The sequence below is a fragment of the Cebidichthys violaceus genome, unplaced genomic scaffold (assembly GCF_023349555.1).
Source record: "Cebidichthys violaceus isolate CVI_PGR_0920_01 unplaced genomic scaffold, fCebVio1.0.p SCAF_22, whole genome shotgun sequence".
Lineage (NCBI taxonomy): Eukaryota > Metazoa > Chordata > Actinopteri > Perciformes > Stichaeidae > Cebidichthys > Cebidichthys violaceus.
In genome coordinates, this window is record NW_027176395.1 from 11,156,687 (window position 1) to 11,298,560 (window position 141,874).

The 141,874-nt window shown below is 40.2% G+C and overlaps 12 protein-coding genes across 20 annotated transcripts in view; 10 read left to right on the forward strand and 2 right to left on the reverse strand.

Moving 5' to 3' along the window:
* Positions 1-10,284: 10,284 nt before the first annotated feature.
* LOC137877851 (protein yippee-like 5) lies at positions 10,285-13,739 on the reverse strand. Its single transcript, XM_068718008.1, has 3 exons — positions 13,592-13,739; positions 12,545-12,716; positions 10,285-12,430 (listed from the first exon to the last, which is right to left on the reverse strand). The coding sequence occupies exons 2-3, from the start codon at positions 12,683-12,685 to the stop codon at positions 12,206-12,208; spliced, it is 366 nt and encodes a 121-aa protein (XP_068574109.1). The 5' UTR covers positions 12,686-12,716; positions 13,592-13,739; the 3' UTR covers positions 10,285-12,205.
* Positions 13,740-15,478: 1,739 nt separating this feature from the next.
* On the forward strand, positions 15,479-35,433 carry LOC137877889 (phospholipase B1, membrane-associated-like). 3 transcript variants are annotated; one of them, XM_068718051.1, is made up of 44 exons: positions 15,544-15,603; positions 21,441-21,556; positions 22,768-22,814; positions 22,907-22,970; positions 23,095-23,158; positions 23,319-23,353; positions 23,877-23,943; positions 24,118-24,166; positions 24,567-24,632; positions 24,726-24,791; positions 24,873-24,928; positions 25,111-25,183; positions 25,278-25,385; positions 25,531-25,584; positions 26,111-26,179; positions 26,308-26,394; positions 26,483-26,543; positions 26,627-26,685; positions 27,024-27,097; positions 27,218-27,261; positions 27,682-27,790; positions 27,921-27,972; positions 28,075-28,155; positions 28,553-28,618; positions 28,720-28,820; positions 28,904-28,985; positions 29,323-29,427; positions 29,526-29,621; positions 29,731-29,802; positions 29,899-29,976; positions 30,087-30,147; positions 30,229-30,287; positions 30,671-30,738; positions 30,829-30,872; positions 30,999-31,098; positions 31,193-31,244; positions 31,387-31,467; positions 32,377-32,442; positions 32,573-32,667; positions 32,958-33,039; positions 33,476-33,580; positions 33,690-33,785; positions 34,206-34,280; positions 34,429-35,433. In XM_068718051.1, the coding sequence occupies exons 2-44, from the start codon at positions 21,481-21,483 to the stop codon at positions 34,684-34,686; spliced, it is 3,303 nt and encodes a 1,100-aa protein (XP_068574152.1). In that variant the 5' UTR covers positions 15,544-15,603; positions 21,441-21,480; the 3' UTR covers positions 34,687-35,433. The 3 variants fall into 3 exon arrangements, with proteins under 3 accessions (XP_068574153.1, XP_068574154.1, XP_068574152.1); XM_068718052.1 differs by lacking the exon at positions 21,441-21,556 and having other exon boundaries at positions 15,479-15,603; XM_068718053.1 differs by lacking the exon at positions 21,441-21,556 and having other exon boundaries at positions 15,479-15,603; positions 25,114-25,183.
* Positions 35,434-36,212: 779 nt separating this feature from the next.
* Positions 36,213-50,723, forward strand: LOC137877789 (serine/threonine-protein phosphatase PP1-beta catalytic subunit-like). 2 transcript variants are annotated; one of them, XM_068717896.1, is made up of 8 exons: positions 36,213-36,311; positions 40,359-40,490; positions 47,118-47,348; positions 47,443-47,547; positions 47,677-47,748; positions 47,985-48,136; positions 48,720-48,854; positions 48,971-50,723. In XM_068717896.1, exons 1-8 carry the CDS (start codon positions 36,260-36,262, stop codon positions 49,073-49,075), a joined length of 984 nt encoding a protein of 327 aa, XP_068573997.1. In that variant the 5' UTR covers positions 36,213-36,259; the 3' UTR covers positions 49,076-50,723. The 2 variants fall into 2 exon arrangements, with proteins under 2 accessions (XP_068573997.1, XP_068573998.1); XM_068717897.1 differs by lacking the exon at positions 36,213-36,311 and adding an exon at positions 36,337-36,423.
* Positions 50,724-52,203: 1,480 nt separating this feature from the next.
* manea (mannosidase, endo-alpha) lies at positions 52,204-55,709 on the forward strand. Of its 2 annotated transcripts, none has more exons than XM_068718097.1 (5): positions 52,204-52,284; positions 53,293-53,911; positions 54,225-54,334; positions 54,452-54,528; positions 54,669-55,709. In XM_068718097.1, the coding sequence occupies exons 2-5, from the start codon at positions 53,401-53,403 to the stop codon at positions 55,300-55,302; spliced, it is 1,332 nt and encodes a 443-aa protein (XP_068574198.1). In that variant the 5' UTR covers positions 52,204-52,284; positions 53,293-53,400; the 3' UTR covers positions 55,303-55,709. The 2 variants fall into 2 exon arrangements, with proteins under 2 accessions (XP_068574198.1, XP_068574197.1); XM_068718096.1 differs by lacking the exon at positions 52,204-52,284 and adding an exon at positions 52,291-52,514.
* A 1,155-nt stretch (positions 55,710-56,864) lies between these two features.
* Positions 56,865-63,565, forward strand: fut9a (fucosyltransferase 9a). The gene is made up of 3 exons (XM_068717936.1): positions 56,865-57,286; positions 59,110-59,353; positions 59,674-63,565. Exon 3 carries the CDS (start codon positions 59,682-59,684, stop codon positions 60,762-60,764), a length of 1,083 nt encoding a protein of 360 aa, XP_068574037.1. The 5' UTR covers positions 56,865-57,286; positions 59,110-59,353; positions 59,674-59,681; the 3' UTR covers positions 60,765-63,565.
* Positions 63,566-70,632: 7,067 nt separating this feature from the next.
* Positions 70,633-73,984, forward strand: fhl5 (four and a half LIM domains 5). The gene is made up of 6 exons (XM_068717701.1): positions 70,633-70,719; positions 70,918-71,098; positions 71,335-71,509; positions 73,026-73,195; positions 73,345-73,531; positions 73,705-73,984. The coding sequence occupies exons 2-6, from the start codon at positions 70,937-70,939 to the stop codon at positions 73,854-73,856; spliced, it is 846 nt and encodes a 281-aa protein (XP_068573802.1). The 5' UTR covers positions 70,633-70,719; positions 70,918-70,936; the 3' UTR covers positions 73,857-73,984.
* A 1,052-nt stretch (positions 73,985-75,036) lies between these two features.
* On the forward strand, positions 75,037-82,429 carry si:ch211-266g18.9 (transforming growth factor-beta receptor-associated protein 1). Of its 2 annotated transcripts, XM_068718087.1 has the most exons (11): positions 75,037-75,804; positions 75,993-76,187; positions 76,383-76,537; positions 78,448-78,530; positions 78,684-79,031; positions 79,204-79,261; positions 79,344-79,487; positions 79,656-79,790; positions 79,877-80,021; positions 80,097-80,518; positions 80,613-82,429. In XM_068718087.1, exons 1-11 carry the CDS (start codon positions 75,117-75,119, stop codon positions 80,754-80,756), a joined length of 2,517 nt encoding a protein of 838 aa, XP_068574188.1. In that variant the 5' UTR covers positions 75,037-75,116; the 3' UTR covers positions 80,757-82,429. The 2 variants fall into 2 exon arrangements, with proteins under 2 accessions (XP_068574188.1, XP_068574187.1); XM_068718086.1 differs by having other exon boundaries at positions 79,877-80,518.
* Positions 82,430-99,417: 16,988 nt separating this feature from the next.
* Positions 99,418-104,404, forward strand: col10a1a (collagen, type X, alpha 1a). The gene is made up of 3 exons (XM_068718105.1): positions 99,418-99,486; positions 99,827-99,971; positions 101,930-104,404. The coding sequence occupies exons 2-3, from the start codon at positions 99,842-99,844 to the stop codon at positions 103,762-103,764; spliced, it is 1,965 nt and encodes a 654-aa protein (XP_068574206.1). The 5' UTR covers positions 99,418-99,486; positions 99,827-99,841; the 3' UTR covers positions 103,765-104,404.
* A 2,487-nt stretch (positions 104,405-106,891) lies between these two features.
* marcksb (myristoylated alanine-rich protein kinase C substrate b) lies at positions 106,892-109,578 on the reverse strand. The gene is made up of 2 exons (XM_068718106.1): positions 109,213-109,578; positions 106,892-108,205 (listed from the first exon to the last, which is right to left on the reverse strand). The coding sequence occupies exons 1-2, from the start codon at positions 109,306-109,308 to the stop codon at positions 107,633-107,635; spliced, it is 669 nt and encodes a 222-aa protein (XP_068574207.1). The 5' UTR covers positions 109,309-109,578; the 3' UTR covers positions 106,892-107,632.
* Positions 109,579-112,548: 2,970 nt separating this feature from the next.
* On the forward strand, positions 112,549-129,371 carry fyna (FYN proto-oncogene, Src family tyrosine kinase a). The gene is made up of 12 exons (XM_068717898.1): positions 112,549-112,719; positions 118,816-119,072; positions 121,677-121,773; positions 122,739-122,837; positions 123,047-123,150; positions 123,299-123,448; positions 123,561-123,725; positions 124,737-124,916; positions 125,327-125,403; positions 125,662-125,815; positions 127,391-127,522; positions 128,717-129,371. The coding sequence occupies exons 2-12, from the start codon at positions 118,826-118,828 to the stop codon at positions 128,923-128,925; spliced, it is 1,614 nt and encodes a 537-aa protein (XP_068573999.1). The 5' UTR covers positions 112,549-112,719; positions 118,816-118,825; the 3' UTR covers positions 128,926-129,371.
* Positions 129,372-132,266: 2,895 nt separating this feature from the next.
* On the forward strand, positions 132,267-137,050 carry LOC137877848 (E3 ubiquitin ligase TRAF3IP2-like). Of its 3 annotated transcripts, none has more exons than XM_068718003.1 (10): positions 132,267-132,288; positions 132,631-132,715; positions 132,824-132,957; positions 133,651-133,792; positions 134,018-134,214; positions 135,706-135,794; positions 135,885-135,953; positions 136,206-136,310; positions 136,394-136,468; positions 136,574-137,050. In XM_068718003.1, exons 3-10 carry the CDS (start codon positions 132,945-132,947, stop codon positions 136,742-136,744), a joined length of 861 nt encoding a protein of 286 aa, XP_068574104.1. In that variant the 5' UTR covers positions 132,267-132,288; positions 132,631-132,715; positions 132,824-132,944; the 3' UTR covers positions 136,745-137,050. The 3 variants fall into 3 exon arrangements, with proteins under 3 accessions (XP_068574104.1, XP_068574106.1, XP_068574105.1); XM_068718005.1 differs by having other exon boundaries at positions 136,598-137,050; XM_068718004.1 differs by having other exon boundaries at positions 132,855-132,957.
* A 4,530-nt stretch (positions 137,051-141,580) lies between these two features.
* Positions 141,581-141,874, forward strand: part of si:ch211-266g18.10 (trichohyalin) — a 29,822-nt gene continuing 29,528 nt past the window's right edge. Inside the window, exon 1 of one of the 2 annotated variants that reach the window (XM_068717920.1) lies at positions 141,581-141,874. This exon is cut by the window's right edge and continues 16 nt beyond it. The gene's annotated coding sequence lies outside the window, so the exon portion shown is untranslated. The other variant, XM_068717916.1, reaches the window with a different exon arrangement.

A 141,874-nucleotide genomic window follows, 5' to 3' on the forward strand; every position in this document is an offset into this window, starting at 1 on the left:
AATACTCACTACGCCACCTGCTGGTGAAAGGAAATCTGCGTTTTCTGACAAACAGCATCCGACTTACATGACTTTTACACATTGTGGTTTACACATGATATAGAGCTACATAATGCATGTTGGTGCGTGTTCTGTAGCGCCACACACCGGATACAGGAAGCGGTGCACTATTTGCAATGCATAATTTCTAGTATCAGGCAGTCCACGCAGGACATCGGACTCGTGGTCGCGTAAGGTGAACTCTCGGTCATAATTCAAGAATGAGCATATATCAATGCCAAAATGTTCAATAAATCATAGCGCCACCTACTGGCAAAAGGAAATGTCACATTTTATACTTTTATTTACTCCTAGCCAGTTGACCAGATCAGTCTCAAATTTAGTAAGCAAAGTCTTATGACATTGAAGACGCTTCATCATGAATATTAAAAATTAATAAGATACATTTGTTATTTGCAGTTTCGGGTTCACAGCAAGGACACACAGTTGTTTATGCATATTTTTACCATTACATTCCACTCTTTAGATTATTCATTAATCACACAATATTTCAAAAATATGTTACAGGGACATTTCAATAACATCAGAAGTATTATACTTAATGTTACACAAGCACTATCAGAGCGGCGGAACAGATTCCATGGTCGATTTCCGGCATGATGAGAGAGAGTGCTAACAGCCAGCCAGTTTGTATTGAAATCACCCAAGCAACTGGTTTGTGTGATCAGTTTTGCATCTGTTGACACCGTGAGGTTTCCACAAAACTGTCAGAGACACTGTTTTACCACTCTTTAGGTTCTAAATGTGTGTATGCAACTATATGTGTATTTTTGGGTGTGGTGCTGAATGGGTAGCTCCCTCGATAGTGACTGCATCACTTGTCGCACCCGCGCTGGTGACCGCACGTCACGTAGATCCCTGGATGGTGACTGCATCACTTGTCGCACCCATACTGGTGACCGCACGTCACGTAGATCCCTGGATGGTGACTGCATCACTTGTCGCACCCGCGCTGGTGACCGCACGTCACATAGATCCATCGATGGTGACTGCATCACTTGTCGCACAGGATGCGAGGGCCTGTTCATCGCTGCTCGCAACTTTAATTATCTATGTTATTGATACAGATGTATTTAATGCTGCTTATTTCATCTGATATTTGATGTTTATGGTTATTTGCAACCTAGTTGTATACATCATGTATTTACTTGTTTTATTTATGTCACCCTGTGTAGCAGCAGTCTTCAGGTTCTCAGGTTAAACACCTGCAAGGTAACTGGGTCCATCCACTTGTGGTGTAATGTGTAAAATAAGTTTAGGAGATGGTTGTATCTTTGGCTAACTTTATTAGCTGAAGATTAGCATAACACCGAGACTGTTGAATGACTGGATTCATACAACTCCAAGTGCGGACTGCGGACTGTGCACGCCCTTGTCTGACATCACACACACCTGATAACTCCGCTCTGCATGTTGATAAGATAAAATAGTACCATTACATTACACCACCCAGACACCCAACAGGCTGTGTAATGCTCTCATTACTGAGACCAGAATTACCCAGAAACATCTCGAACATGACCATGATCACAAAAACTGGAATTAAAACATGCAGTTAGCAGGAAACACCAGAAACTATTGTTTCCCTCAGTAAAGCTAGGAACAGCAAACGCTTCAAGCCTCAGACCAACAGCATCCAACTTAAAACTGTGCTTAAAACTGATGAACTGGCGGCAGTGAGAGGACAGGCACGCACACAGACAGAGCAGAGTTCCTCCTCACAACAGTGTGTGAATTTTACTAAATATCATATTTTCACACCGATTACACCAAGACGCGTCGCTAAAAACGCGTCGCCTGCAAAAAACATTGTTTTTGGCATGCGCTTCCTCTCACAAGCCGTTTTTTCAGGCATTTTTTAGCCAAGCATAAAGTTAAAATATCCTCAACTTTTTAGCATCAGGCGCGGAGTCGCACCGCTTGTCAATATCACAATTGACAGAGCCAGCCAATCAAGTCCAGCAAGAGACGGGCTTTACTACTTTACCACTGACTTCCTGTTTTTATGCCAGTAGATGTGGTTGGAACGGACATTGATATGAACTATGTAATTTTCCCCTCCTCATCCAACAACAGAGCAACAGCAAGAGCTTGATGGACTCTCTAAGAGGCAAGGAGCCATAGACCACTTTGTCTACCTCAATTTCCTCCTGTAGAGTACATGCTAACTGTGTCACAGCACTTAGTTTATTAGCACCTTCTTACTATGGCAATTCCCCGACATTCTTAATGTTTAGTAAGATCGGTGGACTTCAGGGGAATTAATTAGTTTGGCACCATTTTAGCATTTGGTTGTGTGTATTCAAAGTGTTTTTAAATGTTGTGTTTTATGTAAGAATAATGTGAGTAATATATTTACCAAACAGTGCCTTTTCAATAACAGAACATATCTAAAATTGGTAAAAGAAAAGGCCTCATATTTTTGTGTTGATTTGTTATCGCCACGGTTTCAAATATTGCAATATTCATGCTTGTGGATATTAATATCCATCGTTTTATGATTGCTAATATTGTAAATGCTTAGAGATTACAGCTACTTGTCAGTTATGCACATTTTAGAAGACAGAAGATAATTGTCATTGGGTTATCAAAATAAAATAAAATTCCTAGTGCATTATGTTTGTTGAATCCATGGTATACTCACCCATTAAGCACAGGAAAAATATGTCCGGAGGAAGCCCGGGGCCCACGCCTGGAGCCAGGCCCAGTCGGAGGGCCCGACAGCGAACGCCTGGTGGCCGGGTTTGCCACGGAGCCTGGCCGGGCACAGCCCAAAGCAGCAACGTGGCACTCCCCTCCTCTCCATCCTGTGTGCTCACCACCTGCAGGAGGAACCGCTGGGGTCGGGTGCGCTGCCCCATGGGTGGCAGTGAAGGCCAGGGACCTCGACGGACCAGACCCGGGCGGCAAAGGCTGGCTCTGGGGACGTGGAACGCCAACTCTCTGTGGGGGAAGGAGCCGGAGCTTGTGCGGGAGGTGGAGCTCTACCAGTTAGATCTGGTGGGGCCTACCTCTACGCACTGCATCGGTTCTGGAACCGTACTCCTGGATAGGGGTTGGACTCTTTTCTTCTCTGGAGTTGCCCAGGGTGTGAGGCGCCAGGCGGGTGTGGGAATATTCACAAATCCCCGGCTGAGTGCCGCTGTGTCAGAGTTTACCCCGGTGGACAAGAGGGTCGCCTCCCTACGCCTGCGGGTTATGGGGGGGAACAGTTCAGAGTATTCGGCCTTCTAAGAGACCCTGACTGGAGTCCTGTATGGGGCTCAAGTGCTGGACTCCATAGTTCTGCTGGGGGATTTCAACGTGCACGTGGGCAACGATGGGGATACCTGGAGAGGCGTGATTGGGAGGAACGGCCTCCCTGATCTAAATCCGAGCGGTCGTTTGTTGTTGGACTTCTGTGTTAGTCATGGATTGTCCATAACGAACACCATGTTCAAGCATAAGGATGTTCATAAGTGTACGTGGTACCAGAGCTCCTAAGGTCGTTGATCGATTTTGTTATCGTATCATCGGATCTGAGGCCGTATGTTTTGGACACTCAGGTGAAGAGAGGGGCGGAGCTGTCAACTGATCACCATCTGGTTGTGAGTTGGGTCAGAGGGTGGGGGGAAACTCTGGACAGAACTGGTAAGCCCAAACGGGTAGTGCGGGCAAACTGGGAACGTCTGGGAACATCTGGAGGAGGCCCCTGTCCGGGAGATCTTCAACTCACACCTCCGGCGGAGCTTTTCTAGCATCCCTGTGGAGGTGGGGGGCATCGAACAGGATTGGACGATGTTCAAAGCTTCTATTGCCAAAGCTACGGCGGTGAGCTGTGGTCTCAAGGTCTTAGGTGCCTCAAGGGGCGGTAACCCTCGAACACCGTGGTGGACACCGGTGGTCAGGGAAGCCGTCCGACTGAAGAAAGAGGCCTTCCGGGATATGTTATCCCGGAGGACTCCTGAGGCAGTTGCAAGGTACCGACAGACCCGAAGGGCTACAGCCGCTGCCGTGAAGGAGGCAAAGCAGTGGGTGTGGGAGGAGTTCGGAGTAGCCATGGAGAAGGACTTTCGGTCGGCACAAAGGTGTTTCTGGAAAACCATCCGGAACCTCAGGAGGGGGAAACGGGGAAACATCCAAGCTGTATACAGTAAGGATGGGACTCTGTTGACTTCAACTGAGGGGGTAATCGGGCGGTGGAAGGAGCACTTTGAGGAACTCCTGAATCCGACTAATACGCCCTCTATTGTAGAGGCAGAGCTGGAGGCTGATGGGGGAGCATCATCAATTTCCCTGGTGGAAGTCACTGAGGTAGTCAAACAACTCCACAGTGGCAAAGCCCCAGGGATTGATGAGATCCGTCCAGAAATGCTGAAGGCACTGGGTGTGGAGGGGCTGTCTTGGATGACACGTCTCTTCAACATTGTGTGGAGGTCTGGGACGGTGCCTAGGGAGTGGCAGACCGGGGTGGTGGTTCCCCTGTTCAAAAAGGAGGACCAGAGGGTGTGTGCCAATTACCCGGTATCACACTACTCAGCTTCCCTGGTAAAGTCTACTCCAAGGTGCTGGAAAGAAGGGTTCGGCCGATAGTCAAACCTCGGATTGAAAAGGAACAATGCGGATTCCGTCCTGGCCGTGGAACAACGGACCAGCTCTTCACTCTCGCAAGGATCCTGGAGGGGGCTTGGGAATACGGCCATCCGGTCTACATGTGTTTTGTGGACCTGGAGAAGGCGTATGACCGGGTCCCCCGGGAGATACTGTGGGAGGTGCTGCGGGAGTATGGGGTGAGGGGGCCACTTCTGGGGGCCATCCAATCCCTGTACGCCCAAAGCGAGAGCTGTGTCCAGGTTCTCGGCAGTAGGTCGGACTCGTTTCCGGTGAGGGTTGGCCTCCGCCAGGGCTGCGCTTTGTCACCAATCCTGTTTGTGGTATTCATGGACAGGATATCGAGGCGTAGTTGTGGGGAGGAGTGTTTACAGTTCGGTGGGCTGAGGATTGCATTGCTGCTGTTTGCAGATGATGTTGTCCTGATGTCTTCATCGGGCTGTGACCTCCAGCACTCACTGGATCGGTTCGCAGCCGAGTGTGAAGCGGTTGGGATGAAGATCAGCACCTCTAAATCTGAGGCCATGGTTCTCAGCAGGAAACCGGTGGATTGCCCTCTCCGGGTAGGAAATTAATCCTTACCCCAAGTGAAGGAGTTCAAGTACCTCGGGGTCTTGTTCGTGAGTGAGGGAACAATGGAACGTGAGATTGGCCGGAGAATCGGAGCAGCTGGGGCGGTATTGCAGTCACTCTACCGCACCATTGTGACGAAAAGAGAGCTGAGCTGCAAGGCAAAGCTCTCTATCTACCGGGCAATCTTCATTCCTACCCTCACCTATGGTCATGTGGACTGGGTCATGACCGAAAGAATTAGATCGCAGGTACAAGCGGCCTAAATGGGTTTCCTCAGGAGGGTGGCTGGCATCTCCCTTAGAGATAGGGTGAGAAGTTCGGTCATCCGTGAGGGACTCGGAGTAGAGCCGCTGCTCCTTTGCGTGGAAAGGAGCCAGTTGAGGTGGTTCGGGCATCTGGTGAGGATGCCACCTGGGCGCCTCCCTAGGGACGTGTTCCAGGCACGACCAGCTGGGAGGAGACCCCGAGGGAGGCCCAGGACCAGGTGGAGGGACTATATCTCCAAACTGGCCTGGGAGCGCCTCGGGATCCCCCAGTCAGAGCTGGCTGATGTGGCCCGGGAAAGGGAGGTTTGGGGTCCCCTGCTGGAGCTGTTGCCCCCACGACCCAATCACGGATAAGCGGTTGAAGATGAGAGATGAGACTTTGATTACTTTGTTTTATTTCACAATCAAAACACTGCTACTGTATTAAAAAATATAATACATGGTGACGATTACTGTGACTTGTGTTTACAGTAAGATACCATTGGCATCAGCTAATGGGGATCCTTTTAAATAATTTAATAAATGAGTCGATGCAATGGTCGCAATCAAATTAATTACCATGGCTGTTTTTTTCACGAGATGATAATGTAAGTTTGAACACTACGTAAGACCTCTGGGTAACTTCAAATTGTTTTCATTAAATATTACAGTTACTTATGCAGGAGCAAAGTCTTCGATAACATCTGGCTGAAAGACTTTTTCCCATTTACCCCTTTTCAATTTATCCTCCTCCCAACATCACCATGGAACATGCGGACGAGGATGTTCCATGTAACATGTTTGGTTGCCAGGGAGGAAATCTAACATTAAACAAAAAAGTACTGTTAATATCTGATTTCTCATTTACAGAATGTTTTTTAAATATAATAATCAGTTCAAAACAATTGGATCTTACTTCTCTTGTGCGGCAGGAAAGGATGAGGTAATCGTCCAACAGATGTGAATGATCGGTAAGCTGCAACCGAACACATAATTAGAATACATTACATTACTGTGTCTTAGTGTTTGCTCAGCCACTGGATACAACCACACACACACACACACACACACACACACACACACACACACACACACACACACACACACAGTGGCTGTACTTTAATTAATGTGTAGTAATGTCTTACCACATTATAGAACATATTTGTTACCAAGCATTCTTGTACAGTTTTTACACATATACTAGTTGTATATTTATCTTATTTTATATTTGTTCTTAATGTTACTTATTAATTTTTTGGTACTCTGTCTTTGTGCTTATAAAGCATGTCCATTTCCCCTCTGTGGAGTGTTTTTTCCTTCATAAAAACACACTATTCTATACATTATAAGATTGTATTTTGATTAAAACAAATCTTGTCATTAGTGGTTTTAATGTTATGAAGCTGATTCAAGCTAGTGTTAGAAAGGTAAACGGGTCATAATTATTTCTCAAACGTCTATTTAAGTTGTTGTGAAAACTTTTCCTTCAAACAACTGCATGTATTTAAGTTTCTCACCGACACTGCGGGGGTCTGTCCGTACGTACGGATCACGGATCGACACCGTTGACGGGATCGTCCGTTACACCACTACCTCCTTCTCAAAGAGCAGCCCTTTCAGCGTGATTATTAAGGTTACTTAGGATGACATCGCCAACATGTAAATTGCCAAATTACGTCCACTAATCCACTTAGATATATATAAAAAAGAGCTTCAGAACATGTTTAGGTTTTCTTCATTATTAAAGTCATCCAGTCATAGTCTGTTCATTCATGACACGGCGGACAGACCTGCTGATAGCTTACGTTTGTTCTGCATATTTTAATGGAATCAATTTGCCAAAATGCAAATAGATATCAACCTAAACACTGAGCTCAGTCTAGAAATATACCAGTACCTGCCTTAACGTTAGCTAACGTTAATTAGCCATAGCTGACATTACACTGGGGTCTTGTTCTCCTGAAATCACATAATATGCACTCAGGACTGAAATAAAATCACTGACCAGCTTATTTAATCATCAACATGATCATCATAATCATCATCATCATTTGACTAGGCAACTGTAAAACTAAAGATTATGTTGCGACACAGCTTAATGTTATAAACACAATATTCCGATGTGGTAATTGTGTCTATAACTAAATAACAAAGTTACAAAGATTGTATTATAGTAGTCTACTGAGTTCTGTATACTATGAATGAAATTGCTATGATAATACAATTTCATGTATGTTATTTTAGCGCATGCGCATGCACGTAATTGTGTGCGTGCGAGTGTTTTTGCGTGTAGCAAGCAAGATTCTAGAACTGCAGAGCTTTGATACGTCACGCAGCATTCTAGGTTTCAGGTGTTCAAAGCCCTGCATTGAGGCATAAGGGAGCACTCAGACCACAGGAGACCTCAGAAGACCACAGGACAGCAAGACAGGAGGACCGAACCGGACCCGATCTCAAACTACAGCTTGGACGTTTTTGCAGGATGGATTTTCAGCTGCTCTGGAAAGGGACAGGAGGAGAAAAGGCTCGTCAGGTTCTCGTCAGCTTGGTGTCCCAAGTTTAACATGGGCTGTCAAAGGGACATGGCACAAATTGCCCCCAGAAGATCTGTGCGGGACGTACCGCGGACATTACATTATGCCTTTAGGGATAAAAAGGGACATTGGGGAAAACGCTGTCTTCTATGTCCAAATCCTATGGGGGGCAGTATTGGCCAATTTACTGTACGGAAAGGCCGAATGGGTCCGATAATGGGTTTTGAGTACAACTTTCATGGCTAACATAAGAAATGGCTGGATTAATTGCCAAATGGGTGAAATTGTGGTTCCTAAGTACAACTTTCATTGAAAACCTAGGAAAAGCATGGACTGAGTGCCGATTGGCTGACATTAGGCATTCTGAGGTCAACTTTCATTGCTGACCTAGGAAAAGGTTGGACGAAGTGCCGAATGGGTGAAATTGTGCCTTTTCAGTACAACTTTTATTGAGAACCTAGGATAAGGTTGGATTAAGTGCCGAATGACTGAAATAGTGCATTTTCAGTACAACTTTCATTGGAAATCTAGGAAATGTGTGGGTTATGCTCTCTAACTAAATCCAGCCCGAAGGGCTGGTCCTCCAGCCAGCCCGAAGGGCTGCCAATGTCTGCTGGACCTGTTTTCCCATGTATTTGATTTTCCATCAAAATTAGTGGACAACAGATGATAGTCTTTAAGAATCACTTGGTTTTAGCTCAATAGCATGTTCCTGGAGAAAGATAGCTTTAGCAAGGGTTTGCAGACTTGCTGCTTAATGGGCTTATTCAAGTCATCAAATTGAAGGTTTCCTGTAATTTCCAATCATTTTCAACCATGTCCTGATAAGTTATGATTGTTTGAAGTAATGACATTTGGGCCCCTCCCAGCCAGGCCGAAGGGCTGGTCTCCCAGCCAGCCCGAAGTACATTCTCTGTACAAATGTATGACATTTACTTTGAAATATCTCTTAATTCATACAGTAAAAATGTCTGATTTTCTGTATGGGTGGAGTCAAGGATGCCTTGATTACATATATGTCAGTCATTGTATGGAATTATTGAGAAAAATATTTTTGTAGCACCTCAAATATTGTGATATTAACCTTTTTGTCCTGAACATATATGCATTAGTCATTGTGGGGAATTATTGAGAAAAACATTATAGCACCTTAAAAATTTCAGAAATTTGCCTTTTGAAGATACAAATTCAGGTCAGAGTTTTTGTGGTAAAATATCTTAATTGACTGTCAGTCAGGCATTATTAATTTTAATATCTTTCCAGGAACCCGCAAATCAAAGAATAAAGACACTTCACGCACAATTTAGGTGTATTTTCCCTTTAACTAACGAGATGCAGGTAACATTTTTTGTACTTAATGTGAATATAATTAATTTAATCTTATTTCCATGATGCAATATGTATACTTTATTGGCATCTTATTTTGAAAACTGGATGTTCGTCTGTAGAAAACCCGGAAAATGTATCTCACGTTAATCTTTCCTCTAACTTTGCAAAGTCCTCCGCTCGCTCCCGATCTGTGCCGTTTGAATGCGTATAGGCGCACTAAAAGTTAAGTGTCTGCTGAGTTGACCACGGAGATCTGAGTGTCTGCTAACTTGACCGCAGTACCACCGGATGACAGGTGTTGACCCAGCTTGGCTGTCAGAGGGGAAATACTCCCCCTGGCTGTACAAGACTGTATTGGTAAGTAAGTAAGTAAGTAAATACATACATACATACATGCATAAATAAATAAATATCAAGAGGCTCTGGAAATGTTCTTCCAGAAACCTAGGGAAAACACTGTATCCAACATAGATTTCCAGACTGCAGTGAAGCTCCACAGACCCTGACAGGCAGGCTAACGTCAGAGGCAGGTAAGGCACTCATCATGCATCATGCATCATGCATCGTAGAGGAAAATGTCTTCAGAGATAATCCTGTCTCTCAGTGTCCTGCTGCCACCTACAGGTCAACACATCCCTTTATGGATATGTATGAACATGACAATGTCAAACAATAAATCTGCTTATTTCCACTTTTGTCTTGAGCACCACATTCTGAAATCTAAAATGTAAACATCTTAAGAAGTGAAAAAAGAGGAGAGTATAAAAATGTAATTTGACATTAACATAGTTATTACAGCCATGTGTTCAAACATCTGTCCTCTTCTACAGAAAGAGGGCGTTTTGGAAACAAACTGTATACACAAACATTGATTATTGTATGACTCTATTGCACTTTCTGACAAAAAGAAATGTGTTCTAAGCTATAAATCAAGCATAAATAAGACAAAGAAATGCCAACAAGACTAGATGTTTATTTAGAAATCACATCAGAGAAAACCTTTCAAGAAGAAACCTTTTTTTCTCTCAATCCTCCAATACAGAAAATATACAGTAAGATAAATGTATCAGTCAATAAAATAATAATCATATAGAGTAAAGCAAATAAAAACAATGGCCCATCAATAAAATGGTAAAAGTGAACAACAAAATGATGATGACAATATTCTGTCACAGCCATTGACTTTACACTGCATGGACTTTGGGGATATGGATACTGTCAGTGTCATTTGTTTTGTAGAAAGGCCGGAGCATTCTGGTAGCGCCTGCAGGCATGCACACTCTGAAATGGCACAACACAACCCACTCCAAAAATAACCTAAAATGTCAGGGACATTGAGTTTGTTTTGTTTTGTTACAATTTGACATTTTCATTGAAATCTCCACAGGACACTGATGATATAAAACGGAGGCTCTGGCACAGTCAAAAGGACAAAGACTCAACTTTTAAAGACTAGAACTCTATTAAAGCTCGCTCAGATTTGTGTTGTAAGAAACAAGTCATCTTATGACCAAACGTGCCCAAAGCCTGGGACTATAAAATGTGGAGGATGGGTCACTATCCCGAAAAGTAGTTCAACAATGAAAACTGTTTTAAGTTGGAGTACAGTCAAACTCAAGCTTGATTCAAACATATCTTCAGTGTGTTGTTTCCAACATTGTAACGTATTAACTGCTAAGAGAATGTCCGCTGTTGGTTATTTTTCCACACCAATAAACTTGTCTCTTCCAGTACTGACCACTTTCAAACGCTTGCCTGACCCATCCTCTCATAAACATGTCCTTAAAGGGGCAGGCAGCCAGAGAATGTCTTCATCACGTCTTAAGACCCACTCCTCTTCCGCCACACTGAAGAAACATGGCTGCAAGGTACACGCTCTTCATAAGTCACCAAAGCAACACGTCGCCCTTCACACGGCACACCACACAGACACGGAATCCACGGTCACAAGACGGAGTGGGACAACTGAATTAAACTGTAAGATGAATTTTCACCACGTTGTGCTGTTCAGGAGATCACCTCCACACTATTAATGGGATACTTAATGCCCCATTGTGTACATTTTAAGAATGCAATGTCAATCCAAATAAAGGGACATCATGTGAGCCACATCTAAATAAAGTTCCTGTCATGGTCAAACACAATGTATACGTAAATATGACATCATTCTGTGCGGTCCTTATGGTATCATTTGAACAAAGATTTTAAATACTACCACATTCAATACACATTAGCTAATGAAAAGGTAACTGATACAGAAATAACAACTGTCGTGGTCTTAATTGCATCCAGTGCTCACCAGAGACAAACACAAAAAGGTCACAACGAAGAAGCACAAACCCCACGGAAGCAACTCTGTAGAGTGACACCTCCATCGGTTCATTTAACATCGCTTTTCTCCTGTCTGGGTGATGAACATACTCAGCTCTACTACCTCTAGTTATCGAAATAAACAAAACAACTACCTGATGTTTGTTTTTGTGTGTGACCGACAATGTCTATTATCATGCACGTGTTTAATTACCATATGAAAAAGTGTGGAGCATGCCGTGTGAGGTGGTGGAGATTCTGTGTGAGGTGTGTAGTTACAGCTCCCTATCTGTGTCCCCAGCTGGGTTTTTTGGGGGGGGTGCCCTGTGACACATAAATAAGGAAGTACTTTGAGGATGCCTATTCAGCAAGAGTAGAGCCAGCGAACCAATCTTCTAATCAGCAGAGGTCTATGGTCATAGGCCAGAGACAGGGAAGGGGTGTGGGGGTGAAGCCAAACGCTGACCACTAAGTCTGCAGGTGGTGGTGTGCAGCACAAGGGGACAAAAGGAGAGGGATAGGAGGACGCGGGAGTGAGCTTCAAGGTAATCCACGGTTAGTGCCTCATGAGTTGTCTGAAGGGACGTGCTCCTCGAAGCCCTCGCTCTCCCTGACCAGCGCCCTCTCCAGGATGACGCGTCCCTCCTTGTAGCGCTGACTGTCCTCAGTAGCGAACTCGTAGATCCAACCCAACTTGCTGTTGCAATTCTTGCAGCTGACGTCCCTCACCATGTGTCTGCCGGTGAGCATCACTCTGTCCTGCACCTCACTGTACTGGAGGTTCACCACCTGTGGAGTTGAGACACAAGCGCACACATTTTTAACTAGATACTGAATCGGTGTGTGCCCCCGTTTTATTTAGGAGTAAACGTTGTACGTGTTATGTCGCTATTGTCTCTGTACCTTGTTGAAGAGGAAAGCTCTGCCCGTGGCACCCGTGAAGCGTGTTGAGATGAGCTCAGACCTGTTGGTCAGGATGGTGTCACAGTTGGCGCAGGAGAAGAGGCGAGTTCCGCCAATGTGGTCCAAGAAGATGCGTCCCATCGTCAAATCTCTGGGAGTGGCTGGCCTAAGGCTAAAACAAGACAGAAAAAAGAGCAAATTATTTATTGTTGGAAAGTTAAAATAAAATAGGACTAGACTATAAACAGTATAGACAGTAACACTTTACATTACAATAGCCAACGTGACAATGTACACCTTCAGGCACTATAAAAAGGTGAACTCTGAGAGGAGTTTCCATCACGTTTATAATGTGGTGGCTACTCCTTTAACATAGTGAGGCTATTATGGGTTATGTTGTAAATAAATGAGCAGTTTGTGACTGTTTTATGCTCACACTGGATTTTTAAGTCTGTAAAGATTCTCAGTCATCCAGGCCGTGGTATATCTAGAAATGCAGAGTCAAAGGTAACTGCACTTGCTTCATGTAACCACAATGAAATAAGGACCAAGTGGTTTCTCTTTAGTTTCGCTTGTATGCCTCAACTCTGTTCTTATTGGGGTGATTGTTTTTGTTTCTTAAATTAGCATTATTTTCAATCACTCTCCAGAAAATGTACTATATTGTGTGATACATATCTATCGTTACTTGTACGTTACTTTGATAAGCACTTTGTCTATATCACTAACTTTTAGTTCCTGACTGGCTTTTCGTGAGGATTGTTGACTGTAGATGGCAGCTGAGCTTCGAATACAGCTGGAAATAAAAGCCATTGAGAAGAATAATGGAACAAATATAAGTACTTTTGATTAAGTGTCAACACGTCTGCTGCTTTCCCCCCGAGGTTTTGAACACGTTGGCTGAGTGGTCTCGAACTGATATTATCAAGTCGAAAGAAGCTAACGTTACATTAGCCGTCGAGCTAAAAGAGACAACGACGGCAAGCTAGGAACAAGGCGAACAACAACAAGTATAATTCTGCTTAGCTCCAAATTACAGCTTCTTACCTTTTCAATTTTGTTTTAGTGGTACAAAAGGTCCCCACCAGCGATAATGTCACCGATGTTTTAGGTATATTTTAGACGCACATCTGTTGTTTTTACTGTCGTCGTCGTCGCGGCGGCTTTGTTGTTCTTTTTCAGCTGTTCCTGTTTGCTCTCCGCTCCGAGCAAGTATCAACATCCGGTCATGACGTCATAGCCTGTGCTGCAGCGGGTGCTCCACTAGGTGTCAGCAGAGAGGTTAAACAAAAAAATATCTTCACGTGAGCATTACAAATATGTTCAATGAAAAGTAAGTATATAAGTACTAGATATATTTTACCCTGTGTCGAAAAAAAATATTCAAAGATTTTTACCACCAAAATCTTATCTTAAATCAACAGTTTTACCTAGACACTGCATCGTTTACGTTATTAGTAACAACTGTGCTTGTCTTACGAGTTAAAAAAAAGACCCGAGAGTTAATGGGGACATCTCCAGCAAGTATGGGCTGGATCCTGGAAGAGAAGACAGTTTGGTTGAAAAGGACACAGTGTTGAAATATAATATACAGAAGAATAACAAATACAAGGAAAACAATACTGTTAAGTCCCTCAGTAAAGTTATGAGCACCCAGAACATTTTGATTTATTTGGATGCAATATTGTGGAAATCATGGAAATCAGATAACTCCTCAACATCAAGATAACTTTTTTTTATGGTTTTACTCTCTGTGGACTCCAAGGGTCAGGGTATCAGCAAAGCCAATCTTAGTACAAACTCATAAAGTATTTAGCAATCTAATCCTATCTCATCACATCTCCAAAACTGAACCTGTACAGTTTCACTAAATTGCTGGTTGTTAACCTATAATTATACAACCCTATCTTATGAATATTGCAGCACTAGCATGACTAGACGTTAAAGATCAACACATTCAAAATGTGTTGAAACTAGAATGTCATCTTTATGATGTACATAGTTCTGTCAATATTACAAATGATGTACTTCCTCTCTGTAAACTAGACAACCAAGATTATTAAGAGATTAAGAGGCAGAACATTTATGGTTGTTTGAGCTTTTTACACTCAAATGAGTTTTGTTATGAACCACGAATACATTCATTTTCCTGGAAAATCACTCTGGTTACTATCACTGTGTCCACAAACTCTGTCCTGTTCTATGAAATGGAGCAGGTTCAAATTGTGTCTCCTGATGGTGTGTCATACCGCTAATAGAGATGTTTATGTGGGCAGAAAACAATTATCTGAGCTCTCTGAAATAACAGTAGAAAAATAAACAGCAACAAAAAAACTGTTTCCACTCAACAATAACATAGACAAACTTAAAACAGCAAGCTTAGAGAAGTTACAACTCAATAAATATGATTGTAAAGGTGTCTGTCAATTATGTTATTTGATGATACTTTTATTTGGATATTAGGTCAAACAGTACTGTTCAGCTGTCACAATTCGGAAACAAAAATATGATATTGGTGTGGTTCTCAAGGAGGTTGTGTGTTTAGTCTTGTGTTTAGTAAATATGCTTTGCGATTTATCAATGAGAGCCATAAACTTAACTTTAATAATAAATAATGTGTCAGTTTGGTCTGTTGTGCAACATGTGGACGTTCTTGAGTTTCACACGAAAAATAGCAAGTGACAAAGATACACATTGACAAAGAATCGCAGAGATAGTGAGGCGGTGGTATGACTTGTAATTTGTCTGATTGTTATCCAGATAAACTGATAAGAAGAAGATGCAACTAAGAATAAAAGAGTGAAATTAATTGTGTTTTTCCTCTTCTTTTCCTTTATTAAACGTTGCCCTCTTGGGAACTTTTTTTTTACCTTCTCCACACCCTCTACAGGTACAGTGCAGTCTCACAGTCAGTGAGAGCTTACAGTCATTCTCTCTCTGAGGCTGAAGGGAAACAGCAGACTCTTAGTGTGGAAGGCTCTCAGTATCTCACCTCAGCATGACTAGATCTGCACTCCTCATTCTGGCAGCCCTTGTTGGATCCTGCACTCAGCTTACAGGTATAAATTTGTATTCACATTCATCGTTTTGACAACATTTGTAATTAATTATTTACGATTAGTTATTTAAGTGAAAGGTGGCACAGTACTGTTTAACAAAGTATGAGATTTCTCTAGATTATGTGATTTAGGATATGAATTGCTGTAAATTTACGGTAGATTTAAAACGGTATCTTACAGTATTTCATAACTGTAACATACATTTAAATGTTCATCCCTCGCATGTAGATTAACAGTCAATGCCGTCAATTAACCATAACAGCAGACTACTGTAATTTAACAGCATAATACAGTATTTTCTGTGAAGTGGTGGAAATACGCTTCTCTATACAAGTTCAGTGAATCACAATCCATCTACATCATACTGTCTATTGTAGGTTAATGTATCTGTAATGGCGATAGAATATTTTTTATTATTCAAACTGTTCATTGCCTAAAAGTAATTTTTGCGTGACAAGACGTGACCGACTGCTCCTGAACGTGACTTTGAACACAACAGCCTCAGTTCATCCTTCTGAGCACAGCCATGTGGAGATCAACTGAGAAGCCGAGGTAACGTTACGCTTATCATCCGAAATTCAAAGTCTCCAGTATTGTTTTGTATGAAAGCCCATTTACGCCAGCAAAAAAAAAAGTTTTTTATTATATGTAAGGTCCTGCACTTGCAAATCAAACTTAATCAAATCAAATTTAACTTTGGCGAGCGCTTTTACATCACTCCACGCAGAATATCTGCACAAAATTGAGGCCTGCGAGGAGAAAACAATGCTTTGAGCGCAAGGGGCGCCCCCAGCGCGCAACTAATATCATTGCTCTTCTGCTTGCAAAACTTTCACCTGCTCGCTCACGAGTAGTTTTTCTTTTTGACACTAAGTGGGCGGACCCATTCACCATTGTATAACTAAATTTAATTGGTTACAATCCTCGTCTGGATTGGCCGGATATCACTCTGACACAGACGGTGAAGAGGTGGTTTTCAATCCTCCACTAAACACCACTCCTCTACAACTCAGAGGTAAATGTTCTACATGTCACGATTTGTAAACTGTTCAGACAGTAGAGGCTGATGAAATACACAGTATGTTAATGCTGATTGCACAGATTGATTTAAATTCACTCCATTATTCTATTACATACAATATGTGTTTGATAGTCAAACCTCTTGTGACAAACAGCTCAAAGCGTGATGTAAAAGCGCTCACCAAAGTAAAATACGTGCGCAGCTGTTTGAGTTGCATGTGCGTGACCTCTACACACGCAAGGCGTGGACCTAATTTGCGTTCTCGGATTTTGATAGTGATTTGCCTTCATATTCATCTGTTGTAAAGGCACGTTTAAAGTTGTCTTCAATGTACTCACAATCCATTTATATCTCAAATGTTGGGTAACCTATGCCAAAGAGCTGCTTCTATGACTGTTGGGTTAAAGTATCTTATAATTTCGACTTTCTATCTCATAATTTCTCTATTTTTGTTTTTTTTCTTCTTTTTTGTAGTGATTTTTGTTTTTTTGCTGGAGGAAATGGGCTTCCATAGTTTTGTCTTCATGATTATTGAACTGTTAACATCTCAAATAATGTTTTACTTGGTCTATTTCGTTATATTAGGTTGCTAATATTGGTGGAGTTAGCTCTGTAACGTTCAAGCTAAATTAGCCTTAAAAAGATTAGCTAGATAACAGCATAGCAAGTTAGTAAATAAAGTTAATCACCAATTACAGTATTAAGATCTAACGTTAGTAACCTAACTTGTGTTTACTTGTGCTGTTATTGAACCGACTGGAGGACCGCAAACGGAACGATTATCAAAATGGAGAGGGGACCAGAAATCGCTGACGTGTGTTCAAGACGATAAACAACAACAACACTAACAGTAACGTTACGTGTGTTATCCCAAGAGCAACATTAAAACCAGATCAAACTCATTTTAGTGAGTGGTCCACTGTCTCATAATCAGCTCATCACATAAGCAAGTCTGTTGATTTAACTGTATGGTATTGTTATATTAGCTTTTTGCAAAGACTTGCACTGATATGTTAACATATGTGAGACACATGCGAACCTCAGCAAATACTAAATCACTTTATTGTCATTTAAAAGAAAATGGACGAGATAAAATAGATACATTCCTTTATTTAAGACGCTGTGTTGCGCAACTTTGTCAATAAAGTAAAAAAAATGCATTTACGGCATCACTATTTGATCAAATCAAACCAATTTACATTAAATGTGCATATGCATTAAGAGACGGCACTGGTGTGCCTGTCTGATAGTAGACTACCACTTTCAAGCAGCACATGCCTTCAGCAAACAGTGTGCCGTTGGAAAACGAGTGGCATACCACTCCAGGGATAGGTACCTACCACTGAACAACAGTAGTATACCGCAAGTAGCATACCAGGGATAGGTACCTACAACAGTAGCATACCACTTTAGGGATCGGTACATACCACTGAACAACAGTATCATGCCACTCCAGGGATCGGTACATACCACTGAAGAACAGTAGCATACCATCGGCAACTTTTGGATCTCGGTGCTACTGGTTTGAGGTTATCCTCATGAGTTCAGTCAAGCCGGTCATTAAAGATTTTATGATTTTATTTGTTTTCTTCTAAACATGCAGGACATTGTAAGTTTTGTGATGTAATACAAATGTCTCTTTATTATTTGTCTTGAGAACATGTATTAAACTGCAACAATTATGTATTGAATGTCTATTGTTATTCTTTTATTTGTTGTGAATTAAATGCAAAAGTACTGCATTGGGTTGTATTACCCTTTGTAAATAAACGGTAACATTCTGGCATATTCTGTAAAATCACGGTAAAACCCATTTATCCTAATATCACCCTCTTGGAGAGACAGCAAATGCGACTACTGACAGTGGCAAGCGTCAGTCAGGCGTCACAACAGCGGCAAGTGAGCAGCACTTGTTCGGCACCCGTCAAGAAGCTGCCAAGCTGAGCGGGTGGAGCCACATTTCCTGAGAACACCCATTGTTGTTACGATTGGTAAACTGCCATAAATCAGTTTTATCATCATAGTATGGATTAGTTGAGTCACCTGAGCCACCCGTTCTCTGTATACATCCTTAGAGTAACCACGCTGTACTTTTTTGTTTCTCATTCATTTTATTTAAGTATGATTTTGCTGGTTTTGAAACAAAAGGGAACATAATACACTCTTTCCAAATTATTACTTTTATGGTCATTTACAACAATCGGCTAAAATTAAAACCCATAAAAAGTCCAATCCAAAAATACATGTCTGAAAATATCTCTTCCTCTGCTTATATGTAGGTGACAGTAGGTGCCACAAACTGCCAGTGCCAATAGTTGTCACAGGAGTGCCACCACTAGTCAGAGGAGTGCCACGTTAGACGAAACAAAAATTACTTTGATTAAATTACATTACTAACTGTATGGCATCAATCAATCCACAGATTAATCGAAAACTTGACATGTATTTTTGGATTGGACTTTTTATGGGTTTTAATTTTAAAACATTTTTATATTATATATATACTTTTAAATGATAATAAAATGATTTATTTTCATTATCTTAGCCGATTGTTGTAAATGACCATAAAAGTAATAATTTGGAAAGAGTGTATTATGTACCCTTTTGTTTCAGAACCAGCAGAATCATACTTAAATAAAATGAATGAGAAACAAAAAAGTACAACGTGGTTACTCTAAGGATGTATACAGAGAACAGGTAGCTCAGGTGACTCAACTAAAATCCATACTATGATGATAAAACTGATTTATGGCAGCTGACCAATCGTAACAACAATGGGTGTTCTCAGGAAATGTGGCTCCGCCCGCTCAGCTCGGTAGCTCCTTGATGGGTGCCGAACGAGTGCCGCTCACTTGCCGCTGTTGTGACACCTGACTGATGCTTGCCACTGACTAGCCACTGACTTGCCACAGTCTTGACACCTGACTGACGCGTGACTGATGCTTGCCACTGACTAGCCACTGCGGTGCCAGTGCCACAAGGAGGATCTCGGCCTTGCTGCTCTCTTGAGCCCGAGCGCCCCCATTTTTGGGGGCTGTGGGGGGGCTGTGGAGAAAGTTTAGCGTACAGAGTGAATAAGAATGCACTTATAAAGAACAAATATAATGATGTTATACTTCTGATTAAACCAAAGAGCCTGGGCTACAAGACTATGCAAGCCATTTTTACATGCTCCAAACACAACTCAACAACTAACTAAAGTTATTACCAAATATCAAAATCCATATAGCGCCACCTAGGCAACCGCACTCGACACAATTCTGGCTCTACCGCTGTGCTAATTCATGCAGTACACACTCACAATAGCTCAAAAGAACGCCAGCAACCTGAGGATTACTCACATATGAGTCATACGTCACAACACAAATTGCTTTTTGGAGACCTCGTCTGAACTCTCTGTACTAAAACCTCTCTAATTTTGTTGTGCTTCACTTTATCAAAGTCAAACTTTGCAGAGAGACTGTTCACATATTGTGCTATGATTTGGGAGAGGTTTAAATCTGCAGCTACATCATTCCAAAGAAATAATAATCCTGAAAGTGCCTCTTTTTTTTTTTTTTAGGCGAACCTGAACATTTTCAATTTGTGCTGTGTGCCATCTTCATTTAATCTTAACCAGTAAGATATGTGCTGATATTTACACAATACATCTGAACAAATCTCAGAAGTGTTCCCTTTATTATAACACCAAAATTATTCAAATACACCTTGTAGTTGCAGAGATATACGTTTTTAGTATGGGTAAGCAATTTTCGAGCAGTGGCCTAAAAAATAGAGTTAGGGTTTAAAAGGTTTAACATAATCCAGTATACGGGAAAATACCGTAAAAGTAAATTATGGTAGCTTCACCATAAAAAAAAGTAAATTATGGGCATCCCTGCTGCCAGTAAGTTACCGTTATTTTACAGTGAAATTGTTTAGAATGATTATTTTGTCCAAGAGACATCTACAGTATCTCTTTTAGTTACATATATATATATATATATATATATATATATATATATATATATATGTACATATATATATATATATATATGTAACTAAAAGAGATACTGTAAATGTATATATACACATATATATATATATATATACATTTACAGTATATATACATATATATATATATTTACAGTGTATATATATATATATATATATATGTACATATATATGTACATATATATACATATATACATGTATATATATGTACATATATATGTATATATACATATATATATGTACATATATATATGTATATATACATGTATATACAGTGCTGTGAAAAAGTATTTGCCCCCTTCCTGGTTTCTTATTTTTTGCATATTTGTCACACTTAAATGTTTCAGATCATCAAACAAATTTTGATATTAGACAAAATGCAGTTTTTAAATGATGATTTAATTTACTAAGGGAGAAAAGCTATCCAAACTGACTTGGCCCTCTGTGAAAAAGTAATTGCCCACTAAACCTGATAACTGGTTTTGTCACCCTTGGCAGCAACAATTGCAATCCAGCGTTTGCTGGCAATGAGTCTTTCACATCGCTGTGGAAGAATTTTGGCCCACTCTTCTTTGCAGAATTGTTTTAATTCAGCCACATTGGATGGTTTTCGATCAGAAACGGCTTGTTGAAGGTCATGCCACAGCATCTCAATCAGATTTAAGTCCAGACTTTGACTAGGCCACTCCAAAACCTTCTTTTTGCTTTTTTTGAGCCATTCAGAGGTGGACTTGCTGGTGTGTTTCGGATCATTGTCCTTCTGCATAACCAAAGTGCACTTGAGTTTGAGGTCACGAACTGATGGCTCGATATTCTCTTTCAGGATGTTCTGGTAGAGAGCAGAATTCATGGTTCCATAAATTATGGCAAGTCGTCCAGGTCCTGAAGCTGCAAAGCAGCCCCAGACCATCACACCACCACCACCATGTGTGACTGTTGGTATGATGTTGTTTTTATGAAATGCTGTGTCAGTTTTACGCCAGATGTAACAGGACGCACACCTTCCAAAAAGTTCAACTTTTGTCAAGTGATTTCTTGATTCAACAGGTCTGGCAGTAATCAGGCCTGGGTGTGGATAGTGAAATTGAACTCAGCTTTCCAAAAAATCACAGTTCATTCATGATTTATCAAGGGGGGCAATTACTTTTTCACATAGGGCCAAGTCGGTTTGGATAGCTTTTCTCCCTTAATAAAAGAAATCATCATTTGAATACTGCAGTTTGTATTTACTCAGGTTATCTTTGTCTAATATAAAAATTAGTTTGATGATCTGAAACATTTAAGTGTGACGAATATGCAAAAAAATAAGAAACCAGGAAGGGGGCAAATACTTTTTCACAGCACTGCATATATATATGTAACTAAAAGAGATACTGTAAATGTATATATACGCATATATATATATATATACATTTACAGTATCTATACTTATACAGTATCTCTTTTAGTTATATATATATATACGTGTATATATATATACGTACATATATGTACATATATGTACGTATATATATATATATATGTATATATATGTAACTAAAAGAGATACTGTAAATGTCTCTTGGACAAAATAATCACTCTAAACAATTTCACCGTAAAATAACGGTAACTTATATGTATATATATACATATATATACATGTATATGTATATATATATATATATATATATATATATATATATATATATATATATATATACATTTATATACATGTATATATATATATATATATATATATATATATATATATATATATATATATATATATACCCACTGTACACAATGTGTTTAGGATGCAAAGTAAAATAAAGTAAAATGAAAAGAAGTTAATTCAGCCATCATGAATCTATTCTGTGTTGAACTCTAAGGTAATTCAAATTATAAGAAACATACTAACATAATAGAAATTGTCCTGCCAACTAAAAAGAGCCTTTTTAGATTTAAATAAGCTGCTGTATTTTAGTGGAAAAGGGTTTGAAATAGAGAAAATGGAGGATGAACATGTTTTTATTCTTACCTGTTAGCTTTTAACTTTTATTCTTAACAGTTCATTTGACAAACATTTTACATAAAGGAATGTTTAAGATTAAAATGTTCCCCCTTTTCCCAAATGTATTAACTTATGTTTTGGTTTCTAATGTCACGTTTAGTTGCTGTTAACATTGATGTCGGAAAAAATGAACTTTCTAAAGAGAAGGTACAGTGTGACAGTATTTATTAACAACGTGCTATATACTGTTCTGATACTGCATCTATGACAGTCTGAGAAATTGTTCTTCTGTGCTACAGAGAGAAAGCTTCTTGCCCATACTCTGCTCACCAGTACTTGCCCTCTTATCCCCATCCTATTCAGGTACAGCACTCAGCAATTATCATCAATAATCATATTAATCTGACTTGAATGCAGATTGTTTTCTAAAACATGTTATCTAGTGTTGCACCACGACATTTCTGACTTCTTGCTTCCTCTCCATCAGTACATACTCTCAGACCTGTTGATATCTCAGCTCTTTATGTCTTGGGAACTCCTCTCTCACAAAGGTAGGCAGCCACAAATACAATGCAGATATACTTCCGTAATACTCGAGAAAAATACACAAATGTGGCATCCTGACTGAGCTGCCTTAAAGAGGAAGCTAATATTTTAACCTTTATCAACCCTCTCTTACTACTCTGGTAACTTGTCTGTCTTCTTCTTTAGGGATGAAGCATCCAGAATCGTCAGTAGAGTCACTGGTAAGTCTATAAACTCTCACTCACATGCTTCTCAAACACTCACTGAGTATTTCTACAATCAAGTAAATGAAGAGGTGTATGATCATCTAAAATACCAATTCGGTGTGTGTTTGGTTTTGAAAGTAATTATATTCATCTTTCTAAGACAATACATTTCAATACTTCATATCAGTAAGTACCAGCAACTTCAGTATGCTGAATTTAAATGTTCCTTTATCATATTCTCAGATCTGCAAGTCAAGGAAATGTCACAAGAAATGCCAGACACAGCGCACACTTTTAGAACAATAAAAATAATAATAATAAAACAGTTTTGGTTAGTTTATCTTTAAAGATAAGACAGGGGGCCATAAACACAGGTTCTTGACCTTCATTTCACATAAAAGTAAGCAAAACTTGCAACATAAGTGGAAGCTTTTATACCATCAGCAGTTATCACATAATGTACATAATCCACCGTCTGATTGTAAAATGTTTTACGCACTGTAGATTAAGTCTAATTGTGTCTATGTGTGTTGAGTAGAGTTGCTGTCCATGTTTAACCCTGAAGTGATCACTCAACATGTGGATCAGACCACAGTGCAGCCCAGGTAACACACACACACACACACACACACACACACACACACACACACACACACACACACACATAAATGCTGTATGAGGATATTACTGTAGGTGTGTTATACATGAGTGTGTGTGTGTGTGTGTGTGTGTGTGTGTGTGTGTGTGTGTGTGTGTGTGTGTGTGTGCGTGTGTTGCAGAAGCTTGTTGGAGGAAGTTGAGGAACTGTCTCTCTCCCTTTCAAATCAGGTACACATTAACCCTCTCATAACAATTTGAAAAAAAACAGACTCTAACTGTGTAAATTGTACAACCTGTATTTCAAAGGTGGGACCAAGTCATGTAAGTCAAGTAAGTCTTAAGCCTTTGCAATCAAGTCCAGAGTCAAGTCCCAAGTCAAGCCCCAAGTCCTAAACTTTGAGTTTTAAAGTGGCAGTGAGTGTTAGTCATAATTCGCTCTTCACTAAATATAATGCAGTTTACATCTCAGTATGCATACTGCAATTAGTTTTTTTGTTGACCACCACATAGTTTTTTGAAAGAAAATTAAATTATCGTTGGTCATTTTTTTCCCCAACTGCCGAGTGAATTGAAAGTCTTTTAGGATTTTGTCAAGTCGAAATTTGTGACTCAAATCTGACTCGTGCAGGTGACATACTGGAAGCTTGTGCTGCTGTTTGTCCCGGCAGATTCCCTGTGTGCCTGTTCACCACATGTAAGATGCCTAACTACAAATAAATCATGTTTGATGGAGCAAATGTACAACTTAGTAAAGGATGAGTGTATAACTGTTTTATTTGTTCTTCAGGTTGCTGCAGATGTTAAAGCTGTTGTGCAGGAAGTGGAAGCAGCTCTGCAGTTGCTGCAGAAAAAAGTATTGTACTTTTTGTTGAATACAGTTTTGCCATAAATAGTGACTAGAAAAAAATGTAATTTGCTGGGTGTATGTTTACAGTTGCATCTCACTTTGGTTCACGTCGTGGTCTGGAGCTCAAATCATCAGCAGGACAAGTGAGTGTTTAAAATTTTAAGTATTAAAAATCTAGCAAAATCCCTAATACAAACTATGTTTAGTCATTTATTTTGACATGATAGCAACTCTATTCTTATGCACTATATGTATTCTATCATGTTGTCATCCTGTTGGTTGTAAAATGCACGTGGCAGTGATGTGCTCGCTTTTTATTTTCTAGCAGATGTCAGTGTATGAGAAATAAAAGCATAGACCAGCGATTACGTAAAGCAACTCTTCTGAAAACACTGCAGGTAAAATACATGTAAATAAATGGCAAATGTGTGGCTCATCTGAGTCATATATTTGGCTACCTGCTTGACACATATCCATTTGTCTTGTTTTCAGGACTCTCTAAGTCATGTCTTGGAAAATCCAAAGTGGCCCAGTGAAAGGGCAGACTTCACTGCTGTGCTGCTGTCTGAACCAGTTATCCTTGAACCCATCTCAGATTCTGTAAGTACAGAAAATGATTTCCTGACACCAGTTATAATCAAACAATACTGTTAACAACTGTAAGTTATTATTTCCGGTAACAATGCAGGAAAAACCCTTGAAATGGCTAATGTGTAACCAGCATATATTGTGTGTTTCTTTGTAGGAGAACACATTGTCTGACCTAAACCAACTAGCTGTCCAGCTGTGGAAAAACATGGTATGTTCTTATTAATCAAAGTCCTTGATAGCAATTACAGGGTAGACTACTGTGTATATACTTTAGGCTCTGTCTGACAAACCAGCCGGCCGTAATCCTTTTTGTTCTATATGTTGTTCTGACATTAATATTGTCCCTCTCCCTCACCCTTTCCTGTCTATCTTCGGCAGTACTATAAAAAAATCGAAATGCACAAAGAATAATCCTAAAAAAAAGAAGAAGAAAAAATAATTTAAAAATGACCAAACAGCTAAGAGTTATAATCTCTCAAGGCAAAAGTAAGAAGGAACAATGATTAAAGTGAACGTTTATAACTCTATCTAAGATTAGATAGGAGATATAAAGATTAACTTGATGAGATTGTTCTACTGGATGACTCTTCCCAGCTTTGCTCGTTCTACATCAATCTATATGCAGATACAAGAATTGTGTAACCAGTACTGTTTGTCACTGCATGGTCATTGGCTGCACAGAATGGCCCCCACATGAACCTAAAATCTTACGATCATAACGTTTCCTCCTCCAGCTTCAGCCGACGACAGGTGAGGCAGAGGTCATTGACACAAGTGTCATTACTTCACCTTGCCCTACCCAGGTGAGGCACTTCATCCCGTAACACTGCTACAGAGAAATGTTTCAGTAATTAAGATACAATCACGGTCATGATTTTAAATCCGATACTTATTGTTTGAACTGCAAGCTTCTTTTCCACTCGTATCCCAGGAACAACCGTTCCTGCGTACAAACAAAAATTCCCCCACTAAAAGGGCAGGCATAGTTAACAACAATGCCTCTACACTAACATATCCTGTAAGTCTTTCCACTCACCCTCAGACCTAAAGCGTAGAATGGCAGCACATACAGTTAAACTTACTCAAATTTACTGTATGTTTTTCAGGTTATGGGTACTGAGATACCTTGCACAGACCGAAGTCCATCTCCCACTACACCCACTTCAGGTAGAAAAAAACATTTTTGCTCTTATTCTGCTTCTGTGTTTTGGGAAATGTAGTTCAATCCAACCACTTTGTTCTCGGTGTAGTTCATGAACTCCGACCTGGAGACGTCAAGGTGGTGGCAGCAGTAGGCGACTCTCTGACAGTGAGTGTTTACCTTCTCCAACTTTTTGTTGCTATGGCCTAAATATATATCTAAAAACATACTCATCCCAATAAGCATGAATAAAGATGAAGACCAGATATACATGTATACATATAATGGTGCTATTGTGTTTGTACTGTTTGTGTGTGGATGTGTGCAGACATGCAAACTCAACTACCAAGAGATGAAACACTGGGAGTTAGGGTAGATTATAAGGCTCAAATGGCACTCAAAATGTAACTCTAATACAGAAAAAGTACTTTCAGATCTCCACAGCTGACAAACTTCCTCTGGTTCTACTCTGCTCTTACGATCTCACACTTGCTGTTTTTCTGCAGGCGGCCAATGGTGTGGGCGCAAAGAATGACAACCTTCTGTTAGTGATTAATGAGTACAGAGGACTGTCATGGAGGTAGGATAAGCTAAAGAACACCTTTTTTCTAATTTTGATAGTGTGGGAAAATACTTACAATTAATTTGGTAATTCTGTGCGCTACATTTGAAACTAACAAGCTGTTTCTTCAATTTTCAGCATTGGTGGTGATGAAAACATTACCACTGTGACCACTCTGCCAAGTATGTTTACTTCTTATTTATTTATTCTTTAAAATTGTAAAGGCCTTGCCTAAAATTAAATTACATAAAAACACTTGCTTAAGGTTTATCTAATCAAATATCAGATGTCCATCATTGGCCAATTGTAGTCTGTGATAATGTCTATAATTATGGTGTTTTATCAGAAATCCAATAAATCAAAGAATAACATGGTGAATTCAACTGGTTTGACAAAAAGAAAAACGTTAAGGTTCACTTAACTTCACGTCGGGGTCTTGAGTTAACTGAAGATTTGATTCAAATTAACTTTCATACTCAGTTCCCCATTGATAGTTCCAATATTTTTGCTGTTTCTTTTCTACAAAATACAGAATGTGCGCAATTATGTGTATAACGTGTATGTGTGCTTTTCCTAATTTTCCCTGTGTTTGTGGTCTGCAGACATCCTGAGGGAGTTTAACCCCTCCCTGACCGGCTTCTCAGAGGGGATAGGTAAAGAGGACTCTCCTAAAGCCTTCCTCAATCAGGCTGTGTCAGGAGCCAAGAGTGGGTCAGTCACAATATTAGTATTATTTATTTTTTACTCTCACTTACCCTTTGAATCTTGATAAATCAAACCTTAGCAGTACTTATGGAACACAAGAACAAGAATTTTACTATCAAACCGTTTCTATTTTCAGGGACATGGTGCAACAGGTGCGCGTCCTAGTGGACAAAATGAAAAATGATTTGGTAAGGCAGTGGTAAACTACGGTAAAAACACATGCTTTGTCTCAGTTTTATATTCCAATTTTTCTCCATTAACATAACATTTACCTCTTATCTCCTTTAAAGCGCATTGACTTCCACAATGACTGGAAAGTGATCACCATGTTTATTAGTGGCAATGACCTATGTGACGTCTGCACAGACAGTGTAAGCACTACTCTTTGGCATTATGCTTTGCTTTGTTCCCATGTGATTGTTGAACTGTCTTACATTATCTGCAAAATTACAGATTTAGGATCTGTTGACATTTCCAAAAATGCTGTTCAAGATCTACTTTATAATTCCTTTTTCATTTTGAAAGCCCTGATAATCCAAACCTTAATACGCAAAGCCTTTATATTTGTTTTATGTCTGCAACTGACAATTATAATCATTTGTTTTGTCAATAAAATGTCAGAAAATACAGAAAAATAGCTATCAAAATTTCCCAGAGCTCAAAGTGACGTATTCAAATTGCTTGTTTTGTTCGATCAACAGTTCCAAACCTAAATGACTAAGAAAACCAGCAAATCTTTCATGCCTTGGTTCTTGTGCACTTCCACAGATTGTTTTCTCACCCAGGAATGTGGTTGGTCGTATCCGCCAAGCTCTGGACATACTCCATAGTGAAGTATGTTTTTGCCTTCATCACACAAACATACAACTTCACTCTATGTTAACAATTTAAAAGTCATAATCCAAATGACAAACTTTGTCTTTTGTATCATCCAGGTGCCTCGTGCCATTGTCAATCTGATAGAGCTGTTAAACATTTTACCATTGCGTGATCTGCACAACGATAAAAGTCTGGGCTGTCCCACCTGGTTTGTAAGGTCAGTGATTTATATTTTGGTTGTGTAAGACAAAAACGAAATAACCTAGTCATTCTTTAACAGTTTTGATGTTTGTGTTTCAGTTTAGTTTGCCCCTGCATTTTGAAGCCCAAAGAGGGATCCTCTGAACTCCAGAATGTCAATGAACTCAATAAAGCCTATCAGGTACACAACAAAGGAGAGGTGTTTTGTCCATATTCTTAAGCGCTTTCCAAATTTACTTCACAGACACAAATTCACTAGTCTTAATTTGACTTTGAGAACATAATTTAAACACCCATTCCGTTCATCATCATTATAATTAACTTCACTAATATGTTTTAGCATCTACTGCATTTTTATCTCAAATTTTATTATTTTAAAAGTTTTTAGAAGTTTAAGTTATCTGCTCTTATTTGAATGTGGCGCTACGAAAAAGTGCTTATTCATTATTAAAATATGACACTCAAAAGTCAAACTCTTCTTTTTTGGTCTTTTATCTCTTGGCTGTCTTTCTGTCTAGCATGCTATGAGAGAGCTAATTGACTCTGGGCGGTATGACACACACAACAACTTCACTGTGGTGCTGCAGCCTTTCCTCAGGGAGGTTGTCCTTCCCAAGTTAGAGGTAACACACCTGAAACATTACATATTCCTAATTTAATGTTTGTTTATTTTAATATTTTTTAAAGTTTCCTCTCTCTCCCGCTCCTTTCTTTTTAAAAGGACGGCCGGCCTGATCGCTCCTACTTTTCACCCGACTGTTTTCATCTCAGCCAGAAAGCTCATACTCTCATGGCTAAGGCTCTTTGGAACAACATGGTAGGATTTTCTTTATTATAATACATTTAATTTATTGTATTTTGGCACATGTGGTGTTTTTTTCTGTTGTAATGATCCAAAATAAATCACTGACTCTCACTACCTCTAGTTAGAGCCAGTGGGAAACAAGACTTTTACACAAGACTTCTCAGTTGGCATTGAGCTGAAGTGTCCCTCTAAGGTGAGTGAGTCCAACAACTTATCAAAAACGACATACTACATAATGCTGTTTTATCATTTTTGTGGACTAACATGTTTTTGATTATTTCTTTATTAGACCAACCCATTTTTTAGGACTGCTGTCAACAGCAACTACACCTTTCCAGGCCCTCCCCCGACTCCTGCTCCTGCTACAGTAGGTTATAGTTTCTGTCTTTCATTCTTAGCACAACTTTAAAATGTAAAATAATCATTATTTATGCATGATGCCAAAACTATAAATCCCTAAAACATGTTATTCTTTAGAATTGGGGCAGTGACTTTTCCTGCGTTAACACAGCTCCATCCAACTCTGTGCCCACTTCAGGTAAGCATTTCAAGGTGTCGCTATTACCTAAAGGCAATTAGAGAGGTTAAATGTAAAATAAGCTAATTTTGATATTTTTAGCTCACAGGTTACGACCAGCAGACATCAAAGTGGTGGCTGCTGTGGGAGACTCTCTAACGGTATGTTTGTACACAAGAATGTGACCAAGGATTGTGTTCATTTTGCGCAGTAAAAAGATCTTAACTCAAGGCCCATGTAATATTTTTTTCCTAAAATGTTTGGTTTTATCTCACAGGTTTGACTTGATATACTTATTTGTACTTGTTTTTGCGTTTTGTTTCTGTCTCTGTTTTGAAATGCATTACTTCACAAGTAGTGGCGCAAATAATGCAATCATTATAGAAAGAGATGGAATAGATTAGTTTGTGCAATAAATAAGAATGAAATACCAATTTTTAACTTTTTAGCCGTAGTTGGTCTAGCATTTTCTTTTCTTGTGCATCATTTTTCACACACCAGAGAGAGAAACAGAGAAATGATAACCATCTTTTTCTGCATGCAGGCCGGCTTTGGTGCTAAGGCAGAGAATCTCCTGCAGCTAAGAACTGAGTACAGAGGGGTGGCATGGAGGTGAGATACTGCACACAAACTACATACACAACACATATATGTACATTACATTGTGATAATTGTATTCATTGTTTAATTTTCATTAAAAAGCATTGGAGGAGACAAAACTCTTGAGACTGTCACAACATTACCCAGTAAGTCCAAAACCTTATCTGTAGCTCTGTTGCTCTATAGTGCGTAATAGCACCACTAGATGGCAGATTTGGACTGTAACAAAACTTTGTATTTTGTGCAGTAATTTTCCTACTTTTTCACATCAGATATCCTTAAGAAGTTCAATCCTAAAATCAAAGGGGTGTCAAAGGGACAAGGGACAAGGCATACTGGCTTCAACATGGCTGTATCAGGAGCTAAAATAGCGTGAGTTCCAACATGTCTTTGATCTGGTAGCAGGTTTGAATGGTTCACTCGTGTTATGTTTTAAACATTTTGTCCATTTGAAAATTTCATACAGAGGAATCCCAGGGCAGGTCCGACGCCTGATTGATACCATGAAGAATGACTCAGTGAGTTTAAATTGTGTTTTTATGCTAAAACATGCACTGATGTCGTTTTGTGACCAGATTTGATTTGCAAGAAAAGTAATCTTTGTTCTCTCTTTCTCTCTCTGTCTTTCTTATTGTTTCTCCATCGTTTCAACAAAAATAGACGGTGGATTTTGAGAACGACTGGAAGCTGGTGACCCTCTTCATTGGAGGCAATGACCTCTGTCAGTACTGCAATGATCGGGTGAGTTGCTTTAACAAGTCATCACAAAGCAGGAAAAGCAGGAGGAAGGACATTTTCAAAGCACTCCTTCCAGGTTAAAAGATTCTCCTGCCATGGCTCAGTGGCCAAACATCCCGTAGTGTTGTGTGATGCCCTGTGTAGAGCCGTCTCATGATATCACTGTCCAAATGGGACCACGCACTGGAGCAGAATAATCAAGCTTTGTGTAGCAGCCTAATTGTTTTATTGTGTCAGAGTAAGATGAGAGCAGACATGGTTTCTTTTCAATGAGCACATTCTGTCACAAAAAACACCCCCCTCTCTCCTCTATCTCGGCCTCTGTCTGCATGAAACAAGCACATGAGGCACAGTGACAGGCCTTGTTCTCCAAGAGGCATAAACAACACAGAGGTCAACCCAAACCCTCTTCATCCTGTCTCTCCTAGCACTGCTTCTTCTTCCTCTCTTTCTTTCTGCTTTCACATTTTGCCTCCATTTCCCTTTTTATCTCTCTCTCTCTCTCTCTCTCTCTCTCTCTCTCTCTCTCTCTCTCTCTCTCTCCGTTACTCCCCTCGCACACCACTGACAGTGTAGTCTCTCTTTTAATGTTTGTGCTTTGAAGCAGAATATCAAAGCACAGCATCAATTTAAGATCAGGTCTGAGACTGTGGTAGGGACAGCTTAGAGTTAGTTGTTGCTCGTATGCTCATACATGTTGCATGGCGTCGGCTCTGTTGGTTGATATGCATTTTTTAGCTACAAACTTGGCCACTTGCCCCTGAAATGTGCCTTAATTATTCTGCTTGTCCGTGGCCACAACAGAGAAGAGTTGTTAATGACAAAAAAGGCATGAGAGTACTCGTGTTCACTATTGAGTAATAAAAAGCCTTGTGCTTTGCGTGTAATTGTATTATTCTTTTCGTTCTACAGGCCTCTTTGTCACCTCAGAACTACAGCCTTCATTTGATGACAAGCTTGGATATGCTTTACAAAGAGGTAAAATAATTATGTTATTGACCAAGAAATAACTATTGATTACACAAAAAAATACTGTAATGGATGAGAAAATGCACAGTTTTACCTCCCAGATTAAATAGGTTTACATTTTCTTCTCTTCTGACTGTAGGTTCCCAGGGCAATTGTCAACGTCGTGGAGATCCTAGAAATTGAAGGCCTTCGCAGGCTCAAAAAGGATAGTCTCGGGTGCAATGTGTTACAAAAGTACGCCTGATCGACCCACACATGCCAAATCAATTCTACATGGATTTAGATCACTGAGTCCAAGGCACATTTGCTGCTTTGAATAAACAGCACTTCTCTTAATATTGATCTAATACCTAGTCAGTCCAGCAAAGAAATATATTATGATTTGGTGTTTATTAAAGAATACCTTATCCCTGAATCAATGACACATCGTATCATGTGCTATGCAAAAAGCAGCACTATGTATTCTGTGATGATTTGATTTTACTATCCTAGATCAACTCTTTATTTTCACCCCTGATCTTCAGGCTTGTCTGCCCATGCTTCTTGTTACCAGGAGAGGATTCCCCAGAGCTGGCTGAAGTAAAACGGATCAATCGAGATGTACAGGTGAACAGACTGGAACTGTGTGACCAGCATCTAGTTAAAGTTCCCTCAAAGTTGGGTTTGCGTATTGTTATTTCACTCAGACTGTGCAGAATGATGTATGTGCAGACTTTGACACTTGGTGGCTGTTTTCACATTCATCTGATGAAGGGGGGAAGTTTCTCTGTGCTCACCTTAAATCTGACTTTTAGACATGTACCTACAAACATCACAAATAGTTTGGAAGCCAATCATGGTCCAAAATGCAATATACAGTAATATACAATAAGTGTGATGTGGACAGGTCTGTCAGTGTAGTAAGAGACGTCTTATCTTCAGTAGTTAAATGTCTGTAGTGAAAATATTAGCATTTTCATAGATTCAGGATTTTTTAATGAGTGAGAAGAAGCAGATGGATTTTATAAACAAGGTATTTGAACTTTTGTGGTCTTTCTTTCAGGTTGAGACAGAAAAATTGGTGTATGGAAGCCGCTATGAAGAGAGAGAGGACTTTGCTGTGGTTGTGCAACCCTTTTTTAGGAACACCATCGTTCCTTTGAATGCTGTGAGTTTTCCGTGTACCCCTGAGCCTCCACTGCACTCAACAAATACAAACATATACGCTAGCTTTAGTGCAGTAACAAGCCCTTGATGTTGTGTTATTTCTTCTCCAGGAAGGCAGACCTGACACCACCTACTTCTCTGAGGACTGCTTTCACTTCAGTGAACGAGGACAGGCTGACATGGCTGCAGCTCTCTGGAACAACATGGTGAGTCTGGCAAGGCGGGCAGTTAATGGCTAATGGTTTGACAGGGGAAGGGTTGTGGATAAGTCCATGGGTGGATTATGAGACAATGGGCCCCTGGGCACAGACATGTAAAGGCCCCGTTGCCTCTCCTGCATAGGAGCAAGAGACAACAACTTTATGGTTGTTTAGCCTCTTTTTGTTGTTGTTTTATGTCTCTGTGTGGTCTTTTCATGTCTCTTTGTAGTCGTTTAAGTGTTTTTGAGGTCATCTTTTCCTCGTTGGTACGTGTCTCTTTGAATGACATTTTGTAGGTTTAGACCAGGGGCCTAACACTTGTGGCCCCGTTCAGTTATTCATCCATAGATAAGTCTTTCTAAATAAACACATCTCTCTGCAATTTAGTCATGGTCTGAACAAAGATGTACTCTGTTTTATCTGTAGTTGGAGCCAGTGGGTAAAAAACAGATGTACAACAACTTCAGAAATAACAGAAACAACATCAAGTGCCCCACTGAGGTAAGGAATCTGCCACACAAGCACTTCTCACCTGCTGCTGCTGACCCACTTGAGATTTATCCATACAATTTGTGTATAATTGCAATAATGGTTCATAAAAGTGTGTGTGTGTGATTAAAAAGAAGACCTTCCCTCTTATGCGTTCCAGGAGCATCCTTTCATCCTCACAAAGGTGAACAGCTTGGCCAGTCCGACCATCACCACCCCAGGACCCACAAGTCACAGCACAGCCCTGCCTCTCACTCCCGGTTGCACAGAAAGTGTGCCAGTGGGGCTCGCTGCTGTACTGGCCATAACAGGTCTTCTGATTGGCTGGTTTGTCAGCTGGCTCCTCTTCTCCTGCAGAGCCAAGAAAAGCAAGCGAAGGATGACGGCTGCAGTGGAGATGAAGGGCACTATGTTTTAAGGTGCTACTTACTGAATTTTTGCACTGGACTATTGAAGGACCATAACTAACAAAACAAAATTGGAATATTTAAAATGACTGTGGTCATTGTAATACTAAAACAGTTTTTCACAATAAGACATGAAGCCCTGTCTGCTTCGACCAAGGTAATCATTGTCCTTGAACAACAGAAACTATTACTGGATGCAAAGGTGGAAAGGTACACCAGTCTTCACCTGAGGAAAGCAATAAATAACTCCATTATAAGTCCTGCATTAAACCTCATTTAAGTGAAAGGCATATGTCAATGTTGTAGCTGGTCTTACAACTTAATGCAATGCAGTCACCCACCACTACAAATCAAACACAGTAGATTTCATGTGCAAACGTAAAGGCTGAAATGACTGGCTACACATTAACTTATTACTGATGTTATAAGGGTCTAAGGATAGAGGGTGTCGTTATCTGTACAGATTGTAAAGCCTATCGAGGCAAAATTGTGGGCTATATGAATACAATTGACTACTTAACTTAAAAGTAAAATATATTTGCATTCAGTGTTGTCATACTTTTAACCAGCTGTGGAGTACACTCCTGGATGATGGAAATATAAGTCTTGTGACCCATGTGTGGATTTTGTGCAATGATGAGTACTTGGTAAGACAATGTAATCCTTTATGCCTTCGTCTTTTTTTATCATGTCTTTGATTGTAATAATTCTCAATGGTTTTTTTTTGTTATTTGGAATAAATAATGTGCAATAATCAATATAAACTGTGATCACGCATGATTGTTGAAGTGACATCCGGACAGCCGGATAATGACGTGTCCTGACATGTTGTAGTCTGTCAGTCCAGGAAACCAATACTCCTTAATGGTATTTATTTTAGATACACAGGAAATACAGAATATCACCAGATCATAACACAAACCACCCATGCATAGATTATTCTGCTTGCATCACAGCACACATCAGCCTGCATGTACTTCCATCATCATTACCACCATTGAGAAAGCCCACTGATGAAACATAAACGGGGTTATGTTAGGACTTCCGAGAGGTGAGTGGTGAAAGACACCGGCCGCTTATGTTGATTATTTCGCAAAAACAAAGTTGTGGAAAGTCTCAACTTCTAAAGTACATCAGTGCATCAGTAATAATAATTATTTAACTCTTACATTATAGCCTAAAACTTACAAGCAGGATTATACTGCTTATACTTTTCATACTTAAAGAACATTTTGTATCTAATAATACTTTTACTTAGACAATATTCTAAATGTATGACTTTTACTTGTACATTTTCATTTATTTTTTATGTTTACAATGTTGTATGGCTACTGCAGCATATTATATTTTAATATAATATGTGTGCTGGATGGCATTTCGTATGGGATATACAGTATGTCACCTTGTATCACAAATAAACTCATTTTATGTGATACAAAGGTGGTTAAAGTGAGTTAAAGTGTGGCCGCTCTTCACTAACGTCACCCTCATCTTTATCCACCGTTACTGTTTTTACGACAACAGTGCCTCCTGGTGTCTGTAAGGTGAATCGAACCGGCCAAACGCCACCAAATCAGTTTGAAGATGGCGGAGGGTGAATTGAACGTGGACAGCCTCATCTCTCGGCTCCTGGAAGGTGAACGATTTCAATACAGTCTCTTTATGTTACACGGACTCAACCGTTTACGTTCAATAAGCCCGGTCCGATATGTGTTCTGTAACTACCGCGGCTGCCTCACAAAACGCAGGTAATGTGTTAGCTTGTGGGGCTAACGCCAGCCAATCGTAACGGTGTATCTCTAGCTCTGGCTAACGTTACTGTTAGCTGGCCGTGTTTACTAACACTGTCAGCGGTGAACGCCTACGTGTTTCAGTTTTTCGCAGTAATTGCGACGTTCCTCTTGGCACGTAATTTGATTGCGCCATGGCCTTTGCTTTAACATGTAATTTAACTTAATGACTCGTGTTTTTAGCATACATTCTCCAAATTATGTACAGCTAAGGCAGGGCTGGGACGTGTGTCCTGTAATTACGGTAGTACAGCCCAGAAGCAATTGTCATGGTTCTAACGGTTTGTAACTGTTACGCACGTTAATATTCAGCAAGTTAAGTAAGTTGATATTTGTTAAACAAAGGCATGAACATTCGATTTTCACCAGCTCCCTTGCATATATCCCATAAGTTATCGTTATGATATACTATTGATATTAACTATTGGTGTTACACTATTGAAAAGGGCACTTTTCTTTGACAGATTGGGTAAACATACAAACAGCCTTACATTCCAAGTTAAAACACTAATATATGGATAACCCTGTCTTGTCATATTGTATTGGATGCCCTATCACCAGCGTTACATCCTAAGCTATAACTTGAATTGTTGAGAGGTGGTTTGCTTTTTGTGAAGTGGTTTTATTTGTTGTGTCTCACTCCTCTCTGGGTTTGTAACTCAGGTGTGTGTTTAGTGGGCAGATTGCTGGGATTCAATGTCATGCACATTGGGCCCTTTAAAATCTCTTCATACAGGTAAATAACTAAACTAAAGTTGAAGAAAATTAAAAGAGATGGAGGAAGTATTGTGAGGTACTCTGATCTCTCCACAAAAAGTTCTTATCTACAGTTTTAAAGTGTCATCTTATGTTCACCATCTCATTATTGCTTTTGTACTTGGTAAATAAAAGGACTTTTGTTGGTTTTTGGCAGTGTGCAAAAATCCTTTTGTGTAGGCCGATCACCTGCACAAGAGAAGAGGGAGTTTTCTGTTCCCCCTGTGGTATATATCTCTGAGTCAGACCAGACCACTAAGGTAAATTCAGCTGTCCTTGGCATACTTTCCACCAGTATCTGTGACTCTGCTGGAGGGATGAGACACCAGCATGCCAGGCACTGAAATGCTAAGATTTGTTATTTATAGAAGCTGCTGGAAAATGCTGTCACACTGCAGATGTCTTGTGTTTCTTGCAGTTTTATGTTTACATTGCTACCAAATGGTGAAATTAATTAGAAACAAATTATATCATCGATTCATAGACTGCAATCAACTTTTTGTTTGTGTTCTGCGTGTGAAAGCTTGTTGATCCTTCACACGCTGTGGTTCTCTGTTTCCCAGCTTGGACTGCAGTGACTTGTTGATTGTGTTGCACATGTTTTTGAATACGAGCTGGACAAGGCATCCCTCATAAAGTGGTCAGTTTTGCTGTGATATTGTTGGTGCAACAAGTGATCACACACATGGATACAATGTCATCATTTCATAGGCTTCTCACATAATAGTTCAGTGTTGTAAAAATGGTGTGGCAGTAAATTGGCATCTCTTTTTATTGTCTGTTGTTAAACCAAAGCCAGGCTTTACCTTTCAAAGCCAGGGTCTAAATAATCCGGGTCTTTCACTTTCCCAGTATCCAGTTGTAGGTTTGTCTCTCTGTTTTTGATAAAGGACGAATTCTATTTGCTGTAAAACCTGTTTTGTTCTTCAACACATGCACATGTTTTTGTTGTTATTTTCTGATGTACAGCACATAGTTAACATAATTCCCTGGTGCTTAATTTGAAAGGTCTTACTCTTAAGCCCTTATTTTGCATCCCAACATCGCATAAATAGCTTAACTATGTTTTGCAGCCTCGGAATATTTGGTCTTGAGGAGAAGCCAAGTGTCAGTGAGAGTGCCTATTCATTGGAATTAAAACACTGTGCCACTTTCTCACACAATCACGCACACACACAAGCAGTGATTTGGTTAATGATGGTTGTAAATCCTTTTCATTGCTTCATTTTAGCCTTTGCCCCCTCAATGTTCTTAAGAACGTAATCTCTTTTAAAAATGCCAGGCTGCAGAAGTGCGAACAGTGAAAGGTTCTGTGTTAAAGCCGGGCAGGCTAAGCTTCCAAGCTTAACTAGCTCAGCTCTGATGACGCTTGGTAGTTGAGTGTAGAGCCCTTACTTCTGCAATTCCATCCTTTCACACCATGGCACATATGAAGCACTGCGGATACTGTAGATGGTCGATAAATAAAAATTGATGGTGAAAAGCAACACTTGGTTAAGGTTGGTGGAGCCCTAGAATAGTTTTTTTTGGCACTTAGATTCACCATCTGTGAGGCTCCACAGTCCTCTGGTTCACTCACTTCTCTCACATTTGGTTGGATTATATGATTAATGTGACCGTTATGGAGTCTGAGTACAATGTGTAAGTAGCATGTGTACATGCTCACTTGTGCATTTATGTATGCACAAAAATGCATGATTTGAGCTTTAGGAAAATCACCAATATATCAGTTAAACCATTTTTAACAACTTCCTGTCCTTTTTGATTCATCCTGGCTAATGTGTCATTTTTTAAGGAAACAAAAAGGCAAAAAGGAAAAGTGTTATAGGAAACTTCCTCTCTGACGAAAAGCACATTCGTTTTACGAGGCTCAGCGTTCCTTTATTGAAATCTTAATTATTACATAATTCCTCAGTCATGGATATGTTCATTACTTTTGTTTCCTTTGTCAATGGTTCATGTTTTGTGACGCCCAAGTGAGACTTCATTCATGATAGCTATATAAGTGCCATCCAACTACCATTTACTATACTTGTATTAATATAGTGACAAGGCATAATTAGTCACTGTCACATCAACACTATAATAATGATAATAATAATAATAACAACTATGTACAGAACGGAAGATATAAACAAGATAATATGCCAGTTCAACAAAAGCCATGAGATAAAAGTGAGTGTGAATATTGAGTTTACGTGTTTCGGATCCTCCAGCCAGCAGTTCACAGATATCGGCAGGAGACAAAGGAGCCAGACCATTCAAGGCTTTAACAACAAGCAATAAAATCTGAAAATCAATTCAGAAACTCACAGGTAACAAGTGAAGGGCAGCAAGAAAAGCCTGGCAGCAACGTTTTGTATAAGTTGCAGTATTTGGATGTTTCGCCTGATCATACCAGAATAAGCCATTGATTTTGAAAGAAAAACAGTGCGTTCCAAAGTTGACTATAAGACCATTCTTCAGCTTAAAAGTTATTTATTTGGACATCTTTTTCTACTGTTTTCACGGGTCACTTTTAGCATACTTGTTACATCACATTACTGATTGTGTCCTTTTTTTCAAAGGATGCCATCTTTCAGAAACATTTCCCTAATCAGGCTGTCCAACAGGGTGTGAAAATGCAGACTTTTGAAACTAGATGGATCCTAACTTTAGTCTACCATAGGAAGGAAGCAGTTTTTATGTATAATCTCACTTTTCATATCTCTTGATTATTTCAACTGCTGACTGTCGCCAACGTTTGCAATTCTCACTCTTCTTCTCATCGTTTGTAAAATAAATCTGCTTCCAGAGCTGTGGCACGATGCCAGAAAGTAGGCTTAAGCTAACAGTGCAACTACACGGCCAATAAACCCACACCAGTGCTGAAGATGCAAGCTGCTCTCGTAGTTTAAGTATGGCTGAGACTTAGCAGCCATGAGCTATACAACCATCACGCCCACAGCTCATCAGATTTTAAGATTGCCTCGTGATTCTCCTGAAAGTGCTTTTTTTTTTCCCTTAGGTGAAAAGTTATTATATCATGGCCTCATTCTCATGACGTTTGTGGTGTTGGTGCAGCTGTGTTACCACTACCAATGAAACTAACCCAACAGTTGTTGACAGCACTGACGGTGTCTTTCTCTCCTCTCCAGTACGGGGATGTCGCCCGGGGAAGATAGTGCAGATGACCGAGGCAGAAGTGCGGGGCCTCTGCATCAAATCCAGGGAGATCTTCCTGAGCCAGCCCATCCTGCTGGAGCTGGAGGCCCCCCTGAAGATCTGTGGTACATTTGTGGCGTTGTATTAAGCCATTTTCTCACAACCTCATGTGTGTTTGCCTGGGTCATATTAAGTCACTGTTCCTCTCGACTTGACTACCCTGTGTACAATATAAAAGGATGCATATAGGGGAAATGCACACATCTAAACAGATTGTGTATCGATATATTACACACACAATATGGAATAATATGAACTCACTGTCATCAGTCGAAATGCTACCACTATCTCTGGCTGGCCCCAGCACATCTCTGCACACTCCCACGTGCCTTATCTCTTCCCTCCAGTGCAGTGCTGCAACTTCAAAACAACTCAGAACTGTCTACTATACGTGCCAGTCCTTGAAAATACAGTACACAAGCACACACACACACACACACACACACACACACACACACACACACACACACACACAGAGGCTCAAGCCTACACACACGGTTCATCTGTGGATGTCCTCATACCAGTTTCCTCCCACACACACGTTTACTTTGAGATTGTTGTTCTGTGGAGCTAATACTGTGTCAACCTCAGATGGCAGCGTTTGTATTTCAAGTGTTAAACGTGATAATTTAGTATTGAGAGAGAGTTTGATGTTATCCATGTTTACATTAGAATGATTGACTTTTTAAAGGCTTCAAGTGGCTTCATCCATGTAGACCTAACCCTGGCATATTACTCAAATTTATTACTCAAATATGTACGAGTTAGAGGTGTTATTTTGTTGTTGTTGCGCTACCCCTATCCCCAGACTGATTACTTGCCTTTTAACCCACGGCTGTGACGACAGGCTTTCAGAACACCAGCACTGAATATAAAGACAGTGAATGCCTTAAATTATTTACTAGGGCCACATGGATCAGGTTCAGCGCACTCCCTCACATCTTAACCTTACTTTTGTCCAAGCCGGCAGCTTTGACTCTGTTTTGCTTTTTTCATTATTTTAAACACGTTACAATTTATTTTCTGATTAGAGTGTTGTTGACAATGGTGTTCCTTGTGTAGTGACGGGGATGATTATAACCAAACCCTCTTTGTGAGGATGGGTGGACCACAAGCATGCCCTCTTATGTTTGTACTGTATATGTGTAGGTTTGCATTCTGCGGTCTTTCATACATTTTCATGGTCTGACATGTGTCATGAGGTGCTATGTGTATTCATAAGGAGATTGTTTTTTAAGTTTAAAATCCAACACATGATATATAATACTGCATATAGTATTATTTCTTAAAGTATAAAGTATTTTTGCTATTTTTATGTGTCATTCCCTCTACGGACTGTATTACAGTCATGGACCATAGCCTGTTTGATGAGTGTTTTTGTGTTTATTTGTTGTTTTCATCTTGAAATGTGCTGTGAGCAGCATTTTTATTCAGTGTTCCTCACATCGGTGATGTGTTTTTATGTGATTGAACCTGTTGATTATTAGGGATGCACCGATCCACGTTTTTCACTTCCGATACCGATACAGATATCTGAGGTTTAGTATCGGCCGATACCGATCTGATACCGATCTAATAGAGAAAAACAGTGCTGAATCGATTTAAAAAACGCAGCCGACGCTACGCGCCCCCAGGTTGTCCATCGCTTTTCTCATGTTGCTGGCGTTGTCCCTCAGAATCACGTGGATTTTGCTCAACGTAATTTGCCACTTGTCAAACATTTCCTTCAGGCTAGCTGCTATCGCTTCGCTGGTGTGTGACCCACGAAAGTTTGTTGCATTTAACATTGCACTGTGTGGCACAAAAGTTTCATCCAGCCAGTGTGCTGTTAAACTTAAAAGTGACACCGGGGAAACGTCGGAGCTCCAGATGTCTGTCGTGAAACTTATCGATTTGACATCTTTTATCTCCTTCAATATGTGTTTGCACACTTTACCGTGCAGTTCAGGTAGCGCCGTCTCCGACAAATATTTTCGGCTTACCATGTCGTAGCGTGGTTCCAGGTGGTTAACTAGCAGCCGGAATCCCTTATCCCCGACAACTGAGAGCGGCTGCCCGGTTCCAGATGGCTGATCCTTTAGCTCGCTCCATTTTGAAAACAATCTATGCGGCCAGTTCGCTAGCGCATGACGTTACGCAGAGCACAACGCATATAATTGGACTGAATAGATTTGCCTTTATGGATCGGTCACATTGTCACCGATACCCGATCTAGAATTTTTTCCTATATCGGGACCAATACAGATATTGATATCGGATCGGTGCATCTCTATTGATTATCTAGGTAGGCAAAAACACGCTTGATCATAGCTGTGTTCCTTAAGCACCGGTGCCCTGATGGTAGATTAATTATGTAATAGAAATTCCGGTATACCGGTTTTAATTTCCCGTATGATATGAATTTTTCATATACCGGTATAGCCGAAACAACTGCTGTCACTCTTCAACAGGAAGCAAAATATATTGTTTGCCGCGAAGAGTGCTACGGTTGGAGCTACTTATGTTGTGAGAGGGACCCCTAAATTATGGTTATAACTTTATAACACAACAATTAATAACCCACAACTAACACTCTTTAACAGGGCAACACCACGGTACACAACAGTTTGTGACACATAAACAATTTGTAACACTAATAATTGTACATTTATAAAATTTCACCGCCGAACAGCATGCTGGGTACAGCTCTGTAGCTAGCCCGTTAGCACAACAGTTTGTGACACATAAACAATTTCTAACACTAATAATTGTACATTTATAAAATTTCACCGCCGAACAGCATGCTGGGTACAGCTCTGTAGCTAGCCCGTTAGCACAACAGTCTGCTAACTGCTGGGAGAGGCTCCGTCGCGTTACTTAAAGAACAGAAAAGAGCGATGCAGGAGGAGCAAAGAGAGACTGGAGATGCACCAATAGAGTCTGTGCCCAAGAGAGGAGCTGTGTCTGCTGTTTGGAACTGTTTTGGTTTAAAAAAATCCAACCTTTTGCGAGTTTGGAGCCACTGTTGATGCCGCTGGTGGTAACACGAGCAACTTACATCACCTCAGCAGAAAACATGTGTGTAATAGATGCAACCTGAAATGTACACCTTGAAAACTGCAAACCTATCAACGTCATGTTTTCATGTTTGTTAAATTATCAGTAGCGATAACCAAATGATATGCTTATTATACATATTACAAGCAAAAACACTTTAAAAACAAAAAAAATAATGACATTTTTTATTTTATTTTTGCTTTTTGGGGTATTGTGGTTAGGCACGTATGCAACGCTGATTAGAGTGTTATATGTGTGGTATTTGTTATAAATGTAGTTGGTACATAGAGGGTGATAAGAAGCTGTACTTGGAGGGTCCTAGGACCCAGGGGAATGTAGGTGAAGGAAGCAGGAAGAGACGGAAGACATGCCACATAAACAGCTGTTCACCGCTAGCTGCCAGCTGGCTGGTTGGCGTTAACTAGAAGAAAAGAAATACCGCGAAACCGGTATAATCTTACAAAATACTGTGATATACATTTTTGGTCATACCGCCCAACCCTAATGGCAATCACATTCAGCATGCATAGACATTGTTTCATTATTTTCCATTTGATTTGTCTTGTGGCCTGAACTTTCAGTGTCCTTTTTTTTATTTTAGAGTTATATTATCACCATTGTTTTTACATTGTGTTGTCTTCTGAGACACATCACATTCATTTATAACATTGACCTCAGGGCAGCGTTCCTTTTTTATTTGTTTTTCAACTTTCAGCCTTTTGCTCAGCTTTTTAAACCTTACATTTCCGAGCTGCTATTCTCGGACTGTTTTACCACTGCAGTCAGTGCTGAGTAAATAATTCACTGTCATCCTACAATTTCTTTTGAGACGGTAAGAGGGAGAGCTGCCTGCCCTGTAGAAAGCCAGTTTTTGGTGAAGCTCACAAATTCACATTCAGTCACGCAGCAACTCTTAGTGGGGAAGAGTAAAACTAACCCGAGGCAGACATTTTCAAATAGACAATCAAATGGTGGTCGTTGAGCTGAAGTTTGCTCTGCTTTTACAAAGTTCACTCACCTCCAGCTGTCTATGCAGAGATTACAGTCTATGTTGCCATGCCTCTGTGTTCACCATTCCTTCCAAATGTGGTTTTGTTCCTGCATTTCATTTCCTTTTCCAAGCAAACTGCGACAACAAAACAAAATAGCAAAGCTAATTGCCTCGTGTCCATTTTTGTTTTTGGTGCAAGCCAGAGTTATTGTTCTGTTGTCCTCTGTGTTTACTCTGTTGTCCAGTGGGTTGCTTTCAGCCTGCCAAGTCTTGGAAAATCTTTGTCAAAATTAGTATATTCATAATTGTATGTAGTATTTGTAGCTTATAGCAGCCTTTAACTTTTACCTAGATTACCACAATGCAGACTTAAAGTGTGCAAGTTATGATTAATTTTGCTGTTGTGGCAAACTAACATTGAAATAATGTTAATTGGAACACAAAAAGAAATGCAAAATCCTATCGCGATTATAACTGAAATCAGGTGAAATACGTCTGACACATCCAGGGAATGAAATTAGCAGGAAACAATGTCAGGTCATCTGCCACCATGCAGATAGGTTTTGACTTATATTAAGAAATATTGTTTTAAAAAAAATCAATTCCAAAATTATAAATGGTCAGGGATTTACGTTGCATGATATATTCCATATTTCTACTGTCTGGTACCACTGACGTAGTGTTTACAACCATTAAGTGTCGGAAGAGGCAGACCAAAAAAGTTGAGTGGCTGGTAGAAATATTCAGTGACCTGCCATAAGAAGTTAAAACTCAAAATAGGGTCTGAAACAGCAACTAAAGTAGTATTTAGGAAATTGTTGTGAATGCTGCATTTAAAAAAAAAAAATGTTCAGCTCAATTAGGACACTATTGCTATTATTTTATGACCTGTCCGACTGAGGAGTCACTGAGCAGCTGCCATCACTCCGCCAACTTTTGATTGCTGCTAGACAGCTGCAGCTGATTGAGATGAGCTTATTAGTGCAGCACATTTTCAGGCTTTTCTCTACTTGTTTATATAGTCAGAAGAAAACACATTATTGGTATGATTAATCTTTTAAAGCCAGCAGTAGTGCTAAAAGTCTTCAAATGGTTCAGAACGCTCTAGAATCTTAACTAAGACTACAATGGGCCTAAATGGAGCATATTAATTACACCTGTGTTTACCCTGCATTGCAATGACATGTGAAAATGGCTGCTGTGAAAATGGTTTGTTACACCAGTTTTAGCTTCATCGACTATCTATCATATCATATATATTAAATTGTAAATGGACACAACCCATCCTACCTGCCCAATCTCCTTAAACCGTACGCTCCAATCAGGACTCTCCTCTCCCAGAATACAGGCTTTTACTGTCTGTCCCCAAAGTGGAAAAACAAAAGGGCCGTTCCTGTTTCGTTGAGTTTTTTATATTGTATTATTAATGTGAAGGATTTTGAAGTTGTTAGCATTACCAGTACTTGCATCAAAACTAATGTCAAGCTGGGGCAAGGAAAATGATTTATGGTGAAACACAAACCAACTGGCTGAGCAGCTGAGCACAGAGTATAAGACCGAGCTGGACTTCAAACATTCAGAACTGTTCTTTTAATCATTCATTTGCACGAAAAAATTGTTTTACATGCCATCCTAAGACACAGGCAAAAATAAGTACAGGCCTGTTGCCTTATAGGTTAGATGCCAGTCGTGGTTTGGGTTCGGTGCCTAGATCACTGACGGGCACCATGAAATACAAAAAAATCATTCCAGACAAACTCATGATATAAAGTTGTAATTTTTGTTGGTCATTTTAATCTTGGGGCCAGACAGCTGCAAATGTCAACTAGCCCTATTATTTCATTTTAATGTGTATTTGGTGCCATCTTATAATTCAGCATTGCCATAAAAGAGTGTGGCACGTGAACTTGCTTTTCCATTTTGTTCAAAATAAAGCCTGTTATTATTGCCCTAGTCTTTTTGGTGAGGCTCACTGCAGTCACTTCTGTCTGAAGCACTTAGCCCAAATTTAAAACAGCTCTTGAGTTGGTGAGAGATGGTATAAAAAAAGAAAGCAGGTCTTGGCTCGGTGAGGCTCCCCCTGCAGAGATCCTGTGCTTTTGCTTAGAGCTGCTCCGGTACATCACTGACTGATGTCAAGAAGAGAAAAGATTGACCCTGAGTCCTGGGAGAGTTTTTCAAATTAAAATGAGTTTGTGTGGATATGTGTATGTGCTTCCTTTTTGTGATTAACCTGGATTGTCAGCATTCCCGTGGGCCATGGCATCGATCTGGTGGCAGTTGTAATGGCTCCCTGTAGTCCCTGTAAAGCATATGCACAGTCATATATCCCCACCAACCTACATGTCTGTGCTCTGAATATCAAAATGGATTCAGAGAGATAGGAGTTGGTTGCGTGTATATTTGTGGAGGTGAATATGTGGTTTAGAGATCTTTACTAAGTCCTCCACTGTCATTTTCTACATCTTGTCCTTTTCTGCACAAAATGCATCACCACTGATTGTGATGAGCTCTTTCCTTTCGCTCCATTATCTTTTATTCTTTTCAATGTTTGACTATCTGTAATACATTCATGTTGAGCAGCCTGTCCTTGTGACTGCACTTACAGAAAATAGTCAAACTAATGCCTTGTCTCCCCCCCTTTGCCTCTCGCCCCCCTTTTTAGGTGACATCCATGGGCAATACACAGATCTTCTGAGGCTGTTTGAGTATGGTGGTTTCCCTCCAGAGGCAAACTACCTTTTCCTGGGTGACTACGTGGACAGAGGGAAACAGTCCCTGGAAACCATCTGCCTTCTGTTGGCCTACAAGATCAAATATCCAGAGAACTTTTTCCTGCTCAGGGGCAACCATGAGTGTGCTTCCATCAACCGCATCTACGGTTTCTACGATGAGTGTGAGTTGAAATGAACTGAACCTGCACACAAACAAGCAATGAAGCACATGTGTATTTTGGGTTTTAATAATGTGTGTTTTATGTGTTCCACCAGGCAAGCGCAGGTTCAACATCAAGTTGTGGAAGACCTTCACCGACTGCTTTAACTGCCTCCCCATTGCTGCTATCATTGATGAGAAGATCTTCTGCTGCCATGGAGGTAAGAGAACTGTTTGCACGTATTTAATCCCCTCGTCCCAATTGTAAACCAAACTTTTTGATGCCCTGGTTCGAAGTATAATCGCAGTAACTCCAAACAGAAGTAACCTCTTTTTATTTTCTATTTTAGGGCTATCGCCTGATTTGCAGTCAATGGAGCAGATTCGAAGGATCATGAGGCCAACAGACGTGCCTGATACAGGTACTGTGTGTCTTTGTGTCTGCGTCTGCGTCTGCGTCTGCGTCTGCATCTGCATGCTCATACTGACGTACTATAAATGTATTCTAGGGAGAAATACAAAGGAAGTGAACTTGCGTTTTCCTGATTAAATGACTATTACATCAGTAGACCTGCTGTATTTCATCAGCAAAGTCAGGATCCTTAGCACATTCTTTTCTTATTCTTATCGCCATCTCTCCTCTCTTTGTGTGTCTCAGGCCTGCTGTGTGACCTTTTGTGGTCGGACCCAGATAAGGATGTACAAGGTTGGGGTGAGAACGACCGCGGGGTCTCCTTCACCTTCGGAGCAGATGTGGTCAGCAAGTTCCTAAACCGCCATGACCTGGACCTCATCTGCAGAGCCCACCAGGTAATTCTGAAGGGAATGAAAGTAGAGAGACTGTGACGTGGAGTGCGTGAATGCAGGAAGTGCATGGCAAGCAAATTTACTTTTTTTTTTTTTTGTCTTTGAGACGTAACATTGATTGGCCATGCACTTTAATGATAGCTCTATTAGTTTGTATGTCTTTGGCACAAGTAATTAGACACCGACACAAGAGTTAAACCACACATTAATAGACGTTGTGCAGCAATCTAGCCGAGTGTATGTCTCCTTTTTCTCCACACATCATTCATTATAACTTTGTTAAATACTCACTTATTGTATAGTAGGATATAAAACAGAGAAAGAGAAGCGTATGAGACGCTGGCATCAGGTTCATTTACCTGAAGGATGACTGAATACAATTTGTTATCTAAATTGTAATGTATAATTTTTCTGTTACGCAACAGCTATTTCGGCTCTGTATTGGGCGTTTCATATTGATTCAAGTGTGGGTAGTTATGGACACTCAACCATGATAGCAAAATTGTGTTCTGAAACTAGCTGAAGATCTGTTTTCTTGGTATTGATCGCTGTAGGTGGTGGAATAATGTCATATGTCTTCTAACAGGTTGTGGAGGATGGATACGAGTTCTTTGCCAAACGCCAACTGGTCACACTTTTCTCGGCTCCAAACTACTGCGGGGAGTTTGACAACGCCGGCGGCATGATGAGTGTCGATGAATCCCTTATGTGCTCCTTCCAGGTAGTCTAAAGCTTTACATATGCACATTAATGCCAATTGACTTATCTCAGAAATGCTTAACACATGCGTCTTGTCTCTCTTTCTCTCTCTCTGTGTTCGTTTGTCATTATTTAAAGATCCTAAAGCCGTCAGAGAAGAAGGCCAAGTATCAGTATGGTGGTGTGAATTCTGGTCGGCCCGTCACCCCACCCCGCACCACCCAAGCCCCCAAGAAGAGGTGAACGTACAGCCTTGGCTCTCCCCTCCTCCTCCTTCTCACCCTGTCCGTCCCTGTTCTGCGATCACGGCAACCCCTGTAACTCCCCTGTATAGCGAAGATACAGGGCTTATCTAATGGCCTGAATCTTTCTCCTCCTTTCTTCCCACTCACCCACCGCCCCTTCCCCACCCAACCCAACTCCACTGACAGCTCTTTTCTTAATGTGTATGTGTACATAAATTTGCTGTGACCAATCTGTTTTATTTTTTGCCTGTTTGTCAGTATTTTTGATATTATTAACAGATTCTCTTGTTTGTGGTTTTACTTCCAATGCCATTCAAGGTTTTCTGAGGATCTGTGTCGTCTCTGTTTAGAGGGGCAAAGTGACTGAGTTAGAGGAATTATTTTTCAGTTTAACAGAAAAAACGTAGAGATTGAACATTGTTTTTGCCTTGACATCTCAAAAAAAGCAGAGAGAATCCTTCCAATGTGTTTTAATGAGACTGCGGTGTCCGTGCTGAATCCGTAGACACAAATAACATTTTCTTTTATTCCGGTTTAACAGTTTAAACACATTACAGCGTATGTGGTGCACTTGCGGTTGTTGTGCAGTGGCACATTTGATATATTTAACCCTGAAAAAGTGCGCCTCCCCATGAGTAGCAAAGAATGTGAAGAGACCGGCTTGAATGAAAAATAGAGGATAAATCGGATGCTGCTGGCAGTGGACACTCCCCGAAACACAACGCCCTCTGGGCATTGATTCCTCCGCTCTGTTATGCCTCCCTGTGCCTCGACACCCCTCAACATCACAAAAGCATGCCGCTCCTCACACAGAGCTGGTATAGACATTTTCCGGGTTCCGTTTATTGTTTGTTCTCATCAAGATAATTTCCCCGATATTATCCTCTGGTGTACTAAAAGTGCTTATAAAATTGTCCTTTCCTAGTGTTTGTATGAAGAAGGATAGAAAATATCTAACAGCACTGGTTGCAATTTTGTAAGTGTCTAACGTATCTTAAGTAAGCCGTACAGTGTTAAAAAGACCAAATAAATATAAAGCAAGCTTCACATAATGCTCCACAGTATTTGAATTGTTTAGTGCTGTGTTTATAGAGTGTATAAAAACATAATGAAGAAAGGTTTCTCTTGGAAGCTTTTAAGTAAAACAACTGCTATCCTCCTGTCGCATCACCCGAATCCGTTCTGGAGTATGAAAACCGGAGGAGTCAGGCGTTGGTGGCAGGACCAGGCAGTTATGTTTTGGGAAGTGATGCCACCTGGTGTTTAAATACAGTAGTACAGTACAAATCAGATGTGAATTTCAAACAGCTCAGGATGGGCTTTTCACTACATCGCTGGTACAAAATGTTGCCGTTCACCATGAGGAGGTACTGTCAGATATCTACAGTCTACTGTAAATGAGATGCAGCTGACTTTGTGGAAAACAGTTGCCTCTTCTTTTTTTTCTTTTTTTTTTTTTTTGCTTTGTGGTATTATTCTTTCTGTTGTATTTCTATGTTCTCTATTCACATTGCTTACTTTTTATCCACTTAATTTATTTCCTAATACTGATAACAAAACAATGAGGTGTTACCAAAAGCTGTTTTGCAATTTGTACAAGTTTGTTTGAAAGTCTGTAAATTCAATAAAATGGATGGAAACCAAAATTGTTTGTTTGTCTGTAATGTCAAAAAATTTGAGATGTTGCAAAGTTACTATTCTCTACACTTATTTATCTCAACATACAATACAGGTTCAGGTTACTTTTATTTGTACCCGTAGGTAGACTTGGTTTGCAATAGAGGGCAAGGCATCCATCTCGACACACATTACAATCAACACAAATAAGACAAACATGATAAAAGTACACGAGGCTGCAAATCAGTCAATCAATAAATAAAATAAATAAGTACACAAACGTTGCTTCTATAGCTATACTTTGGATGTCTTACTGGTAAAAGTGATTGTAAAGCAAAGGGACTCTTTTTCTCTCCTGTTCATCATTGAACCCACTGATAGTTTAACGACTGGGCCCCGCAAACGCTTCTTTTTCCAGTTCAGAGCTCTGTGCATCGGCCCTGAATACAACCAGAGGATCAGTGCCAGGAGAAAACATGGAACGCGTGTGGGACAAGAGCCAAGCAAAGATGATCCACTTTCAGAAATAGGAGACTGTAGTAGATAATGCCCTGTGAGCTGAATGTGGAGTTGGCCTGAGGACAGATTTAAACATATTCATTTTAACATGTATTTATGATTGAACAAAACAGGCTATGATGGCTGTTACGTTTAGGTATATGTGAACCAATAGTGTGTCTTGCCAAACCTGTACATCCTGTACCTTCACTGCATCAGTCATCATCATATCATCACTGTTACCAGACAGGAAGTAGGGGGTCTGATAGGAGAGAGTCCTCCTGTCCTTCTCCATGTGCCCAGAAGGCTTTCATGGCTGTGGTTCTTCCATGCCATCGTGTCTGCCCAAGAAGATGTTGGGTTTCGAGCACTCGAAATAACTATGGAATATTAAAAACCAAAATATTAACTTAAAACAGATATGATCTGATTAATTGATCAATCAAATCAAATAAGCTTAATGGCTTTACAGTTGATGTTACATTATTGCCAAAGCTCAATTTTATATAAATGAATATTAAATTTGAATAAGAAAACAAAATAAAATAAATGACAAGACAACAAATGCTTTAAACATATATAGACTAAGTCAGAATTATGAATCAATGTAGAAGCAAGTAGGAGACTCTTGTTTTCTCTTAGTTTGTGGAAGCCTATATCTATTTTTGTTGCCATATTTATCAACATTAATATCTGATGTATTTGCAATCTGCTTCACTTACCACGATGATACAATGATGGAGATGATGCTGTGATGTGAGCGACCACTGCAAACTAACCTTGGAAAGGTTTTTTTTCAAAACAGGAATGTTATGTTTATAATATTATATAAACATATACAATCTTCCAACTTATTGGCCTCTTTAGTTCGGATTGTTTTGAGTAATACACCTTTCCAAACACACGGGGGCGACATGTATCCCTTTGATTCAGTGAAACTGCTCCTTTGACTGTCGTTGACTGGACAGGACGCAGCGCGTGACATCAGATTCCTATACCACACGGATGGGTCACGGTCACTGCGCAGTCGCAGTCGGAGCAATTTACACATCAGCGACGTTTTTCGGGACAAGCTACAAACCAGAAGTGCAGGTTGTGTCCCCGTCCTCTGCATCTCATACAAACGAAAATAATTTATGAAGTGTCGCCCGAGCTGTGGGGACTGTTTGCGTTTAACTCTAAAAGCTATATATTGTATTTCAACGAGCCTAGTTTGAATACGGAAACAAGTGAAGTGTTTGACGGTTGGAGGCTAAAACTCATATTGTGTCACCCCTGTTATCCATAGCTGCTGTTGACTATTTTAAAGTTCATCAATACAGGTAGCGTTGAAGTGGCTAACGTCGTTAGCTTGTTCATTGTTTCTGAATGCATTGCTAAACTGTGTGCTAGTAGCTACATGTGATCGAACGCTAGCACAATTAACTAGCTTTCTGTAAGTGGTAGCTAGTTGCAGTCATTGAGGACAGTATAACGTACTCTCTGTGTCTTTCTCTGCCTCTTTTATTTACATTTTTAGAGAATAATTGGCAGCTAACATTGTTAACATATTTTTCCAACCAAACTGCCAAACATGTGATGGTTGCAGACTCAAAAAATGTGAGAATTTGCTGATTAATAGTAAATTGTAGCTGCAAGAATGTAGTAGTCGACCCACAGAAAATGAATTGGCAACTTAGTTGATAATCGGTTACTCATGTAGGCTTGAACATTTTTATTATTTGCTGCTTTTCCTACATTGTAGTTTATTTTGGGGGTTTTGGACTGTTAGTCAGACAAAACAAGACTTGTTTTAAGGCATCACCATGAACTCTGATACATTTTGATTTGGTATTTGTGACTATATGATACATACAGCTAAAATACTCATTAGTTACACCCTTAAACTAAACATCTTTGGGTTTGGACGGTTGGTCAGACAAACAAGGAAGTTATACAAATTTCACTTTGAGTCATGGGAGATTCTGATGGCCATTTTCACTATTTCCTGACCTTTTGATAGGGCAGATGATTAGTATATTAAACAAGAAAATATATAATTAGTTGCAGCCCTTATGCTCTTTTGTAACACTGATATTCCTTGCTCCCTCAAACCTCCAGGCTGAACAAAAACTCCCTGACGGAGCTTCAATGGCATCCCGTCCAACGACAGTCCCAATCCGCTGTCTCAACAATGACCTGTGGAAAGTCTCGAGCACTGACTGAAGAATGGCGAGGTTTAGACGCAAATCTTGCATCACTCTAGTTGTTTTGGTGCTGCTTGTGCTCATAGTGACGGTGGTCTTGAAGGCACTGACACCAGAGGACTCTCCGTTTAGCAGCCCTGTTGGTGTGGAGCTGTTCCCAGACAGAAAGAGTCCCAATCACATCCAGAAAGAAAACAACAACAACAACAAACCTGACCAGTTCAAAATGAGTGACTCGGAGCAGTCGGACAAACTGGAAGCTGCACTGAGGAAGTTCCCGCCTCCAAACTACTATCTTCATGCTTTCTACTACCCATGGTATGGGAACCCCAAGTTTGACGGCAAATACATCCACTGGGACCACCCGCAGCTGCCACACTGGGACTTAAAGGTGGCTCAGGGGTATCCGCAAGGGAGACACATCCCACCTGATGACATCGGGGCCAACTTCTACCCCTCTTTAGGGGCTTACAGTTCCAGGGATCCCTCCGTCGTAGAGTCTCACATGCAGCAGCTGCGCACAGCAGCCATCGGTAAAACAAATTAATCTTTTCATTCAATTTAAATGCAGTTTCTTCGTCAACATAATCAAATTTGTCATTTTAGGGAATCACACACTCAGTAGTCTTATATTTTAAGTAATTATCATTTAATGATTTAACATACATCATCTATATTTTTGACTGATATCAGGAAAATGATCATTTCTGCGCCTACTGTATTATTCCTACAACTCATTGAATGTCACTGCAGTACATTTACACTATCGAAGTAACATATTATATTTATAAACAATTATCTGAGTGTTTTCTTGCATGTTTGAACTGTAATTGTGTTTATACTCAGGTGTCCTTGCCGTTTCATGGTATCCTCCTAATACGAAGGATGATAATGGTGAGCCAATGGATGACATTGTGCCTTTGCTGTTGGAAGTGGCACATAAATACCATATTAAGGTCTGTATGATGATAGTAGTCAGTTTAGTAGCCTTTTGTTTAGCAGTAGACAAAATGTTTGATGTTTGATGTTCAAGGTTCCTTAACAATGTGTTGCTGTCGTTTCTGTGTTTACAGGTGGCGTTTCACATTGAACCCTACAAAGACAGAGATGAAGTCAACATGTTTGCTAATGTCAAATACATCATTGAGAAGTGAGTGTTTCTTCAGCACCATAATCTTACACTCCCTCTGGAAATCATTCAGATTTATACAGTTATCATCAGTCTTTTTATTCCTGTGACATTTCCCCTTTTTGCTTATTCATCTTGTGTTGTTTACCTCCTCCTCTCAGATATGGGGAGCACCCTGCTTTCTTCAAGTACCGGACAAACACTGGCAAGCTTCTTCCCCTTTTCTATGTGTATGACTCATATCTGATGAACTCGGAGCAGTGGGCCAAACTGCTCAAACACACGGAGAGTAACAGCATCAGGAACAGCCCGTATGACGCCATCTTCATCGCCCTGCTAGTTGAGGAGAAACATAAGAGGGATATCTTGACTGCCGGTTTTGATGGCGTCTACACCTATTTTGCTACTAATGGGTTTTCCTATGGGTCCACTCAGCGGAACTGGGACTCTGTTAAAGCTTTCTGTGAAGATAACGACCTGATATTCATCCCAAGTGTCGGCCCCGGGTACATTGACACAAGCATTCGACCCTGGAACTTCCAAAACACTCGAAACCGCATCAACGGCAAATACTACGAAACCTCGCTGAGTGCTGCGTTACAAGCCAGGCCTGATTTCATCTCTATAACATCTTTTAATGAGTGGCATGAGGGGTCTCAGATCGAAATGGCAATTCCCAAAACAAGCCAGACTGTGTATCTGGACTACCTACCCAACAAACCTGCAATCTACCTGGAGATAACTCGCAAATGGGCTGCGATTTTTGGTGGTGAGCGACGAAAATGGCAGGATTGAGCTTACCAAGAGTTTATTCACGGTTGTATAAAATGATTACATGAAAACTATATGAAGTTGTAGTTGCAGAATGCACAACAAAATGCAAAATGATGAATCATTTTCTGAGCCAAATGATTTTTAAAGCCACAGCCAAGTGAGCTAAATTTTCTTTATTTGGGCTGCAATGATGTTTATGATTTTTTACATTTTGGTAAATTATTGTTAATTTAACTGATGTCGTATTACTTATGTTTACACAGCCTTGCACATTTTGGGATTTGTAATGTAATCAGCATGTCTTATCACTGACTTTAAAGTATCCAATTAAAACTGTTGATAGGCTTGTTTTACCATGCAGCAATCTGTGCCTATATTAAACATCAATATAAATAAATAAAGTGCACCCTGGAAAGGAGTGAAAGTAAACAAAGCAGTCTGCTGGTATAAAGCTGTTGTCTCACTCTTATTCCATCTCTGCCTCAGCCCAAAACCTATACAAGGACAACAACATAGATCTTGATATTAGAAAGGAGAACCTCAAATCAGTCATGGTGATGAAAACAGTCGACAGCTGACAGGACAGCAGTTCAGTTATTGAAACAGGCGTACAGAGAGAGAGACTGCAGGGCAGAATGAAAATGATGCTCATCTGTGGAATAGCTTACCTTTATAATAAGGTTCTGACACCAATGAGCATGTCAACTCGTTTTATTTTAAAACTTTTATGCTACAAAAGTTGCATTTTTGGGAATTCCTCGTCACCAAAGTCGTGTTCAGGCCACACGGCCAACTCCAATATTGTTTCTCTCAAAGTTTGTTCTTCGGTCGACGAACGGATGAAGGCAATACAGTATCTGGCTCTTAAACGGCTAAATGCTGCACTGTGTTCACCAGCTATAGTCGCTAACTGTGTTCGTCCGCTCTGTTTGGTGCTCGGTAGGTAATGTACAACGGGTTTTTAGAGCTTTTAGTTGAGAAGCCGTAGGCATTTACCAGGCAGAGAGGGGGGGTCTAATGAAAGACACTATTGAGTTGCATTATGGGTATTGGAGGTTGCAGTGTTTTTGGAGCTTGACCCATAGAAGGGACAAAAAGCAGTGATGTCTCAGCCTCTACTCCTTTGATTTTGACCGTTCTTTTTTTGTTGTTTTAATCTGTCTCTCACATGGCCCCCAACTTTATGGAAGAGCAATAATAAGTTGCAGGAGTGCCCCTTTAAATGATTAGTTAATGAGGTAATAGACTTGCGATGGTAGAGGTGCAATGGTGCTAAGGGTACACATTTGGAAGCTAAAGCACCTTATGTGCCGAGACAGTTCATATCAGCAAGTAATGTAAATTACATGAAACCTGGCTGGTCATACTTCATCACTAACACATAGAGCTCCCATTATTGTATTATTAGGATAAAGACACAGGCCAAGAGAGAGGGGACCTTTTCATCCACAGCAGCAATGATTCACCTGTTTATTCAAAGGAGAACCTTAAGCAGATGACTAAAGTGTAATAGGCACTAACGCTGAATCCCAGCATCCCACACACACTGGAGCTCCGCCACAGCCTGCAGCTGCATTGACGGTAAACAGAGCAAGGTAGCGCATGGGCAGCCAGCAGGAAATTATTCCACATCGCATCACATCACTGGGCATACATGGCGTCCTCACACACCGAGCCATGAATATAGTGTGCAGGTTGACGAGGTAGCAGCCAATTCTTCTCTTCTTCTTTTTTTTTTTTTGCAGCCATCATTCTTTGCGTCGGTGTGCAGCAGCGGGGAAGATTCAGCACACATTGCTACAGTAGGTATCATTTTTTTCTGGATCAAGACGATGGATGTGGGCTCATCCGGATCTATTCCTGCATATACGGCGGACGGGCGCGACTTTTTATTCCAAACGCATCCGCATCTTCCGTATGTTACAAGGTGTCTTTGAAAAAGCGTATACGGACCTCTGGAGGAAATGAGAAGAAAGGTCTATTTTGACTCACGCCTGTCGAGATGGTGAGTGAAATGCATGGCTTTCCCCCCCGCCGCAACCCATGGCTGAGCAGTGGTACCTGGTTTTGACGGCAAATCCTCGCCAGCTAATTAGAAATGGTCTCTCACCATAAATGCATTGACCGGCGCTTTCCCATTTTCCTAAGGGTGTTTATTTTTACATACGATTTAAAAAAAAAAATGTCAATGCATTGGATAGTTTATTCTTAATGTGAGCGTGAAGGTGTTTTTTCCAGTAAACGTTATTGTAAATTATACATTTCACTTCATATAGCAACTATATACTGTAGGCTACATTTTTCAGCAGCATCCTCCACGCTATTATTTATGTTCTGCGCGTTTTTGGTGCGCAAATGGGTGCCGTGTTAGGCAACACATGAAATATTTTAGTGAATCTCTCAATATTCTCAACAACATCGATGCAGAGTCACGCTTAAAGACAACCATTTTAAACAGCGACTCGACTATAGCATCACGTTTTAAAATGACCTTCAGTGCTCGGTGGCTGGAAATTAATTCTCACCTGGGATGGAGCTGTCCTTTTATAGTCAATGCTGTGGCATTTATGACAGAATACACATAAATCAAAGTGAAAATAGCGGGGGAAATGTAATTTTGCAGGACATGAGTGCTCCCCCTTTGCCCTTTAGCCTACCTGTTATTAAAACCCACATCAGGGATTTGATGCATCTCTGTGACTGACGATGCTAAATCTGTGGTTGTGTTTTTTTTCCTGCCTCTCTCCAATCATTCTAACGTAGCCTCGCTGCAGACTACTCACCCATGCGGCGCTCTGTCCCAAATACATCACAATGCATTTGACAAAACCCCTGTTATGTTATTTAAAGTCTGAATGGGTGCTTGAGCTGCACACGTCTCACTCAGGACTCAGTTGTTGGTGCAGAGATGGAAAGAAGAGGGGAAAATAACGACTGTGTGAGCCATGTTACCCTACTATGACCTCAGCACCACCCATCACCATGGAGACACTATAACTTTACCACACACTGCATATTTAATAGGCCTGATTTTGATCTTTGTACTACTGTACACTTTCCGAAGCCATACTGCGCTTAATATATTTGACAGCGCCACACACTGCTGAAGGTATGCATAGGCTGCATCATCTGTAAAGCAAAGAGCTTATCACTGCTGCTCACAGAAAGCATGTTACAGCTGTGTAAGAGGATTTGCCTACATGAAAATGTATTGATACCGCAAGCCTTTAAAAGGAATACACTCATCTGGCTCTGGTTCATGTGGCCTTTGGGGGCAGATCTGTGTATCTAAGTCACAGATGGGAGAGATGAAGGGGGACTGTCATACATAGAGCCAATCTCATTCCCCATATGTCATATTGGACGAATGATGTGAGGAAAATTAGTGTTGGAGCATGTGTTATTGATTTAAATATGCTTCAGTGATGCATGGAACAAGGTCTATTTTTGCCTGCCAACGTGCAGGTGTGTTGAGCCCCAGAGAGCTGGAGAGTCGGGGGGCCTTTTCTACTCTCCTCAGCCTTAAGATGGCAGCATTCTCTTACCATACATAGAATATGCCAAAAAACTAATACCAGCTGGAAGCTTACATCCATGCTTAACTAACAAATTTGAAAAAACATCCATGATTTAACGGGTAATTTTGCAATAACCTTGGTGTTTTCATTTTATTTTCTAGCTAATCTAAAAGATTTGTTTGTGGAGATGAAGCTCTTCTCTGCATGTTGATTGTGTATGACCTCACATAAGTGATTTTTCTGTGGTGATAGTTCAGTCTCTCTAGCCCTAATTTATTCTCTCTGATTCTCTCTCTCTGCTCACGTAAAGGAGGCGTCATTAAGAAGACCTGTGCATTCAAGATCAAACGCACCTCATTAGATCATTAAGGATCGTTGTTAATCTGCGTAAGAGCAAAGGGGCATCTCTTAGCTGTGACCTTTTTTTTTTGGTCTATGAGCACTGAATCACAAAGAAGATTGATCCCACCGTCGACCCAATGTAGGAACTGCTCCCTAAGATTCCCAAAACCTCTACTCTTGCTTGGATTTCAGCATTCAGTCAAATCCACCAGGTTTGTATTATAATGAGCCTGAGGAGGCGACACATTTTTCTTTATGAATTTTGATCCAAAGCAGTGTGTGCCTAACGCACCGCAGGGTGCATGCTCAAAGATTATAGCAAGAATAGAAACACTTTGTTCACATGTAGATGCTCACAAGCCAACTGTATTTCACTGAGGCACAAACAATGTTTAGAGTTACTGATTTACTTTAATAGATATTATCAACCCATGGTGGTATATGCTGTACCTGTGCATGATCAGGTAATTAGTCTGGATGTTGAATCCTGGTGATCAAGACTTTAATCTAGCTTTTTGTTCTTTGGTTCCAGGACAGAGTATGCCATCTGCACCTTTTCACAGAATCCTACGACCCCTTCTGCTCGGCACTTTCATACTGGGATGCTTTGTGACTCTGTTTTTGATGTATTTTAAACCATCCACCAGCTGGTTATCAGGTCCCGTAGAGTCCACGGTATCCACAGATCGGGTCAAGAACCTCTTCTCCACCAAGAGCGATAAAAACGTGACCACTGTGCTGATCTGGCTCTGGCCCTTCGGACAAACCTACGACCTGGGCGTGTGCAGCTCTCTCTTCAACATCGAAGGCTGCTTTATCACAGCGGACAGGAACCTCTACAACAAGTCGGATGGGGTCGTCATCCATCACCGAGACATCTGCACTGACCTGTCCAACCTGCCACCGCTCCAGCGACCATCCTTCCAGAAGTGGATATGGATGAACTTGGAGTCGCCATCGCACTCCTCCCAGCTGCCTGGGATCGAGAATCTGTTCAATCTGACTCTCAATTACCGTCAGGATGCTGACATTGAAGTGCCTTATGGGTCCATTGTAGCAGCGGAGGGTGACGAGGACTTTGTCCCACCCAGCAAAAACAAGCTGATCTGCTGGATTGTGAGCAACTGGAACCAGGACCACGTGCGGGTGAAATACTACAATGAGTTGTACAAACACATTGAGGTTCATGCATATGGACAAGCCTTCGGGGAGTACATCGCTGACCAAGACTACTTCCCCACCATCGCCAGCTGCAAGTTCTACCTGGCTTTTGAGAACTCCATCCACAAGGACTACATCACTGAAAAACTGTACAACCCGCTGTCTGTGGGGACAGTGCCAGTGGTTCTTGGCCCGCCCAGGCAGAACTACGAGAACTTTATCCAGGGAGACGCCTTCATCCACGTGGACGACTTCACCTCGCCCAAGGAGCTGGCCGATTACCTGCTGCTCTTGGACAAGAACGAGGAAATGTACCTCAGGTACTTTGAGTGGAGGCGGCACTTTAAAGTAAAGAAGGCTTATTTCTGGGCAGAGCACACATGCCTGGCTTGTGATTACCTGCGTAGGCACAAGGAGTACAAGGCATTCAATAACCTTGACAAGTGGTACTGGGGCGGATAGTACTTTGAAGGGCTATGCAGTGCTTGTTTTGTTGTTAAAGGCTGTGCTTTAAGTATCTTTAGTCCTTCGGTTAACATGAAGGTTCATTATTGTGTGTCCAGAGCTCCCGAATTATGTTTTTTTGTTGATTCAGTGGCCCAGTGAGACATCCATCTTGTGTTTTTAGTTATTTTTATTATTTGCAAGTCAAATTTGCCAAGCCTTACTTTGCCTTTTGTGTTAATCATTTATTCATAATTTTAATTAATTGAAAATGCACTACATTTGTTATTGTTATTTTAATCCATGTTTAGCTTGACATGACAACATTTGCTGCTAATTCTTTTTTATATTTTTTGTTCTATTTTTAGTATGAATATTTGATTGTATGGATGTTCCTGTATAACAGATAACATGCATGATGCAAGGTTATTGTTGATTTTTTCTTTAAACATCCCTTTTTCATGAAGCAGACATTAGAATAGCGTTGGCTGCAGAAGGAGATTGACATAAAAAAGTGCAAATATTTATGTAATATTTATTCAAGTAAGGCATTATATGATAAAAAACAATCTCATCTGTGCTAGTGATGCAGTCAACTATGCAGTGTTTACTGAACTCAAATGTGAAAGTAGTTAATTGTGTCATGTACATATTATGTATTTTTGGAAGTATGTAGCTGTCATTTTTTTTCTCCATATTTTTGTGAGTTTGCATTTGCACTGCTAATCCAACTGCTACCTATCTTAACATATGTACAGTAAGACAGACGGACATTGTGTTATGTGGTTGTAGATGGCATATGGTGATCATTACCCCGGTAGTCTCCGACAGCAGACGTGACTGCTCGGTGAGAGGGAGGTTACTATTTTAATCATGTTGTGAATTGTTCATTGTCACATGTGATGTGTCAAAGTGCAGTTGGATTCCGCATGGGTGATAATAGTACAGTACAGAGCCACTGTACTGCAGTATGAAACTCACAGACACCTCATTATGTTGCATTCTGATTTGATCTGTAATGTTTGATCTGTAAAATTGAATACAGTGATGGGAAAGAGCACAAAATGAACATATTACTGAAGCTATTTTGCTGTGCATACTGTACTGTCATCCTACAACTTGACATTAAATATTTACACCGATCTTTTCAACTATTTCAAGCAGATGTTACCATATGTGTGAAGTGGGTTTGAATCAGGATGAAATATGACCAAGTGAGCTCTGCCCACATGTTTGGTACCCGCTAAGAAAAAAGTGAAAGATGTGAAATGGTCAAGATTACTGCCAGATTATCCATATTACTATCTTTGAATCATCACATCGCAGTGTTGCGGTGTGTGGGCAGTTAGAGGTTGCATGTGAAAGATATTTATTTTTCTGCATTTTTTGTTTTGTTTATACTCCTGTTTACAGTTGTGTGGCTTGTCAGCCAACCTACACCATTCAAGATCACGCTACAAAGTGCATCAACATCTGTAGATACCGCATCACTTTTAAATGTTGTCAGAACATCTAATCCACTGAAAAATGCATCTCAACAGCACGCAGCAGCTATTTGACATCATGGTTTTCTTTTTACAGAAAGAATTGTGCAAAACCAAGTCAACATTTTATGCAAGATGAGCCGGCGTCTTTTTGGTCAAAGTACTCAAACATATTTCAGGTTATTATCATTTTGATATTTCTTCACTGTCAAAGGGACCATTGATGTAAAGTAGGATGAATTTAATTATTTTTCTTATGGAATATGGTTCCAAACGCCATAGTAAAACCTGTATATAAACGTTGTCGTGAACTGAATCATCATCTGGATCAAACCAGCCCACTGACACAAATCATTCCTGTATGTGCAAAGAACTGAGGGAGCTCAAATATTTTTTTGCATTTATGGGGAAAAGAAACAACGTGTTGTACATATTTTCAATGTTATAAAGATCTCTTTATAAGATGCAAGTGTCATCAGGCAGTGAATGTGATTGTGCTGCACCTTTGTAGGACATTTTGGTGCTTCGAAAGGCTGTGAATCAAGGTGAAAGGAGTTGAACAGGATTACCAGTGTCAGAGACAATGGTTTTAGTGTTAAAGTGGACATTTTCATCAAGGGAAGCAATTTTACACCAATTTCTTTTTTCTTCTTGTGATTAGGCAGTAATCCTCTTGGCATGACCTAATTGAAAAAAGTCAAAACGCAGCAGAGATATAGCACTTTTATTCATGTGGAGTTGTGTGACTCACTGTGCTGGTGGCTGTCTTTAGATGGAGCTGTTGTGAGTTCAGAAACTGTCATCTACGACCTCGGCTGTCTCACAGATTAACAATGAAACTGGGAGTTATGGTTTCATATTGTACAGTCCAATCTCATGTATGAAAACAAAGGTTTCTTGTCCAATGTGGTTGGTGACTTAAATTAACAAAAGTTTAATTTGTTTTGTTGTGTTGTCTGTCTCTTTCCTTCTCTCTCCCTTTCTCTCTTTTTTGCATAAAAACAAACACGAGGAGCTGTGGCTTCTCTGTCCCGTCTGAGTCTGTGAGTGTGTCACAGCACCATGAATCAGGATGTCTCTGGATACTGTCCGACCTGGCACTGATTTTGCCGGAGTCCTTGAAAACACTGTATACCCAGTGGGATGAAATCTTTGTGTGGTTGAACATGACGAGTTCTACAGAAATGCTCATTTTCTGCCAGTTCACTGAACTAACCAGTGAATCAATCAGTAGTTTTTTGCCAAATCATTGTGTTTTGCCAAATGTTGTGTTTTAACTGTAGATGTCTGATAGTGTCAAAGAAAATAAAGATATGGACAAATGAGCAAAGATGAGTGGGGCATACAGATTTTTTTTTTTAAAGAGACAGCTGATGAAGAAATGATGGTAAACCTTTGAAATCTTACACTGAAACCATTTTACCAACAACAGAATCAGTTGTTGCTTGCTACCGTTAAAGGAATAGTCTGACATTTTGGGAAATACATTCGCCTTCTAGTCAAGAGTTAGATGAGAAGCTTGACACCACTCTTATCAAGTTTGCTTGACAATGGTATTAATCTTCTCATCAAATTCAAAACTAATGAGTCAGGTCAATTAGCAAAATGTTCTTTAAATTTGAGTATTTCTGTCTTTTTACATCAATTATGTGAAGGTTTGACTTCTTCCGTTTACACTAAGTTAGTTGCTCTTAAACATTTTATATGATGCCATCTAACCTAATAGAGTATTCTTGCATCCATATCAAATATAATTTCCACAGATGTTGCCCACACCGTTCTCCAGTGCCATGTAATGCAGGCAGAGGTATAAATAGCTATCCAAAAGCCTTGATAAGTGATTGATGAGAGAGAGGAGAGTGTGTTGTGTTGGTTACACCTCAATCCTCTGGTTGTTGTTAGTTACCCCATATCCTCGCTAGCACTCTGGTATTTGCAGTCATCTCCTCCACCACACAAAGATGACGCATCTTTGTTAACTGCCTCAGCTCAACACTGCGGGTCAACGGGTGTGACAAATGTGTCTGTTGGCGGGATCAGCAGCGTAAATAATCCATTGATGTCAGTTTGGGATTAATGTGAAAGTTCAGGTGGGATTGTACATCCAGTTTTCGGAACTTAAGACAGTGTCACAGACGTTGTAATGTCAAAGGTGTGTCTTGTAGGGACAGACCCACACTAAATAATAAACGGACACTGCAGCTCCCCTTAGCTCAACAAGGCTATAGATAGCTTGTCAAGCTATGCAAGGGCATTAACCACCAAAGATTGCAAAGGCAACCTAAATTGACTTTGATAAATGTTGACAGACCTCCAGATCTGTGTGCTATTAGTGAGTGGGTAGAATACTAGAGCAAGTGTCTTGCTATTTAGTGGTCATATACAGTTGTGGTCAAAAGTTTACATACACTTGTAAAGAACATAATGTCATGGCTCCCTTGAGTTTCCCCGTTATTTCTACAACTCTGATTTTTCTCTGATAGAGTGATTGGAACAGATACTTCTTTGTCACAAAAAACATTCATGAAGTTTGGTTCTTTCATGACTTTATTATGGGTTAACAGAAAAAGTGAGCAAATCTGCTGGGTCAAAAATATACATACAGCAGTGCTAATATTTGGTTACATGTCCCTTGGCCATTTTCACTTCAATTAGGCGCTTTTGGTAGCCATCCACAAGCTTCTGGCAAGCTTCTCGTTGAATCTTTGACCACTCCTCTTGACAGAATTGGTGCAGTTCAGTTAAATTTGATGGCTTTCTGACATGGACTTGTTTCTTCAGCATTGTCCACATGTTCTCAATGGGATTTAAGTCAGGACTTTGGGAAGGCCATTCTAAAACCCTAATTCTAGCCTGATTTAGCCATTCCATTACCACTTTTGATGTGCGTTTGGGGTCATTGTCCTGTCGGAACACCCAACTGCGCCCAAGACCCAACCTTCGGGCTGATGATTTTAGGTTATCTTGAAGAATTTGAAGGTAATCCTCCTTCTTCATTATCCCATTTACTCTCTGTAAAGCACCAGTTCCATTGGCAGCAAAACAGCCCCACAGCATAATACTACCACCACCGTGCTTGACGGTAGGCATGGTGTTCTTAGGGTTAAAGGCCTCACCTTTTCTCCTCCAAACATATTGCTGGGCATTGTGGCCAAACAGCTCGATTTTTGTTTCGTCTGACCACAGAACTTTCCTCCAGAAGGTCTTATTTTTGTCCATGTGATCAGCAGCAAACTTCAGTCGAGCCTTAAGGTGCCGCTTTTGGAGCAAGGACTTCCTTCTTGCACGGCAGCCTCTCAGTCCATGGAGATGCAAAACACGCTTGACTGTGGACACTGACACCTGTGTTCCAGCAGCTTCTAATTCTTGGCAGATCTGCTTTTTGGTGGTTCTCGGTTGACTCTTCACCCTCCTGACCAATTTTCTCTCAGCAGCAGGTGATAGCTTGTGTTTTCTTCCTGATCGTGGCAGTGACAAAACAGTGCCATGCACTTTATACTTACAAACAATCGTTTGCACTGTTGCTCTTGGGACCTGCAGCTGCTTTGAAATGGCTCCAAGTGACTTTCCTGACTTGTTCAAGTCAACGATTCGCTTTTTCAGATCCATGCTGAGCTCCTTTGACTTTCCCATTGTAGCGTTTGTGGGCGTTTGTATCCAATGAGCCCTATTTAAATGGCCTCAGAGAAGTCACCAGCTGTAGTCACTCATAATCACTCACAAGAAGTTAAGAGGCCATGCTATGAAGCTCATTTCATTGACAAAACTTTCTAAGTCACCAAAATTGCTAATTCATGTTGCTGTATGTATATTTTTGACCCAGCAGATTTTGTCACTTTTTCTGTTAACCCATAATAAAGTCATGAAAGAACCAAACTTCATGAATGTTTTTTTGTGACAAAGAAGTATCTGTTCCAATCACTCTATCAGAGAAAAATCAGAGTTGTAGAAATAACTGGAAACTCAAGAGAGCCATGACATTATGTTCTTTACAAGTGTATGTAAACTTTTGACCACAACTGTATATATATATATATATATATATATATATATATATATATATATATATATATATATATATACATTTGGTTAAGAAACCTAACATTTAACGTTATACCAGCGAGAAATTACGAGTATACAAGTCACTAGATGCTTAGGGTACAACTATGTTGTCTGATCGTGTACAGAATGTACAATACAATGACATAGGCTCAGAGTTTTGAGTTTATCGAGTTTTAAATTGGGTACTACAAACAGACGCATTTTTGATCAGTCCAGTAGTAGTCAACACATCAACAGCTTGCAGTCATTGGTATTTTGGTTTAACGAGCTGACTCTCAGCTGTATCTGTTCTGGTTGCTCGTAGTGACGGCAACTTTTGAAAACAACAGAATATGTGGGTGTCGTCATAGAAGCCTTCAATCAATTTTAAATACATACCCATCTGTGCCAACCATCTAAGTAATTAACGAGCAACCACAGACGCAATCGACTGAAAGTCACCAGTTAACACAGCAACTTGCTAAACTGAAACACCTTGGTCTGAAACGGTCGGGATTCTGTTGGAATTCTGTAGAACTTGAGTCCGCTGTTGGAAAAATCTAAAGAGTTTTTGTACTTCCGATTCGCATTTCTTGAAGTCAATGGTTTTCGAAGGTCTGTGGTTAACACAAGTTTAATGGAAAAATCCCATTCGATTTTTGTCGAGGCAACCAGTGTAATGCGAACTTCCAGGGTTGGATTGCAGAAATACTTCATCTCTGCAGCACTCTATGAATGCTAATGTTGCTCTATGTCTACTGGATGTGTAAATAGGCAAATGTTTGCAAACGTATGAATTCTCCATCAGCTTAAAAGATGAAAATAATGTGTGTCAGTGCTGTGATCACAATTTCTGCTGCACCCAAGTGACCAACATGTCACTTATTGCAGCTTTCAGACACAACATATTCTCCCTCCAATAATGCCAGAAAAAAATCCCATTTATTTTCTTTGTCATTTAAATGTTTTGAATTGAAACAGATCAGTAAATGAGGCAGGTTAGATTACTTCCATGCCAATGACTGCTGGGCATTTTGGATCTACCTAATAATCTGGAACATTTACATTGAACTTGTTTATTTATGCTGCACTATTGAAGTGTTTCAGTTTAAGGCACTGAGGATTATGTTATTTCTGGGAAAGTGTCTTTGAAAAGTATGGAACAAAGGAAGTATTTTTGGGCTCTGAAGATTTAGATTTGTCCTGTAGTAGATATGTTAGTTTTTAGATTTCTGCTAGCTCTGTTTTGCAGGCTGTGAATAATTAATCAACATTCTAGGTATGTATTTCTTTTATAGGTGACTTATTAGGTATGTTTTGTCCTCTGACTTGCTGCTGCTGGCGCCCAAAGGTAATCAGCATGTAATCAGCAGCTTCGTCTACACACAGCTAATCCAAACACCACAAAATCTGTGGGCTGGGAGGAGACGATGGATCGCACTGGAGAGCATTTTAATGGGTTGTGCATTCCTAGGAGTAGACAACTTTTTCTTCTTTTTAGCAGCAGAGATCATATGTCTGGGTATGTGACAGGTCTTGTCACCCACTCATACCATGACTCATTTTGGTGAGAACTGGGGAGGGGTGGGGGGGCAGGAGTCGGTGGAGGCTCACAGGGCCTCCCTGAAGGGGTGTAAGGTTTTGTGAGATTGTAGCCTTAGTAGATTGTATCTCCTCGCCCCCTGGCAACCCCCTATGTGGCTATCCTGTTCGGATGAAAAAGCTGCGTTGAAAGCGAGCTCTCCACGTTGCAGTAGAGTGCAGAGGCCTGCTCAAAAGGCCAGGTTTGTGTGAGTCCTCTCATTAACTACAAGAGCCACCCCTCATCTCAACCTAATGGATCCCACTTATGCTGTCATCACCATGCCAACCAGCTGTCAACTCTGGTGCAGCAAGGCTTTTGTGCTTCAGAGAGATGCAACTGTGTCGTGTTGATCTGTCTCAGTCTACAACAAGTCACCACCTCAAAGGAGCCACCAAAGTGAAATGCTTCTCTTCTTCTCTGAGATCATTTGATTAAGAGGGGGAAAAAACAGCCACTGGCACCTTATTGTAAAGACTGAATACGTTAAGATGGGAGGACACCGGAGTCCAGGTCAAATAAAGGTCTATTTATTGGGGCTCGACAGGCCGCATACGAAATCTGTTGGCAGCTGCTCACTAGTTGACTTCAGAGGATTAAGCAGGCAAAAAGGAATATGCTAGATCAGCAAGCTTTTTGCTCCGCAGAGTTGGCACTGTGTGGTGTAGAAGTTAATAATCCGAGGGAGACAAAGACCAGCACCTGTTATCTATCAGATGCAAATCTGCGCAGTTATAATAACATTACAAACACGCATGCACCAATACATATTAACACTGACAAAGACAATGTACAATAATCTCTTTTTTAATATCCAGGGAATAATGCCCTCTCTTGACATGTAATTTATTTTTCATGACTTTCGTATTATATTGATATACTCGAAGAGATGAGAGATTTTGCTTGCTGGTGAATATAGGTCACATCCACCCCTGGTTCGGTGTAACACGATGACAGACATAGTGTGCATCAGCCACCAATGCAACAAAGATTAGAAGCTTTTTAAGAGGCAATAACTATATTTGCCCAACAGTTGGTTCTGGGTTTATTTAAGGTCTGCATGGCTTCGAGATTTGCATCCGCTGATCTGGACACCAGCAGGGAGCAAGGGTACAATACAGTGATAATTTAATCCAGAGCAGCAGATGACTCTCTGTAATCCGGCGGATCCACCTATTTACATACAAGTAAAACCTGAAGGATGGAATGACTTAAAAATCTGAAATATTTCCAGCACCTGAATTCCTGACCTGTTATTTTGTGCTGAAAGCCTTTCATAACACGCAGCTTGTAGGTACAAAATAACAGTCTTACATTATTCCTCAGAGGTTTGTAGATACCACCTACATACAATGCAGGCCTCTGTTACAACATCATCTGCTGATCTAAAAATGGATTACATTTTATATATTCACAAGAGGTGAATTACTTGACAAGGAGTTGCACTGAAGTTAATGTAGAGAAAAGACAGAGTTCATCTAGACAGAGTTGCATTTCTCTCAGCCTCATCCCTGTCACTGACCTTCCTGTGTGTGTATACGAGGGATTAGGCCTGTGGTGGTATCCTCGGGCTATTTTTATGAAGATGTCCACCCCCTGATCCTTTTGGAAAACTGATATGAGCACATGTTCCAAGATTCACTTGTAATTAGTCGACTGTCAGTCGAAGATGCAGAAGAACTGGGATACTTTTTACTGTGGAAAAGGAAGATTTATGTTTCAGGCATAATTTTTGACACTTAAAACAATGCATTTACTTGATATTGGTGACTGGTCCAAACATACATGCTGATAAATCAGAGGAATTTGGCTGTAATGATCTGCACAATGCTAACTGGGTCAATATAGCACCAACGTAATAACTTTACACACAAGATAAGGGGTTGTTTTGACCCAGTCTTATTTTTAACATTAATGTTATTTACCCAATGTTCCTGGGTGTGCTTGTCGTGTCTAAAGTTGGGTCAAAATAACCATATATTAATTAAAATAAAATAAAAATAACAGTGGGTGAAAACAATCAATTGGTACAGATTTACGTTTGTGCACTATAATGCCCAACCTATATAGGCCAGTTCTTTTTTTATTGTTTGTATTATCTCTTGTTCCAAAGCAACACACACTATATGTGTTCTTAATGAAGTGACAAGAGTATCGTTATCAGCAATATGCTGATAACGATACTCGTTGGTCACCATCAAACTGTAATTTCTGCTGCTCCTCCTTTCGTTTGCTGTGGATGGACTGGACATCCCCCTTGAAGTGCTGCCAAGGCTCTCTCAATAGCTTCTGAGAGGTCCTGGCAATATATAGTTCAGTACCTGGCAACCACAAAGCTCCCAGCGCCTACTTCTCAAAAGCCATCCGCAACTGCTTGTGTGTGTGGCAGGCACAGATGAAGTGTGTCCAGACACGTGACAGAATACAAATGGCCAGCTCTCTCTTCTGTGGCACCAATATCCAGACTAATATTAGTGTGCCAATAACAAATATATTGTGTGTAGTGAAACAAACATTTGGGCACTGACATTAGTTCCATTGTAGGTTGTCATGTTTCCAAAACAATAATCTATCTTCTGGTCTTAAAATTACTCATTACTTTTACACATAAAAAGGAATAAAGCAACAATGATTATATCAGTTCAAAAGCTCAGCGATCTGTGCACCCTTAAAAGGTGCAGAATGATGCAGTAGAGCATGTCCATTCTCCCCAGAGATTACTGCTAATAAGAGGGCCAGTATTTATAGAAGATCCCCCCCAGTGGATACCTCTAATCCTGCCTCACCCCTTTTCATCCCTGTGCCTGTACCGCTCGCTTTCTGCAGACCCCAGCTCCAGCCTTACCCTCACCCCATATCAACTGAGGTAGAGACTTCTTTAATACAACACTGCTTTTTTCAGATTATTTTGTAAAAGAGGGGGAAAGATTGCTTGGCCTCTTTAATTGACGATTTGCTTGACGAGAGGGGGACGAAATTGCTTGGACTATTACAGAGCTCTTTTCCTCTTTCCTATTCTTCTTTATGGTCCAATTTTCCTCCTTCTGCTCTCTTTGACCTTCAGTTAAGAAAACCAAACAACAATGTCCACCAGCGAGCGATTTGACTGCCATTACTGCAAAGAGTCCCTGCTGGGGAAGAAGTACATAATGAAAGAGGACAAGCAGTACTGCACTAAGTGCTATGAGAACCTGTTCGCAAACAGCTGTGAGGGCTGCTCTTTAGCAATTGGCTGCAACTGCAAGGTAAGGAAGCACCAATATTATCCTGAGAGTAATTGCTTTTATGTCAGGAACTTTTAAAAACAGAAGGCAAGTTATATGTATTTATTTCATGATCTAAAAATGAGAAACATTTTGATGTATTTTGTTCCCATTTTGACTTTTTAAAAACACCAATCAGTCACATGCACATTCTAAATAGATGTCATATTTTACATAAAATTCACACGTGCAATAAATGCTGTGTTAAATATCCACAGGACATGTCTTACAAAGATCGCCACTGGCACGAGGAGTGTTTCAAGTGTGCAAAGTGCAGCCGCTCTTTGGTGGAAAAGGCCTTTGCCGCCAAGGATGATTTGTTACTTTGCACTGAATGCTACGCCCACGGTTATTCCTCCAAGTGCACCACCTGCAACAAAACCGTCATGCCAGGTATGATAGGTTGGGATGATGATGGCGATGAATCGGCATCACCTTAAATCTATTTCACAATACATTGCCACATTTACATTCCACACATTGAATGTAATAATCACATAAAGAGAGAAAAAAAGCATTGATCTATTTTTGAGATCGAAAGTAAATTTTTATCCTTGAAAATAGTGGCTGACTTTTCTTGACAAGGTAAATTTTGTCCTGACGCACCGGATGGTTTGTTTAAACAGAACCATCTGAGAGGCCGTCATTGAAAATGATTTGGAAAAGGTCGGGTACTTTAAAAAAATACATGGCAAGTGATTGGATGAGCCATCTGTCAATGAAACTTGCAAAAACGTCCTTTCCATCAAGAAAAGCATTTAGTGCTGGAGAAATACTCTCCTGTTCTGATACAACTGATGCTTTTGCAGCTAAGGTAAATTGTTGGAGCTGCCATCGTCGCCTCCCTGTGCCATCGTGTAACACAGGGGATGCTTATTGGTCCGGTCATTGGATGGCCGGACATTAATTGAAGCCTGACAAGATGGATTTTTGCTGGATGCTTGTATGATCTTATGATCTTGTGATCTTGTGATCTCGTGATCTCGTGATCTCGTGATCTTGTGTTATCACAAGAATCCAGCCGCTTAGTATCTGTTCTGGACTTCCACCAGAAGTCCCTGAACTTCATTTTTTTACTTACCGTTTGTCCTAATTAAATAAGTAAAACTCTTAGTACGGTAAAGATAAGGCAACAGTCAGCAGCAGTTAGCTTAGCTCAGCACAAAGACTGGAAACAAGGGGAAACAGCTAGCTTGGCTCTGTTGAATGGTAACAAAATCTGCATATCAGCACCTCTAAAGCACCCTAATTAATTTTCATATTTCCAAAAATAGCAAACTATTTCTTTAATTATAGTAGGACTAGTTAATGATTGTGGACTTTAGGACTAGACTGTGAGCTGATTGGTTGGTTAAACCTCTGATCAGACATAATTGGTTATTGTTGCTATTCTCGATTTCTTTATATAGCAATTGGGCAATTTATTTAAATTTGGGATGTAATTTCAGTGGATATGGGTTGGTAAATGATCCATATCAGTAATCCAATAATTATAAAAAAAAAATGTGTCATGCAAAGGTGATGATAACAGTTGTAAGTTTTACAAAAAAGAAAACAATTCCAAAAGTTGAGAATGAAAATATATTCTTGACCTTGGAAATAGTAGTTGACAAAACAATCTCATCGAAATCATATCATAGGATCTTTGTTTAGCTGTCATAAAGTTGTAGATGTTGAAATTTAAAATGTTGTGAGCATTTTAAGGAATTTTTCATCCATGTTGGCTTAAAGGTTTGCGTGAAAATGCAAAAGTGAGGAAAAGACACATAAACATTTAAAACACTATACAGCGACACAATTTCTTCCTTGTCTCCGCCCTACATATAAAGCAGGACTATTTTAGGCCGCAGTGTGTTTCTATCATAGAGGTACCATATGCTGACTAAGCTGCTCTCGTCCCCTGTGCCAGGATCCCGCAAAATGGAATACAAGGGGAACAGCTGGCATGAGACCTGCTTCCTCTGCCACCGCTGCCAGCAGCCAATGGGAACCAAGTCCTTCATCCCAAAAGACGCCGGCTACTTCTGTGTGCCTTGCTTCGAGAAGCAATTTGCCTACCAGTGCTGTGCTTGTAAGAAGGTAGGGTTACAGCTAAGTGTTTTATATGCAGTAAATCCCCCTGACTCAGGTGTTACTAATAATACTAGTAATATTACTCACGCCGCATAGTAAGAGGAATGTTTCTCTTTCTTTTACTCTCACTTTCACTGGACGTGTGTTATCTCGAGGCCATCACAACAGGTGGAGTAACCTACCAAGACAAGCCCTGGCACCGTGAGTGCTTCCTATGCATCAGCTGCAGAAAGCAGCTTTCGGGTCAGCGCTTCACCTCAAAGGAAAACTACCCCTACTGCCTTGAATGCTTCAGCAACCTGTATGCAAAGAAGTGTGTGGGCTGCACTAAGCCAATCACCAGTGAGTCCCTTGCTGTGCTTGTGTTTTCATTCACTCTGTGACATGCAGTTCTCCTGCTCTAATTCAAGGCCTTTATTGGCATTTGTGTTGGACCTGTCAGATTAACAAGGTGAAGATTTTGCATTAACCTATCTTATTATGGAAATACATGGATCTTTGTTTGCTGTGTGCAGGTCTGGCAGGGGCCAAGTACATCTCTTTTGAGGAACGCCAGTGGCACAGCGAGTGTTTCACCTGCATTCAGTGCTCCGTATCACTGGTTGGACGCGGCTTCCTCACCCAGCGCGACAGCATCATGTGCACCGACTGCGGCAGAGAGAAGTGAACTTTCCATGAAGGAATCAAAGGTTTATCCCAATAACAAAGAGTGCTCCTGTTCTGATACAGATATTGTGTATCCATGGAAATTTGTACTTTGCATGCCTGGCACATAAACAAACTCTGAATGTCAAATGCTTATTTTGGTGTTGTAAATGACCATTAGCTCTCTCACAATGCCCACACACAAAAAACCGTGATGTTTTCATAAAGATAAGCATGAATCTTTAAAGTTAGGACGCCTTTGTTCCTCACACATTTTTGACAAGGATAAAATTATGTGGTAATTTATTATTATTATTATTATTATTATTATTATTATTATTATTATTATTTTATCACTATAATATTATCAATTAATGGATTAACATCAGAGTTAGGATTTTACACTTTATTTTCTCTTATATGACAGTAAACTGTCTGTTAGACAGATAACAACAAAAAACATTTTGGAGATGTCACTTTTTTCACTGTTTTCTGACATTATGGACAAAATGATGACTGGATTAATCAATATAACAATAATAATTGTTAATGCATGCATGAGTTATGCTTCTCTCATATGAAATACTTGAAGGTTGTTCAAATAAAGATCTTTATATATCGTGCTAAAATGGAAATCATTCTAGGCTAGCTGTTGCTCATCATAATATGTCTTATTCTGCTCCAAGAAGTGGAGAGTCTACTTTCAGTTTAGGGCAGACACAAAGTTCAGCGTAACAAATATAGCTGTGATGGTGGGTTTGAAATCCACATCTTTTTATGACCATCACCATTTAGACAATCATTGCTGTAAAATCAACTTCTGTTGCCTCTTGACCTTGTCACACCCAACTCACGTTGTAAACAAACTGAGCGTGACCATATATGCCTTGATCAGCAGATAACTTGCTCTTCTACTTGTCCATTATCTAACCAAAGTAGAATACAAGCGACTGTAAATGTGAGCATCTCAAAATATCTGTCCTTACTTTACTTCCTTCATACTTATGACACTTGTTAAAGTTGTTTTTCTTGGTGAGGCCACTGGATGAGTTGTGTAAGTGTCCTCACATGCTACGATGAGTGGTGCAAAAATGCTGACATAGATTTCCTGACAGGATATAGTCACATGGGGAGGTGAAACTACTTCACAAACTTGTGAAGAAATCGGAGAGGAAAGTAGAACTGCAGAGAGGTAGGGACGTCTCATTTGTCAAATTTCACAGAAGATCTGTAGCTTTAATTTAAGCAGATACAATTTGTATTTTTACCTTACATATCTGCAATGGCTTTTAGAGCATTTACACACACACACGTCTATGAAAAGCAATCAGCCTCAAAAGAAAAGGACAAATCCAGCATCCAGTGCATTGAGTGCTATGACCGAAATGTGTATATAGGGACCAAAGAGGCAACAGTCCTGCATCTCATGCTTCCCAGTGGCACAGATAGAGACCTGATTCCAGGCCAGAGCAAAATCAGAGAGTGTAGGGTGAGAAAACTAGGCTCAAGCAACCAAGTAGCCCAACTGAGGGTAGTCCCACTTTTCAACCATCTGCTGGTCCTGTGGGACCGGAGCGTTACTGCCCTCAACATGTTCTCCTTAGAGCCTGTTCCCGCCCTCAAGAAGATCCAGCATGTGTATTTGTTCGAGGTGTGCGACTCATTGCTCTCAGCCCAGGCAGAATGTGTGGAGATGGTGACTTCATCCAGCCGCAGGAAGGTGATCCGGATCCACATGGTGGGAGTGGACAGGTGGGACGTTGTAAAAGAAATCCCTCTGCTCCAGGACCCTGTGGCCTTGGCAGTGGATGGTGCCTGTGTGTGTGTAGGTACCAGCGACAGGTATCTCCTCTGTGATATTCAGACTGGGAGCAGTGATGAGCTTTTTCCTCACAATCACAGCAGACAACGTGTCATTGTAACCTCAATGGGACGAGGGGAATTTCTCCTGAACGGGCCTGAATCTTTGGGTAAGAGCTGTCTAAATGGTAAAACTTGTTTTACAGACTGTCAAGCACAGACATCGTCCTGATACATTGTATGCTTCCTTTCAAAAGCAGCTATACAGTTAATCATCTCATACCACTCCCCCATATACCCATGTTGCCAGAGGATATTTGTTTTGCCAAGATATCATTACTCCGTCCTCATCCCTCAGGCATGTTTGTGATGAAGACAGGGATATGCCAGCGCCCTCCCCTGCAGTGGCCTCAGGAGGTGCTGGCAGCCGGAGTATGTTTCCCTTACATCCTAACCCTGCAGCCCCAAGTGCTGTCTGTCTACAGCATGGTAGATCAGCAGTGCAAACAGAGTGTGAGTCTCAGCGGAGCGAAGGGTCTGCTCTCCACATCAGGTAAACCAGTCAACATCAATTCGTCACCTAATCCCGCCAGATTTCAGACCAAACGGCTGTCAAATTGTGGTTTTGTTTTTAAAGATGTTGCTGTGTCTGTCTCAGTTTGCACTGATTCAGTCAATCATTCTTACACCTACTGTTCTTACTCGCTGAAACAGTGTTTCTGAAAACCCAAAACAAATCTCCCCTCAGATGGTGTGTTAGTGTTCACAGAGAGAGACATTTTCAGCCTGCGTCTGGTGCCACTCAAAGAGCAGATCGAGGCACTTGTAAGGCATGAGAGGTTTGAGGAGGCCTTATTGCTGTTGGATGGAGTTCAAGGCCATCGTCCACTTGACTCATACAAGGTGAAATTTAATTTGTCGACACTTACACATGCTTATTTTTAGGTTTAACATTCTTCTTCTCAAGGGTTACAAAACAATTCCTGAGGATAGCTAAATGACAAAGAAAAATGTATAGTATTTCTCCTTTACCTTAATTGTGAAAAGATGCTTTATCTGTCTATTTTGTCAATTGAGGTAAAACCAGAATCTGCCTTTTTTAACAGCTGTTTTACCATATGAAATTACTATGCCACAGAAATCTGAAAAATCTGAAAAATACTTTGAGTGCTTTGAGAGATGCAAATCTTAGCATGCTAACCAGGCGGCTACCTCCAGCTCTGAAAAATTAAGCCAATGCGGAAGTGCTTTAAACTTGTATTCTTTCTAATGGCCACCAGGGGGCGACTCCTGACAGGTTCTTACCATGGCTTCATTTTGGTTGCCTAAAAATTCAGCATTTGATTGTACTACCTCCACCCTCTCTTGGCACTTTTGGTAGCAAAAAAGAAGATGGTGTCAACCAAAAACCAAGATTGCTATAGCAAAAATGCCTGAATAGTCAGTGGCATCACTGTGATTATGTCCACTTCTTATTTACAGTCCATGAGGCTAATATGCTCAAAATGACAATGCTAACATGCTGATGCTAAAACAGGCACATGTTTACCATGTTCATCCATCTTAGTTTAGTTTTAGCCTGCTAACATTGGCTAATTAGCACTAAACAAAAAGTGCCACTGAGGCTGATGGGAATGTTACTTTAACAGTTTATAGAGACATTCAATGTTTTGACCTGGTGATTGCGCTGGATGAAAAGTCAGTGATCAGTGAGATTTCATTGCACCCCATTTAATAGTTGTTGAAACATTTGAACACAAATCTTGACGGGATTTGTTACGGGACAACCAAAGACACTAGCATAACTGTGCTGGCAACCATGATAGTCTGTCTGTTGTAAGGTTTGGTCCAATCCATGTCTTAGATGTAAAATTATTTCAAAGGATAAGTGAAAAATCTGACCTGCTGGTGGCGCAAGAGAAAGAGTCAGAGAATTACAAAAGTCAGATGGATTTATCCTCTGGGGAAGATGAATGTCTGCACCAACTATAATGGTAGTCCATCCAATAGTTATTGAGATATTTCAGTCTGGATGAAAATTTCAGTGTTGCGCCATATTAATAAGGTAGCAGCTATAAATCATAAAAAGTAGCATAGACAAACTAGTCTTGCTACAAGCTAACTAGCCAAGCTTGGATTCCTTTTATATTGTCCAAACACAGAGTACAGGTTGACAAATACATTTTTTCTTTTTGGGGAATATTCATCCTAAAAAAAATCATTAAATGCAGGTTTTACAATGTACATAGCTGTCACACACTTTAGCTCAGAAGCCTTTAAACTTAAAACCCTTTTTCTCAACTTCTCTTTTCCTGTATTGTCTTCCTTTGTAAGGCAACATTCAGTGCTGCAATAATTTTAACGTTTTATAGATTCATATGTGTAGATAATATGCATGCAGTACAACCCCATCTGGCATTGCATCAGAGTGTTTGAATTTAATATTTCATCACTGTAGAACAGATTGAAGCAGGCTGTCGAGACGTAGATGGACTACATTGTTGCAAGCTTGTAGGTGTATTCCAGTTAGATGAATGCAACTGAGGACAGCAGATGGTGTCTGAGATTTAGTGTAATCTGTGCTACATCTCAGGTTACAGGTTAGAGGTGATGGTGTTAGAACTTACACGATGAGTTACTCCTTAAAATTTGTCTGGTTTTGTGTATATCTAATATTAAAGTAACATGTTGCCCTTGAGATTTAAGGATAGTCACAGTCTTCTGCCTCAATGATTTAGGCTCACATATTGGTGCTTTTAAATATGTTCACCCATTGCGTGCCTGGTTTTAAGATTTTTTTTCTTTACTGGCAGGAGCTGCAGAAGGCCATCACTTGCCTCGCTGGATTTGTTCATTTTTACCAGGAGGGTTTTTCTGAGGCCAGGGAGCTATTCATGTGAGAGTAAAACCCCTTTCACGACACCCTAAATTCAAGGCTAAATCGCAGCACGCTGTACACTAATAGGGACATTTTGTGAATAGTGGGTATTTTCTGCTGAATTCTACAGTAAGTCTAACACAAATCAATGCTCATTACCCACTTAAATAGTTCGGGTGAGCTGGACCCCAGAGAAATCATCCGCCTCTACCCTGACTACCAGTCGTGTCTCAGCAACGAATTTCAATCCCAGCTTGATCAACTGAACAAGGGCAGGGATCTCCAGGTGCTTTGCCAAGACGACAGGAACACATTTCATCATTACCTGGCCTTCCTGGGAGATTTCCTCAGAGCAGTAAGGGGGACGGAGCAAGGCTTGAAGTGCAGTAAGGAGGTGGACTACGCCCTCCTGAGGCTGTACGTAGAACTGGGAGACACTGAAAATCTGCAGCAGCTTGTGGTATCTCCCAATGTGTGCAGGCTGGACCACTGTCTTCCTGTTTTGGAGCAACACAACAGGTTTAAATGAATTATTATTTGCTGAGTAGGTGATGTGTAGTCACAAATATGGTTTGTTTAAATGCCAGATTATTCTTGAAAGGAAAGGCACCAATTCAATATATGAGATATTTTGTCTAATTTGCTCAATTTTTGATGGACCATTTCCTGTGTGATCTCTCTTTATTTACAGATATTTTGCATTAGGTTCCCTCTATCAAAGCCAAGGAAATCACATTGATGCAATTAAGGTATCAATTCCCAAAAAACTCAAAATATTTATATCGAAACGTGATGTGCAAAAGTCATTTTTTGCCTTTTATATTATTCCAGACTTGGGTAAAAATTGCAGATGGCCTCCACAAAGACCCATCTTGCTCAGATGTATATGGACATATAGTGTGGACCCTCAGTCAACTGCAAGACAGAGATGCTGTGTGGAAATTTGCAGACTGGACTCTTCAAAGAAACCAGGAGGTGCCTTTTTCCCTTCTTCATGCTCTCAACTGCAGAGGGAAGAGTTGAACAATCAAACTATGTGTTGTGGATATAAACACGCAGCAAAATGACACCTACATTGCTTTGATTATAAGAAAATGATTGGTAATGAAATGTCCAGTAACAGTTTTTCTTTATTTAAAAAAGATAGGGGTGCAGATTTTCAACAAGCGTCCACCAGATGATCGATTTGAGACACAAAATGTCCTTGCTCTCATGGAGAAGTACCCACTGGCGTTGCGTTTGCATCTTGAGTTCTTAATCCATGATTTGAACAGTGAGGTAGGCACAGCAGCAGCTACCTAATCTAATATCCCCGGCTCCTTTATTGAATGCACCAAGACATGATTGGTGTAATCTGCCCCCAGGAGGAGAGACATCACAACCGTCTGGCCTTGGCATATGTTACTCAGTCGCTGCGAGAGGAAGAGGAATCAGATTTGAGGAAGACCAGAGGGAAGTTGCAGCAGCTGCTATGGGAATCCAGATTTTATGACGTCTCCACTGTATATGGTGTGTGGGTGCCTTTTGATAAAATATATAATTACTGTATTGTGACTAAATTATATTGCATTATTCTCATTGCAGAGAGAGTCGAGTCAGCAACCTTGCATATAGAGAAAGCCATTCTCCTCGGTAGGACCGGTGGACACTTTCAGGCACTGCAGGTGCTTGTTCACCAGGAGGGAAACCTCCAAGCTGCAGAGGCCTACTGCGGCAGGGCTGCCCAGGGCCGGGACACACAGTTCAGGCAGACGCTGCTGCTCACCCTGCTCCAAATCTACCTGAGCTCCGAGGAGCACAGCAGCGCTGCCGTGGATCTGCTCAACAACAACCCTCGGGTCCTTGCAGCAGAGAAGGTCATCCAGCTCCTGCCTGATTCCTGGTCTGTTCAACTGGTCTCCCAGTTCTTAGTTGGATCCCTTAGAGAAACATTCCACCAGAGGCGAATGACGGAGCTGGAAAAGGCTATGTTACAGGCAGAGCTCATGCGGCACAAGGTCATTTGGGTGAGTTTAATGACATAATGTCCATGAACATTGTGTGTATTCTTGTTTCCTTCGTATTCTTCACCTCGCTGTTTTTGCCCTCTCTCCTCTGCAGATGCAGGCCTCAAAAACAAAGTTCAGACTGAATAAGGGGCAGAAGTGTAAGGTTTGTCAGAGAGAGCTTGCAGAGCCACAGTTTGCCTGTAACCTCACTGGCGAGCTGATGCACACAAGCTGTCCTGTTTTTTCCTCATCGTAAAGACACCAACCGATAAAGCAAATTACTGTATGTTTATGCAAATATGTGCATCTCTGCACTCTTGAGGATGAATTCCTAGCCAGATAAGTATCTGCATCCTACCCGATCATTTTTACACTGGTTCATCTAGACAAACTGTACAAGGATGCAATTCATGGACCTAAGACTAAAAAGAAAAAGAAAATACTTTGTGTAAATAACTGGTTTCAAGATGCAAAAGAGCAAGCAGGGCACTTTTTCAGGGCGGCATGTCTGAGCTATTTCCTAGAGACATTGTAGACAGCAATAGCTATAAAGCGGAGGACACTCAGGGGCATATATTCACTGATCAGACAGTGGTGTTTGACATGGAAACCACCTGTGGTCAATCTGATGACCAAAAGGAATTTCCCCATCTTGCATGGCTGTATATGGTTCATGGTTTCCCCTGACTGTGTATATTTGTCTGTGTAAAGCTGTAAATAGAAAGTCAACAACTGAGAGGTTACACATGAGAGACTTTTTTTATTCAGCTTGCGCATTAATTTATGACCCCCCAAAAAAAACACAATTACAGGTTTAAAAATGAAAAGCAAACAGGTTGTCTTTGCAGTGTATGGAACATGAAATCCGAATAATTTTTTAGCAACGTCAGCCCTATATCATTTAGGTAACATAACAGGCATGTAGGCAAATAATAACACACAAACTCCAGTATGTCCACACAGTCCACACAGTATGAAAATACTATATCATTAACCTCTTAAGCCCTTTCCATAAAAAACACTCATATGCACATTTATGGTCTCCTTTAAAAAGGTAAGATGATAATTAATATGAATCCATTGTAAGTCAACCTATTTATATTAACACTCCACAATAAATGGAGATGCAATAAAGGAAAGAAATAAGATTTTTGTCCTCGCCTACAGCCAAGATCCCAGGGGTAATGATGCTATTTAATATACTATCTTATTTGTTTCTACAACCGGGACTGAACATTTTATGAAAATACAATCAAATACAGCATGGTCTCCTTGTTTTGGCTATGTTTAAAAAAAAAAGTCCCGAAAACATTGAAATAATAACAAACACAATGAATAATGATCAGTATTCATATACAACTGAAGAGTTCCGATAATGGCAGGGGCTACGGTGAGATATGAGATATTTGTCTAAGCAAGTTGAATAGACTTATATAAAGCCAGACTTCCAACCAGTAAAAGTCAGTCAAACTTGACTAAGATGGCTGCTGACAGACTCCTCCCTGGAGTTCTCTGTGACTTCCAGTCAGTTCTAAGCATTACTGTAGAACTTTAAGCTACTAAAAACTGCCGATTTTGGTGAAAAATCAGTGACATATTTTGCTAAGAACATTGGTGTATGTCAATGTGACTGTAAAATGGTTGACTTCTTCCTTTCCCAGTTAATAGTGGACCCTGTGTGTTGCAAGTTGTGTGTTTATGTGCTTTAAAAAGTGTGGAATTTCTAGTTTTGTGCAACTTGATATTAAAATACTTAGTAATAAGAAGTAGTTAATAAAATACACAGTTGATTTTTGGATTCTGAAAGTTGTAGAACCCATGTTTTTAAAACAGTATCACATGCATATTGAACATCTTCCACCGTATATTTTTGTAACTACACCACAGAGGTGAACATAGCTCAGATGACATTAAAGATGTATTTGACTATTTTTTTGTAATTCAGTCATTAAGGCCAACTATAACTTTTTATCCTGATCCTGCATGTTGGGACAAGAGTTAAGGAGGTGCCTTAAGGAGCTGGAAACAGTAACAGTTGTGCATTTGACTGGACTGCTTGCAAGTGTTTAGTGTTTTTGGCCTGAGGTGAGTGACTAATTGCAGTGTAGATAAAAAGTGAATTATGAGCATGTTGGAGGAGATTATCTCTTTGTGATGTCCTTGCTAAGATTTTTTCAGTTTTTTTATTCTCATGAGGTTTTTGTTGGACTTTTTCATTGTTCCCACTGACAGTTGTTCACATTTAATCTTTCATAGTGTGGGTGTTATAGCTTGCAGCCCTTTGTGAGTGTAACTAGGATTTTTCATTTGGAGTGTATATATTTAACCTCTGACTCATATAAATAAACGGACTCATATCCCAGAAAACCCAAGAAAACCACATTCCTAGCCTTTCGCTTTTATGTGGTTGCGTGAAAAATTACCACGTCCACTCTTCCATATCTTCTCCTTGTAATTTTGATAATCTATGCATTTTATTTTGATCTAGCGTTAAGTCATTGTAAGCACTCCTGGATAAACAGCTGAAATGTATCAGTGCAGAGAAAAACACAAAGCATCAACTTCTTTGTGACTTGAGATGTGAGGAGCCTCACGGTTTATATGGACTGACTATAAGGGCTGCTGCTCTGTAATTGGCTGATCTTTGGGCTGTGCCTGATGACCAGTGACCACTGGGTGGACCCGAGGCCAGGATTATGTCCTCTCCTTTCCTCTCACGGACATCCTCATGGAGCATTAATGTTGTTTGGTACATTTGCGGTTATGCTGTGCCTCAAACATGTTTTTCTCATCTTTGATGTTGACCAACAACCATAAGCAACCAAAAGGTAAAAATATACAGACACAAGTACAAACACACCTTCTTCTACCTAAATTAAGAAACCAATTTGGTGCATTTAAATTCTATATATATGATCTACTTTTCTTACTTGATGCACTTGGATCCCCCTCTCAATGTATAAGAACTTCATACATGTAGCTCATGTTCATGTGAATGTAACACTCTTGTAATCTGGAGTTCAGTGCATGAATAGGCGGGGGCTCTGGGTCACTGTAGGGTACTCTGGGTCACTGCAGGGTGCTCTAGGTCACTGCAGGGTGCTCTGGGGTTCCGGCTAGATGGATATTTTACACATGAGAGGAAATGGATTGGATGCACTAAAGAACAGTTATGAAACAAAGTATGGTGGGTTATCCAGACATTGGTCTCCTATTATAAATACCCATGCCACCACAGAGGGAAAACAAGAACATTTTCTTCTTGTGCTTTTCTAAATTTAAGACAAAATGTCGACTGTCTGGACTGTAGGATAATTGTTTACATGCTAACATAGTTTTGTTTTATATGGACCAAGAAAGTAATGATGAGCTGCATAGGAAACTTTTTGCCTATGCTATAGAAAATGGTTCATCCTTATGCTCTGTGTGGGGTCCTGGAGACCCCAAAAACTTGAAAGAAAATCATATTTAACATTGTTTTATCGGTTTTGTAGTTCATGGCTATTCCTAATTTAATGAAAATTGCTAATGAACATGATTTTTAACTCAGAAAATTATGCATTACTTCTGTTTGGGCTCCAGCTGTATAACTTTGTTAAATACATATCTCTATACCTGCGACTGCATGGTTCTCACAGTATTTTTAATGCAACTTTAGCCTCCTGAATTGTAATAATTGTGTTTTATGTTTGCGTATTTTATCACCTTCATCAAATGTGCAGGGTGACTATGTGACAAAGCAGGGAAAGTCTTACTTCTCTACTTTTCTTCACATTAGGTTTTAATAAGATAAGAAAAAAAGAGAAAGATATTCAAAAGAACCAATGTTTGATTTGCAATAGAAGACAGGTCTGTGGGACCCTAAAAGGGAATGTCAACAACATACAATGGTTAAAACGTGCTGGTTTAATATTCAATACCTTTAAGTTCATTATTTGTTTAACATCATAAAAATACATGAAGATATATATTCCACGTGTTGGCACCAAGTCTAAAAAAGACTATGAAGGAAATACTGTCTCAGGATTATGGAAATTGCATCAGGTATCGAACTAAATAAAGCCTACGGGAAAAATGAATACACAATGCTTCTCTGTGTATCATCATATTTATGGTCAAAGCCACAAATTACGGTATCATATCCCTTATGACGCATTTTTCAGTCTCTTAGTGGTTGCAGAGACACAAGGAGAATCTTAATTTGCGACCCTTTTGGTAGCAATAATGGTAAGGTAGCAGAAAACCTAAATGATTGAACTTTAATTTCAACTTTCCCCCGCAAAACTAATTCTATAGATAGCAGAACAAGTATGGGAATAAATAGCTGAAGAGGATGATCAAAACATATCTTTTTTTAACTCCTAAGGCAACGCTCTCATTTTCATGGCTTGCTACCTTGGGGTTTGGCAGAATGCCACTGGGAGAATTGGCCCACTGGAGACACAGAGGGCAGAGACCGTAACCACAGAGACACCCACTCTGCCCTGCTGCACGGAGGCCTGGGTTATATACATCATATGGTATAGAGAGACATGTCACCATGTCTGCAGGGCTGATATTGTTCACTGTCTCCTTCAGTGCTCAAAACAGTTCTCTTGACTGAGCTTTTTGAAGAAGATATGATATATTTGTATTTGTAAACATCTGCCACTTTCAGAATAATTATCCTTACTGCAAAAAATATAATTTCCAGATAATTAGTTTCCCTAAAAGGTAAATTATAATATTACAAATATGGTTAAAGTGATTAGGGACCAAAATTGTCAAGGGAAAGGGGTGGTCAGAAAAGTATTCATATTTTTAACACAGCCTTAATCACCTAGGGGCGTGACAATAAAAACATCACGAAAATACTAAATACTCGCCTGAGAATATTTTATGCCTAGGGCTTTTATTGTGAAAGGTAAGAACGGCAGGAGTGGATCTGGTATGCTCTTCCTTTGTCAAGGTTGAAAGGAGTATTAAAGATGGCCATCTTGTTTTGAACTACCAAGCCTCCACTGTGTTGTTTCATAAATACAGGCGCAACTCAACCCGTTCCACACAACGTGAATGGTTGATGCCTTTATTCGCTATGCGAAATTGTTAGGTCCGTTTGGTGATTCCAAAAGCTTCTATTCTTGCGAGGAACTTGCCAGAAATCTCACATAAATATCACATGCACACACATGTATATGGAAACACTTCTTTCTCCAGCCTGAAGTCAACCATAAATAGATATATTCTTAAACAAATTTAGTAGAATTAACTTAATCATCTGTACTGCGAGCGACTTAATGACTACATTTTGGATGAAAAATGAGAGTTCATTTTTGGAAAGTTTGAGGCTTTTTGGCAGACCTATGTGTTGACGCTGCTCTTTTCTAATGGGTGAATTTCAGGTGGAGAGTTGATGCTCAGCCCAAGGGGTCTAGTTGTGGTTGTCCACCTGTTTGTTTTTTTTATCTGGAAGCTTGTGTCTCATTTCCAGGTCTAGCACCTTTCATCTCTGGACAATTTTGACGTTGGGGAGGAAACGGCTATCTGGCAGTGTTTTGCTTCGTTGTTCCACACCCATTCATACAAATAAACTCCATTATCCACATGATGTACAGTTTAGTTGCACAACATGATATGAAACAAAAAAGATCAAATCAACTTTCCTTAAGAAGTAATTTCATACCACTACACAGTGAAAACACATAAGTCAATGAATCCTACTTACAAACGGGCCTAATTTAGATTTTTGCTCATGTACATCTTAATTTGAAGCATCCTGTTGCTTATATTTAAAGAGGGCTATTGAGCAATCTGCAGGTGATCAATATAGCAGCATAAAAATGGCTTCATTATCTGTCCCATGTAAAACAAACATAATTAAAGATCTGACAACAGGAGGGGCGTGAGTTCTTTACAAGGTCCTCAATAGTTCCTGAGCTTCATCTGGGAGACTGTGCCTCATGTGATGTTTGACATCACTGATTACAGAGCATATGCCACATTACGTTACTGTTACTCTACCCTGGGAAAGTTCAGAACGTGGGATGACGCATAATTAGACATTTAGCACCAATGTTCACCACAGATGAACACACCCTTGACTACAACAGATAGGCCAGGGAGTTAAAAATGTCCCAGCACCCCCTGATATCAGCCGCAGGAGTCAAAAACGCCCTCCCTCTGCTATCTAGGACTGAACTTACTGTAACCTATACAATAAAGGAATGAAATCCACCAACCCAACTAACCTCGAAAGGCTGCAAAAAAGGCCTCATTCAATCTTTGAACCGAAGCTACTGCAACAGGAATCTCAAGTAATCTGTACTTTAGAGCAGAAAAAAATCCCATGAGCTATCGTAAACTTATATATAGCAATCAAATCTCCAATCAGAGCTCAGACAAATTAGAGGTATATCGTGTTTTAGCATAGAATTACAATTCTATTTGTACAGATCGAATCTCTCTGGAAGCATCGAACGAAGGATATTTCAAGGCTTTCATTAAGACTTTCATGAACCCCAATTACCACGGAGTGCAGAAGAATGGAATGAATCTCAGCTGACGTGAAGCTGCACGACATCTCTGCACTTTGTGGTTTCACCAACACATACCCATACTTGAGGGTATTTCAAGAGTTACCGAGCATCATTTTGCATCTATAAAAACAATTCCAAAAGAGTACAAGATGTTCTCTGACCAAGAAGTACTCAAGAAAAGCAAATGTTTATTCTTAAATGAAATGGTCACATTTTCCTTAATTTTTATTTTAGCTGTTAACTTGGTACCAGTTACCATGTTTTCAGGTCTTGGGAAGCATTACTGCATATGTGACAAAAGTTGTATCAAGCCTTTTATGGCTCAAGAGTGAGCTGCGCATAGTTTGATAAATTTCCTCAAGTGATGTCACTTGAGTCAGCACCGGTTGAAGCTGAAAACTACAAGTTTGAAAAGGAAATAAATGGTGACCAGACCCCTGTAGACCTTTCATCATCTCTGCTTGAGATAATTGCTTGAATGAACTGCTATACTAGCATGACACACCTGAATCTCTGAATTCAGGTGTGTTATGCAAACTCTGCAGTTGAGTTGCATTGTGGGTAATGTAGGGGACAGGTTTTGTTAAGGAAAAGGGATGAGGAATAAATGCTGATATGTCTGGTTCTGCTGCATTAATTTTGATCCTGTCCAACGGGAGTTCAGCAATGAGAACCAATTGACTAAACTACCTCACTGTACATAAAGTACCTCAACCAGTTAAACAGTAAAATGCCACTTACACATTGATGCATCAATATTAATCATAAATTCAATCATTAATTAAGCATCAGTCATATAACAATATATCAGTCATGTTATATTTTTCTGCAGAACAAGTACTTTTACTTTTCATATTAAGTATTTTGCAAATAATACTTTTTCCAATGTTGTACTGGTATTTTTTTTTCCCATTTTTACGTTGTTTAGTCTTGCCTACCTCTGAGACACCAGCTCTACCCATGATGGATAAATGATGCATTTAGCCAGCTTTCAGCATATGTTCAAACCCTGTGGGTCCAGACACAGCAGCAAATCAAAGAGCAGTCATCATTGTGGTGACAGCACCGTGAATCACAGCGTCCTAAATAAAGCTCTCTAGCTTTCCATTGTCTAAACACCAAACCAACTCCAAGCTCTATAACATAACATTTCGTATGCCTAACATGTTGCTTAATGAAGCAACAAAACCATGGCAACAGCCACTATTATGTATGAGTCAACCAGAATAAGCATGTTTGTTAAACCTATAAAAACTTGGGAAAACCAGATTTTTATAAATGTATTAAAAAGAGAAAAGAAATGAAAGTATTCAGATCCTTTGCTGTGACACTTGAAATCTAACTCAGGTGCCTCCCATTTCTCTTGATTATCCTTGAGACGTTTCTATGCCTTGATTGGAGTGCACCTGTCATTAATTTAGACTGATTGGACATTATTTGAAAAGGTACACACCTGTCTATATAAGGTCTCACAGATGACAAACAATATCTGTGCAAAAACCAAGCCATGAGGTTGAAGGAGCTGTCTGCAGAGCTCAGAGACAGGGTTGTGTGGTGGCATAGATTTGGGGAAAGTCACATTTAAGGTTCCCAAGAACACAAGCCCTCCATAATTCTTAATGGAAGGAGTTTAGAACAACTCCTCTTAGACACCCAGTCAAACAGAGCAGTCGGTGACCAAGAACCTGATGGCTGAGCTCACAGATTTTGTTTGGAGATGGGAGAAAGTTTCCTCAGTGAAATATTGATGAAAGTATGCTTGAGTTTGCAAAAAAGCACATCAATGCATCTTAATACCTTCTGAATGCACTGTAAATCACCTAACTTCAAGTGTGTGCATGGATATCATATACTGGGCACTTGCACATATAACTACAGCCTGTTTATAGAGAAAAATATAAATTAATTTATTTCATGAAAATCATGAATAAAAAAAGAAACACTTTGTGGTTTGAAAAGGCTGAAAATACCTTCCAGCTGTCTGTTTTGGAAACGTGTTAGACAAGGTGTGTCTGTGCACCTATATGTGATTGCACAAACTGCACTGTTTTTTTTTTTTTCTTTCTTATCCTCGGGTGATTGCTGACATTAACAGTTTATTGCATTTCATCACAGAGCAGAAAGCTTAAATTGTCTGGAGGAGCTCAGCTCTCTGGCTCTCTGTACAGACTGGAGAAGAAGTCTGATTTCCACAAGCTGGAGCTTATAAGCTCTCAGTTGATGTCAAACTGGAAAGACTGGAGAGAGTGGGTTTTAGGACTGGGCTTGTTACTCCCAATAACAGCTCCCCAACTTATAATGTCAGGTTTTGGCACGTTTCCGACCTTTAATTTGGAGAGGGTGTTTCACAGTCACAAAACTTTAGAGAGATAATAGCGGGTGAAAGTATAGCTTACAGTAGCGTGTGTACAGGCATGGAGTATAATTAGCTTAATTTCAATGAAGCTAACCACTTCGTCTGTGCGGGATAGATTGGATCAAACTCTGCAATCAACAGAGGGGCTCCTCACTGTGTATAAAGTGAAAGTGACGAGCTTTGAAAGGAGAGTGCAAACATGAAACTCATTTATGTTTGAAATCTCTGATTTTGCATCTGTTAGTAAAGGTATGCAATTTACACTGACTTAACAAAGCAACAGAGGAGAACGCTCTGTCATTAGAAATGCAACATAATACCTGACTAAAAACATTTTGCATGAGTGAAATCCCATATTAACCATGACCTCAAAGTTTGGGTCAACAAAAATGCCTTGCTCCGCTTAATATTTTTGATTAAATCAGCATCAGTTGAAAGAAAAACCCTCATGTGTATATTGTAGTTTTAGGAAGATTCCTCCCCCTTTTAGGAATACTTGCTATGTGACCTTCGGCCTTTATTGAAACCAAAAAATATTGTGTGACATTCACTGGGAGGCACTGCCAGTCTTAACAATAATTGTTGCAACTCAAAAGTTAAAATCTCCAAGAAAAGTTTGAGAGGTTTTAGTAGAGACTGGTTAAGGTGGAATCTTCAAATTTGTCATTTGGGTACCATCTGTGGCATTTCGAATGTTCTATCAATCAGACCTCTATGTTCCCATTCAAAGAAAACAATTACCATTGGTCTGTTTGAACTAGCTGCAAGTTCAGTGAGTTTTGGGGTCATGTAAAAGTGTGTTTTATTCTCTGTGATTTCTTCGTCTCACAACAACCTCCTCACCTCGCTCTGCAGTTTCACTCAGCTCTACATTGCTTTTTACCTTCTTCAAGCTCGTTTTTTTTGTTATCATAGCTCATCTCATCTCATATATTGGAGCAGCTTAAGAGTCAGATATTTCACTCAGAGTTGGTGGAGCGAATAGGAGAGTGACTATTCCATTCGTCATCATCAGGGAACTTAACTCTACATCAATGCTAATGTGACAAGATCTGTATCTGGTGGGTGTGTAAAAAGGCAACTGCTAAGACATTTGCGAAGACATTTATCGTATCAATTACAGGTGGGTTTTTTTCAGCTTTTTGCACGTTCCCAAAATGCCAAAAATGGGGGCGATTAATAAATGAATACAGATTTAAAGCCACTAGTATACAGTTTTAAAAAGCTTTAGCACCTTGAAGCAATGTACTCCTACCCCCATTTTTCGAGCAAGACACTGAGATGAATGAGCTTAAAGCATCATGTAGCCAATTTTAGCCCATTTTATTAAAAACAAAGATGTCACACAGTAGAACCTCGACATATTAGCTTTAAGAAGAAAATGGAACTGATGCATCTCTGTATGATAAAACAAATCATTAGTTTAAATAGAAACAGATGGCTTTGGATGAAAAAATACAAATGAACTCCGGCAACCAAAGTGGAAACAGCCTCCTGGAAATGGTTGGGTTGGCTGACCAAATGAGATGCACACAGCAGCACAGTCTGTGAGTGAGGCCTGTTTCCATCTTGGAAAACATGTTTGATCAAATTTTCTGCCCCTTTAGTAGTCACCACTTAAGAAAGCTGCTACCACTTAAACGCTACTACAGTTTCCAGACACAGTCTGAGTCCACCTGTCTGTCTGGCATAAAATGGGATTCAAGCAGCGGCTACCACCACAGTTTTATTCAACCACGAACTGTTGCAATCTGACCAGAATGTGACTAGACCAATGTAAACACAGCAGCAGAAAAAGTCCACCAGTATTAGGACTGTAATGCTCTCGTCTTTTACCACAGGACCTCAAACTTCCACATTTGGAGATTTTGTTTGAAATACAGAACTGTAAATAGCTGAGAAAAAACACCAATTGGAAACTCTTCAAAGTCTTATATGTACCATTGGACAGAAGAGTTCACCTTGTGCCATCCAGACGCGACTGTCCACCTCCAACTCTGTCAGCAGAGAGAGAGAGACATATACTTACAGGTTTTTAGATGTGCCTCAAATGCAAATCCCGTACCCTTGGAAAATGGTATTTACAGTAGCTGCATTATCCAGGAAAAAAAGGGATTCGGTACAGGAATTATAGAAGAGATTAACAGAAGCTCTTTGTTGGGAAAGAAGGTCAGAGACCCAAAATAGTCATCAGGCTTGTCCTAGAAATATCTTCCAGCAAGCTGTCATTGCAGTTAAACCTATACACGCTGCAATTTAGGGAGAGAGCTCTGGGAAGTGACATTATAGTCATTATGTTAAAAGGAAGGAATGGTTTTACATGTGGAGCATACTGGTTAAAAGGTCCAAAGTCGTGGTCACTTAAGACAGCTGCAGTGTGCACAATGACTCTCACTCTTTCTGTGTTTTAGACCACTGGGCTCTGCTCGGGACAGGTTGGTAAAACAGGCTCTCTGCAGAGAAACTGTTGGCTCATCAAAATAACAAACTCTTTGTTCTGCTTTGCAACATTGGTCACAGACCACCTGGAAGCATTTCTTTTTTTGTCATTTAATGTTGATCAACTCTAAGAAGAATGTGACTCGTGCACTTTACACACAGGAAGAAACACGCCACGCTGACATATTTATGAAGTTGTTTAAAAAAACATAATTCATCCCAGATGATACTCATGATTTTCTTTCATAAATTACATTTCCATTGTTTCATCTATGTAATGCAGTTGAGTCGCACACATCATTTAACAAAACCCAGCCAGGATTCAGCCCATTAGACGCCTCAGCCCTTATTAACACGTGCATGTTAGAAGCTAGGGGAATACAAATGTTACAAAGAGTTAGCTGCTAAAATAAGACGAGGTTTAACAGCTCATTTCATATAAACGCAGGTCCAATAGGTCCTTTGAAGATGTGCCCAATCATGAAAAAGGTTTAAATGTGTTGTAATTTCACCACATCCTGCAGAACTGCTTATACAAAAGTTCATTCACTGTGATTCTGTTACATTTCTGAGTAAATGTCCACTAAACACGACACAGCCAAATTTAGCCTATGCCCACTTTTTTACACTTTAACTTCAGATTTGTTTTGTCTAAATGTCAGGGACAGTCTCAGATGACCTGTGGTTAGACATGTTTAATGCTCTATGGTTTCCTTTATGGTGGGTGTTCAAAAGATACACTGAAGACAAGAAATGCCCAGGACACACGCTGTGTCAGACAGCTCTCCAGGTCCACAATCACCTGGATTGTGGACCTGGTATTTGCATACCATGTAAATACTATGGTCCCCTAAAACCCCTTAAACAAACGCAACAAGAAGCCAGTCAATCAACATAGAAACCTTGAATTCACTTCACTTTGTGCGTTTCTCGTGCCAATTTATTCTGGGATCTTTTGTGTCTGTGGATTACCAACAACAAACTCCAAACCATCTGCAGCGAGCCACTTTTCTGAATGATTGTCGTGATTACCTTAGTTTCAGATACAATACTTTGTAGATTTTTGGCAAAACACATGCAGAATTTGTTACATTCTCATTTATTCACATCTGAATTCAATTGAAAAACCAACAGCATAAATATGCTTTTGCCATGTACTATAATTAGTACTTTAATTAGTACTTAGTTTAATTAATAGTGCATGTGTTTAACGGATGGTTTTGATAAGTCTTTTTTTTCCACCTCATTCACAAGAGATCTTCTAGTTGAGGTGCAGTTAACTGTGACAGACATAAAACCTAAAATGGAAAAGTAAGCAATGTATAAATGCCCACATATAATGCTAGGACTACTAGCAACGAAACAGGGATGTAAACAATACAGGTTTCAAACTTTAAAGAAAACTTAAGACTTTAAACCTGCAATAATCAATTTTTTGACCACTTGGGGGCAGCAGAAACAAACTGTGAATATAACATTGACATATCATCACCATTTAGTTTGATCGGGAAAACATGGAGCTTTATTGCTGAAAAAAGATGAATGCAGCAACTGAAAATGACACTATTAGGAGCGGTGAGATTAAACCAGACAGTAAAACAATGAGCTGAAACTCCACTGATTTGTCTTTCGCTGGAGAAAGAAACCACTGAACTTCCCACAGTCAATTTCAAACTTTAAAAAAACATTAAAAAAAGACTCTCTTTATGCATTATTACGTTTACTGTCAGCTGCGCTCGGATCCAGCCTCCCGCAACCCCCCAAAAAAGCGAGTCTAGCTAATGAATGGATGTTTTTATAGATGGTAGACAGGATAATATTGTTTGTGTATATTATATAATGTGGAATGTTTCCCATTTAGACTCAGTAATGGCCACTGTTTCTGACTCCGGCCAGAGTATAAGCCCACACGTTGTCCATCAGCCAGCAAAACAAACCTCCGAACCACAAGGCAGCGAGACTCCACCCCGGCATTGTTATAGACGTATTGTACGTTAAACTCCAGCTAACTTCCTGTGGTCATGTCTTTATATACAAACATTATGAGCTAAGATATGTGAATTCTGTGGGCACAAACTAACAGTTTAGCTCCAACACCTATTTAGAGACAGACATGGCTGGAACCAAATATAGTGTACAGAAAAAACACTTGTCTTCTCTCTCCACAAGTCATTATGGTGCAGTGCTAACTATCTGCTCGAGAAGGTGAGGTGACATTGTGTACAAACATTGTTTCTTGGTTGTCACTCTGCATTTCAGGGACATTCACCCCACGCATTCTTACTGCAGTATGTGCTTAAGTCAATGTAATTATGAACTGACAAGTCAAATGTAAATCCACCTCTGCTCTAATGCAGTTTACTCTGCATTAAGAGAGCTGATGTTTTCATCCTCATGTCTTTCACAAAGACTTCTTCACACACACTGAAAGGTTTTTGGGTTTTTTTGGCATTTGTTGTGAAATGGCTGACACTGCTTGATACAGACAGTGAAACCTGAAATTCTTGCAGGCTCGATGTAGCAGATTAGTCATTATCCTTAAATACAGGACTCTACCATCTACACTTAAGACCCAAAAATCCATTAAGGTGGTTTTGTTTAACTTTGATATCTTTAAATGATCCCACAATAAACAGATACTTCTAGCAGTGTGTCATCTGTTTGACTGGATGTTTTGCAACAAGGCAAGATGATCCAGAGAAAAGGGTCAAGTTATAATGTCATGAATAACAAGAAAAGATTTTTTCCTTGCTAGAAAACAAAACAAGAATGAAAAGAATATCTATATATGTTGTTCTGACCTTTTTACCTTTTGTAGTACATTGTGTACAACTACTGTTTTGCGCCTCATAAACTGTCTGGCTGAGTTCAAGTTAAATTACTTTTTGGCTGCTGCAACTCCAAAACTCTGGTTTCCTCGACTAAAGAAAGATTAAGAACATTGTTTTGAACCAGCAGCTGAGTCAGGCCTTTCCAGAAAATAGACTTACGGTAAATGAACTATGGAAACAGAAACAATAAAATCTCACAGTCGAGATAAAGCAGCACTTGACTTGGTTGACTGGCAATAAGCTTTCTCGCTTTCTGAAGTGAGTGTGACAAATATTTCCAACTCATCAACTTAATTACATGGTAAATTTCAAGTGTTTAGACAATGGAACACTCTGAAGTAAGATTTTTAGCATTCAAGTGGTTTGTTGAACCTCAGGAAAGCGTGCATGGCAACACACTGCTTCACATTTGTGCAGCTACATGCATTCACACCTTCGGAGTTGTTGAAGGACATCCAACCAATTCTTTATCATCCATTCCCCCATTTTCCTGGCATTCAGGGGTTTCAAACTGGTGACCTCCTTGCCATTTTTCAGTTACTTTTACACTTCCGGCTCTTTTTGGGTCCATGTTTGTTTTCACGACCCTGTAATTTCTCCACCAATCACTCACAAGGGCCCCCGGCAAGTCTGCCATTCATAAAGTTTAAACTAGCTCTTAGTGGTCCGTGGAGTTTATTGAAACATTAAATTTGTATCCCAGCCGTGATGGTGTATCTTTAGCCTTGCTTGACTCACGTGTTCGGCCGGGTCCCCTTACATTAACCGCCAATTATGTTCTCCTCTTGGGTGTGGGTTGAGCCTCGGTCAGCATTGCGAAGAAACCAGAAACATCAACTCCTGGGCAGCGGAGCGAACAAAAAAAGACTAAATATGAAAACCTTTCTTTCAAAGACTGTTATCATTGTAGGGTACAAGCACAAACATCACTAACATTGCCAGTAACACTGTCCAGCAGTACTCTCCGGGGAATTAAGTGAACTCTACAGGGTTTTTTTAAGATACGAACGAAGGCCTGGACAACAAGCAGGACCTCAGAATGCCAGATTATGTTCTCTGCAGAAGTATCAGACAAAGAAATTTTGCCCTGTCACAACTTCCGTTGCTTGTTTTTATCTTTCAATCTATTTCTGTAGAGGATGATAATAATTTGCATAATCTCAACAGGTATTGGAGGTGGAAGTAGACATTTTCTAGGCAAAACAACAATGCAGAAATACTCTATCACAACAAAAAGCAAAGAAGTGTTATATATCTAAATATACTGAACAGTGAACATACTGAAAGTAAAAGTACTCGTAATGCAGAAAGACCCATTTCAGAAAAAAAAAATATTAGATTATAAAATTAGATAAAGGACTAATAAGGGATGTCCTCCCTAGTCGACTAATTGGTCACTTTGGTCTTGGTCAACTGAGATTTCTTAGTCGATTAGATCTTTTTTTAATGCTAAACGACTTATTCCCAAGAATCTCGTGAGCACATCTCTGGTAAACAAAATATATAAAGTTATGCTTCTGGGTGATTCTTTTTGGAGAAACTCAGATCTGTTGATTAAATCCACAAATTGATTAGTCAACAAAATTGTGTTAGTAGACAGAAAGTTTCTTTGGTCGTGGACAGCCTTGCTAATTATGATGTATCAGTGCGTAAGCATTAATGCAGCTGGTAAAGGTGGTGCAAGTTTTACGACTTTATACTGCTAGGTATAGCTTAGTCTATAATAACAATTATAATTTGTCAGTTGATCATATTTTACATATTATAATTTGAATCAGCAAATTAACTAACTAAAGCTGTCAGATAAATGTAGTGGGGTAAAAATTACAATATTTTCCTCTGAATAAAGAGTAGAAGTATAAAGTGGCATAAAACGGAAACACTGAATGAAAGTACCTCAAAATTGTAGTTACAATACTTAAGTAAATGTACTTAGTTCCTTTCCACCACCACAAAAAAACATGTAAAACAAAATCTCAAATCAATGTGATCCTAAAACAAGAGACTGTGCAGCTGTCATGTGCTCTCAGTGACTTTGGGTGTGTCATGTTCATAATTGGCCATTTTTGTATTTTTCCAAATGCTGTAAAGGCGTTTTATATCATATATCGAGTGTATGAAGTGACATGAAACTGAAAGCGTATTTTACAGTGAGGGTCTCTCCACAATATAAGGGCAAAGCGACGTCACCGCTTTCAGCTTGAAGGCTGTTAACCTAATTCCTAATGGTTATTACAATGAAGCCTGCCGACCACATCAAGCTGCTGCGGTACTGTAATGAGATGAGCAGAGAGAGGGCTCTACTGTGCACTTTCACAGCCTTCAATTTCACCACTATAAGCACAAGGACACAGAGTCCTTCTCAAATGAATGCAGTGGCGTGTTTAGAAAATAAAAAAGAGGCTGTAAGCATATAAACAACATCCAAATTACACTGTTAATTCAAGTCTTCTTCCAGCCAAAGTATACTCTGGTTCCAAAGCTCAGCATGAATGTTTCTGCCTCTTTGTAGGTTCACATGAGGATGCAGGTTGTTGTTTTTGTCTATTTTGTCATTTTTATGCAGAAAGAAGTGAATCATTGTCCTCTCGAAGGACTAAAAACAGAGAACTCTTCTGCAGTGGTTTAGCTATGTTTGAAAAACATAAATAAACTGGATTTATCTGAGCCTATAAACATATGAATTCCTAACTCCACCCTCTCTTGTTCTGTCCTTTCATCTAAATCTTTCTACAACTGGCGGAGCTGGACACAAGCATGAAGAGATTTTGAAATAATATTTTATAACTGAAAGATATCAAATGGATAAACATGATTTTGCTCGGCTGGTAAAGCAAGACCAAACATGTGCGATCAAGATGAAAATACGATACGTGTACATGTAATGTGACATTTCTCTATCATCACACAGCCTCAGGTAGTCACTCTGCACCTTTTTGCTGTGAGCAGTCGCTCTTGTCTCAGTTATGAACAGAATTTCAAACATTTGGAAATGAAGATCACAAATTAAATTATGTTTTATTTGACAGGAAGAGCAAACTTAAACAATGCTTGCCAGACATGATTAAGTGCTATAAGCCAGCAAAGGTAGCATTTTGGAAAATTGCTGATAATTTGTTCTAATTTCCAGGGGGGAAAAAAGGGTTCAAACAAGCTCCATGTGTTACAATATTTAATTATACCCCTGTTGAAATACGCCTGTCACTGTCACGTGTTGTATAGGCGCCTCAAATAGAAACATGGTGAATATGGTGAAGGCCTCAATCAGGCATCATCATTCTGCCAACATACACATGTTGGCAGCAATATGTACGTGTATACATTATAAGAACACAGGAAGAGCATGTACCATAAATGGGCCTATGTTCATGAAGCTTCTGGTATGGAATAGAGTACCCTACACATCGTCTACTTGTGAGTTTGAGAACATGTTATTATTTGGGTGTATGCATTTCCTATGTGGCCAGGCTTAAATTGAGAAATTACAGTTGGAGGATCTCAAAGTAAGCAAGGCAAGGTGGAGGGTGAGGGAGGATAATACTGGAGGATGGCGCTGATTGAGGAAATACAACATCATGACAGAAAGTAGATGTAATTGTAGGAATAGGCCTGAAACCTCTGATGATGTATTTGCACTGAGAGGACCAAAAATAACAAGAGACCACAGGGGCATGGCCACTTCCCTGCAGCAGCAGCACCTAACACCATGGAGAGGTACTCTGCAATAGTAAAATCTGCCCTCTGGTGTCCAAACATCTGTACTGCATATGAGGGCTGTCGTACACTGGGGAGCATTCACAAGACTGCACAGAAACAAGCCCAAATGTCTTTTCCAGTGGCTCCTTATATACTTTTATTAGCTGTTTTGAGTGGGACACACTTGTAAAAATACACAACTTAAGAAAAAGTGTTCATCCTGAAATAGAGACTGAAATCAAAGGCCTCTTTGTCCTCTATAAGCCAAGCCACAATGACAAGCTGATCAAATAATACCCAGGAAATGTACAAAACTAAATGTATGAAAAACTAAATTTGTGAATACCTTAAATGATACATCAGGAATAGACATAATAATTTGCTTTAAATCTAAGGCAAACTAAAATCTCCAGTACCTTTCATGGCACTCTGGGTAACCTTTCCCCACCATCTCCCTTGTTTACCTTATCATGGCAGGCGTGGAGGTGCCCAGACAGTCAGGAAAGGTAGAGGCGAGTTTCCGCCAGCCGGCTGGACAAGATGTATATTTGCAAATGTGGCTGCTACTGTACATCCTCAATGCAAGCTTTGTGAAGCAACACAGGTGCCACAGCAAAACTGGTGTTGTTTTTCAAAGACGTGTTCAAACACAGGGTCTTATAAGCCTTCAATAATATAAACATGTCCTGAGCATACGAAAAGTAAAATGTTGATAAAAACTGTATACAGATGAATAGAAAGGTGTTATTAAATTAAGTTTATTCCTCCTTCATAGCTTGTTTGTGTTCATTCTTTATATATTTGATTATTTTTGCTTTGTACATGATTATTTTCTAGTTCAGAAGAAGACTGAAATAAGTAATAATCATGTGTCTGGATATTCAAGACATGGAGGCACCCTGATGTGACATGCCCGCCTTGGGCAGATCTGTTCGCTAATTACAGCCTAGCTCTGAGGAGGGAGGTACTTGCATGGTGGGGGCTTTTTTTTTTTTTTTAATGATGCAAAGGGTAGATATAGTATAAATACCTGCATCATTGTACTGGAAGGCAGCATATCCTCAGTTGTGCTCCTACCCTAAGGATATACAGCAGTACCAGGAGCTCTCTGGTGCTGAGGAGATTGTTTTTTACCCTCTTTGGATGCTGGTATGTGTATTTTCTCTTCCTCTCTAAACAACTCTCTCTAGGCTTTGTCTAGGCCTTGAGTCTGTTCCTATGGCAGGCTGGGGAAGGGATTTTGGCTGGCTTGGAGCATCCTGGCTGATATTTAAAGAGGCCAAAAGAATGCTCAGGCTGAAAGAAAAAAATTAAATGTACACCCTGTCTCTCTACCTTATCCTATCTTATTAGTTGTCCATTGAGTTTCTGTAAAGGTGTCCAGCCTGTACACTTAGCTGAGAAAGTTTTTAAGCTCTAGAGACAACGCTTGCTGACACTTTGTACCTCTAAAATTGTTGTGCTGACTGTCTTCTTTCTTCTTTTGAAGATTTGACTGTGCAAGATGGACGTACGAGTAGCAAGCATCTTCGTTATCATGGTGGCCTTTACAGCCGCCCATGGGGACCGGTATGTGGTGAAGAAGCTGATGAAGGCTGCCCCTCAGTACCAGCCCTACTCTGTGAAGAGCCACGGTAAGAAAACGCAGCCTCCTGCTCTCTATGGGTTTTTGAAAACAGAACATGCTAGCATTTCCCCTGTTTTTGTCTAGTGTTTCCTTACACAAGTTGGATCTAAAGTCAGATTTTCTTCTCTAAAGACAACAATGAGCAACATTTCATGACAGTCTTGCCTTACCTTTGAATCATCTTGAAGCATCTTTGTTGTAGCAAACATGAGCAGCACAAACAGCCAGACAGATGCTGGCCACAGCCAGCTGCACTTTACTTTGAAATCTGAACTCCACCTTGTGCTGGAACTGCCTTGTGCTCTGATTGGCTGCAGCAGTATGCTTGCTTCTCCAATCACAAAGTTAATTTAAATGTATGATTTGAATAACAAGGCTTATTTACTGAGTGCAGAGCTTTGCAGTTTTATTTTTCTAGAAGTCATAGGGTACATACATGCACCTAGAAGTGGGGACTTTTTTCACAATTTTTTTGTAGTTTACTTTATTTGTTCTTTTATTCAACAAAGGCAATCACATTAGCAACATTGTATGAATTAAATGATTTTGGGACTTTTTCCTTTTGAGATCAAGATTGTTAAATCGATAGACACAATTTAAATACTTGTTTGAGACTGCCTTTGTTGACTATTTGGTTCAAATGTGCATTGCATGATCTTCAATTCAGAGGAACCACTCATGTATTCTGGATAAAACTACTGTTGTTTTCAATACATCTAGTGTGTTAGATTTTACATATATGTTTCTCATTTGAATCATTTTAGTTGTAAATGTTGCCTGTTCTTTTGCTTTCAGACACGTATACTCCTCAATGCACATTTCAGTTCATTTCAAACACAAGTTCACTTTGCTTTTTGCAAAGATTCCCCATGCAAAACGAGAAAAAGATCTAGATTTCTAGAATATGCAGAGATTTACTGCACTTTAAATGTGGTAATTATAGGCATGGTCTTGAGTGTTGGCTAAAATGCAATATATGATATGAAATGTTGCTTCTGTGTGAATCAGCATACTATTCTTACTTGAGAAAGTAGCTGTTAGTGAATTATTTTTAGTTTGACACTGTCAATTACAGTTCAGTCACCCAGCAGTGTGGTTTGTTTGGGTGTGCCTGCTTCACACAGAAGTAGAAACATCTGTTTGGCTTTATCCAAACTCGGCTCAGGAGTGAGCCTTAAACACATGTGACCACATTAAGGCAGCAAATAAAATAAAAAAAAATGCTCCTTCTAATTTAGACCAACTGTTTGACAAACAAGTCACAAACTGCCTCTTGAAGCTCTTTGACCTGCACAGTATGAAAAATAGATCAAACATATTATTTAAAACAAAATGTCTCTGCAAAAAGAAAGCAGAGACAAGTTTTTACATTTATTTTGAAGGATTTGCAAGTTTAGGATTTGAAGAGGGATTTTATAAAACTGTGCCAGTGACTCTTTACTCAAAACCTCAGGACATTGGTTCCTGAGATTACAACTTGTCCTGCCTCCAGGAATCAAATATCATTGAATTTTGAGAATTATTTTATAATAATCCCAATTTCTTTTTTTTTACTTTATCATGAAATACTGAAGAGCAATGAATGAGAGCTGCATTCATTAGAGCGTTTGTGTTTTTCATCTCACATTTGATTGTTGAACATCCATGTTGCTAGTCAACAAGATACTACGAAAGATCATTCAAGCTCACATACACTCAGACCTGAGAGCTTGCATCCATACTCTTGTACTTTTTGTCACTTTTTGTCACTTGAATGGGTTAATAATGGGAATATGATGCACAGACTATAGGTAGACCTATACATTAATTTATATTGTCATAAAAAAAACTAAATAAAAGATTTTGGAATGTACTCTTATATACTTGTCCCAAGCTCTAACTAGCTAACTACTAGTTATTTTAATTTGAGCACTTTTTGGTTCTTGTGTTCGGTGATACTGATGGATTCTGTTTCACTCTTCTCAGTGGTGTCAGTGGCAGGTGAGCCTGGTGCTCCAGGTGAACCTGGCCCTGAGGGGCCTGCTGGCCCTCCTGGCCCCCCAGGTGAGAGTGCTGAAGGTCTGCCTGGACCTCAAGGACCTGCTGGACCTCCCGGAGCTCCTGGTCGCTCCATTGCTGGCAAACCTGGTTCCCCAGGTGGACCTGGCAAACCTGGCAGCCATGGGGCACCTGGTGAGAAGGGAGACACCGGAGCCTCTGGCCTTCAGGGACCAAGGGGAGCCCCTGGATCCGCTGGAAGCCCTGGACCCTCTGGCCTCTCTGCCACTGGCAAGCCTGGATCTTCAGGTCTTCCTGGACCAATGGGACCTAGAGGAGAGTCTGGTCTGAAAGGACATCCAGGTGTACCTGGCCTGCCAGGTGCTAAGGGTGATAGAGGGGTGGGAATTCAAGGACCTCAGGGTGAGACAGGGCCTGAAGGATCCATGGGCGCACCTGGACAACCAGGTGAGTCTGGAGTTGGAAAGCCAGGCAAATCAGGTATGCCAGGGGAGCCAGGAAAGTCAGGAACCCCAGGTAGGGATGGTGCTACAGGTCCCATGGGACCACAGGGACCTAAGGGACACACAGGTGCCCCAGGTGTAGGTATGTCAGGTAAACCAGGAGAGAATGGTGCCCCAGGTCTGCCTGGCGCAGCTGGCCCTAAAGGCCACCAGGGACCTACTGGAGCCACTGGTGCCCCTGGAGTCCCAGGATATGGAAAGCCAGGTGCAAATGGGGAGAAGGGAGAGAGGGGATCTACAGGTGCCACAGGTGCCACAGGTGCAAAGGGTGAGCAAGGTCCAACAGGATATACTGGTGCTACTGGTGCAAGTGGCCCCACTGGTCCTGCTGGACCTCAGGGGCCAGTAGGTTTCCCAGGTGAAGCCGGCGCTGCTGGCTCTAAAGGTGACACAGGTTCAACTGGAGCTCAGGGATCTAAGGGAAACAAGGGAGATCAGGGAGCACAGGGTTTCACAGGCAAGCAGGGTTATCCAGGCGCAGCTGGTCCTCCTGGACCCAGAGGTGCCACTGGACCCACAGGTGACAAAGGTCATGGTGGTGCCCCTGGTACCCCAGGTTCCCCAGGTATTCCAGGCCCTGCTGGACCTAAAGGTCATCCCGGCCGTGCAGGTGAGCCAGGTGCCTCTGGTTCTGATGGTGCTCCAGGTTCCAGAGGACCGTCTGGGCCTCAAGGTCCGTCTGGTGCTCCCGGCCTTAAAGGACACCCAGGTCTGCCTGGTCCCTCTGGCCCTGCCGGTTTGGCTGCTAAGGGTGTCCCCGGACCTCAGGGTCCCCCTGGTCAGCCTGGTGAGAATGGTGCTGATGGAGCCAGTGGCCCAGCTGGCCCTCCTGGTGTCCCTGGTCCTCCTGGTGAGGTTGTGTTTGAGAAAGGCATGGGAATGGGTGAGGTTATGGTCAAGTCCCCCATGTCTGCTTTCACTGCATCTCTGATCACTCCCTACCCTGCTGATGGTACCCCCATTAAGTTTGACCAGATTGTGTACAATGCTGAGAATCACTATGACCCTGAGACTGGCATCTTCACTTGCCAAGTTCCTGGAGTTTACTATTTCTCCTACAGCATCCATGTTAATGGAGCTCATGCCCTGGTGGCTTTGTACAAGAATGGCCAGCCCGTTATGTTCACTTATGATGAGTACAGCAAGGGCTTCTTGGACCAGATGTCCGGTAGTGCTGTCCTCTTGCTGGATGAGCAGGACACAGTCTATGTCCAGATCCCTGACGAAGAGGCCAATGGTGTCTTTGCAGCCGAGAACGTCCACTGCTCTTTCTCTGGGTTCCTCATTGCTTCAACGTGATGCGTTGATACAGTAGTTCCCAAAAGCCAACCAACTAAATTTGCAACGTATTTCTCAAACTAAAGTAAACTCCCTGTTCATTTTTCCTCAAACAAACAGACAGGCAGTTCACCCTTCTTTGAGGAATAGTAGCATCTCGACTTGAAAACTACAAGAAATAGGTGCTTAGAAGAAGGAAAACTAATTTATGAAAACAGGTGATCAGGGATGGGGGAAGCAATCCACAAAGTTACCAGTGAGCTTTTTTAATGGAGACAGCATGTGAAATCGAGGTGTTATAACTGTGTTTTGTCCTGACTTTTCCTTTTTTTCCACTCTGTTCCTTTCCTTTAATATTGACTTCAACTGGTGATTCTTAATTCAATGTTTGTCTGTTTTCTTTTTTTGTGCCTGCTTGTTTTTGTTTGGGTGACCAATAATCTTATCAAAAGTACACAAATACTTTCTGTGCACCATGTTGTAACTGTTATCCTTGTATGTGACTTGAATATTGTGAAATGGTAATGGTCAAATTGACCGTTATGATGAAACAAGTCACCAGAATACTGTCATACAAACACAAACTACCAGCAACAACGATGTATCCCTGAACATGCATTATGTCATGTAAAGCATAATGACCAAAATAAAAGATGTCTAAAAAATATTTTGTCTCAGAATCACTTTTTTTAAATGTAACCTAAATAGTTTTGAACATTTGATTAAATATCCTACAGACAAATGACTTACATGTGCATATGCAATAATACAAAAAGTCTCTTTTAGATCTTAGTTAATCAATTACACTGAATAGTCCTCTTTAAACTAGTTTGACTTTGTATTTCATGTAGGCATTGCACAAAATGAATACTCTGTAAAGAACATTTCACTTGCCCCCTAATGCATTGGGGTCAGAAGTCAACTACAGAGTAATGCTCATTTGGCCTGATTCGTAGGCCTACACCAATTCAGAATCCCCTTGCTATTACTGATATACTGTATACAGAAAAGCTCATGTAAAAGGGTTTGCACTCTTGAATTCAGACTGTTCAGTACTGCCAGGTACATGATGCCAAGGTAAACACTCCCTTAATGTAAACTGTAACAAGGCCTCAAATTTTATATGTTTATCTGTGTTCCGTCTGGAGTAAGCAGTTACTTTATCTGTCAAATAAACAGTACAATTTAAAGTGTAGTATAATATAACATAAAACTGAAATATTGACTCATGAACAGTACTTGAGTAAATGTACTTAGTTACTGACACACCACTGGTCGCTGTATAGAAGCTGAGATAGATGAGTATCGTAAAGTATACATTTCTCCCCACATAATGGCCCCTGGTTGCCTGCTTTGGAGCCAAAGTTTACAACAACTACTCTACCGTGGAAGTCTGGATATGGGTGTGCTGAAAATAGTCAACATGTGGAATGAGGGACAGGGATGGTCTTCGGACAGGCCAGCAGCTGTTTGATCTTCCCTGGGAGAGAGAGCGAGACAGTGGTTAGGTGAGGGGCCTCGAGGGACAGAAGAGAGAGGAAGCTGGGTGATGGAAACCGCTGGGGATTGCCATCTGAGAGGACTGCCATTCAGAGACGGTCTGCGGTCGGTGCATGAGGTGGGACAGGCAGGAACACAGACCGAGTGCTGCCTCTGGACGACTCCGCAAGCCACACTCCAAAATTATCAGTTGCACTTGAAGGAATATTTGTCCCTTTGATATATATTTAATTTTTTAGCAGCCACACCTGGTTGCATGTATTTGTATGTATTTATCCTCTATACTGTATCCATTTGTAAAGGAAGAACCTGAAGACGCTTAAGCTGGAAGATGAAGAGGGTGTGTGGCATTATTGAATACTGTACTGTTTGTTATTGTGCTTTCCTTGTTTTGACCTGCCAAGGGACGACAGATGTGAATTAGCTTAAAGCTATAATCTTGTACGGTGCATCAAATGGTGACATTTATGTTTTAAACTGTATATGGTCCCTTTTAAATAAAATACTGCATGTGAGGCACGCTGGAGGCCAAAATAAGCAGCAAATCCCTCAACAACCTGACCAAGATGGACGTGGAGACCAGGAGGCAGAAATAGAAATATTATGTGTAAAACACACCCTGCTTGCGGTGGCCAGAGCTGCAGTACACTGGGTTAAACTGGGTGCAAAGGAAATGGAGGGTTTGGAAATGAGCACGGGTGCAGATGTGGGTGACTAAAAACACCCTGGAGAGTCTTCTCTTAAAAAGATTCTGGTGTTTGGTAAAAGGAATCCCAACACGTCCATGGTTAGAGGAAGCATGACTTAGGTATGTGCTGCAGTCCATACTAAAACTACACGCCATAAAAATGTTTGTTTCAAACACTAACATTTATGGTGCAAAGCGAGCGGCTACAAACCTCCCCCGAATCTTATTTCATAATTACGCTGTGGCTGTTCCCTCAGTAAGTCGGTCATTTCCTAAAAATATTGCAAGGCGATGAGCACGTCTCAATTTATCCCATTTGCAAATACATTTTAGGATTTGCTTACTGGGGCCTAAAAGGTGGAATTCACTTCTCTTTTGTCATTGCTTTTTCTCCAAATAAATCACTGAATTTAATGGAGGGTGTCCTCTTTTTATGTGAATATGTTCCCAACTCCTGAAAAAGTAGCATTTTTCCTTTCACAGGGACCGTACACTACGTTATCTTGATGCAATTATACAACCCAATTATAGTTATTTTGAGATTCTAAAGCAATTTTTTTAAATGCTTCTTTATAGTGAGTGAAACTTTCCCTGATATATTTCTACAATGCACCACACGAGGGTGCTGTAAAGTAAAGAATCAACGTGAGCACATTTTCCTCCAGTATCTGCTGTCACACTACCCAATCTCAAGCAGATATTCCACTAACAGATTTATAAAAAAATATAGTTCGGAGTGCCACTTCAGTCTTCATCGGTGCTCACAGGAAATAAAACTCAACGCCTATAACCAGTTTGTAGGCAATGTGAAATTCTATATTTAATAAGATGAATCCTCAGAGAAGGGAAAAAATAAATAAATAAAAAATTGGATGCTGTTCCAACTATTTCACCCAAAACTTGTGTGCTTTGACGTAGATTTGTAAGTTTGGTAAATCACACCTCGATGCAAAATTTGCTTAAAACATCTCCCAATTTTATTCAATCTTACAAATGGTGAAAAACAAGAAAAACTTCATTTACAATGGGTAATCTGTTAAAAACGTCAGTCATTTAGGTACATCTCAGTCATAAAACCAGTAATATCAAAGTCTATACAACGTGCATTACTACAGAGTTTTGAAATGGTGGAATCTAATGGGTAGTGATGAGTACCTACTGTTTTGACAGTTAACTAAATCTACTTCATTCAGGAATGGTTGTGTCCACAGGAGTGTTGAGTTTAAGAGTTGTAAACAACTGTGCACTGCAAAGACAACATTTACGACTTGGTTTAGGACTTTCCCTTTAAATATCACAATGTGTCAAATCTTGCAGATATAGCTTTAGCTGCTACATCCAATTGCCCAGCACCAAATACCTTGATAAAATATGTCAAATTCAGCAACGTGTCAACACAGTCATGGTTTCATGTAGAAAAAAAAACATTCACACTCACATTCACACTTTCACACTTGGCCAATGTCACACATGCAAGCACCAATGGGCAGTGAGGAAGCAGCACACTCTCCAGTACACCTCCTGTCCATCACTGCCAAGGATCTTGCAGTCATTATGGATGAGATGGTTGCAGAATAGTAAACAAACACCAACAAAACAAAAAAAACCAAACAAACAAAAAAAAAAATCCCTGGTTTTAGACAAGTCCTCGCATTCCTTCAGACGGGCTCCTCCTTCATTCCGGTGTCTGGTCCAGCAGGATTACTCAGCGGTGGCTGTGGCCTCTGGACTGGCTGCCGTCTCGGTTTCAGTAGGTGAAGCCTCGGCTGGTTTCTCTTCTCCTCCTGCAGCTGCTGGTTCCTCTGCCTTCACCTCCTCCTCTTCAGCCTTTGGCTTCTCAGCTTCAGCCTCCTTGGTTCCCTCCTCAGCAGCCTCAGCTGGTTTGGCCTCCTCAGCGGCTGCTTCTTCTGCCACCGCCTTCTCTCCTTCGGCTGGTTCTGCTGCTCCTTCCTCGGCTGCCTCCTCAGACTCTTTCTTGGTCTTCTTAAATGAGAAGCCGCTGAGCTTGAAGGAGGGTTTCTTGAAGGAGAAACGCTTCTTCTTTTGCTTCCCATCCTCGCTGGTGGATGGAGTGCCTTCCTCCGGCTTCGCGGAAGCCTCTCCGTTTGTAGCCGCAGGCTCCTTCTCGCCGTTAGCCTCAGTAACCTCTACTTTCTCGCCTTCTTCTTTGGGCGCCTCCTCAGTAGGAGTGCTGCCGTTGGCCTGCACATCAGCTTTGTTGGCCTCCTCTGCAGCTGGAGAGGTATCCCCATTGGTCTTGGCATGGCCATTCTCCTGGAAAACAGAATAAAAAAAAACTCAATCTAAACATGCATATCACTGTGTTGTTTAAGTAAAAATTATCTGATTGATCTGTAATCATGCATCTGGGGCCAACACATGAACGTGTGTGCGTGTGTGTGTAAGACAACCCCCTGCCAAATCTGGCTTGCTGTGGAATTTAATCAAATGCATTGACTGGTAGTAACCAATAAGAAAATAGCCCTAAAACTGCAGCAACATCTGTTACTAGGAGAGTGACGACAGATCTGTGGCCCTCAGCAGTAGGCTAATCGGTTAGACCGCAGTACCGCCGGGATCCGCCAGGTGGCATTCAGTGCGGAGCCGGTGGCTACAACATAGGAATTTGGAGATTATTTTTCTCCCTTCTTTTAATGACCTGTGTAGTAAACCAATGCGTGTTCATTTAATTTTGATACATTTCTCCCATTCTACTCTGCCATTTTTTTGAATAATTTCTGTATTTTGTGGGTTGTGTGTGTTACAACAACGTGGCTCCTTCCTTCAATCTGGCAACAAAGGCGTGGTATGGTCTTTTAAAATGGCCATGCCACAGTGAGCAGACGCACACCATTTCAACCAAATTAATAATAAAAAAAAAAAAAACAGCCGCAATGTTTAGGAAGCTAAAGCCTCATAATAATATTTATAAATCAATCAAAAATTACATTTCAAAAACAACAATTTAGTGATAAACTATGCATTCGAGAGATTAGTTGTGTATATTCATATTGAAAAGATAAATCAAAGCCTGTGTCCATTTTTAGCATTTCAAAATAAAATGCATTAATAGGAAACAATGCTGCGATGTAAAATACGCCACTTAAAATGAAAACACTGAATTGTTGTGGATAACGTTACATGTGGCCACTTTCCCTGAATGCCGGTGAGCGTGCGGGTGCGCTACAGGGAACATGGAGCACGCCATTGAGTCAACGCATTGCTAAAACGAGACAAAATTCCACTCGAGCAATTAAGACTTAAATTAAAATGTAAGTTACCTGTCCGTTTGTCTTTGCTGCAACAGCTGCGCCTTCTGCTGGCTTTTCCACAGCGGCTTCCTCTTTTCCAGCGGTTTTGGAGGTTTGTGCTCCCATGCTTTTGGTGCAACAAAGGAACCCAACCGATCAAATGAATGAACAAAGACCGCAAGCTTCCTCCCCAAAAATCAAGTCAAGCACCGACACCTACTTCTCCGACCGAAGCCGATGAATCAGCCCGAAATCGAAATGACCGCAAAGGGACGTGTGGGAACTTGCAAAAATGTGGCAAAGATGCAAAAGAAACGCGAATTCTTTCAATTTTTTCTCGAGCGGAGTGTAAATGGAGAAATTGGCCCCGCCGCAAATGAGATGCGGAGTACAACGCCCAAGTCCACTGATGAATGGGCACTGGGGCTATGACGACAAAGCCACCCCGTCTCAACCAATCACAACTCCGGAATTCAACGAGCGGTGGGGGGGGGGGGGGGGGGGTCATGGAGAGACACAACAACATGGCCAACAACTTGTCTTTATGTCCATTTTAGAGTGCAGAAACTTGATTGTATTTCCCTCAAATAGCGACTGAGATTTCAAAGAGCTTTGCGGTGTCTAAACAGACAGCTAGATGCTGATTTCCACGATGGAATATCCCAGAAATCTTTGATAATCCAACACTAAGATAAACAATATGTTTTACAAAAACTACAAAAATGGCCAACATTTAATTTTACATGTAGATGACCTTCAATTCATACTAAGAGATATTCACTCTCTCCCTGGTTAATATTATATGTACATACTATAATGTACAACATAATGTGCAATATTATAGCCTGTAACATTATTTCATATGTTTGTAGATTGTAAAACATAGCTACCTAATTTAGAGTTAAATGTATCTCTCAATACACAAAGTTACAACAGACAGGGCCTCAGAATTTATTTACCACAACTTTTAATTTGCAAGTGCCAAAACAACAGCAACCGCTAAACTGAGAAAGTGCTGCTCAGCTGGTCTTATGTTTAATCACCACACACTCCTGACATATGCCTGTTCAGCACACAGGCATCCCCTGGAACTATAAGCCCCTGTGCCCACAACTTCCCTCATCCCTCTTCTTGCATAATAGCATCTTGTCTGCTTGTTGCAGCTGGAGAATCCCAGTGACCCAGATATAATGAGAGTTTATGGCCCTCTGCTCCAGCAGCCTGCAGTGCTCTGACTCCACCACCAGCCACAAGTCTCCTCGCTCTGCCATCACTGCATGACCCACATCCCCATGGTTACCTGTTCAAAATGGCTCCGAGGAAGAGGCTGCACGTCGAGGGCTTTTGCGATCACGACTTCTGTTTTTTTAGAGAAGTAGGGTGAGAGTGAGTTCCTAAAAGCGCAGACAACAGTTTGAGGATTAGGGTGACTTCTTTCACCCACCCTCTCTTCATCGGGCTAACTAGGCCACGCTCATTGTTGTGATATTCTGATTACATGCAAAACTGTGATTGTTATGGTGAGCTCCCATGAATATGTAAACCAGGGGACAAAGCCTGCAGGGCATGAAGTGTTTTCAACAAGCACCATGCAGCCCAGACATTCAGACATAAAGACTTCACCTGTCAGGAGGATACTGTATCATGGCAGGATCCTATGTGGAGGGGGCATTGTGTGTGCGTGTGTGTGTGCGCGTGTGTGTGCGCGTGTGTGTCAGCAAGTTGACTTATAAAAAGGCACAAATTAACACAAAATCTTAAACATACCAAAGGTTTAAACTTCTCACTGTAAATCATGTCAAATTCAACCCTTTACTGGTCCCATCTTTAAAAATCATCTTTATTTTTCTGCATTATTTTTGTTTTGTTTCTATGTGTGCTAACAACAAAAATAAATTGTTCTTTTGTCAATTCAGCAGTCTCATGTTTTTATTAAATTATGAGCCTCTACCGAACAGTTGAGATGTTCATTAATATATAACAGTAAACATGTCCATTTAATCTTGCTTTTTCCTGTTTTATAAAGGAAATATATGTAGGTTTTGGACTGTTGGCCGGACAAAACAAAACATTTCCCCTTGTACTCTGGGAAATTGATGGACAGTTTTCACTATTTTCTGATATTCAAAAGATAAAAAGATTAACTGATTAATAAATTAAAAAAAGAACTGAACATTCAATAATTAAAATGATTGATAACTGATGCGTCTTTTGTGGCAGTAATGGTAGGGTTGGTAGTTTGATTCTTCCTGTCCACATGTGAAAGTGTTGTTGAGCCACTGAATGCATTTTCAGTCACCCAAATAAACCTGCAGGTTTGGTTTGTTGAAGTCTGGCCAGCGGTTAAACTGCTGCAAAACTGAAAGACTATTAACTTAATAGAGGTCAACTTTGTAATTCATTATGATTCCTGAGCCGGTTTAAATTGCTGTAAATCCTTGTGAAGTAACTAAAAGTAAGTATGTTTTATGGGTGGAGAATTGTTTTCCCTAATTTTGTCATATATGTTGCATTTTGCACCCAGAATCATCTCTCAGTGGCTGACTGTTGCTGATGTGTTTATTAATACAGAAGGAGACACTGTGTTTCAACTTTAGTTGCTGGGGAAGCTTCCAGGAAGCATTTATCACCTGAATATTGCCTATAATAAAGAGCTACCTAGTTATTTTTTTCCTGATTGATTGTCAGGGAGGGACTTTTACTCTCTTCGTGGAGGATCACTTTTAATTCCATCTCAGCTGGCGATGGCCCTACATGCAGAGAGGAAAGTTACCTGCTGTTGGTTTTGGTTGGATTAAAAACGAATTAATGTGAATTAATGTGTTTCTCTCTGTGTGAGGATCTGGGTGCACTCTGTGTTTCTTATTCACATACAAACACCTAAAATATGAGTGTGACGACAGCTCTAATCACTTGAACAAAAACTGCCAATTTGCCAATCATACTCTGTTTTTCAGTCTTCCCCAAAACGGGGAGGTGTCCCACTATGCATCGTACTCTGTTATTGGAGAAAAGCGGTGTCCGTCACAGCTCTTTGGTCAGTGTGGCTCCTCAGCAGCCGTCACGGCTGCGTCATGACGTCAAGAGATAGACCGGAAAATAAAACAGTATTTGCATGTCAAAATAAAAGCATACAAGTTAGTCCTTTAGAAATCTTAAACGCGATTATCATAATCCTAAAAATGTAGTGTAAGTGGAATTGCTGTATTATGCATTCTTTCTTTTGATTGTTTGATGAAAAAAATACTCTTTATTCTTGTTTTAACCTGGAAATCACGCGAGACAAACTGCTTTATTTTGACAGGATCAACCAGAAAGCTATATGTTATTGTTGTGAACTTGGCTCTGGTCGCCGTCGTCATCATCTGTACGCACGGCGGCGACAGCAGCTCCTGAATTGGCAGGGACGGATATCCCGCCGCTATTCTCTCTTAATGCGAAGAAAAAACAGTCACAGAGAGTAGAAAAATATCGGAGAATCCCCACACGAAAGTCCCTCTGGAAACTCCGATGGATTAATCTGATTTTTTTTCTGCGGTAAGCACGCTTTTTCCCCCCTTCCCTGTGTTGAATTTCAATTGGTGCACCCGCCTCGTCCCCTGTTTTGCGCTGTGGACTGCGAGATGAATTCCTATCGGGAAAGAGGGAGCAGAGGAGATAAATAACACCTAGTTGGTCGCTGCTATCAAGACAGTTTCCCACCCAGTCATCCTGCAGACGTGGGTGCGTGTATTTGACGGCTAACTTTGCCCTCAAAGAGAGAGAGAGAGAGAGAGAGAGAGAGAGAGAGAGAGAGAGAGAGAGAGAGAGAGAGAGAGAGAGAGAGAGAGAGAGGGTGGTGGTGGTGGTGGTGGTGGTGGTCGTCGTCGTCGTCGTCCCCGTCCCAGTATTGTGGATGATGTTTTGCAGTGCTGTGATTGTGGAGAGGGGGCTCTTGTGTTGCAGCAGTATAAGCAGGGATGGATGCGCCGCAGAGAAGAGCTGACCACTGAGGCCATTCACACACACACACACACACACACACACACACACACACACACGCGCACGCACGCACGCACGCACGCACGCACGCGATGAACGCCACAATGCCCTGCGGACATTCACCCCAAAATAATTGCCATATGATTTCAGCTAATTGCATTGCCACGCTGTTAAATATCCAATTAAAGCTGTCCTAATTGGGTTATCTGATGTGTCTGGAGGGGCAGCCATCCATCTTGCTGGCAAACACCGGGGATGATACACGCAGTGTGTGTGTAGCTCGGAGCTAAAGCCTCAGTTAGGTCCATGTCGAATAAGTTAGGCGGTAGTTGTGTGTTGGTTTGCACCCTGAAGCTCTGAGTATTCATCAAGTTATTGCTCCGCGAATGACTACACAACTGGCGTGCGTAATGTGTATGAATTGTTGTATGAAAGGAGCATAAGGTTCATAGACCATGTACATTCCCCTTCAGGCTCTCTCTCTTCTCTCTCTGTCCATACAGTTTAGCCTATTCATGAGACACACTGTCACATAAGCTGCTACTTGTGACGTTAGGATTTTAGGTTCAAATGATGTCATCACAAAGGTGAAATATGTAGCCCAGGAGAGGGTTAATTGATCTCTTAGGTTAAAGCTAAATGTGTTATCTAGTAGTTGTTTGACTGTTTTTCTGTCAGTCAGCAAACGACACACACACACACACACACACACACACACACACACACACACACACACAGCCACAGTAGAGCTGCAACTAATGATTATTTTTAATTTAGAGCTGCAACAATTAGTTGATTGATTTGATTGACATTTCTGAAGCTTGATTGTAGCTGAAAGCTGAACATGATCGAAAATTGTGATTGGCATGTTTCATTGTTTTCTGATGTTGATTAATCAAATAATCATTAGGTTCAAAATATCCATCCTGGTGTCCCAGAGTCCTACCTGACATCTTCAAATGTCTTGTTTAGTGCGACCAGCGTAGTTCATAATGCTATAAAACAGAGACGAGCCGCAAATCGTCACATTGGAGAATCTGACACCAGGACCAGGATTTTGGTGTTATTATTCAGATAACTTAAATTCTCAAAATAGTTGCCAGTTAGCTGTTTGTTGGTCTACTTATCAATTGAATTAACTAATTGTTGCATCTCTACATACAGCACTCAGTAAGAATCTGCTCCTGTTTGTTGGAAAAAAACTCATATTTTTCTAATATCCCCTTTTCTCCCATTTGGAAAATATTCATCTACTAGGCACAAATCTCACCGATTGAATGAGCGTTTACAATGAGCTCAGTGATTTAACAACATGACTCAACGTACTTAAATGTGAACATTGTGACACCAAAACACAGTTGAGGCTTAAACCCACACGTACATACTGTATAAAACTCAGCTGTGGGTTTTGTAACCAGCTCTGTTCATTCAGTACGAGAATAATGCTTTGAAAGCTTTAACACTGCGTCTCATTGTACTGATAATCTTGTAACAGAGTGAAATGTGGCCATTGTCTTGTTGTTGATACATTGAATGAACTCAGTTGTCCAACACAAGCAAATATTGTAACTATTCAGAGAATGGCAGCCATAAGGAGAGATTGTCACAGTTGTACCAGATCCAGCAAACACAGCGGTGAGTTTCATACACATTCAAATGGCACACAACAGCAAATTATCCTCTTTGACGTCTTTTCTTTGTTGAATGAACAGAAAGTTGTGTTTCAGAGTTGAATAAGGTCATTGTGAGTGCGACTTCAGAAGGCAGGGTGTGGTATGTCGATGATCTGAGTGTAAAGGGACCCCACACTTCAAATGGCACAGAGCTGTCTTGTTAAAGGCTCTGTTGAAATGCAAAATGATTGTATTCTGTTGAGATGTGCGAGTTTGTCTGGGTTGGATACTGAAGGCATTCTTAGATGTGCTTACCCGTTGAGCACAATTTGTAAGTCAAATTTCAAAGGTTAAATGGTGCTTTCTCGTTGAAGCTGAGACCACTAGCCTGTTGTTTTGTATTTTTTCAGATATTTTCCAAGCAGAGATGGAATTCCTCGGCTCCCGCTTCTTAAATGTCAGAATTTGCTTCTTTTCTTGATTATATATTTGGTGTTTGGGGCTGATGGTCAGATAAAACAAAGCATTTAAAAAATTTGAAAATTGTTTAGTTGTCTGTTTTTTTTAATCATTATAGACTATTGCAGCTCTATAATAAATAAACAAGAGCTCTTTATTGTTATAGCAGTCCACACTTATTGTTTTTTCAGACTGCACATATGTCTGTTTCTCCGGCCTGACTCCTGTGTAATCCATCGGCCACTCTGTGTGACCCTGACATGTCTGTTTTTTTAATTTACTATATTGATCTCGCAGATTTATTATAAATGGCAGAATATGTCATTATGTCTCCCAGCTCTCGATGTTCCTGTAGATGATTAACACTTGTGTCCGTACAGCATCAAAATAAAGGCCGCTGTTTCATGAAATTAATTTCCAGTTGGGCCCAATCGGCTATGATTGATGTAGTGGCACGAACCCTTTCCTGTTACTTTGTGTTCAGATGATATTGTGTCTACATTTCTTTCCATTCTTCACTTCCTGATGTGAAGGAATCTCGTGGCTAGTTGACTAATACTTCAACAGATTTGGCCAGACATCAAATCAGATTTCAGAGTGCATCTTGAGTCATTCAAGATGAGGAGTTTTAATATGATAGCTCTCGTCTGTCCTCCCACTCTTCCACATCTTTGCCTTTAGCTATTAACTGTTACAACACACCACGTAGCTACAATCCTGTCTCCAGTTTGGTCGCAAGCTGTTCATTTGGGTACGAAAATAGTGTGACGAGTGTTCTCGCAGGCTGAGGTGGTCATGCGATACCCAGGCAAGGATGCAATGCCATCATCTGATTTTTTTTTTTTTTCCTAGGGGGGGGGGGGTTAGTTCTGCTAAAAGTATTTTTATAGCACTCATCCAGAAACTTGAGTCACATCACAAATTGCACACCACAAATTGCACACCAATATGATTAATATGCACATGTTTACTGAGCGAACACTGTGCAAAAATAAAATAAAAACCAATATCACAAAGTGAACATATGTATATAAACAATACAAGATGGCCTAGTTTCTGTGCAGCAGAATGCTTACAGATATGTTAAAGCTGTGGTCTTTTTACTTTAAGTGCAGGAAGAATTTCATAATCCCCACTGGCTGCACAACGACGTGGGATCTCCCCTCATTTACTCTGATCCCTCCAGGAGTAGATGTAGAGCTATTTTCATTTCAATCACTGCAGTTAAAGCGAAAATCTACCACAAAACCGACTTTACCAGTTTTATCCCAGTCAGTTCAGTTAATATTGTGCGAGTCTCCACCAAAGCTGTCAAAGATTTTAATATGTTACTAACCCTGTTTTCATCGAGCCAGAGGCTGCTCTGGACTGGAGAAAGTGTTAAAGTGTTAATGTTACGATAGTAAACAGACTTACACTTTCTCATTTCTACGCCTTTTCAGTGCCTTTCCCCCTAAATGGAAATTGTAGGCTTAAAATGTGTTTTAAAGTTGTATTTTCTTACCTGCTATACTGGAGTGACATTTGCTGTAAATACCAGAAGATAGGAGGTATAAATATAAATGTCCATGAAGATGGTTTGTTATTTTAAGGATTAAGAGACTCAGCAGTCCTCCTCCTTGTATTTCAGTCTGTGGTCTCACAGCTTTGGTCTTTGGGCTCATACTGTAATGCTACCGCCGGGCTTGTTTCTTCTTCTGGGTATTTTATGGGGTTTTATTGGCAGTAATGGATCACAGTGAATCTCCTTCTCTCTGCAGTGGCTCTGTTCTTCTGTTAGTTAAGCAGTGTGGAGCAAATATAGGACTGAATAAATTGAATATGCTATGCGCAGGAGGTGAATTCTGTATTGGCATGTATTCCATACTTTCAGGTACCCGTTGGCTGCAGGTAACACAGTAGAGATGTACTGTATACTGCATCACAAAGGAGTTACTTCTTATTGTTGTAGCCACAAGCATTACGTCCACTGACACATAGCATCATGGACTGTTTGACATGACAAAGACCCACGTTTTCTTTTCTATTCGTCTTTAATATTAGGTACTTTGAAAAAACTGAAATCCCAATGCAAGATTTTGGTCTTTAACTACATACTGTACGTTAGTTTGCCTGTACCCTGTTGCAGTACTCGCAGCGTGCAGCAAGTGACGCATCTGTTTGCACTTTTTCTGATGTAGGCATTCGGGTTTCTGGCTGGTTAATGTAAAACAGGCCTGAAGCAATTTGGTCATATAATCTGTAGCTTTCCTTGTAACCATTAAGCTCTGATGCTCTTCAGCAGCTCATGTGGGGCTGCAAACTAGTTTCCGAGCAAAAGATCATTTTCTAGAATTTTTGGACTTCTTGGTTTGCTATTCTGTCACCTCTTGGTCTATAAAATGACAGTAAATAGCAAGTAATGCCCATCACAAATTACCAGATCCCATTTGACATCTTGAAATGTACGTCCAATAGTCCAACCAACACAAAAATATTTAGTTCACTACCTTAGAAAACTAAGAAATCCAGAACATTTAAGAAGCGGAAACCAGTAAATGATTAATTGGCTGACTAATTGTTTCAGCTCTATCAATGCTTTACATCATCTACATGTTTTTACAATATTGTCATTCTCCTTGCTACAGTATATAAATCTCTCTTGACAGAAAAGAGGCACCACCCGTTAGTCAATGGACTGTACTGTTAATGTGGATCTGAAGGTTTTAGCTGAGGTTAAGAGTGATGCGATAGTTTCTCCTCCTCCTCCGTCTCCTACCGCACTGGCGTTTGCCCCCTAGCGCCACCTCTCTCCGTCCACAGCGACTGTAAACAAGTGTGTTTCCAATTAGCCTTCTCCAAAGTCAGCTGGTCGCTAGTGCTGATGAAAGACAACAGTGCTGTCAGCGGTCTCTTCCTAGCCGTGGCTGCATGAGCTTGCAGGACTTAAAGGGGGCCACGGTGGGCCGAATTGTGCCTTAGTTTAACTGGGTCTTTTAAAGACGGTAAGGCTCTTTTTTTTAATGCCTCACTCCTTACAGAAACTGGTTTAGCTATACTTTAGTGAGGCCGGTCCCCCTCATGAGACTCAATGTAGAGCCAGGGAGCGGTTTGCTGTAAAGGGCCTCCCTATGCATTTTAACTGAATCTGTAGATGGGTGTGTGGCTCCTTGTAAAGAAAAACAAAAATAAAGTGCATGCCAGCTTGTAAATGCAATCGCTGGGTGTAAATTCTTCTCACGAGTGTGGTCGTGCAATAAGATGGAAAAGTAAACCATGATAAGTAGTGCTGTTAAACTCTTTTATAGTGTTGAGTAAGTTAAAAGCAGGATATTCTCAGCATAAAGTATCTGTGCACATATTCACAACAGTGACACTCTGAAGCTCTGTCACATTATGTTCCTAAGTATGATTTGTAATGGAGTTTAAAGTATCGTGTTTAATTTCAGCCTGATTGAAAGAAGGCTCTCTGTAACTCTCAGAGGAAACTCTGAAATAAATGGAACATTGAATCATAATTTCCCCATTGGAGACGGCTTTTGAGCTATTATTTCACCCACATACTAATTTCCTCTCTGTCTCTTTCTCTCTCCACCCACAGAAAGTAGAGAATGGGCTGTGTCCAATGTAAGGATAAAGAAGCAGCAAAACTTACTGATGACCGGGAGACCAGCGTCTCACACAACTCGGGATACCGCTATGGGTCCGACCCCACGCCGCAGCACTACCCCAGCTTCGGGGTCAACACCATCCCCAACTACAATAACTTCCACACCGGCGCCACACAGGGGGTGACCGTGTTCGGAGGAGTGCACACGTCCTCGCAGTCTGGGACGCTTCGGTCGCGGGGCGGAACAGGTGAGGCTGAAGGCGCTCTTTTAAATAAGTCTTTATGATATGGTTCAAATGCATGGCAGCTGTTATGTTACTAATAGGGTTTTGGCAGGTCCAAGTTTTTGAAGGCTGTTGCTGTTTTAAAACAAAACATTTCGTGATACTTTTTTCAATGGCAAGCAATACTTATTTAGTATTATTGCCACAATGGAAAATCCTCTGTCAATGTGTATAGACTACCATGTAAAACTAAAACTCTCCATTTAGTATAATACAAATGTTATTTGGGTGAAATTACTTTGTACACAGCCAGCTATTAGTGGTATTGAACTTCTCTTCTAACTCTCTGAAAGAAAGCAAATAAGCTTTTTTCCCAAAATGTCAAACTGTTCCTTTAAGGCAGGGTGACATTGTAATTCTGAAATATGTTGCTGTCATTGAATGTGGGTCAAATTTCAAACAGAGCAATTAAAAGGGAAATAAAATGTCAGTCTATATTGTAAAGCTGTAAACTTCTCTGAAGACCACTCACTGACTGGCCCTCGTCCAATATTCAATAAAAAGGCTAATGTCTGCTATGTTAACCGACCAGCAGACAGGATTTGTCTCGTAGCAAGTTTTCACTCTCAAATGAACTCCATCAAAGTTGTAATCTTAGATGTAAGATTCTTTTTTTCATGTGCTGTGAGAGTGTGGTGCTGTGATAAATTAATGTTTCTGCAGAAGATGTATATGTCAACTGCCTGAAAGTTAATAGAAAACAGAGTGACCTAAATTATCGCCGGGGCTCTGTGAAGCGCATTTCTCAACCAGAAAGATCAGATATTGTGCTGAATAATGGGGAAATGGACTTTACAGTTTCTCACTTAAGATCTTAAAGATACATCTAATGTGTGATTCATAAATCAACAGGATCTCTTGCTTTGATGTAAACTACTTAGGCTTTTTTTTCTTTCTCCCAAGCACAGATAAACACTCTGCATCTGTGGAGTCAGCACTATCAGCTTGTATGAATAAGAAATTACTCCTGGAGGGCAGCAGTAAACAACATTAACATCTGAGACTGTAAAGAGAAGAAACAAAGTTGTCTAGGACAAAGTAGAGCAGAAACCTCATCTGACCCCCCTCTGTGACAGTGAGCAGTTTTGGTCATTGTAAGGTGCTTCAGAGGTCACTGCACTGACGGGAAAGCTGGACTTTATTGCAGCACGGTGACTCTGACTGCCCAGGAACGTTTCAGATGAAATCAGAAAATTAAATCAGTTTATCGTCTCAGGCTTATTGGGAGATACAGGGACTCCGGGGTCGTTCCAGATCACATCAGATACATTCGATTGCTGATAGGCAGCATTAACTGCTCCTAGAGGATGCTCTGTCTGATCAGGCTTAAAGTCGGACTTCTTCTTTTGTGTGCAAAACAAGGAGTTCTGTGTCGGGCTCATGGCATGGCTGGAATCTGGTCTCAAAAAGATATAAACTGCAAGTTTCCTTCATATAATATGTAAATAATCCAAGGCAAGGTTTGTGCAAATTTAAAATGCCTTTATTTTACATGACAATATGTATTTAAACGCGTTGCGACAGACATGGGTCTTACACTAATGTGGAACACAACATTGGATAAGCACAGTACACCTGAAGGATCCAAAGAGCACCTGCATGTGATCACCACAAAGACCCAGCAGGGCTTCTACTCCATTGTCTTCAAGGAGTTCTCTGTATTTGCATGTTAAACCTGTAATAATTTATTTGACAAGTTCAATATTTTCATCTCCCTCAACTCCCTAGGGAAATATGAATCTCTTCAGCTGTTAAATGCTCCAGTATGTTCACCAGCTTGTCACTAACTGTGTCTGTTTGCCATTTATTGTTGAGCAAGTAGTGTACAGTGGGTTATCTGAGATTCCGTTGAAAACAGCTGCCTGCTGCGGCCAAAAACAGTGCTTGCACAAGTGGTGAGAGTGAAGCAAAAGACACAAGTTGCAGGCTGTAAAACCAAAACAGTCAGCTTATAGATGCTAAAATGCTTCGTAGAGCGGAGGAGAACTATAGTTGGGTGATAACTCTCTGTGGATTTGTTTATTGCGTGCATCTTCTTTCACATTACATTTAGTCGTTTGATGCATTGTTGATATAAAATGATTGATGGTTACAGATTTAAAATAAAAATAACTTAACTTAAAATAATGTTATTTAATACACAAAGGGGATCCCCAAAAATGCATTACCACTAACTTAAATAATGTAAGTTATGAAATAATATATGGTATTATGCTTCATGAAACGGAAGCTTGAGTCATTTTGAATTCTTACTTAAAAAAGTGAATTAGTTTGAAAATAATACAAAAAAAGATCTGGAAGATCTGTCTAAATTGTATCATAAATTGTATCTTAAATAACAGATTATGAAATTTTGAAGTTAAAATAAAATAAAAGCAGATGGGATGCAAGAAACAAATGAAGAGGGCAGTGGTTCTTATTGCCATTATATAACAAGCAGCCCATGTGTGAGACAGAAAAACTAACCCGACAATAAAACCATAGTGAAAATCCCAACATAATACTTCATCCATACAATTCACCTCTACTAACTCTAACCACCACATGTCACTTTTTGTTTCCCTGTAGGGGTGACTCTGTTCGTGGCTCTTTATGACTATGAAGCCAGGACTGAGGATGACCTCAGCTTCAGAAAGGGGGAGAGGTTCCAGATCCTCAACAGCACGTAAGTGTGGAAACATCTGCATGACAGCATTAAGGGTGGCGGTTGTGATTTCCCACTTTCTGTTTTTTGTCTGTCAAGAATGTCTGAGTGCTGCATTTGAACTGACATAACACAGACAGAGGAAAGTATGTCTTTTTGTTATGAACCTGACCCAGTTTATGAGGTCTATGTTACATGTTTTATTGGAATATATACTTCTATGAGTGAAATAAATGGGAACCATGTTCAGCAAAACTACAACAAAACTCTCACACAACATGTGCAGTACAACAGTTTGGATTGTTTATTTCTACAATGCAATGTCTTGTTCGATTTATGGTGTGGAAATAATGACAGGATTGCACAATAGCGTATGTGGTGTGTCACAAGATGTATGTATGCATGTAAAATTGTACTGATCCTATTCTTGTATTTAGAAGTCAAACTGAAATTTAAATTCTCCTCATGTTCTGTGTTAGTTAATATAAACTACAATAATTCTGCAGCTATTTCACAAGAGAATAAAACAGTTTTGCGGTGTATTTGTGGAAACTGCTCCTAAGCTTCAGGGCTGTGGGGGGTCATTTCTAATGACATCTGAGAGCCGATGTCTTTTTCACCTTACATAAATCTGGATTGAACCATATCCCATTTTTAACCTGACCAACCCCATATACCATTTTTCTCCCTTTTTTATAATAACAATAAAAAAACTAAGATACATTTTGACTATCATAACGGATGACTATTGTAAATGTGATTTCAGTTGGTGATGATTCACTGAAGCTTCAGGGGCCCACGCACTAGAAAAACAACTTGTTTTGTAGTTTGTTTTTTATGAGCTCTCTACTCAGCTCTCAGAGACAAGACAGACAATAAATCAGATCCACTACTGAGTGCTTTTTTGTACCTGTGTGCATAATGTGTAAAAGGTTGATCTGTTTGTTCCAAACTGCTTCCATCTCTCTATATCCTTCTCTCCTCAGCGAGGGCGACTGGTGGGAGGCTCGTTCTCTCACTACAGGTGGAACTGGTTACATTCCCAGCAATTATGTCGCTCCGGTGGACTCAATCCAAGCTGAGGAGTGAGTAAAAGAATTTTTTTTTTAATATGAGCTCACACGGCAGCTTCATCAGCAAAGCGCATATCATAAATATTTGGGAGGTCATCTCACGCTTCTTGTTAACTGTGGCATAGAGGCACGTACATTAAGAATAACTGACAGAATATTTAAAAGATGTTTAAACCAAATATTACTCTCCATAGTTTGATTCCTTTTTTTTCCCCCTGCAGCTGGTATTTTGGTAAATTAGGCCGAAAGGATGCAGAGAGGCAACTGCTCTCCAACGGCAACGCCAGAGGCACTTTCCTCATCCGTGAGAGTGAAACAACCAAAGGTACTCTGCTCGTCAGCATGTTAGCTGCAGCTCGGTCAGTTTATTTATAGGCAAAGTTTTAATATGTTATTAACTATGCAGTTGCTCCATTTTCATTGCCCTAAATCTTTTGTACACAATAGTAATCATTGTGTTGTCTCTGTTCCAGGGGCCTACTCTCTCTCCATCCAGGACTGGGATGATGTCAAGGGAGACCACGTCAAACACTACAAGATTCGCAAGCTGGACAGTGGAGGCTACTACATCACCACCAGGGCCCAGTTTGAGACACTCCAGCAGCTAGTGCAGCACTACTCTGGTAAGACCCTGTCATGAAAGATCTGTGTCTGCTTTCCCCTCCCTTAAAATTACAATGTCATATGGTTTTGTACTACTTTAACTTTTAATATTCAAACTCACTGTTGATCCAGCCAGGGCTGCGGGGCTGTGCTGCCGACTGATCGTACCATGTCACAAAGGCATGCCTCGTCTGACTGACCTGTCTGTAAAAACCAAAGACGTGTGGGAGATCCCGCGGGAGTCACTGCAGCTCATCAAACGTCTCGGCAACGGCCAGTTTGGAGAGGTCTGGATGGGTGCGTATCTTTTTAACGTCCTCTTTTGGCACAAATGAAGCTTTGGACAGCGGTGAACAGTGTTGTGAAACATACTGCGTGTGTTGGAGCATTTCAAACTAACACCCAGTTGATGTAACCGACAGGGAGGAGTGTTTGCTTTTAGCGATTAAATTTAGGAATTTTCATCTCTGTTGAATCTCAGTGTCCATTTGGACTGGAATAAGATTTTTTGAACTTCCCATCTTGGATTCAGGATCTGTAACAGCCTTAAGACCAGTTAAAACTTACATATGGTATTTGTTATGTTCAATTAGGTTTCAGTGACAAAGCTTATCTTAACTCAGTTCAGACACGTGCTGCTTTAGTTCAGATGGCTTCAGTAAAACGTATTTGTCCTACAATGGGTTGTGAATGCTCCATGTGTGTCTGAACATGTCGGATCCACAAACATGGATTAAATAAAATCCTAGAATAGATTCTTTATAAAATAACAAAGGGTTCAACTGCAAGCAACTTTTTTGTCTTGTCCAAAGCTAAATTAAAGAAAACGTGTCAATCATTATGTTACTCGATGTTAGATGTACATTTATTTGTTGTATTAGTACTCATAGATGTTTGTGAATTTTAAAGTAAGATGGAAAACAAATAAATTGGATGAACTCGGATCATAGTTAGTCTTTTATATTATACGTTATTGATACTTTTATTTTTTTTATAGATTTTAATTAGATGTTTATGATTAGGTCTGTACTTGGGCAACCTCCAGCCACTATTTGTTGTCAGTTATCTGTGTTTTACTTTATTTAAACTAACACATTGCATAACTGATAGAGAACTTCAGTAGATTTCAGTTACATATTACTTTCATGTACTTTTACGTCCCTCCAGACCTCTCACTTTTCACTTTGTCAGACTATGTGGCATATTTTTCGAATGAATATCTCCTGTTGAAAATAAAATCCTGCAGAAATTCCAGTCACTAATCTTCAGAGAATCACTCTTGAAAAAACTTTTTGTTTTTCTTGTCAGGCACGTGGAACGGCACCACCAAGGTGGCGGTTAAGACTCTGAAGCCCGGCACCATGTCCCCAGAATCTTTCCTGGAGGAGGCTCAGATCATGAAGAAGCTTCGACACGATAAGCTGGTGCAGCTCTATGCTGTCGTGTCCGAAGAACCCATATACATCGTCACTGAGTACATGTGCAAAGGTAGATGCTATTTTAAACTGACACTTCAAAAAGACACTATAAATATTACATACATTCATTTCTGCACACAGCTACACAATATGTACATAATTTATGCATCTGCATGGACAGTACAGTTATTTGTCCTACTTCATAGCATGGCCACAGCAATATACAATTTATTACAGTGATACAAACACAACCTGTGGTTGTACAGGAGTGATTTTGTTCAAAAACAAGGGGATCCTCTGATGTATTTAATGACAAATAAAAGTATGAGCCAAGTGTAACGTGTTGCAGGTTTCCAAGAATTTATGTCACATTAGTTGCAATGTTGTATTTCAGTTTTGAACCAAATCTGAGTTAAGATCTGTCAGCTGAAGACAATATAAGACAACATTACCTAACTCAATTTTCATCTGTTTTTTTAGGGAGTTTGCTTGAATTCCTTAAAGATGGAGAAGGACGAGGCCTCAAACTGCCAAATCTAGTGGACATGGCAGCTCAGGTACGCTGCTGAAGAAGATGTAAAATGTTGTTGCTGTACACTGGGGATCTGTTACCAGAGCACTCTGAAAGAGATCTTAGAGCTTTATTCACTTTAATCATCTCCAGCTGTTACCAATTTATTCATTTAAGCTCTGTGTTGCACATTTACAGCCGTTTCCATCTCAATGTTATGCAAGGGTCTACAGTTTTATCTGGCAAACTCTCATTTATAGCAGGGCCAAAATGGCAGTATTAAAAAAATAACTCAATTTCCCAGGTGGCAGCAGGCATGGCATACATTGAGAGGATGAACTACATCCACAGAGACCTGCGCTCTGCCAACATCCTAGTCGGAGAAAGTCTGGTGTGTAAGATAGCTGACTTTGGTCTGGCCAGACTCATCGAGGACAATGAATACACAGCAAGACAAGGTACGGCTCCTTGGTTGGGTTGCACCAGCTTTTCGTTAATCCATCTTAGTTTTTGTGTAAAATGCTTCCCATGTTCTTCCTAAGTAGCTACTTGCTACTAAAATAGTGATTTACTAAATAGGGCTTGTAAAGACTTAAGTAATGTTTAAATTGGTTGCTGGTAAACATCTGTAGCACAGTCCAATCAAATGCAATTAACTATGTAAATACAAAATCACTGTAGCATCACAAGCTGTAACATAACTTCCAAAATGGATATCATTATCTCCACTGTGAATAAACTTATATAAATCTGCTTAGAAATTACTGAAAAAAGACGTCCTTCATAAATCCAGAACATAGCACTTATTAAAGTAAGCCAGTGAGAGTTGTCAGAACATCCATGGGTACATTGTGAACAAGCACTGCTAAAAGCTAATTCAGGATACTTTTAATGATGCCAATTTACAAATGTAAGCTAATGCCAGTGCACAAAGCTAGTGTTATTTGGATGCTGATTGCTGTTAAACACAATTCTAATCAAGTGTCACTTCCAATTTGTTGACCATATTATGTAACACCTCTTTTACTCATATATTAGCAAGCTTACAGCTAACATTAGTTTTGCCGGTTGGTTAATTTAGTACCTTATGTAACATTTGATATTGAGTGACTAAACTCTAAGTAGTTTTACATTAGTGTTGAAAATTAGTGATGTGTAAATTTCAACTTCATGAGCACTCACGTTATAGCTAGGCTAATTTTGAACTTACAAACAGCTGAAGCAACCAGCAGCCGCCTTTTAAAGAGAACAAGTTTATTCTATTGGTCGCAGTCTGGAAATGTATGTTGTCGTTTTTTAATGGACTTTGCTGGAATAGAGATTAATTTGTGACTTGTGTATCTGTTCTGTCTTTGTCCTGTTCTGAAAACCTCAACGTTAGAGGAATGAGTTTGTGGCCTGGCAGACAACTTATTCCACACACTACATTTTACACACACACTACATTTTATGCACGCACGCTGCTTTTCAGAATAAGCACAGCAAATGAGCAGGAATGTCTTGGTGACACCAGTGGAAAACAGAAGCACATGTGGTTATATATATAGACAAGAGTATCAAACTGATACAAGGGTGCACTGCAGGTTTAAGACAGATGAGCACATGTTATACCTAAAAATCCATCTGTTACTGTGTATCTCATTGGAAGGATGAGGAATAAGTGGCCCAACCCTGAAACACTCAAACGCTGTTTTCCCCAGATTGTTCTGGCAGACGTGAACTACACCAGGAGGACTTCCAGATTCCGTTAGTCACTCTTTCAACATGTTCAGTCATTTGTTAGCAATTTAAATATTTACTTGTTCATCTTGGGCCATGTGCAAACTGACACTGAGAGAAATAATGGAATCGTTCAGTTTTTTTCCCTGGTGGGACATTATAGTCCTCATGTCTCCGCACTAATGAAATCACAGATGAAGGGAATTATTCACACAGAGGAGCCTGACCTACCTACTCCTTTGGTTTTGGTAAATGCTGTAGCTTTATTTCTCCTTTTTTGAAAATTGGAAATCACAAATTTTAATCTGTTATAGGTGCAAAGTTTCCGATAAAGTGGACCGCTCCTGAGGCTGCTCTCTACGGAAAATTCACCATCAAGTCGGACGTGTGGTCGTTTGGCATCCTGCTGACAGAGCTGGTGACCAAGGGCAGAGTGCCCTATCCAGGTGAGTGAGCAGCTCTGTGGATCTATGGATTATATAATCACTTCTCAACTCCAGGGGATTGCTGATATTTGATTAATGCAGAGTGCGTGAGAGTGTTTGAGTCTGCTGAGATACTGGCCATGGTTCTGTGGGCTAAAAAAAGAGCAGCATGTTGCATAATGTGTACATTGTGCATTATGCAGAGCAATGTTCCCAGAAGACTGTGAACATGTAAAATTAATTTGCTCTTCTATGCTCTACACATTTTGACATCATATATATTACGTATTTGAATGAGTTACGGAATATCAGAAAAGAAAAAAATGATGTTTTTTTAACTAGTTAAATTATTTTAAATCTAATCATACTCTTATTTTTAAGTAGTTTTCTTATAAGTAGTTTTTTCACATACTTCTACTGTTTTATGCAGAAAAATCCTGCACACCTCTAGTTTTTATTTTACCAAACTTTATGTACTAAAATGAGCCCTAACAGATGAAAAAAAACTGAAATACAATCAAGTTTATTTGTCACATACACAGTACAACATGTAGTGAAATGCGTTTGTCCCTGGCTCCAAAAAGCAACTAACAAATAAAAAACTGAATAGAATAACAGAATATACAATATAGTAGTATGTTTCAGATAAATACAAAATTGTCACTAATAACGGTGGATTTAAAAAATTTAAACTACATAACCGATACATATATCGTATGCAATGTATGGCCGGTGGAGTCAGGGGTTTGTTTATATTATGTATTTGTAAAAAACACTTTTTAAACTCTGATCTATTGATATTGTTGTCTGTCTCAAAAATCTAATCTTAGTCGGCCTTTACATACTTTTAATTAGAGTAATTTTGTAAATTAATTTAAATAATTAAGTTAATTGTTGACCTTTTGGAACAGTATACAGTTTGTTACCAAAATAATCTAAACTCAAAGGTCCACTTACTAGCTTTTAGAGCTTTCAGCAGTATTTTTAGTCTTCATTCAGTTTGAATTGTTTTGGTGACATGCATTCAGTTATTCCCTCTACTGTTGAATGTCTTGACATTGTTTCTGTAAAGGCACAAACCTGATCTTTTTTTTTTTTTTTTATGAAACAGCTCATAAAGATGGCAGTTAAAGTAAGACAGTGATGTGAGGTTCTTATTAGAAAGATGAGTTTTCAGCCACATTTGCCCTCATTTCTCCGTGTTCCTCTCTCCAGGTATGAACAACCGCGAGGTGCTGGAGCAGGTGGAGCGAGGCTACCGAATGCCGTGCCCGCAGGACTGCCCCTCGTCCCTGCACGAGCTGATGGTGCAGTGCTGGAAGAAAGACCCGGAGGAGAGGCCCACCTTCGAGTACCTGCAGGCCTTTTTGGAGGACTACTTCACTGCCACTGAGCCTCAGTACCAGCCGGGGGATAATCTCTGAGCGCCGCTGTCCTCATTTCATATCATTTCACCGGCTTCCCACCAGAGGGAGCCAATCTCCAACTAATCGCTCTCATCCCGTGGCTGTAACAATTCAAAGCTCATTGACTGACTTCTTGGGTACATCCCAAGTCTCTTAATTGTTATTTCCTCGCTCCTCGCTCCTCGCTTGAACTGGAAGTTGTTCTGCGCCGCCATATTGACGGCCGTCCCAAAGCTTTTATTTAGCTCGGAGGAGCGAGGATCGAGGAGAGAGGAGGGATCTCCGTGGAGACATGAGCGAGGACTCACGAGAACAGCCTTCCAGGAAGTGTTTTAACGGCGGACACTCCCCCTCTTTGTTCATCAGTTATGTGATTGGATGCTGCAGCCGATCGGACTGATACGATTTTTTTGAACATGTAAACAGTGACGACAGATCAGATTAAACTCAAGCTTTATATTTGATATGTTTTCTGATTCATCTGGTTTAAATATATGTTCATTGTAGACTGAACAACAAAAGGACCACAAACAACTTTCTTCATTTATTAAAAAGATTTGTCTTTTCATGATCTGATATTTCCCTCAATAACTTTTATTATGGGTACAATTAAAGTCAGAGAGAGCTGGAGATGAAACACTTTTTTTTAATATATATATATATATATATATATATATATATATATATATATATATATATATAGATAGATAGTTGGAGAGACAAAACAGTTTTTGTACATCATTTCTCATCATTTCATTCAGTCACATTCTGGGTTATTTAATAATCACATCACAATCACAATTTCAAAACGTTCAGACTCAAATAATTAATAAATATGACAAACGCATTCCGCTGGTAGAAATCGATCCCACGCTTATAAACAGAACACAGTTTGTTAAAGAGGTAACGGACTACAGAGAGAAAACACCTCTACAGTGATGATTACTGTGTTTTTATTAGTTATTAGTATTATTAGTTACTATTATTAAGTACAGTGATCATGTGTGCAGACACAAACAAAAAATCAAAAGTCTCTCCAGCTGTTAAAGCCGACTGACAGCTGATCAGCTGTGATCAGCTGGCTCAGCGCCACCGCCATCAGAAACGGACGTCGCTTCACGTGATGCAACTGAGGAAAGGACGTCTCATGTGTCTTAAAACATATTTCCTCGTTCCTCTCCTTGCATGGTTTCCTCAATGCAACCCTGGTGGGAGGGACTAAGACAAGGAAAGGACCCAAGTGAGGGAAACGGGGATGCAATTAAGAGACTTGGGATGTACCCCTTGACTTCCAAGCTTACAAACTGGGACAGCTGCTGTTTTGACAGCATACTGAGTATCAAATCAAAGGATGTTTTCGAGGTGGGAGGGGCCGCTGAGATGACTGAGGAGTTAAAGATGACTGCCATGGATGAACGAGATGAGTCGTGTTGTGTAACTTGTATGTAGTGTAAATACAGTTGCTTGTCTACTTATCTCTGTTTTTGTTTCATTTTATATTACTTTTGATATTTTGGAAATGTGTGGATTTTTTTTTTTTTTTAATCCAAGGTCAAAGTTATTTCAGATTTACGACAAGTAGAAAAACGTGAGGCTCACAAATAATCATGACATGATAATTGTAGGAATGGTAATAGTTAAATACATCGTGAACCGAAGCATCTCAGACATTTTTCTGGAAGTCCACTGACCTTTTTTACAAGGTGAATATAAGGATACTGCTCTCTTCTTCTCAAGGAACTTAGATGTACTATAACACCTGTTCTTGCCTTTTAATGTTTATTAATATTCTTATAACGTAAGGGAATGCCTTCATGCTTTCTACACACTAACTTTAGTGCATCATGGACTCTTCCACCCAAACTTGTATGGCATCTGCACTAATATTAAGTGCATTCATCCCATTCCAGCTTCTGCCAATGAGTTCTAGATCGGCTTAAAGTGACTTTTAGTTCAGCATCTTGTAGTCGAAAGGGAGGCTTACTTCCTCTTCAACTATTGTTCGGCTGATTGCTTATTATACTGGCAATATTTTAAAATGTATGTTGCATTATTGTATGGCAGCCGGCTGTGTAAGAATTTGTGTCTTTTCGCTTCAGCAGCCAAACAACAAACAAACTGCCACTCAACGTGAATGAAGGAAGTGATCTGTGTTTGTCCCTCCATAATGTGTATCTGGAAATAACATGTTTACGAGACCAAATGTATTATTTTGCCAAACATTTCAGCCAATCGCATGTCTCGTTAAGATTACAGATTTTTTTTTCTCCAGGGAAATCTTCAGCTCTGGATGACATTTTATCATCCTCAACTGTCAAACTTCTCACCGTGTGCATTCCAGGACAATACGCCACTTCTATGCGTATTTAAGTTGCTTTTTACTGGTGGAAAAGTGAGCAAAAAACTGTTTTTGTATCACTTCAGTAGAAATACAGAACATGATTTTGGTCTCTACATTATTTATTGTCTCTGTCTGTTACTTGTACACATCTTGGTTTGGTTTTGAAATAAACAATCTTGCCCCCACCGTCCTCTGTACTCGCCACTTTGAAACAATTAGCACTTAACACTTAACTCAGTAAGTGGTTTTAAAGCTGACTGCTAACTTTCTTCAGAGAACATGCAGCAACAGAGGAAACTTGACAGCAAAAATCCATCACTGTTGCGTAACTATGTGCAGCTGACATGACTGACTGTTAGCCGTGAGAGTGATTGAGTTTTTCTTGGTTTTACCTCAGGCTAAACTTGTCACAAAGACAACATGACTGGAATATGCAAATCATATCCACTCTGCAGTCAACAGGATAGTTGAGTATTCATTAAATTAATACCTGTTTGATTTGTTTTCATTCTACATATTTTTCATCTTGGTTTCGTCTTCTTAATTGTTTGGAGTTTTTGTTCTGACTAAAACCTTTGGGTTTTTTAACAAACTTTTTTTGGAACAGTGGATTCCTGGAATAAGACACTTTTGAATAGTATCCCCAGATAATCCTTCCCAGCCAATCTGGCTGAGCAACACAACTGCTACATTCTTGTCTCTGATTGGACGCAGCTGAACCGTGAAGAATTTGCATATAGCAGGCTGTGCACACACAAGCCTCTGCATTCTCAGGAGTGGAAAGAATCCAGCAGAGAACAGGTATGTCATTGTTACTCTTTTCTTTTCAGACTCCTGGTACGGACAAAAGACAATTAATGTAAGAATATGTTTCCATGTGTTCTGTATATGTTGACTGCATGTGAAATAATTTCAATATCCCAGTTCAACTATCTTTTCATCATACTGTGTTTTTTCGTCTAACTTGTGATGATAATAATGATGCTAATAATATTTTTCTGCTTCTGTCTGTTACTTGCAGGACGTCAGGCTATGCTGAGGTAACCTGGTTAAGATGGAGAAATCAGAAAAAGTACCAGAACTAAAGTCGTTTTCCACCACAAATATGTTAGAAAATTCCAATCAACTTTTGAGCCCTGAAGTCACAGTAAACCAAATAGTTCATGCTAATTCACATCATGATAGATGCCTACCAACCTGTTACATGAATGCAGATTACTTCTGCCAAAATATATCATGTAGAGTCACACGGGTGAACGAAGAGTTTAGGAGTCATTCAATTCGTGATGCACTGCATGTAGAGCTGATGCAGCACAAACAGCCAGGAGACAGAGGAGCTGCTTCTGCCATGATGAATCTCAATCATCGCCCTCATCTTGCAGAGACCAGGGAGGGTAACACCAGAGGAGAGAGCTGTCGACTTGACTGGCGCGGAACAACAAAGCCTGCAAACAGAGACACAACTCGGTGACTGAAAAAAAATCTCATGTTGGAGTTAGGAAATCAGTCAAAGAATAGAATATACTGTGAATTCATTTGGGATTAAATCATTTATTTTTTATTTTATATTTTGAGGGTTGAGGATGAACACAATTTTCATCTTCAGAGTGATGAGGCGGATCTTGATCCTCCCTTGCCACTAAGATCTGATGATGAGTGGCCACACTACAGACCCCTTCTACCTCCTCACCACCACATGATCAATTACGGTAAGAAAATACATTTTTCAATTTATTTAATTAATTTTCATTGAAAGGGGCAAACATGGTAAATATGCATTCTGCTTGAGGAAGAAGAAGAAAAAAAGAAGATGCCATTTGCAAGTATTATATTTTACATAAGTAAACGTAGCCATACAACGGTGTATAAATACTCTAATACAAGTAAAAGTCCTGAATTCAAAATCCTACAAGTATTATCTGTGAAATGTACTTATAGTGTTAAATGTATACGCATTATGCATCAGAATGGTCTTTTTTAGAGTTGGATTATTAGATATTATTGAAATATTATTTTTGATGTAAAAATGTGGAAGCAGTACTTTAATGTTATAGCTGAATCAGGTAAAGCAACTATAAACTACTTAATATACAGCTAGGTTTTTCAATCTATACCAATGCTGTACATTTTGAATCTGTAAAGTAATTTTTCTTTCAGATAAACGTAAAAAGTTTAATATTTCACTCTGAACTATGAACTACAGTGTAACTAGCGTACCAGAAAGTGTGGGGAGTGCTCATGTAAAATACAAGTACCTGAAGTTGTACAGTACTTGAGTGACTGCTTAGTCACTTTCGACTCTTTTTCATTAGCGGCAGTTGTATGATTTTTTTCATTTAGCTGATTTGTACATGTATTTGAGCTGGCAAACACCTTCTTTAGCTGGTTTTCTATGTCCACAGATCTTCATCGTAGTATGGATGTCAGGTATTTTGCAAGAGAAGGGCAGTACAACCTCAGTCCACTCAACACATACCCTCCTCAGCCATGTTACCACTTTGCTTCCTCACTGCCCAGAAGACACTGGGACGAAACACAAAACTGGTAAAACAACAACTTTAAACTTGAAATGCAGGCTAGGTGCATTCCTTTTGTAACCTTACTCAGTAGAACACAAATCTAAAAAGTTCCTTCAAGCTCAGCGTTAATGTTTGTGAAAAATGCAGTGAACCAGGAACTGCAACTTCTTTGCATATTACACAGACTATCACATGTCAGCACGATTCAAATAAGGAGCCTTTTGCTTATCTTTCTTTTACACTGCTTTAGGCTCGGACATCATGGTAACTTTATGAATGACAGCGTGGCTCAGGGAAGTGTCTCAGTTAACGTGCCCCAGTTTTCCATCCCCCCCCTGGAGGGTGTGTCACAGGTCAAAGTGATGAACCTGAGCTCAACGGGAGCAGAGGCGTCTGCCTCACATCCACATGAGAAAAGGAGAACCATCAGTCTGCCTGATGAGAGCCGTAAGTCTCTCATTTAACCGCCATCCTACCAACATATCTAACATACAATAACTACCGACTGATTAAAGAGAATAAGCTAATATAAGAAACAACCATCATAGCAAAATGTTAGTATTACTTATGTAAATAATGTTATCTGAAAATGCAAAAAGAGATTATGATTATTATAGGAAAGTTGCAGTAAATTTGCATTTTGTGTAAAACAAAAACAAAGATCATCTGTACCCGTGTCCTTCAAAATTACTGACAGAGTGCCCCTACCCCCTTGATAGTGTGTGATACTTTATATCAGGATCCATGACAAACATGTACTCAATAAATAATTCCATAATTAAAACTGCATTGGTGGAATTGGGTGCTTTTGAATGGGGTTCCCCAGGACCGGAATACATTAAACCAAGTGTTAAAAAGTCATAGTATAGTATGCCATTTAAAAAGTCAGAAAAAATATTGATAGTATGGCATATGATACAAATGTCTTAAAGTCATGCTATAGTATGTCACCAAAGAAAGTGATAGTTTAGTTTGTCACTAAAATGTTGATCATGTTTTGATGACCGTGAGGAGATAATTGTGCTGGGCTTCTAGAAGTAACTGCAGGCAATGAAGTAACAACAGGTAGTAGGGTGTGTTGTTAATTACATGTTGCCTTCATAAACCTGTCAGGTCTGTTTTGGGCTTTGGTTAAAAAAAAAAAGAAAATTATTTTGAAATAAAGGATACTCTCAATTGTTGCCGGTTGTTTATGCATGAGGTTAGCAAAATTAGACTAAATTTGATTAATTATGTGCTGTACATAGTAACCAAATGTTTACTGCAGTCAAATGTTTATGTTTACCTTTGTTCAGTCTTGTTGTCCGGACGTCTTTTTATGTACACTGAGAGCAACAAAACCGGGAGTCAGATTCCTTGTATATGTACACACTTATGTTGCTGATTCCCACCTAGTCATGAAGTTTTGTTTCTTTTCTAGACGTAAAAATGAAAATAAAGTCTTTGATTTGTATCGTTGAAAGATAATATGTCCATACATGATATTTATGGGTAAGACCAAAACCAGCAGGACAAACACCATTACAGTCAGTGTAATATTTTAAATGGACAAACCAGAAAAACAAAAAAAAACCTTTACATCCAGAGCTGTGTAAAATACTATCTTACTGAAATTCATTATTTAGAATTGTTGTTGACAGTTTCAGATATATTTATTCAATTCCATGGTTATTTGTGAGGCTGTATAGTATTGCATACATTTTAAGATGTTTCTTGCACAGTAAATTAGTGCATGGACAAAATAACAAAGAACACCTTCAAAACAAAACAGTATTATCTCAATGACACATGTATATTTCTTTTACAGAAATTCATATTTAGTTTAGCTAAGATAGCAGGGCTCTTCTATTGCATGGCATTATTGCATACAGGTTACTATTTAACTAAAAGGATTCATTCTGAGATTCATTTGGATTTTATGATCTCTTCTCTTCTCAGGAAATGTTTTTATAACTTATTCTTCGGACATTTCTTCAGAGATAGTACCCTTTGGAGACTTCCTCACAAAGCAAGGTTTTCGACCAGCTGTGAGCTAATATCTCTTCTCTCAAAAGTCAGATACATTTTATTTTTAAACACTCAACAGTTCACTTAAAGCTCTAAATTTAATTTCACAGATTGACATTTTTGACAACCCCATCAGACGCATGGATATTAACAAGTGGAATGACAGTTACCTGAAAGATGTAAGTTAAACCATAGTTAAAACCTGTTTTTAACAGATTTTATATACATTTTGGTACAGCGATGTTGCTGTATTGTCACATTAAATCGCTGTAAGCAATATTACCACTTATTCAATGACTTAGAATAAAAAAATGTTTTGTCTTTTCAGTCAATGAATCTGTCCAAAATGTGTGTGTGTGTGTGTGTGTGTGTGTGTGTGTGTGTGTGTGTGTGTGTGTGTGTGTGTGTGTGTGTGTGTGTGTTTTTAACAGCCATCAACCATGATTATCATTGCTATCAGTCCAAAGTACAAGGCGGACATTGAAGGATCTGTAGTGGATAGCCATGGTCTACACACTAAATATATTCACTCCATGGTGAGAACATATTTGTTTAAATTAGACATGATTCTGAGAATAATTGCTTATAGGTACTAAAATCCTTAATCAAATTGTTCCAGATGCAGAATGAATTCATCCACCAAGGCAGCTTGAATTTCAGATTCATACCACTTCTCTTCCTCAATGCGTCCCAGGTCAGAAAGGTTTTTTGTTCAATAACTTCAAGTTAAGCAGTTACCACCATTTCTCTCCCTTAAACCTTTCTCTACTGGACAAGTAATAACACGTACTTCTCACAGAAACATGTCCCATTTTGGCTTCAGAACACACGTGTTTACCGCTGGCCGCAGGACACTGAGGATTTGTTACTGCGGCTACTCAAGGAAGAGAGATACATTCCTCCTCCTGTACCTCTGGAGCTCACCCTCATCATCAGGCCTGTGACCCCCAGTGCCGCAGCTACACTGTAAAGACACACCAGTACTGTGTTGATGCTTTTTTTATGTTTTGTTTTGCTGATTTTTCTTTTTGTATTGTGCAGCTTGTGTATTTTAAAATCACTCTAAGAGATTACCAGCTCATGTTGTATCTAATTTACCTACTTTTTGTCTGTGTACCTATACACAACATGTTCACAACTTTAAATAACTATAGGGTGAATTTTATGTGAAATTGACCAGACTAGGGATTCGATTTATTTGGAACACGTATTGAAAAAACAAGAATACATTTAAAATATACATATAGAGTAAATTCTGATTGGTCAATTACGAAACTCTACGGTCTGCTGCTATGAATGACAGACCTTGGCTATGGACGCAGTTCTGATTACGTACACAGCGAGACAATTTTTGGTGGAAACAATAAAATTATTCTAAATCAATAAAATTATTTTAAATGGAATATTATGTGTCAAAGTATTTGATTTATTTAGTAAGTAGCTGTGTAATAAGCAAGATCATATAAAAATACCATAGTGTGTCAATAAAATGTCAAAAAAGTAATACAAAAACTGAAATTATAATCTATAATGGCAGCAGTGGATAATTTGCTGTTAGAGGGTTGACAGTGAATGGCTGATTCAACTGTTCATCAGAGTAAACTTTTCATAATATAATATTTCATAATTAAGTTATAATATGGTATGTAATGAAAATGAATTATATGGTCATAAAAATGATAAAACGTCTTACTATAGTATGCCCTAAAAAAATCACAATATAGTATGTGATAAAATAATCATCATCAGTCTTAGAATTTATATCAGAAAAAGTCATAGTATAATATGTCATTCAAAGATCTTGTTAAAATAGTCAAAATAGTCATGTGATCAAAAATATCATAAAATTGTCACAGTAAAGTATGTCAAAAACATTTAATTAAAACTCATAGTATGTCTTAAAAAATGTCATGATAAAGATCATACTATAGTATGTCATCAAAAAAGTCATAGTATAGTGTGTTTAAAATAGTCATGAAAAAATCTTAGTATTGTATTTTGAAAAAAGTCATAGTATAGTGTGTTTAAAATAGTCATAAAAAATCATACAATATTATGTCAAAAATCATAGTATAGTATGACAAAAAAAAGTCATAGTACAGTATGTTCATCTCATCTCATCTCATCTTCAACCGCTTATCCGTGATCGGGTCACGGGGGCAACAGCTCCAGCAGGGGACCCCAAACTTCCCTTTCCCGAGCCACATCAGCCAGCTCTGACTGGGGGATCCCGAGGCGCTCCCAGGCCAGTTTGGAGATATAGTCCCTCCACCTGGTCCTGGGCCTCCCTCGGGGTCTCCTCCCAGCTGGTTGTGCCTGGTATAACTCCCTAGGGAGGCGCCCAGGTGGCATCCTCACCAGATGCCCGAACCACCTCAACTGGCTCCTTTCCACGCAAAGGAGCAGCGGCTCTACTCCGAGTCCCTCATGGATGACCGAACTTCTCATCCTATCTCTAAGGGAGATGCCAGCCACCCTCCTGAGGAAACCCATTTCGGCCGCTTGTACCCGCGATCTAATTCTTTTGGTCATGACCCAGTCCACATGACCATAGGTGAGGGTAGGAACGAAGATTGCCCGGTAGATAGAGAGCTTTGCCTTGCGGCTCAGCTCTCTTTTCGTCACAGCGGTGCGGTAGAGCGACTGCAATACCGCCCCAGCTGCTCCGATTCTCCGGCCAATCTCACGTTCCATTGTTCCCTCACTCGCGAACAAGACCCCGAGGTACTTGAACTCCTTCACTTGGGGTAAGGACTCATTCCCTACCCGGAGTGGGCAATCCACCGGTTTCCTGCTGAGAACCATGTTTAGTCGGATTCAGGAGTTCCTCAAAGTGCTCCTTCCACCGCCCGATTAACCCCTCGGTTGAAGTCAACAGAGTCCCATCCTTACTGTATACAGCTTGGATGTTTCCCCGTTTCCCCCTCCTGAGGTTCTGGATGGTTTTCCAGAAACACCTTGGTGCCGACCGAAAGTCCTTCTCCATGGCTACTCCGAACTCCTCCCACACCCGCTGCTTTGCCTCCTTCATGGCAGCGGCTGTAGCCCTTCGGGTCTGTCGGTACCTTGCAACTGCCTCAGGAGTCCTCCGGGATAACATATCCCGGAAGGCCTCTTTCTTCAGTCGGACGGCTTCCCTGACCACCGGTGTCCACCACGGTGTTCGAGGGTTACCGCCCCTTGAGGCACCTAAGACCTTGAGACCACAGCTCACCTCCGTAGCTTTGGCAATAGAAGCTTTGAACATCGTCCATTCCTGTTTTGATGCCCCCAACCTCCACAGGGATACTAGAAAAGTGTTGAAGATCTCCCGGACAGGGGCCTCCTCCAGACGTTCCCAGTTTGCCCGCACTACCCGTTTGGGCTTACCAGGTCTGTTCAGAGTTTTCCCCCACCCTCTGACCCAACTCACAACCAGATGGTGATCAGTTGACAGCTCCGCCCCTCTCTTCACCCGAGTGTCCAAAACATACGGCCTCAGATCCGATGATACGATAACAAAATCGATCATCGACCTTCGGTCTAGGGTGCTCTGGTACCATGTACACTTATGAACATCCTTATGCTCGAACATGGTGTTCGTTATGGACAATCCATGACTAGCACAGAAGTCCAACAACAAACGACCGCTCAGATTTAGATCAGGGAGGCCGTTCCTCCCAATCACGCCTCTCCAGGTATACCCATTGTTGCCCACGTGCGCGTTGAAATCCCCCAGCAGAGCTATGGAGTCCCCCACTGGAGCCCCATACAGGACTCCAGTCAGAGTCTCTAAGAAGGCCGAATACTCTGAACTATTGTCGGGCTCTCCGACTGGGCCTGGCTCCAGACGTGGGCCCCAGGCTTCCTCCGGGCAGGGTCTCCTCAACTCTTCTTAGTTTTTTCATTGGGGTTTTTGAACCATTCTTAGTCTGGCCCTTCGCCTGAGACCAATTTGCCATGGGAGATCCTACCAGGAGCTCTAGGCTCCAGACAACATAGCCCTCAGGGTCATGGGGGCACTCAAACCTCTCCACCACGTTAAGGTGATGGCTCCCCGGAGAGGTAGTACAGTATGTTGAAAAACGTAATTAAAACTCATAGTATAGTGTGTTTAAAATAGTGATAAAAAGGTTATACTATTGTGTCATTGTATAGTATGTAAAAAAATCATAAAAACGTCATGTATAGTATATCGGAAAAAGTCATAAAAAATCTGAGTATAGTATGTCAAAAAAAGTAATACAAAATTCATAGTTTAGTATGTCAAAAAGTCATAGTATAGTGTGTTGAAAAAAGTCCTAAAAACATTACAGTATGACATCACAGTACGACCCTCCTCCTCCCTTACACTAGGTGTCCCTGTTGTGTTTGCTCATCTGCTGCATCTAAATACCATCTTCATTTGGCACTCTCTGGGAGAGGAGATCCTGTCAGCCACCAGCATTTACACTGTTTTTTGGTTAATATTTCTGTTATTGCCATTCACTGCTACACACACCCATACATGCACTTTAGGACTGACAACTGATACCTACCTTTTATATTGTTTAAATTATGTTTTTTCTTAGCAGCCAGCTTGTGTTTCTCCATGGTTTGTCTCATTTTCTGAGCCGGGCTGTAACAAGTAAGTCAAAAATAGTAATCGTACAAAAGAAGTCACAAAAAAGTCATAGCATCATAAAAACGTCGTAGTATAATATATTGAAATAAGTTATGAAATAGTCATCGTATAGTATGTAAAAAAATCCTAAAAAGTCATATCACAATATGTTATAAAATATACTGAACTATGACATATTACAAAATGTGAAGGTTTTTGACTTACAACTATGCAATTTTACATAATTTCTACCATTATTAATACAATAGATAACTCTCAAAAAGCTTAAAGACTAAAATTGCTATAGTTGTATAAGTATTTTATTATTTATACATTCCGCCTTTGTTTGAACATTTAATTCTTCTGGACATGTTTCATATTCTGTAAATCAAAAGAGCAGATTCAGAAAACTCTTAAGTAATTAATTAATAGATTAATTATATTTGATTAACTATATATTTTTAAAATATATTACAGCGCCCATTATTTTGCTATGTTTTGCAAAAAAACTGTACTATGTCATAACAAATATCATAACAAAGCCATGGTACAGCATGCCACAAATTGTCATAGCATAGTATAGTATGTCATAAGAAGTAATAAAAATGTCATAGTATCGTATGACATAAGAAAAATAAAGTGTCATGATAGTATAGTGTGCCATAAAAAAGTCTTACAATGTCATAGAGTAGTATGTCACAAAAAAACATCTTATGGTAAGTCACAAAAAGTACTAAAAAGTCTAAGAATGGTATGGCATAAAAAAGAAAAAAAGTCATAGTATAGTGTGTCATTAAAAATCATGATATAGGACATCATAAAAAACGTCCTAGTAAAGTATGCCGTACAAATTATTTCAAAGTCATTGTGTAGTATATCATGAACATATAAAAAAGTTGTAGTATAGTGAGTTATTAAAATGTCATAAAAAGTCATAGTATAGTATGTCAGAAGGGTGCCCAATTCAGCTAACTGATCTCACACACACAGCTCTTCAACCGCCAAAAAAGGCCTTTCGGAGCAACTGGTGTGCAGAGCTCTAGCTAAGAATAACCCGGACCTTCTGGTGGATAAAGTTACCTTGAAGCCTCCCTGTGCTGTGCTCTGACCTATACCCATGTGAGGCACCAATAACACTGGGTGGTATTCTGTCTGTTCCCCGTCACCAGCCCTCTGCTTAGCTTGGTTCTTTCCTTCCTCTGCGCTGCTTTCCTTTGCCCCACCGTGTCCAGACCCCCCTCTGCAATGCTGCCACACTGGCAGCTCCAAATTTATGCTTGATTTTCTATTGTCTTCTTTTTTTTATCTTGGAGAAATTCAACTTGTGGATAACACATGCATCAGGAAAGAAGACTGTGACAACCAAGTGGAAATGGAATAATTTAATTGACTTGGTCTATTTTTTACGTAATAAGTGGATGCTGATTGGATTCCTACTGAAGCTGTGATTTTCCATTCTCTTCTGCATGAGGAGGCTTTGCCCCCAACTTAAAGGATTATAGCTGAAATTATCTCCAT

Coding starts and splice junctions, on each gene's coding strand:
- fhl5 (XM_068717701.1), top strand. CDS start 70,937: ATGTCCACCAGCGAGCGATTTGACTGCCATTACTGCAAAGAGTCCCTG. Junction 71,099..71,334: donor CAATTGGCTGCAACTGCAAG/GTAAGGAAGCAC, acceptor AAATATCCACAG/GACATGTCTTACAAAGATCG. Junction 71,510..73,025: donor CAACAAAACCGTCATGCCAG/GTATGATAGGTT, acceptor CCCCTGTGCCAG/GATCCCGCAAAATGGAATAC.
- LOC137877889 (XM_068718051.1), top strand. CDS start 21,481: ATGGCAAGTCGTCCAGGTCCTGAAGCTGCAAAGCAGCCCCAGACCATC. Junction 28,821..28,903: donor TGTCCCACCTGGTTTGTAAG/GTCAGTGATTTA, acceptor TTTGTGTTTCAG/TTTAGTTTGCCCCTGCATTT. Junction 33,040..33,475: donor GGATCAATCGAGATGTACAG/GTGAACAGACTG, acceptor TCTTTCTTTCAG/GTTGAGACAGAAAAATTGGT.
- si:ch211-266g18.9 (XM_068718086.1), top strand. CDS start 75,117: ATGGCTTTTAGAGCATTTACACACACACACGTCTATGAAAAGCAATCA. Junction 79,488..79,655: donor CTCTTCAAAGAAACCAGGAG/GTGCCTTTTTCC, acceptor TATTTAAAAAAG/ATAGGGGTGCAGATTTTCAA. Junction 80,519..80,612: donor TGCGGCACAAGGTCATTTGG/GTGAGTTTAATG, acceptor TCTCCTCTGCAG/ATGCAGGCCTCAAAAACAAA.
- manea (XM_068718097.1), top strand. CDS start 53,401: ATGGCGAGGTTTAGACGCAAATCTTGCATCACTCTAGTTGTTTTGGTG. Junction 54,335..54,451: donor CACATAAATACCATATTAAG/GTCTGTATGATG, acceptor CTGTGTTTACAG/GTGGCGTTTCACATTGAACC. Junction 54,529..54,668: donor GTCAAATACATCATTGAGAA/GTGAGTGTTTCT, acceptor TCCTCCTCTCAG/ATATGGGGAGCACCCTGCTT.
- LOC137877851 (XM_068718008.1), bottom strand. CDS start 12,685: ATGGGACGCATCTTCTTGGACCACATTGGCGGAACTCGCCTCTTCTCC. Junction 12,431..12,544: donor GAGCTTTCCTCTTCAACAAG/GTACAGAGACAA, acceptor TCAACTCCACAG/GTGGTGAACCTCCAGTACAG.
- fyna (XM_068717898.1), top strand. CDS start 118,826: ATGGGCTGTGTCCAATGTAAGGATAAAGAAGCAGCAAAACTTACTGAT. Junction 125,816..127,390: donor TGAATACACAGCAAGACAAG/GTACGGCTCCTT, acceptor AATCTGTTATAG/GTGCAAAGTTTCCGATAAAG. Junction 127,523..128,716: donor GGGCAGAGTGCCCTATCCAG/GTGAGTGAGCAG, acceptor TCCTCTCTCCAG/GTATGAACAACCGCGAGGTG.
- fut9a (XM_068717936.1), top strand. CDS start 59,682: ATGCCATCTGCACCTTTTCACAGAATCCTACGACCCCTTCTGCTCGGC.
- marcksb (XM_068718106.1), bottom strand. CDS start 109,308: ATGGGAGCACAAACCTCCAAAACCGCTGGAAAAGAGGAAGCCGCTGTG. Junction 108,206..109,212: donor CAGCAAAGACAAACGGACAG/GTAACTTACATT, acceptor TCTGTTTTCCAG/GAGAATGGCCATGCCAAGAC.
- LOC137877789 (XM_068717896.1), top strand. CDS start 36,260: ATGGCGGAGGGTGAATTGAACGTGGACAGCCTCATCTCTCGGCTCCTG. Junction 47,548..47,676: donor GATCTTCTGCTGCCATGGAG/GTAAGAGAACTG, acceptor TTTCTATTTTAG/GGCTATCGCCTGATTTGCAG. Junction 48,855..48,970: donor CCCTTATGTGCTCCTTCCAG/GTAGTCTAAAGC, acceptor CATTATTTAAAG/ATCCTAAAGCCGTCAGAGAA.
- col10a1a (XM_068718105.1), top strand. CDS start 99,842: ATGGACGTACGAGTAGCAAGCATCTTCGTTATCATGGTGGCCTTTACA. Junction 99,972..101,929: donor CTACTCTGTGAAGAGCCACG/GTAAGAAAACGC, acceptor CACTCTTCTCAG/TGGTGTCAGTGGCAGGTGAG.
- LOC137877848 (XM_068718003.1), top strand. Junction 134,215..135,705: donor CAGTCTGCCTGATGAGAGCC/GTAAGTCTCTCA, acceptor TTCTCTTCTCAG/GAAATGTTTTTATAACTTAT. Junction 136,311..136,393: donor CTAAATATATTCACTCCATG/GTGAGAACATAT, acceptor AAATTGTTCCAG/ATGCAGAATGAATTCATCCA.